Source organism: Ranitomeya imitator, chromosome 5 (assembly GCF_032444005.1).
Source record: "Ranitomeya imitator isolate aRanImi1 chromosome 5, aRanImi1.pri, whole genome shotgun sequence".
Lineage (NCBI taxonomy): Eukaryota > Metazoa > Chordata > Amphibia > Anura > Dendrobatidae > Ranitomeya > Ranitomeya imitator.
Window position 1 is genome coordinate 574,130,225 of NC_091286.1, and position 144,179 is coordinate 574,274,403.

At 45.1% G+C, this 144,179-nt stretch overlaps 1 protein-coding gene across 4 annotated transcripts; it reads right to left on the reverse strand.

The window, feature by feature from the left end:
* Positions 1-37,056: 37,056 nt before the first annotated feature.
* On the reverse strand, positions 37,057-88,012 carry LOC138638478 (calcium-binding protein 39). Of its 4 annotated transcripts, none has more exons than XM_069727809.1 (11): positions 87,692-88,003; positions 84,114-84,193; positions 77,817-77,968; positions 70,761-70,970; positions 66,103-66,267; positions 63,951-64,069; positions 61,091-61,259; positions 49,925-49,984; positions 49,746-49,811; positions 45,376-45,519; positions 37,057-39,146 (listed from the first exon to the last, which is right to left on the reverse strand). In XM_069727809.1, the coding sequence occupies exons 3-11, from the start codon at positions 77,928-77,930 to the stop codon at positions 38,958-38,960; spliced, it is 1,236 nt and encodes a 411-aa protein (XP_069583910.1). In that variant the 5' UTR covers positions 77,931-77,968; positions 84,114-84,193; positions 87,692-88,003; the 3' UTR covers positions 37,057-38,957. The 4 variants fall into 4 exon arrangements, with proteins under 4 accessions (XP_069583910.1, XP_069583911.1, XP_069583912.1 ...); XM_069727810.1 differs by having other exon boundaries at positions 87,680-87,805; XM_069727811.1 differs by lacking the exon at positions 70,761-70,970 and having other exon boundaries at positions 87,692-88,012.
* Between the last annotated feature and the right edge of the window lie 56,167 nt (positions 88,013-144,179).

The following is a 144,179-nucleotide window of genomic DNA, read 5'->3' on the forward strand; positions in this document are numbered from 1 at the left end:
TGGACTGCTTGACCGTGTGCATGGCATTATGAAGTCTGAAGACTACCAACAAATTTTGCAGCATAATGTAGGGCCCAGTGTGAGAAAGCTGGGTCTCCCTCAGACGTCATGGGTCTTCCAGCAGGACAATGACCCAAAAGACACTTCAAAAAGCACTAGAAAATGGTTTGAGAGAAAGCACTGGAGACTTCTAAGATGGCCAGCAATGAGTCCAGACCTGAATCCCATAGAACACCTGTGGAGAGATCTAAAAATGGCAGTTTGGAGAAGGCACCCTTCAAATATCAGGGACCTGGAGCAGTTTGCCACAGAAGAATGGTCTAAAATTCCAGCAGAGCATTGTAAGAAACTCATTGATGGTTACCGGAAGCGGTTGGTCCCAGTTATTTTGGCTAAAGGTTGTGCAACCAAGTATTAGGCTGGGGGTGCCAATAGTTTTGTCTGGCCCATTTTTGGAGTTTTGTGTGAAATGATCAATGTTTTGCTTTTTGCTTCATTCTCTTTTGTGTTTTTTCATTTAAGACAAATTAAATGAAGATAATAATACCAAAGAATTTGTGATTGCAATCATTTTCAGGAAGAAACTGAGTATTATCTGACAGAATTGCAGGGGTGTCAATACTTTTGGCCACAGCTGTAGAATGGGATCACATTCTTGTATCAGTACTGTGCCCATGCAGCGTGCTAGGGATTAATATGTATGGCCATAGCATTTGGGGCCTATGATGTCACACCCTTGGAAGGTATTAGTTTATCTGTAGGGCTTGCTTTCAGGGTAAGCCGTCGTTGAGTGGGGGCGCCATATCCGCTGAACAGTAGGGTGCCAACCCCCACAGTCAGGCAGGATGCAAAAATCTGCAGGGAACAGTTATAGTGAGGTACCCAGTGTTTAATATGCTCTTTTTTGCACTTTATGTTATCTTGTTATTCAACCTTTTCACACTGCTCTACGGTTGCCATTAATGAATTAGTTATAGATAGGCAATCACTGTCCTCTTCATTTTTTCCTGTCATGCCAGAATGGTGGTTCAAATGTATCACACTATCCATAGCTGACAAATAGAAGACATCGGGTCAGCCGCTGTTGAGCGGGGACGCCTATCTATTATATAATTGTCTAAGGGTCACTTCCGTCTGTCTGTCTTTCTGTCTGTCTGTAACGGATATTCATTGGTCGCGGCCTCTGTCTGTCATGGAAATCCAGGTCGCTGATTGGTCGCGGCAGCGCTTACACAGGGTTAATGGCAGCGTTGACCGCGGTGTAACACACTCGGTTAATGCTGCTATTAACCCTGTGCAACCAACTCTTTACTATTCATGCTGCCTATGCAGCATGAATAGTAAAAATATATAATGTTAAAAATAATTTTAAAAAAATAAAAAATTGTTATATACTCACCCTCCGGTGGCCCCCCGGATCAGGAACAGGCCTTTCCGGCTCCTCGCGACACCCCGGTGACCGCTCCATGCATTGCGGTCTCGCGAGATGATGATGTAGCGGTCTTGCGAGACCGCTACGTCATCATCTCGCGAGACCGCAATGCACTCTTCAGACCGGAGCGCGTGAGGAGCGTTAGTAACCGCTTCGATCCGGGGGCCAACGGAAGGTGAGTATATAACTATTTTTTATTTTAATTCTTTTTTTTAACAGGGATATGGTGCCCACATTGCTATAGACTGCGTAGGCTGTGCAATATATTACGTGGGCTGTGCAATATACAACATGGGCTGCGCAATATACAATGTGGGCTGCGCAATATACTACATTGGCTGGGCAATATACATTGTGGGCTGCGCAATAAACTACGTGGCTGGGCAATATACAACGTGGGCTGTGCAATATACAACGTGGCTGTGCAATATACAACGTGGGCTGTGCAATATACTACGTGGCTGGGCAATATACTACGTGGGCTGCGCAATATACAACGTGGGCTGTGCAATATACTACGTGGGTTGCACAATATACTATGTGGGCTGCAAAATATACTATGTGGGATGCGCAATATACAACGTGGGCTGCACAATATACTACGTGGGTTGCGCAATGTACTGCGTGGGCTGCGCAATGTACTGCGTGGGTTGCGCAATGTACTGCGTGGGCTTTGCAATATACTACATGGGCTGCGCAATGTATTACGTGGGCTGGGCAATGTACTACGTGGGCTGCGCAATGTACTACGTGGGCTGCGCAATGTACTACGTGGGCTGCACAATGTACTGCATGGGCTGCGCAATGTACTACGTGGGCTGCGCAATGTACTACGTGGGCTGCGCAATGTACTGCGTGGGCTGCGCAATGTACTATGTGGGCTGCGCAATTTACTGCGTGGGCTGCGCAATGTACTACGTGGGCTGCGCAATGTACTACGTGGGCTGTGCAATGTACTACGTGGGCTGCGCAATGTACTACGTGGGCTGCGCAATGTTCTGTGTGGGCTGTGCAATGTACTGCGTGGGCTGCGCAATGTACTACGTGGGCTGCGCAATGTACTGCGTGGGCTGCGCAATGTACTATGTGAGCTGCGCAATGTACTACGTGGGCTGCGCAATGTACTACGTGGGCTGCGCAATGTACTGCGTGGGCTGCGCAATGTACTATGTGGGCTGCGCAATGTACTACGTGGGCTGCGCAATGTACTGCGTGGGCTGCGCAATATACTACGTGGGCTGTGCTATACACTACGCATGCATATTCTAGAATACCCGATGCGTTAGAATCAGGCTACCATCTAGTCTCGTATAAATTTCTAGGGTGCCAACCTCCGCTGAAAGGCAGGGAAAATTAGTATTAACACTGTGAGGGGTAGTTATAGTCTAGCACGGTTGGTTGCATGTTGATTGTCTGTTCAATGTTTTAAATTGAACAATAAATATTTAGTTTTATCTATGATCTGTTAAGGATCTGTTAAGGTACAAGGTTTTCGTTGGCTTTGCTTAGTTTTTTGGACCTTGGTTGAATATTCTAATTCGTTTTTTGATTTTCTTGTATTTTGCCATTTTTGGCATATTGTTGCTTTTGGTAGATTGGTAAGCCCTGATACCCCTCAATATCCCCTGGGGTTAGACGATACTGTCACATTTTTATATATATTACAATACTGTGCCCCTCCGGTGATGCTGCCTTCCGCTGTTTGTTTTCCTTGTGTTTATTGTATTCGTGTTTTATATTTGTACTTTGTGTCAGACGACTGCCTTATGCTGTTGTTTTTTTGGTTGGAGGTTATGGTTGCATTCTGTAGGGCAGGTGTCCCCAACTCCAGTCCTCAAGGCCCACCAACAGGTCATGTTTTCAGGATTTCCTTAGTATTGCCCAGGTGATAATTGCATTACCTGTGCAAAACAAAGGAAAACCTGAAAACATGATCTGTTGGTGGGCCTTGAGGGCTGGAGTTGGGGAACACTGCTGTAGGGTATTAAATGGCACCATGGTCTGCTAATGAGGCGCCGCAGTGGAGATTATCTATAGGGCCTTGTCTTTCTTTTATCATTTTGGTATACAGATTCGTCTTTTTTAGAAAAGGGTTTATATCAAGCGTCTTTTTCTGAAAGGAAATTATTACTGTGGGTAAAATCCCCTCAAGAACCAGATTGTAAGAAAAATGTCAGTATCTATAATATAACGCTGGGAGCGTCACTCTGTCCGAAGCCTCTATAGACTGCGCAAGCGCAAGCGCCGGCGCAGTCTGGGCCTCACAGAGTGACGCTCCCGGGAGATCGCGGTGTGCGTTCACACTGAACACACACCGCGATCTCCACCGCAGAAGCAGGGACCGCCAGGAGGGTGAGTATCGGCCTATATTCACCTGTCCCCGTTCCATCGCTGAGCGGCGCCATCTTCCCGGTCTTCGGTCTGTGGCCTTCAGTTCAGAGGGCGCGATGACACGCTTAATGCGCGCCGGCGCCGCCCTCTGACTGAACAGTCACGGCCAGGAGACCGGGAAGATGGCGGTGCTCAGCGATGGAACGCCGGACAGGTGAGTATAGTAAGTGCTGGGGGGCCTGAGCTGGCGGCGATACCGGCACCTGACCCCCACAGCGCGCCGGTGTCCCCGCCTGCTCAGGCCCCCCAGCACTCGGCGCCGAGCGGGTCAGAGGCAGTATGGGGACGCAGGATGGAGCAGCACATAAGGATGGGGACGCAGGATGGAGCAGCACATAAGGATGGGGACGCAGGATGGAGCAGCACATAAGGATGGGGACGCAGGATGGAGCAGCACATAAGGATGGGGACGCAGGATGGAGCAGCACATAACAGTATGGGGACGCAGGATGGAGCAGGACATAAGGATGGGGACGCAGGATGGAGCAGGACATAAGGATGGGGACGCAGGATGGAGCAGGACATAAGGATGGGGACGCAGGATGGAGCAGGACATAAGGATGGGGACGCAGGATGGAGCAGGACATAAGGATGGGGACGCAGGATGGAGCAGCACATAAGGATGGGGACGCAGGATGGAGCAGCACATAAGGATGGGGACGCAGGATGGAGCAGCACATAACAGTATGGGGACGCAGGATGCAGCAGTACATAAGGATGGGGACGCAGGATGCAGCAGCACATAAGGATGGGGACGCAGGATGCAGCAGCACATAAGGATGGGGACGCAGGATGCAGCAGCGCATGACAGGATGGGGACGCAGGATGCAGCAGCACATAAGGATGGGGACGCAGGATGCAGCAGCGCATGACAGGATGGGGACGCATGATGGAGCAGCGCATGACAGGATGGGGACGCAGGATGGAGCAGCACATGACAGGATGGGGACGCAGGATGGAGCAGCACATGACAGGATGGGGACGCAGGATGGGAGCAGCGCATGACAGGATGGGGACGCAGGATGGGAGCAGCGCATGACAGGAAAGGGAACGCAGGATGGAGCAGCGCATGACAGGATGGGGACGCAGGATGGAGCAGCACATGACAGGATGGGGACGCAGGATGGAGCAGCGCATGACAGGATGGGGACGCAGGATGGAGCAGCACATGACAGGATGGGGACGCAGGATGGAGCAGCACATACCATGATGGAGACAATATACCAATATAAATGCTCGCCACCCGGGCGTAGAATGGGTTCAATAGCTAGTATCTCTATAAGTGACCAAGAAACTGAGAATGTAATTAATATACAACTATAAACTTCGCACCTCCTGACATATTGCAAAGAAAGGGCCGTTGTGGCGGCTATTATGCAGGATTTGCTCATATCAAGTTTTCTTTTAAATGTGACCTTTCATGGAAATGTATAGGATACTCAGTTTAGAATCAATTAATTTCTAATTAGCAAGAGCTTACTCATTGGTAAGTGCCACAAAATCATGTCCACAACACATCTGTTAAAGTAAAGATAAAATTGATAACTTTTTTAAAAGTATGTATCCTATCATCTTGGTTGGTGCAGTACCCTTTATTAATATCTCTCCTCTTAAAGGGAATCTGTCAGCAGGTTTTTGATATTTAATCCGAGAGCAGCGTGATGTAGGGACAGAGACCCTGATTCCAGCAATGTGTCACTTTCTAATCTACTTGGTTTAGTTTTGATAAAATCCCTGCTTTCTCTGCTGTGGATCTAGCCATTCTCTGAATGCCGAGCTCTATATAGCCCTGCCCGAACCACTGATTTCTGTATACACTGCCTATCAGTGATGGGGCACAGTTATACAGAGCAAGAGGACTATATGGCAGGAGGCAACTAGTCCTCTAATAATATTCTGCTGATAAAACAGTGATTTTACTGAAACTACAACAAGAAGCCCAGTAAGTGATACATTACTGGAATCAGGGTCTCAGCCCCTATATCACACTGCTATCAGATTAGCTAACTATAACCTGATGACTGATTTTCTTTAATAAAATATCATAATGCAGCCACATAGGAAAATAAAAGAACGTAGAAATAAAACTGTATGACAACTGCCTACATCAGGGGTGTCAAACTGCATTCCTCGAGGGCTGCAAACAGGTCATGTTTTCAGGATTTCCTTGTACTGCACAGGTGATAATTTAATCACCTACACAAATAATGAGTTGGTGATCAAATTATCACCTGTGCAGTACAAGGAAATCCTGAAAACAAGACCTGTTTGCAGCCCTCAAGGAATGCAGTTTGACACCCCTGGCCTACATAGCATTGCCATATCTAATAACTGGGCAAATTACCTGCATCCAGTGCTGTTATCTCCCCAGGCTTTGGGACCAAATGTTGAATTGGATAGTTGCTTTTTGCTCAGGCCAGTGGTCCTCTGCTTCAATAATAAATAGTAATGCAACCAATACAAGTGCACAGGTTGCGACTTTTTCGCATGCGTCACCCCTGCTCCGATGACACTCAGCACTCCCATTTCAGCACACAATGGATGCCTTAGCTTTGGGGCAATCAAGCATTTATCACCTAAACTGTGGATAGGCGATTATTTTGAAAAACTTGTTACACGCTCCATACTGCTTTATTGAGTTTTCCTAAAGGCTGTATTGTATCCACAAGGGAATGAGGTGCTGCAGCAGCTGAGGCTCCATGGTCAGGGTGATACCTGAATGACATTTTAGATGAGGCATCTATAGCTTTCCTAAAATAGAGGTCTGCGTAAAGGGAAAGAAATGTAAAATGCGATCTTCTCCTCTCCACTGTTTTCCAGGTTAAGATGGACAGATGGAACCATACATCACCGACAGAATTTATCTTCCAGGCATTTTTCAATTTCGGCAGGTTTCCATCTTTGCTCTTCGTGTTATTCTTGTTCTTGTACTTCATTATTCTCCTGTGGAACTTTATTCTCATCCTGGTCATAAAAACAGACCGGCGCCTCCACACCCCCATGTACATTTTCCTCTTCAATTTGTCCTGCATGGACATCTGCAACACCACCACCGTGGTTCCTCAGACCCTGTACAACCTACTGAGCAGCAGGCACAGCATTTCGTTCCTCGGTTGTGCCGCTCAGATGTTTTTTATCATTGTTTTCGGGGGAGCTCAGATCGTGCTGATAACAAACATGGCGTACGACCGTTTCGTGGCCATCACCAATCCGCTGCGTTACAAGTCCGTCATGACACGAAACACCTGCGTGATGCTTTCCATAACTCCTTGGGCAGTGGCCTCGCTGATGGCCTTCATCATGGTATACTTTGTCTTCCATGTTCCGTTTTGCGGCAGGTATAAAATAAATCACTTTTTTTGCGATGCCGGCCAAGTGTTGTGGATAACGTGTCCCGGAATTCAAACCCATCGAAATGTGGAATTTTTGACTTTTTTTATGGTTCTTTTCTTCTTCGCTTTCAACTTCCTATTTGTCACTGCTTCCTATGTATTTATCATCAGAGCCATAATGAAAATTGGCACCAAGCAAGGGCAGCGGAAAGCCTTCTCCAACTGTTCTTCACATCTAAATGTTGTGGTGGTCGAATATGCTTGTCTCGGCTTTTTGTACTTGCGCCCCACATCGGCTTACACAATAGATAAAGACAGGATATTTGTCGTTGCTTTTACATTTGGGACGCCAATACTAAATCCACTGATTTATAGCGTGAGGAACAAGGCTGTGAAGAGCGGATTGAGGAAACTCTTCTAAGAAAATGTTTCTTCTTTGAGTATAAAATTGAAGAACGGATGAGATGTCAACCTTTACAAGATGGCTGCTACACAGACACAACATAAACCACCTTTAACCCCTTAGTGACAGAGCCAATTTGGTACTTAATGACGAGCCAATTTTTACAATTCTGACCACTGTCACTTTATGAGGTTATAACTCTGGAACGCTTTAACGGATCCCGCTGATTCAGAGACTGTTTTTTCGTGACACATCGTACTTCATGTTAGTGGTAACATTTCTTCGATATTACTTGCGATTATTTATGAAAAAAACAGAAATATGGCATAAAAAAATTAAAATTTTGCAATTTTCAAACTTTGTATTTTTATGCCCTTAAATCAGAGAGATATGTCACAAAAATAGTTAATAAATAACGTTTCCCACATGTCTACTTTACATCAGCACAATTTTGGAAGCAAATTTTTTTTTGTTAGGGAGTTATAAGGGTTAAAAGTTGACCAGCAATTTCTCATTTTTACAACACCATTTTATTTTAGGGACCACATCACATTTGAAGTCATTTTGAGGGGTCTATATGATAGAAAATAACCAAGTGTGACACCATTGTAAAAACTGCACCCCTCAAGGTGCTCAAAACCACATTCAAGAAGTTTATTAACCCTTTACGTGCTTCACAGGAACTAAAACAATGTGGTAGGAAAAAATGAACATTTAACTTTTTTTGCAAACATTTTACTTCAGAACCATTTTTTTAATTTTCACAAGTGTAAAAACAGAAATTTAACCATAAATTTTGTTGTGCAATTTCTCCTGAATACGCCAATACCCCATATGTGGGGGTAAACCACTGTTTGGGCGCACCGCAGAACTTGGAAGTGAAGGAGCGCCGTTTGACTTTTTCAATGTAGAATTGACTGGAATTGAGATCGGACGCCATGTCGCGTTTGGAGAGCCCCTGATGTGCCTAAACAGTGGAAACCCCCACAAGTGACACCACTTTGGAAACTAGACCCCTTAAGGAACTTATCTAGATGTGTGGTGAGCACTTTAAATCCCCAGGTGCTTCACGGAAGTTTATAACGTAAAGCCATGAAAATAAAAAATTGCATTTTTTCTACAAAAAATGATCTTTTTGCCCCCAAATTTTTATTTTGACAAGGGTAACAGGAGAAATTAAACCATAAAAGTTGTTGTGCAATTTCTCCTGAGTACGTCGATACCCAATATGTGGGGGTAAACCACTGTTTGGGCGCACCGCAGAGCTTGGAAGAGAAGGAGCGCCGTTTTACTTTTTCAATGTAGAATTGGCTGGAATTGAGATCGGACACCATGTTGCATTTGGAGAGCCCCTGATGTGCCTAAACAGTAGAAACCCCCCACAAGTGACCCCATTTTGGAAACTAGACCCCTTACGGAACTTATCTAGATGTGTGGTGAGCACTTTAAACCCCCAAGTGCTTCACAGAAATTTATAAAGTAGAGCCGTGAAAATAAAAAATCCTTTTTTTTCCTCAAAAATTATTTTTAGCCTGCAAATTTTTTTTTCTCAAGGGTAACAGGAGACATTGGACCCCAAAATCTGTTGACCAGTTTGTCCTGAGTATACCCCATATTTGGGGGGGGGGCACTGTTTGGGCACCCATCGGGGCTCGGAAGGGAAGGAGCGCAGCTTGGAATGCAGACTTTGATGGGATGGTCTGCGGGCGTCATGTTGCATTTTCAGAGCTCCTGATGTACCTAAACCTTGGAAACCCCCCACAAGTGACCCCATTTTGGAAACTAGACCCCCCAAAGAGCTTATCTAGATGTGGGGTGAGCACTATGAACCCCCAACTGCTTCACAGAAGTTTATAATGTAGAGCCATGAAAATAAAAAAATCATATTTTTTCCACAAAAAAGATATTTTCACCCCCAAATTTATACTTTCACAAGGGTAACAGGAGAAGTTGGACAACAAAATTTATTGTGCAATTTATGCTGAGTAGGCTGATACCCCATATGTGGGGGTAAACCACTGTTTGGGTGCATGGCAGAGCTCGGAAGGGAAGAAGCGCCGTTTTGGAATGCAGACTTTGATAGAATGGTCTGCGGACCTTATGTTGCATTTACAGAGCCCCTGATGTACCTAAACAGTAGAAACCCCCCACAAGTGACCCTATTTTGGAAACTAGACCCCCCAAGGAACTTATCTAGATGTGTGGTGAGAACTTTGAATGCCCAAGTGCTTCACAGAAGTTTATAATGCAGAGTCGTGAAAATAAAAATAAAATTTTTTTTCCACAAAAAAGATATTTTAGCCCCCAAGTTTTTATTTTCACAAAGGTAACAGGAGAAATTGTACCCCAAACGCTGTTGTCCAATTTATCCCGAGTACGCTGATGCCCCATATGTGGGGGTAAACCACTGTTTAGGCGCACGGCAGAGCTCAGAAGGGAGGGAGCACCATTTGACTTTTTGAGCGCAAAATTGGCTGTCTTGTTTGGAGACCCCCTGATGTACCTAAACAGTGGAAACCCCCTAATTCTAACCCCAAACCTAACCCCAACACACCCCTAACCCTAATCCCAACCCCATCCATAATCATAATCACAAACCTAACGATAATCACAACCCTAACCCCAAAACAACCCTAATCTCAACACTGATCATAACCCTAATCAAAACCCTAAGGCTATGTGCACACGTTGCGGATTTTGCTGCGGATCCGCGGCATTTCCGCAGCTGCGGATCCGCAGCCGTTTCCCATGAGTTTACAGTACAATGTAAACCTATGGGAAATGAAATCCGCAGTGCAGACACTGCGGAAAAAAACGCGTGGAAACGCAGCGGATTATTTCCGCAGCATGTCAATTCTTTGTGCAGAATCCGCAGCAGTTTTACCCCTGCTCCAATAGAAAACTGCAGATGTAAAACCGCAGGGGAATCCGCAGTAGAATCCGCAATAAATCCGCTTTAAAAACCACAGCGGTTTTCCAATGCGGATTTATCAAACCCGCTGCGGAAAAGCCGCAGAGGATCTTTCTACATGTGCACATAGCCTTAATCCAACACACCCCTAACCCTAATCTCAACCCTAACCTCAAACCTAACCCTAATCCCAATACATCCCTAACCCTAATCTCAACCCTAACCTTAACCCTAATCCCAAACCTAACCCTAATCCCAAACGTAACCCTAATGCCAACCCTAATCCAAACCCTTATCCCAACTCTAACCCTAACTTTAGCCGCAACCCTAGCCCTAACTTTAGCCCCAACCCTAGCCCTAACTTTAGCCCCAACCCTAACCCTAACTTTAGCCCCAACCCTAACCCTAGCCCTAACCCTAACCCTAACTTTAGCCCCAACCCTAACCCTAGCCCTAAGGTTACTTTCACACTTGCGTCGTGTGGCATCCATCGCAATCCATCGTTTTGGACAAAAAACGGATCCTGCAAATGTGCCCACAGGATGCGTTTTTTGCCCATAGACTTGTATTGCCGACGGATCGCGACGGATAGCCACACGTCGCGTCCGTCATGCACTGGATCCGATGTGTTTTGGCGGACCATCGTCACAAAAAAGTTCAATGTAACTTTTTTTGTACGTCGCGTCTGCCATTTCCGACCGTGCATGCGCAGCCGTAACTCCGCCCCCTCCTCCCCAGGACATAGACTGGGCAGCGGATGCGTTGAAAAACTGCATCCGCTGCCCACATTGTGCACAATTTTCACAACGTGCGTCGATAAGTCGGGCCGACGCATTGCGACAGCCCCGTACCGACGCAAGTGTGAAAGAAGCCTAACCCTAGCCCTAACCCTAGCCCTAAATTTAGCCCCAACCCTAACCCTAAATTTAGCCCCAACCCTAACCCTAAATTTAGCCCCAACCCTAACCCTAACCCTAAATTTAGCCCCAACCCTAACCCTAACCCTAATTTTAGCCCCAACTCCTCTAGCTGCCAGCCAGCAGATCATGGCGGGCGCACTGCGCATGCACCCGCCATTTTCTTACCGGATTAAGAAGCCGGCGGGCAGGAGGGGAAGCAGGAGGATCCAGGGATACCGGTAAGTATAACAGGGTTCCCGAATCCCCCTATTTCTCTGTCCTCTGATGTGCGATCACATCAGAGAACAGAGAATAACACACCGCTTTTTTTTTTGCAGTCGCCGGTAAACAGTTAATTACCAGCGATCGCAAAACAGGGGTTGGTAAAAACCAACCCCGATCATGTTCTTTGGGGTCTCGGCTACCCCTGGCAGCCGAGACCCCAAAGATCTTCCGGGTGCCGGCCGGCGGGCGCACTGCGCATGCGCCCGCCATTTTTTGGCCGGAACAAGATGGCGGCGACCATCGGGAGCCACGAGGAGCACCGGGGGAGACAGGTGAGTATCGGGGGGGGGGGGGCGATCGGAGACCCTATTTCTCTGTGATCACATCGGAGAACAGAGAAATTAAATGGGAAATCGCGTTTTTTGGGGGGTTTTTGCGACCGCCGGTAAACGGTTAATTACCAGTGATCGCAACCCGGGGGTCGGTAAAAAAACCCCGAATCATGTTCTCTGGGGTCTCGGCTACCCCCAGTAATCGAGACCCCAGAGAAAATCCGACTCTGGGGTGGGCGCTATTCACTTTTTCCACAGCGCCGTTAATTAATGGCGCTGTGGTTTAAGTACCCTTAACTGCCGCCGTTAAAAGGCATATCGGCGGTCGTTAAGGGGTTAAAATTCTAAATAGAGGAAGTAAGCATAATTAAGTTGTCATTTATAGGTCATATTGAGCCTCATTCCTGTCATCATAGTCATAACTGAGGCATAGGACTTGTTTCGTCAAGGAATAACAGCTCATCCATAGTGAACCCTGAGCACGACCTTCCCAATTAAATGACAGAAAACATTCTGGAACTGCAGATAATATAGGGGCATCCTAGTGATACACTGAATAACTACCCTAGAAAACATAGATAATCAACAGAAGGTTTTGGACAACTCTTGTATTTTTTAGTGCCATAAAAAACTAAGTTGTTAAATATTTGTGTACCTTTCCTTTAGGGGTTGTAACACAGCTGTAAGGAGAAGGACCGGACCTGGCATACCTTTTCCATGAACTGTCAGGCTGTCACTCATGTTCCATGGGGGAAAGCTTAAAACCCTGGACCGACCTTTGCACTCTGTGTCAGGGGGCGCAGCTAAACTTAAAAAAACCACAGCACGTGAGAAACAGGTCAGCCTTGGCGGCAATGCGTAGCGTGCAGGAGGTCAGTGTGAATGCTTCGATCTCTGAGCTTCGGGACGGAGCAGGCCCAAGCCATAGGGGCCCCAGCTCTCACACTCACACAGCGCCTGCCAATGGAGACCCGCAAAGTGCCCGCTGACACCAGTGAGCGGGAGTGACAGAATCTCCTGCCAGGGCAGACACGCACGAGCGCTGAGACAGAGAAACTAGGTGACCCGCTGTGAACAGTATCCTGATTCACCCATAACGAGTAACGTTAATCTCTGGGAGTGATAAAGACGGTAACTGTCCCTACACTTCAGCTTCTTGACCCAGGACCCCCGTCAGGACGAGGATCCACCACCTCTACCATCGGGAACCAGAACGCCATTTTCTTCAGGACCACGCCAGACTCCTCACGCGCCACGACTTTGGGCCACCACTTGAACCCAGGAGTCCACGTTCTGATGTCATCGGCCTGATAAGTTTAACGTTACTGAACTTTCCCCTTAAATCCCTCGCACATATCTTATCCCGTTTTTGTATATTCCCGCTATTTGCTCTATCTTCTCCCTGCGTGGAGTATTCCCTGTTTAAACTAAACCTTATGTTAACCCTTGCTCTGACTCCTGTCCGTTACTGCATCTCGCAACCTGATCACACTTGGCGTAGTCAGCAGGATGTAGTCCACCAACACTGAGATGGCAGACCTAGTGGCTGGGGAGGGCCCTAGGCCCAGTATTTCCTTAGGGGCAATGTTAAACAACCTTCCAAAATTTATTGGGAATAGTACTATATTATGGAGCTGGACTGAACGCATTATGGGAATGATGAAAATGCACCCCCATGATTCCCGTCTTGCAGGCGGAGGTCACCATGATGGCTCTAGATGGGGAGGCGAGAGACTCGGTCGTGCTACGACTCCGGGACGTTTGAAAAAGTATTGCGCATACTGGAAGAGACACATGGGGATCCCACAGATGTAGGGGAGTTGCGCATACGGTTGTTTAGCTGGGTTCAAAGAGAGGGGGAGACGGTGACTCAGTACATGAATGTGCTATAGGAAATTCACATCTTCAGAAAAGATGGCGTTGGCATAGGGTCTAATGATATAGTGTTACGGGACCAATTAGTGACTGAATTGAGAGACATGCTGCTAAAGAAGGCCCTGCGAGAGGGCTTGCGAGTAAACCCATGCATGACCTTTGCCGAAGTTAGAAATGAGGCCTGCATGCACGAGCAAGAACAGGGGATGACAGTCCTGGCGGTGAAGGTCTGGAGCTGGGAGGTGTCTGTAAATCTGATCACCGAACCAGGATAGGTAGAAGACTTGCGGAAGGAGATTCAGGATATGGGAAAAGACCTGATGGAAACTAAAAAAAAAAAAAAAAAAAGTGATGACCACATTAAACCCACTCGGGGGCAGAACTATCCCAGAATCACGAGAATATCTTGTTGGGAAGAACTCCATACATGCCATGTCTGCAGAGAACTGGGACATGTGGCTCCGGGTTGCACACACGAGGGCGGCCTCTTCAGCGTCGTCCGTTAAACTAGGAGGCTCCGGGGCTGGGGGACTCAACTGTCCACAGGCTAGGTGATAGTTTGCTAATCTCTGGGAGTCTTCCTGAGTCCATTTTTTAATTGCAGTGGCCGTCCATTGGGGCATCTACGCCACTGATTGAGAAGCCAGCACTTCACTCGTTCGTCAGTCAAGGGGACGTTGAATAAAGTGGCTATTTGCAAGTGCGAACCCTACTGCATCCAAACAGGAACATTTAGCAGCTGCACAGGGCAGATGTTACTTGAATTCCCCATTGAATAAGTGTTAAAGGGCATCTTTCCATAGACCGTTACATGAGCCCATTCATCTGCTATTCTTCCTAGAAAGTATCAACATTACTGTTCTTTCTGCACCTCAAAAACCATCAGTAGGATTCAACCTTTTCTTACTTTCGACTCTGCAAAAACTCTTAGCGTTGCTCCTATTCAATCTCATCTGTGACAGCGGCATTTAACTTGCGCTTACTGGAAGTATGTTGCTAATCTCACCCATCGGTGACCCCGTCACATGATCGCGGGTCACTGATGGGTCGGCATGACAACCAGAGGTCTGAAGCAGACCTCTATGGTTGTCATTGCCGGATTGCTATAGCAAGTGAGCATTTCTGCTACATCGCCTGTATGGAGCCGAGGCGATCAAAGTACTGCAGCTTCTAGCCTTCCATGGTGACTATTGAAGCATGCAAAAAAAAAAATGTTTTTAAATATATAAAATATTCAAAATAAAGCAATAAAAAACAAATATACAAATATTTGATATCTCCGTGTTCAGAATCGCCTGACCTAGCAAGATTAAAAAAAATTACTAGATCGCTAAATGGCGTAACGAGAAAAAAATTTAAAACGTCAGAATTACGTTTTTTTGGTCTACATTGCAAAAAAATGCAATAACCTTCGATCAAAAGATTGTTTCTACACCAAAATGGTATAAATAAAAATGTCAGCTCAGCACGCAAAAACAGCCCCAGATCACAAAAAAATGGAGACGCTACGAACAGGTCTCGGAAAATGGCATTTTTATTTGTTTTGGTTTTATTTAACCCCTTTCTGTCATTGGACGTACTATTCCGTCCATGTGGGGTGGGCCTTATTTCCCAAGGACGGAATAGTACGTCCAGCGCGATCAGCCGCGCTCACGGGGGGAGCGCGGCCGATCGCGGCGGGATGTCAGCTACCTATCGCAGCCGACATCCGGCACTATGTGCCAGGAGTGGTCACGGACCGCCCCCGGCACATTAACGGTGTGCCGGCAGTATAGGGAAGCATCGCGCAGGGAGGGGGCTCCCTGCGGCTTCCCTGAGACCCCCGCAGCAACGCGATGTGATCGTGTTGCTGCGAGGGTCTCTTACCTCACCTCCCTGCAGCAGGCCCGGATCCAAAATGGCTGCAGCATCCGAGTCCTGCAGGGAGGGAGGTGGCTTACCAAGTGCCTGCTCAGAGCAGGCACTTGGTAAGCCTGCAACGCTGTAAGTCAGATCGCTAATCTCACAGAGTGCTGTGCAAACTGTCAGATCAGCGATCTGTGATGTCCCCCCCCCCCCCCGGGACAAGGTAAAAAAGTAAAAAAAATAATTTCCACATGTGTAAAAAAAAAATCCTAAATAAAGAAAAAAATATATATATTATTCCCATAAATACATTTCTTTATCTAAATAAAAAAAAAACAATAAAAGTACACATATTTAGTATCGCGTGTCCGTAACGACCCAACCTATAAAACTGTCCCACTAGTTCACCCCTTCAGTAAACACTGTAAGAAAAAAAAGAGGGAAAAAACAACGCTTTATTATCATACCGCCGAACAAAAAGTGGAATAACACGCGATCAAAAAGACGGATATAAATAAGCATGGTACCGCTGAAAATATCATCTTGTCCCGCAAAAAACGAGCCACCATTCAGCATCATCAGCAAAAAAAATAAAAAAGGTATAGTCCTCAGAATAAAGCGATGCAAAAATAATTATTTTTTCTATAAAATAGTTTTTATCGTATAAAAGCGCCAAAACATAAAAAAAATGATATAAATGAGATAACGCTGTAATCGTACTGACCCAAAGAATAAAACTGCTTTATCAATTTTACCAAACGCGGAACGGTATAAACGCCTCCCCCAAAAGAAATTCATGAATAGCTGGTTTTTGGTCATTCTGCCTCACAAAAATCGGAATAAAAAGCGATCAAAAATGTCACGTGCCCGAAATGTTACCAATAAAAAAGTCAACTCGTCCTGCAAAAAACAAGACCTCACATGACTCTGTGGACTCAAATATGGAAAAATTATAGCTCTCAAAATGTGGTAACGCAAAAAATATTTTTTGCAATAAAAAGCATCTTTCAGTGTGTGATGGCTGCCAATCATAAAAATCAGCTAAAAAACCTGCTATAAAAGTAAATCAAACCCCCCTTCATCACCCCCTTAGTTAGGGAAAAATAAAACAAATGTATTTATTTCCATTTTCCCATTAGGGTTAGGGCTAGGGTTAGGGCTAGGGTTAAGGCTACAGTTAGGGTTGGGGCTAGGGTTAGGGCTAGGGCTAAGGTTAGGGCTAGGGTTGGGGCTAGAGTTAAGGCTACAGTTAGGGTTGGGGCTAAAGTTAGGGTTAGGGTTGGGGCTAAAGTTAGGGTTAGGGTTTGGATTACATTTACGGTTGGAAATAGGGTTGGGATTAGGGTTAGGGGTGTGTCTGGGTTAGAGGTGTGGTTAGGGTTACCGTTGGGATTAGGGTTAGGGGTGTGTTTGGATTAGGGTTTCAGTTATATTTGGGGGGATTCCACTGTTTAGGCACAGCAGGGGCTCTCCAAATGCGACATGGCGTCCGATCTCAATTCCAGCCAATTCTGAGTTGAAAAAGTAAAACAGTGCTCCTTCCCTTCCGAGCTCTCCCGTGTGCCCAAACAGGGGTTTATCCCAACAGATGGGGTATCAGCGTACTCAGGACAAATTGGACAACAACTTTTGGGGTCCAATTTCTCCTTTTACCCTTGGGAAAATACAAAACTGGGGGCTAAAAATAATTTTTGTGGGAAAAAAAAGATTTTTTTATTTTCACGGCTCTGCATTATAAATTGTAGTGAAACACTTGGGGGCTCAAAGTTCTCACAACACATCGAGATAAGTTCCTTGGGGGGTCTAGTTTCCAACATGGGGTCACTTGTGGGGGGTTTCTACTGTTTAGGTACATTAGGGGCTCTGCAAACGCAATGTGACGCCTGCAGACCATTCCATCTAAGTCTGCATTCCATATAGCGCTCCTTCCCTTCCGAGCCCTCCCATGCACCCAAACACTGGTTTCCCCCTACATATGGGGTATCAGCGTACTCAGGACAAATTGGACAACAACTTTTGGGGTCCAATTTCTCCTGCTACCCTTGGGAAAATACAAAACTGCGGGCTAAAAAATAATTTTTTGGGGGAAATTTTTTTTATTATTTTCACGGCTCTGTGTTATAAACTGTAGTGAAACACTTGGGGGTTCAAAGTTCTCACAACACATCGAGATAAGTTCCTTGGGGGGTCTAGTTTCCAATATGGGGTCACTTGTGGGGGCTTTCTACTGTTTAGGTACATTAGGGGCTCTGCAAACGCAATGTGACGCCTGCAGACCAATCCATCTAAGTCTGCATTCCAAATGATGCTCCTTCCCTTCCGAACTCTGCCATGCGCTCAAACGGTGGTTCCCCCTCACATATCAGGTAACAGCGTATTCAGGACAAATTGGAGAACAATATTTAGGGTCCAATTTCTCCTGTTACCCTTGGAAAAATGCAAAACTGGGGGCTGAAAAATAATTTTTGTGGGAAAAAAATTTTGTTTTATTTTTACGGCTCTGCATTATAAACTTCTGTGAAGCACTTGGTGGGTCAAAGTGCTCACCACACCTCTAGATAAGTTCCTTAGGGGGTCTACTTTCCAAAATGGTGTCACTTGTGGGGGGTTTCGATGTTTAGGCACATCAGTGGCTCTCCAAACGCAACATGGCGTCCCATCTCAATTCCTGTCAATTTTGCATTGAAAAGTCAAACGACGCTCCTTCCCTTCCGAGCTCTTCCATGCACCCAAACAGTGGTTTACCCCCACATATGGGGTATCAGCGTACTCAGGACAAATTGTACAACAACTTTTAGGGTCCAATTTCTTCTCTTACCCTTGGGAAAATAAAAAATTGGGGGTGAAAAGATAATATTTGTGAAAAAAATATGATTTTTTATTTTTACAGTTCTGCATTATAAACTTCTGTGAAGCACTTTGTGGGTCAAAGTGCTCACCACACCTCTAGATAAGTTCCTTAGGGGGTCTACTTTCCAAAATGGTGTCACTTGTGGGGGGTTTCGATGTTTAGGCACATCAGTGGTTCTCCAAACGCAACATGGCGTCCCATCTCAATTCCTGTCAATTTTGCATTGAAAAGTCAAATGGCGCTCCATCGCTTCCGAGCTCTGTCATGCGCCCAAACAGTGGTTTACCCCCACATATGGGGTATCGGCGTACTCAGGACAAATTGTACAACAACTTTTGGGGTCCATTTTCTCCTCTTACCCTTGGTAAAATAAAACAAATTGGAGCTGAAGTAAATTTTTTGTGAAAAAAAGTTAAATGTTCATTTTTATTTAAACATTCCAAAAATTCCTGTGAAATACCTGAAGGGTTAATAAACTTCGTGAATGTGGTTTTGAGCACCTTGAGGGGTGCAGTTTTTAGAATGGTGTCACACTTGGGTATTTTCTATCACATAGACCCCTCAAAATGACTTCAAATGAGATGTGGTCCCTAAAAAAATGGTGTTGTAAAAATGGGAAATTGCTGGTCAATTTTTAACCCTTATAACTCCCTAACAAAAAAAAATTTGGTTCCAAAATTGTGCTGATGTAAAGCAGACATGTGGGAAATGTTACTTATTAAGTATTTTGTGTAACATATCTCTGTGATTTAATTGCATAAAAATTCAAAGTTGGAAAATTGAGAAATTTTCAACATTTTCGCCAAATTTCTATTTTTTTCACAAATAAACGCAGGTAATATCAAAGATATTTTACCACTATCATGAAGTACAATATGTCACGAGAAAACAATGTCAGAACTAGGGTTGAGCGAAACGGGTCATTCATTTTCATAAGTCGCCGACTTTTGGCAAAGTCGGGTTTCATGAAACCCGACCCGATCCCTGTGTGGGGTCGGCCATGCGGTACGTGACTTTAGCGCCAAAGTCGCGTTTCAATGACGCAAAAAGCGCCATTTCTCAGCCAATGAAGGTAAACGCAGAGTGTGGGCAGCGTGATGACATAGGTCTCAGTCCCCACCATCTTAGAGAAGGGCATTGCAGTGATTGGCTTGCTTTCTGCGGCGTCACAGGCGCTATAAAGGGGCGTTCCCGCCGACCGCCATCTTACTGCTGCTGATCTGAGCATAGGGAGAGGTTGCTGCCGCTTCGTCAGAAGCAGGGATAGCGTTAGGCAGGGTCCATTAACCCCCAAACCGCTTGTGCTGTAGCGATTTCCACTGTCCAACACCACCTTTTGTTTGCAGGGACAGTGGAGGCTACTTTTTTTTTCCTCAGTGCTGTAGCTCATTGGGCTGCCCTAGAAGGCTCCCAGATAGCTGCATTGCTGTTTGTACACCGCTGTGCAAACCAACTGCTTTTTTCAAAGCACAAGTCCTGTTGCTCCTTCCTTTCTGCACAGCTTTCTTGTTTGTTTGTCCACACTGTTGACTTTTTTTGTGCAGCAGTCCACTCCTTGTTATTGCTGCCTGCCATACATTGCTGAGATTACTGCAGGGAGATAGTAATTGTAGGACAGTCCCTTTTTTTTTGTTTCGTTATATCTCTTCATGCCACTTTCTGCCACAGAAAATATACTCTAATACAGTGGCCCAGATTTATTCACTAGTCTCCCTGAAGAAGAAAAGAGTGCAGATTAAAATTGGCAAATCTGTATCAGTGGCAGTCCTGTGTGTGGCACCTGTCTCAAATTGTGTGCCACATTAAACCTAGTGTGTAATACTGGGTCAGATTTCTTTTAAATTCTCCCTGAAAAAAAAAAATAGTGGGAGATTAAGAATGGCATTCCTGCTTCAGTGCCACTCCTGTGTGTGCCACCTGTCTCAAATTGTGTGCCACATTAAACCTAGTGTGTAATACTGGGTCAGATTTCTTTTAAATTCTCCCTGAAAAAAAAAAATAGTGGGAGATTAAGATTGGCATTTCTGCTTCAGTGCCACTCCTGTGTGTGCCACCTGTCTCAAATTTTGTGCCACAGAACATATACTGTATGAGAGATATTCTTCAATATTCTCCCAGAAAATATAAAAAGGGGGAGATTTGAATTGTTAGTGTCTGCATCAGCATCATTCCTGTTAGTGGCATATCTGTCTGCCACTGAAGCTGTGTACCGTTATACATTGGGCCTGATTTTCCCTGCAGTCTGACCCACCTATAAAGGGATATATAAATCCAACAGAAGTTTGAGTTCACCTTGTAACTGGTTTTACAGTAACAAATACCGTTAGTTTGGTTACGTTTTTCAAACAATGAGGAAGTCTGGTGGAAGAGGTCGTGGGCGGTCATTGCCAGCTGGTAATGATGGTAGTGGTGGTGGAGCATCAGGTGGTCGTGGGAAAAGCAATATAGCACCTAAGTCTCGAGTTGTTGAGCCAGGTTCGTCGCCTGGCTACATAAGGCCTCGAACGCTCCCTTTTCTGGGAGTAGGAAAACCGCTTTTAAAGCCGGAGCAGCAAGAACAAGTTTTGGCTTTCCTTGCTGACTCAGCCTCTTGCTCTTTCACCTCCTCTTCTGAAACTGCTAAATTTAAAAGCAGTGCATCGTTAGTGGATGTTCACGGTCAAGGACAAGTCGCTTCCCTGTCTTCCTCACCAAGAACAACAGAGAAGGATGCGTCAGGCGACACAACGGGTTACTCCATGGAGCTCTTTACACATACCGTTCCTGGGTTAGAAAGTAAAACAGTTAACAGGCCATGCCCATTACAAGTTGAATCGGACATGGAGTGCACAGATGCACAGCGACAGCCAGATTACTATGCTGTTCCTTTGACTCAGACCAGAACATTGCCCTCACAGTGTACTGATCCAGAATCAGACCCTGATGAGACTATGGTGCCCCGTCACGAACGCTATACCACCGGCTTACACGGTGACACAGACGAAGTTGCACACGAGATAGAAGAGGAGGTCATAGATGACCCAGTTGTTGACCCCGATTGGCAGCCATTGGGGGAACAGGGTGCAGGCGGCAGTAGCTCTGAAGAGGAGGAGGAGGAGCCGCAGAAGGCATCAACATCGCAACAGGTTCCATCTGCCAGGCCCGTATCTGGCCAAAAACGCGTGGCAAAACCAGTTGTAGGACAGCGTGGACATCCGGTTAAAGAAGCTCAGTCTGCAATGCCTGAAAAGGTATCCGATAGTAGAAAGAGTGCAGTCTGGCATTTTTTTAAACAACATCCAAATGATCAGCGCAAAGTCATCTGTCAAAAATGTTCAACTACCTTAAGCAGAGGTTAGAATCTTAAAAGTCTAAATACAAGTTGCATGCGTAGACATTTAACCGCCATGCATTTGCAAGCCTGGACCCACTACCAAACATCCCTTAAGGTTGTAGCACCCTCGGCCAATGAAGCTAGTCAGCAACGCTACATCCCTTCCCTCACTGTAATCCCACCATTTCCCGCATCACCTGCAGCAAATGTGCAGATTTCGTCGCCAGGCCAAAGCAGTCAGGGAATCACCAGTTTCGTAGTAGGAAACACTGCATGTAGGGCACCAGCAAGAATACCATCTCCAACCCTCTCTCAGTCTGCCATGTCCACCGGTACCCCCGCTAGTTCCACGATCTGCAGCTCTCCAGTCCAGCTCACCCTACATGAGACTCTCGTTAGGAAAATGAAGTACTCATCCTCGCATCCGCGTACACAGGGTTTGAACGCCCACATTGCTAGACTAATCTCATTAGAGATGATGCCCTACCGGTTAGTTGAAAGCAAAGCTTTAAAAGCCCTGATGGACTACGCAGAACCACGCTACGATCTACCCAGTTGACACTTCTTTTCGAGAAAAGCCATCCCAGCCCTCCACCAGCATGTAAAAGACAACATCGTCCATGCACTCAGGCAATCTGTGAGTACAAAGGTGAACCTGACAACAGATGCATGGACCAGTAGGCATGGCCAGGGACGTTACGTGTCCATCACGGCTCACTGGGTTAATGTGGTCGATGCAGGGTCCACAGGGGACAGCAATATTGGGACAGTTCTGCCTAGCCCACGGTCTAGGAAACAGTTGGCTGTAGGCGTTCGCCACCCTTCCTCCTCCTCCTGCAGAAGCAAGAGCTCATCCACAGACCGCAGTTGCACGAGCACTCCATCCGCAGCTGCCACTGTTGCACACGAGGTGTCCCATTAAGCGTCAGCAGGCTGTATTGGCAATGAAGTGTTTGGGCGACAACAGACACACCGCGGAAGTTCTGTCCGAGTTCTTGCAGAAAGAAACTCAGTCATGGCTGGGCACTGTTCATCTTGAGGCAGGCAAGGTAGTGAGTGATAACGGAAGGAATTTTATGGCTGCCATAGCCCTTTCACAACTGAAACACATTCCTTGCCTGGCTCACACCTTAAACCTGGTGGTGCAGTGCTTCCTGAAAAGTTATCCGGGGTTACCCGACCTGCTCTTCCAAGTGCACAGACTTTGCTCGCATATCCGCCGTTCGCCCGTGCACTCCAGCCGTATGCAGAACCATGAGCGGTCTTTGAACCTTCCCCAGCATCACCTAATCATCGACGTTGCAACAAGGTGGAACTCCACACTGCACATGCTTCAAAGACTGTGCGAACAGAGGCGTGCTGTTATGTATTTGTGGGAGGATACACATACACGGGCAGGCAGTTGGATGGCAGACATGGAGTTGTCAGGTGTGCAGTGGTCGAAGGTACAAGACCTGTGTCAAGTCCTTCAGTGTTTTGAGGAATGCACACGGCTGGTTAGTGCAGACAACGCCATAATTTGCATGAGCATTCCCCTAATGCGTCTGCTGATGCAAAGTTTGACGCATATAAAGGAGCAGGCGTCTGCAGCCGAGGAAGAGGGAAGTTTTGATGACAGTCAGCCATTGTCTGGTCAGGGCAGTCTACAGGACGAGGTAGCGGGCGAAGAGGAGGAGGACGAGGGGGATGATGGGGATGAGTATTTTTTGTATGAGGAAGCTTCTCCGGGGCCAATAGCAACTGGTGGTGTTGCAAGGCCGGGTTCAAGGTTTTTTAGGGAGACAAGTGACGTAGATTTGCCTGAAACTGCCCCTCAACCCAGCACAACCGCAGATTTGACAACTGGAACTTTGGCCCACATGGCGGATTATGCCTTACGTATCCTCAAAAGGGACCCACGCATTATTAAAATGATGACCGATGACGATTACTGGTTGGCCTGCCTCCTTGATCCTCGCTATAAAGGCAAATTGCAAAATATCATGCCACATGAGAACCTCGAACAAATATTAGCAACCAAACAAGCAACTCTTGTAGACCGTTTGATTCAGGCATTCCCAGCACACAGCGCCGGTGATGGTTCTCACACGAGCTGCAGGGGGCAACAGGGCAGAGGTGTTAGAGTTGCACAAATCAGAAGTGGCGTTGGACAGAGGGGTTTTCTGACCAGGTTGTGGAGTGATTTCGCAATGACCGCAGACAGGACAGGTACTGCAGCATCAATTCAAAGTGACACGAGACAACATTTGTCCAGTATGGTTACTAACCATTTTTCATCCCTTATCGATGTTCTTCCTCAACCGTCATTCCCATTTGATTACTGGGCATTCAAAATAGACACCTGGCCTGAATTGGCAGAATATGCATTGCAGGAGCTTGCTTGCCCAGCAGCTAATGTGCGATCAGAAAGAGTATTCAGTGCTGCTGGTTCAATATTGACCGAAAAAAAGGACTCATCTGGCTACCCAAAATGTTGATGGTCTAACCTTCATTAAAATGAACCACTCATGGATTTCTAATTATTTTGCCCCACCTTTCCCGGCTGACACCTAGCTTTCCTACAAAAAGGTCTTGCTTGTGGACTCGTCTTACTGACTGTTCCAATCTCTTAATTTGCAGCAGCTGTTTGTCCAGCATACATGTTTACACCTCCCTAAATGGGCTAACTCCCCCCACGGGGCCGTGGTCGCGCCATTGGCGCAAGCACCCGTGAGAGTGCAGTTTGTCTGAAGAGGTGGGTGTGCCCGCTTTTGGTCAACGGCACTGCAACTGGGTCCCTCATAGTACAATAAAGTGTCTCTGGCGGTGGTGGTGCGCACCCAACATCAGACACACTGTTGTAACATGAGGGGCCCTGGGCCTGTACCGCCGGCCACAAGAGTTCCCCCCCAGCTCAAACAGTGCTCTACCACTTGCAAAATTATCTCTCACAGCTCCACCAATGTTTAGTCTATGCGCTGACATCCTTCAATGCCTGGCACTGACAATACCAATTTGTTGACATGTATGATGCTAGTCAAAATAGTCAGGGTCAGTGTTCTATATTGACACCAGTAAATACTTAGCGCCAAATTACTATGTTTGAAACTCAGCAGAGGAGCCCACCCCTGTACCCAAGTATGCCACCCTTTTGTTTTTTGGTTTTGTTGTTTTGCGAGACATTAACATCTATTTATTTTTTGGGAGTACTAACTGTGTCAGACACTCCTTCCAATCGTCCTCCGCTGACCACACTAACGCTGCCTGTGTACCTCTGCAAGATAATTCAAACTGCTTTGAGCCTAATTTTTTTATTTTAGGCCTACTACGTCTGTCTGCGGTCCCTCCTTCCAATTGTCCTCCACTGAACACAACAATGCTGCCTGCGTACCCCTGCAAGATAATTGAAACTGCTTTGAGGCTAATTTTTTTTATTTTAGGCCTACTAAGTCTGTCTGCGGTCCCTCCTTCCACTTGTCCTCCGCTGAGCACACCATTGCCGACCGTGTACCCATGTAACTTTTTTTCATCCTGCAGTGAGCCTACTCTTGTGGTGTAAGGCCTACTAGCAGTGTCTGTCTGCGCCACTTAATACAGCTGTCCTCTAAAAAAAAAAAAAAAATGGTGGATTTTCAGCTTGTCAGAATTATAAAACTGCATTGGGGCCACAAGTTTCGTTGTGGTCTACATACTGAGTCTTCCGCTCCAAGGTGTTCTCTCTGTTGCCTCTCCTTCGCTTCTATCTTGAAGCTCTTGTTAAGTAGATGTTGAAACAACACTGCATTAGGCCTACAAGTTGGGTCTGGGTTGTAGAGACGATGTCTGCCGCTCCAAGGTGTTCTCCAGGTTGCCTCTCCATGGTGTTCTCCAGGTTGCCTCTCCATAGCTTCAATCTTCATGCTCTTGTTAAGTAGTTGTTGAAACAACACTGCATTAGGCCTACAAGTTGGGTCTGGGTTGTAGAGACGGTGTCTCCTGCTCCAAGGTGTTCTCCAGGTTGCCTCTCCATAGCTTCAATCTTCATGCTCTTGTTAAGTAGTTGTTGAAACAACACTGCATTAGGCCTACAAGTTGGGTCTGGGTTGTAGAGACGGTGTCTCCCGCTCCAAGGTGTTCTCCAGGTTGCCTCTCCATAGCTTCAATCTTCATGCTCTTGTTAAGTAGTTGTTGAAACAACACTGCATTAGGCCTACAAGTTGGGTCTGGGTTGTAGAGACGGTGTCTCCCGCTCCAACGTGTTCTCCAGGTTGCCTCTCCATGGTGTTCTCCAGGTTGCCACAAAATTGAAGCAGCATAGAGCCTATTTTGTTATTTTATGCCTACTAAGTCTTTCTGCGGTCCCTCCTTCCAATTGTCCTCCACTGAGCACACCAATGAAGACCGTGTACCCATGTAACCTTTTTTAAACCTGCGTCGAGCCAACTTTGTGGTGTAAGGCCTACTTGCAGTGTCTGGCTGCGCCACTCAATACAGCTGTCCTCTTTAAAAAAATGACCTGCAATTATCAGGTTTTCAGCCTATCGGAATTTTAAAACTGCAGTGGGCCTACTAGCTGTCTGTGGATGGATACCATGCTTGGCATAGGTGGCTTTCCTTCTTAGGATGCTGCCCTTCCCGTGGTTGTTCCTTCCCGGGGAAAGGCCTGGCTATTCATTGCTTGCGTCGAGAAACACGTGATGGTGTCTCCGCAGCTTCTTTACTTGCATTTGCATATTTCCCATAAGGGATGGGGGCAGTGTTCTGGAATCACTGCGTTGAGAAACACGTGATGGTGTCTCCGCAGTGTTGGATGTTTTGGTCTCCCCGAGGCCAATCATCTGTGCCTTTATAGCCTTTTTACTAGGCACTGCTCCTAATAGCCAGATTCCTACTCCACACTGATGAGGGGCAAAAACCCCGAAACAGCTGTCTGTGGATGGATACCATGCTTGGCATAGGTGGCTTTCCTTCTTAGGATGCTGCCCTTCCCGTGGTTGTTCCTTCCCGGGGAAAGGCCTGGCTATTCATTGCTTGCGTCGAGAAACACGTGATGGTGTCTCCGCAGCTTCTTTACTTGCATTTGCATATTTCCCATAAGGGATGGGGGCAGTGCTCTGGAATCACTGCGTTGAGAAACACGTGATGGTGTCTCCGCAGTGTTGGATGTTTTGGTCTCCCCGAGGCCAATCATCTGTGCCTTTATAGCCTTTTTACTAGGCACTGCTCCTAATAGCCAGATTCCTACTCCACACTGATGAGGGGCAAAAACCCCGAAACAGCTGTCTGTGGATGGATACCATGCTTGGCATAGGTGGCTTTCCTTCTTAGGATGCTGCCCTTCCCGTGGTTGTTCCTTCCCGGGGAAAGGCCTGGCTATTCATTGCTTGCGTCGAGAAACACGTGATGGTGTCTCCGCAGCTTCTTTACTTGCATTTGCATATTTCCCATAAGGGATGGGGGCAGTGTTCTGGAATCACTGCGTTGAGAAACACGTGATGGTGTCTCCGCAGTGTTGGATGTTTTGGTCTCCCCGAGGCCAATCATCTGTGCCTTTATAGCCTTTTTACTAGGCACTGCTCCTAATAGCCAGATTCCTACTCCACACTGATGAGGGGCAAAAACCCCGAAACAGCTGTCTGTGGATGGATACCATGCTTGGCATAGGTGGCTTTCCTTCTTAGGATGCTGCCCTTCCCGTGGTTGTTCCTTCCCGGGGAAAGGCCTGGCTATTCATTGCTTGCGTCGAGAAACACGTGATGGTGTCTCCGCAGCTTCTTTACTTGCATTTGCATATTTCCCATAAGGGATGGGGGCAGTGTTCTGGAATCACTGCGTTGAGAAACACGTGATGGTGTCTCCGCAGTGTTGGATGTTTTGGTCTCCCCGAGGCCAATCATCTGTGCCTTTATAGCCTTTTTACTAGGCACTGCTCCTAATAGCCAGATTCCTACTCCACACTGATGAGGGGCAAAAACCCCGAAACAGCTGTCTGTGGATGGATACCATGCTTGGCATAGGTGGCTTTCCTTCTTAGGATGCTGCCCTTCCCGTGGTTGTTCCTTCCCGGGGAAAGGCCTGGCTATTCATTGCTTGCGTCGAGAAACACGTGATGGTGTCTCCGCAGCTTCTTTACTTGCATTTGCATATTTCCCATAAGGGATGGGGGCAGTGTTCTGGAATCACTGCGTTGAGAAACACGTGATGGTGTCTCCGCAGTGTTGGATGTTTTGGTCTCCCCGAGGCCAATCATCTGTGCCTTTATAGCCTTTTTACTAGGCACTGCTCCTAATAGCCAGATTCCTACTCCACACTGATGAGGGGCAAAAACCCCGAAACAGCTGTCTGTGGATGGATACCATGCTTGGCATAGGTGGCTTTCCTTCTTAGGATGCTGCCCTTCCCGTGGTTGTTCCTTCCCGGGGAAAGGCCTGGCTATTCATTGCTTGCGTCGAGAAACACGTGATGGTGTCTCCGCAGCTTCTTTACTTGCATTTGCATATTTCCCATAAGGGATGGGGGCAGTGTTCTGGAATCACTGCGTTGAGAAACACGTGATGGTGTCTCCGCAGTGTTGGATGTTTTGGTCTCCCCGAGGCCAATCATCTGTGCCTTTATAGCCTTTTTACTAGGCACTGCTCCTAATAGCCAGATTCCTACTCCACACTGATGAGGGGCAAAAACCCCGAAACAGCTGTCTGTGGATGGATACCATGCTTGGCATAGGTGGCTTTCCTTCTTAGGATGCTGCCCTTCCCGTGGTTGTTCCTTCCCGGGGAAAGGCCTGGCTATTCATTGCTTGCGTCGAGAAACACGTGATGGTGTCTCCGCAGCTTCTTTACTTGCATTTGCATATTTCCCATAAGGGATGGGGGCAGTGTTCTGGAATCACTGCGTTGAGAAACACGTGATGGTGTCTCCGCAGTGTTGGATGTTTTGGTCTCCCCGAGGCCAATCATCTGTGCCTTTATAGCCTTTTTACTAGGCACTGCTCCTAATAGCCAGATTCCTACTCCACACTGATGAGGGGCAAAAACCCCGAAACAGCTGTCTGTGGATGGATACCATGCTTGGCATAGGTGGCTTTCCTTCTTAGGATGCTGCCCTTCCCGTGGTTGTTCCTTCCCGGGGAAAGGCCTGGCTATTCATTGCTTGCGTCGAGAAACACGTGATGGTGTCTCCGCAGCTTCTTTACTTGCATTTGCATATTTCCCATAAGGGATGGGGGCAGTGTTCTGGAATCACTGCGTTGAGAAACACGTGATGGTGTCTCCGCAGTGTTGGATGTTTTGGTCTCCCCGAGGCCAATCATCTGTGCCTTTATAGCCTTTTTACTAGGCACTGCTCCTAATAGCCAGATTCCTACTCCACACTGATGAGGGGCAAAAACCCCGAAACAGCTGTCTGTGGATGGATACCATGCTTGGCATAGGTGGCTTTCCTTCTTAGGATGCTGCCCTTCCCGTGGTTGTTCCTTCCCGGGGAAAGGCCTGGCTATTCATTGCTTGCGTCGAGAAACACGTGATGGTGTCTCCGCAGCTTCTTTACTTGCATTTGCATATTTCCCATAAGGGATGGGGGCAGTGTTCTGGAATCACTGCGTTGAGAAACACGTGATGGTGTCTCCGCAGTGTTGGATGTTTTGGTCTCCCCGAGGCCAATCATCTGTGCCTTTATAGCCTTTTTACTAGGCACTGCTCCTAATAGCCAGATTCCTACTCCACACTGATGAGGGGCAAAACCCCCGAAACAGCTGTCTGTGGATGGATACCATGCTTGGCATAGGTGGCTTTCCTTCTTAGGATGCTGCCCTTCCCGTGGTTGTTCCTTCCCGGGGAAAGGCCTGGCTATTCATTGCTTGCGTCGAGAAACACGTGATGGTGTCTCCGCAGCTTCTTTACTTGCATTTGCATATTTCCCATAAGGGATGGGGGCAGTGTTCTGGAATCACTGCGTTGAGAAACACGTGATGGTGTCTCCGCAGTGTTGGATGTTTTGGTCTCCCCGAGGCCAATCATCTGTGCCTTTATAGCCTTTTTACTAGGCACTGCTCCTAATAGCCAGATTCCTACTCCACACTGATGAGGGGCAAAAACCCCGAAACAGCTGTCTGTGGATGGATACCATGCTTGGCATAGGTGGCTTTCCTTCTTAGGATGCTGCCCTTCCCGTGGTTGTTCCTTCCCGGGGAAAGGCCTGGCTATTCATTGCTTGCGTCGAGAAACACGTGATGGTGTCTCCGCAGCTTCTTTACTTGCATTTGCATATTTCCCATAAGGGATGGGGGCAGTGTTCTGGAATCACTGCGTTGAGAAACACGTGATGGTGTCTCCGCAGTGTTGGATGTTTTGGTCTCCCCGAGGCCAATCATCTGTGCCTTTATAGCCTTTTTACTAGGCACTGCTCCTAATAGCCAGATTCCTACTCCACACTGATGAGGGGCAAAAACCCCGAAACAGCTGTCTGTGGATGGATACCATGCTTGGCATAGGTGGCTTTCCTTCTTAGGATGCTGCCCTTCCCGTGGTTGTTCCTTCCCGGGGAAAGGCCTGGCTATTCATTGCTTGCGTCGAGAAACACGTGATGGTGTCTCCGCAGCTTCTTTACTTGCATTTGCATATTTCCCATAAGGGATGGGGGCAGTGTTCTGGAATCACTGCGTTGAGAAACACGTGATGGTGTCTCCGCAGTGTTGGATGTTTTGGTCTCCCCGAGGCCAATCATCTGTGCCTTTATAGCCTTTTTACTAGGCACTGCTCCTAATAGCCAGATTCCTACTCCACACTGATGAGGGGCAAAAACCCCGAAACAGCTGTCTGTGGATGGATACCATGCTTGGCATAAGTGGCTTTCCTTCTTAGGATGCTGCCCTTCCCGTGGTTGTTCCTTCCCGGGGAAAGGCCTGGCTATTCATTGCTTGCGTCGAGAAACACGTGATGGTGTCTCCGCAGCTTCTTTACTTACTAGTTTGGTTGGGGCCTACTAACAGTGTCTGCCGCTACTTGTTGTTCTCCTGGTTTCCTGTCCTGAAATTCCATTTTCAGGCTCTCGTTAAGTAGTTGTTAATGTTAGACTGCATTTGGCCTACTAGTTGGGTTGGGGCCTACTATCGGTGTCTGCCGCTCCTTGATGTTCTCCACTGAACAAACCAGTGCCGCCTGTTTACTTCTGTTACCAATTTTGAACTGCATTTAGCCTACTTACTGATTTGGGCCTACTCACTGTGTCAGCCTCTCATTACAGTTGTACTCCACTGAACAAAGCAATGCCCCCTGGTTAGTCCTGTTACCAGTTTTGAACTGCATTTAGCCCACTTTATTCTTTGGGCCTATATCTGTGTTTCCTCCTCATCCTGCCCATTGCCCAGCCAGTGATAGATGAGTCTGCTGGTACATTGACCCATAATGCAACATTCCCCGTGCACGCTACACAGCAAGATTGTGACCCTGCTGAAAGTCAGGTTCCCCTTCCCGCATACCATACCACCTTACTCGGGGACAAAGAGGAAGGTGCAGATGAAAGTGCAGGTTACTTCATCAGGTGGGGGGAGGAATACTCGTTGGCAACGTCACTGGCACAGGGCCCCTCATAGTACGCAAAAGTGTCGCTGCCGGTGGGAGGTGCCCCCGCCATGCAAACACACCGCCGTACTTTGAGGGGCCCTGTGCCAGTGCCAACGAGTGGGCCCCCCCTGCTTGCTCAGGATCACAGCACTTGCAAAGTTGAAATACTTATCTCTCCCTGCTCCACTGCCGTGACGTGGTCCAGATTTCCTGGGCCCACTAAATACTTGAACCAACCCTACCCCCCACAACTTTAGCCAAATGACCCCCAATTTCCAATGCCTTACTATTATTATAAGGTAAATTAAAATTGACAAGCTTCAGTAACAAGAATGTATGTTTTTGCCATTAAAATGGGCACTGTACATGTTTTCCTGGCCTCCACTCACTGCCGACTATGCTCCCCCATTGACTTGCATTGGGTTTTCGTGTTTCGGTCGATACCCGACTTTTCGCGATAATCGGCCGATTCCACTCGACTCGACTTTTGAGATAAGTCGGGTTTCGCGAAACCCGACTCGACCCTAAAAAACAAAAAGTCGCTCAACCCTATCCATGACAACACATTCGAAGAAGCAACTAAACACCTAAAATAGTGAGCAGGATATGGAGCACCCCATGGGCAAACAGCTATCTATGTAGTATGCTCCTTCACAGAAGCAGCCCAATGGGAGGACACTATTCGGAGGCGCAGGTAGTAACCGGAACGGCCCCTCAATGTCTGTTTTGGCCATTAGGGTGCCCCTTACCAACTTCTTGACCCGCCTGATTGCCTCGTCAAAGGAGGTACAGTACATAGTACTGTACTTGGTTCCGTGTCGATGTTGTCGTTTACTGACCTGCCCCTTGGGTATGACAAATGGTGGATTAGTCTGAATGTATTGGGTTCATTTTTTGGCACAACTCCCAACGGGGGTACCACTACGTCTTCTAAGGAAAGTGTTCTGAATGGACCCGCCGCCATTCTACCTAAAGATATATATATTTTTTTTTAACGTCGTCTGGGTGGTGGTAGGGTGATTTTAGATTTTTACTCCAGCCTTTCTTGGTTTTAGAAGGGCATGACATGCCTATATCGGTGTCTCCTCCTCCTTTTACTCCTCCACCTCTTTTCTTTACGCATGACTTTATCTAGTTGTGACTTTTCCATGTGTTTGTTGTGTCTTCTGAGCAGTGTGTCAGCTTTTGGACACCGTTTGAGGTGTTTTCTAGGTGTTTTCCATGTGTTTGCATGTGTTTGCCTGCCATTGGTTTCAATGGGGGTTCGACGGTGTTCGAACGTTCGACGAACAATTCGTCGAACACGTCCCTGTTCGACGAACCGAACCCGAACACTAGGGAGGTGGCTCAACACTACTGACTACCACATTTTTTCTTCTTGATTTCTTTTAGTGTTTCTTAAAGCCAGAAAGTTGCCATTTGAAATGACTTTAGTTTTGTGCCATGTCTGCGATCTGCTTTTTTTCTACAAAATTAAACAACTGAATGAACATCCTCCAAGGCCGGTGATTCCATCATTTTTGCCAGGGATTGTGTAACTAATGAAGGTCGGACGGCCAAAACGTTTGGTACAGTTGCTCCATGAAGTTAATAAATATACCAAATAAATGAGACTCTATTGGTGCATCTAGAAACAAAAGGAGTGCCATTCTTCTTCCTTAGTGACAAGCCACTCTGGTTTCAGTGACCTGACAACAAATTCCTCCCTGCTGCTCATTCCTGCTCCACTCATATTCTCAGATGGGGGCAACACGTTGATACACTGGGTCTAACAACATCCTGAGGACAGTACTGCGCAAGTTCTTGGAAGCGCGTGTACATATTTGCCATTAGTTTGCATTATAAAGTGCTCATGACAAGTTCCCTTTAACCCCTTAATCCCATTGGACGTACTATGCCGTCGAGGTTCCCAGTGACGGGATAGTACGTCCAGCGCGATCAGCCGCGCTCACAGAGGAGCACGGCCGATCGCCGCCGGGTGTCAGCTGATTATTACAGCTGACATCCGGCACTATGTGCCAGGAGTGGTCACGGACCACTCCGGGCACATTAACCCCCGGAACACTGAGATCAAACATGATCGCAGAGTTCCGGCGGCACAAAGAAGCATCGCGCAGGGAGGGGGCTTCCCTGAGACCCTCAGAGCAACGCGATGTGATCGCATTGCTCCGAGGGTCTCCTACCTCCTCCTCCCTGCAGGCACGGATCCAAAATGGCCGCGGGGGGCCTTCCGGGTCCTGCAGGGAGGTGGCTTTCAAGCGCCTGCTCAGAGCAGGCGCCGGGAAGCCTCCCTGCAGTGCATGTCAGATCGCTGATCTGACACACTGCTTTGCAAAGTGTCAGATCAGCCATCAGTCACTATAGTGTGATGTCCCCCCCTTGGGGCAATGTAGAAAAGTAAAAAAAATATTATTTACATGTGTAAAAAAAAAAAAAAATTCCTAAAGAAAAAAAAAAAAAATTCTTCCAATAAATACATTTCTTTATCTAAATAAAAACAAAAAACAAAAGTACACATATTTAGTATCGCCGCGTTCGTAACGACCCGACTTATAAAACTGTCCCACTAGTTAACCCCTTCAGTGAACACCGTAAAAAAAGGCAAAAAACTACGCTTTATTTTCATACCGCCAAACAAAAAGTGGAATAATACGCGATCAAAAAGACAGATATAAATAACCATGGTACCGCTGAAAACATCATCTTGTCCCGCAAAAATCGAACCGCGATACAGCGTCATCAATGAAAAAAATCAAAAAGTCATAGTCCTCAGAGTAAATCGATGCAAAAATAATTATTTTTTATAAAATACTTTTTATCGTATAAAAGTGCTAAAACATAAAAAAAAGATATAAATGAGGTATCGCTGTAATCGTACTAACCCGAAGAATAAAACTGCTTTATCAATTTTACCAAACGTGGAATGGTATAAGCTCCTCCCCCCCCCAAAAGAAATTCATGAATAGCTGGTTTGTTCATTCTATCTCACAAAAATTGGAATAAAAAGCGATCAAAAAATGTCACATACCCAAAAATAGTACCAATAAAAACATCAAATCGTCCCGCAAAAAACAAGACCTCACATGACTGTGGACCAAAATATGGAAAAATTATAGCGCTCAAAATGTGGAGACGCAAAAACTATTTTTTGCGATAAAAAGCGTCTTTTATAGTGTGTGACAGGTGGCAATCATAAAAATCCGCTAAAAAACTCGATATAAAAGTAAATCAAACCCCCTTTCATCGCCTTCTTAGTTAGGGCAAAATAATAAAATTAAAAAAATGTATTAATTTCCATTTTCCCATTAAGGTTACGGTTGGGGCTAAAGTTAGGGTTAGGGTTGGGGATAAAATTAGGATTCGGGTTGGGGCTAAAGTTAGGGTTGGGGCTAAAGTTAGGGTTTGGATTACATTTACGGTTGGGATTAGGGTTAGGGTTGGGATTGGTGCGTTTGGGTTAGGGTTTCAGTTAGAATTGGGGGGTTTCCACTGTTTAGGCACATCAGGGGCTCTCCAAACGCGACATGGTGTCCGATCTCAATTCCAGCCAATTCTGCGTTGAAAAAGTAAAACAGTGCTCCTTCCCTTCCCAGCTCTCTCGTGTGCCCATTCAGGGGTTTACCCCAACATATGGAATATCAGCGTACTCAGGACAAATTGGACAACAACTTTTGGGGTCCAATTTGTCCTGTTACCCTTGGGAAAATACAAAACCGGAGGCTAAAATTAATTTTTGTGGAAAAAAAATGATTTTTTATTTTCACGGCTCTGTGTTATAAACTGTAGTGAAACACTTGGGGGTTCAAAGTTCTCACAACACATCTAGACAAGTTCCTTGGGGGGTCTAGTTTCCAATATGGGGTCACTTGTGGGGGGATTCTACTGTTTAGGTACATCAGGGGCTCTGCAAATGCAACGTGACGCCTGCAGACCAATCCATCTAAGTCTGTATTCCAAATGGCGCTCCTTCCCTTCCGGGCTCTGCCATGCGCCCAAATGGTGGTTCACCCCCACATATGGGGTATCAGCGTACTCGGGAGAAATAGGGCAACAACATTTCGGGTCCAATTTCTCTCGTCACCCGTGGGAAAATACAAAACTGGGGGCTAAAAAATAATTTGTGTGGAAAGAAAATGATTTTTTTATTTTCACGGCTCTGTGTTATAAACTGTAGTGAAACACTTGGGGGTTCAAAGTTCTCACAACACATCTAGATAAGTTCCTTAGGGGGTCTACTTTCCAAAATGGTGTCACTTGTGGGGGGTTTCAATGTTTAGGCACATCAGTGGCTCTCCAAACGCGACATGGCGTCCCATCTCAATTCCAGTCAATTTTGCATTGAAAAGTTAAATGGTGCTCCTTCCCTTCCGAGTTCTGCCATGCGCCCAAACAGTGGTTTACCCCCACATATGGGGTATCAGCGTACTTAGGACAAATTTTACAACTTTTGGGGTCCAGTTTCTTCTGTTACCCTTGGGAAAATAAAAAATTGGGGGCGAAAAGATCATTTTTGTGAAAGAATATGGTTTTTTATTTTTACGGCTCTACATTATTAACTTCTGTGAAGCATTTGGTGGGTCAAAGTGCCCACCACACATCTAGATAAGTTCCTTAGGGGGTCTACTTTCCAAAATGGTGTCACTTGTGGGGGGTTTCAATGTTTAGGCACATCAGGGGCTCTCCAAACGTGACATGGCATCCGATCTCAATTCCAGTCAATTTTGCATTGAAAAGTCAAACGGCGCTCCTTCCCTTCTGAGCTCTGCCATGTGCCCAAACAGTGGTTTACCCCCATTTATGGGGTATCGGCGTGCTCAGGACTAATTGTACAACTTTGGCGTACTCAGGACTAATTGTACAACTTTTGGAGTCCAATTTCTCCTGTTACCCTTGGTAAAATAAAACAAATTGAAGCTGAAATACATTTTTGGTGAAAAAAAGTTAAATGTTAATTTTTTTTTAAACATTCTAAAAATTCCTATGAAACACCTGAAGGGTTAATAAACTTCTTGAAAGTGGTTTTGAGCACCTTGAGGGGTGCAGTTTTTAGAATGGTGTCACACTTGGTTATTTTCTATCATATAGACTCCTCAAAATGACTTCAAATGTGATGTGGTCCCTAAAAAAAATGGTGTTGTAAAAATGAGAAATTGCTGGTCAACTTTTAACCCTTATAACTCCCTAACAAAAAAAATTTGGGTTCCAAAATTGTGCTGATGTAAAGTAGACATGTGGGAAATGTTACTTATTAAGTATTTTGTGTGACATATCTCTGTGATTTAAGGGAATAAAAATTCAAAGTTGGAAAATTGCGAAATGTTCAAAATTTTCACCAAATTTCATTTTTTTTTCACAAATAAACGCAAGTAATATCTAAGAAATGTTACCACCATCATGAAGTACAACATGTCACAAGAAAACAATGTCAGAATCATCAGGATCCGTTGAAGCGTTCCAGAGTTATAACCTCATAAAGGGACAGTGGTCAGAATTGTAAAAAATTTGCCCGGTCATTACTGGGGGGGGGGGAGGTTAAGGGGTTAATAGCTGTAAATGAAAATACGGGACAGATATTCCTATGGTTGGAGTTTTGCACCTCCTATGGTTACCTAGTCCTCCTGTCACCCTACTACAACAGACTATGGCGTACTTGGCACAAGTTCTAGGATTTATACAGCAGATCCTGATATCACACTACAGAAGCTTGATCGCAAGAAACATGACTACACTCCTTTGCTGTACAGTTTATTTTTTTTCTTTACGAATAAGAGGCCAAAAACGTATGTACACAGAGAATTCAAAGTAACCCAAAGCAAATCTGCATGAAGCGAGTGTTTACCCCTTCACCCGAGGCTTTGGTTTCAGCATTATCCATGGGAGACTTGGGGGACAGTAACAGAACCACCGTGGTAGTGGTTGCTTAAATTAACTAAAAATGATGTGCACTGTACCAGCTGCATGCGCCAGGCAGAAAACCCCAGGTGTAATAAATAAGATTAAAAAAAACAAATCTGGTTGTTTGCTGAAGTTGCTTTTCTTCAGAAACACAAAGTAAAGACTGATATGCTTTTATCCCTGGTGTCAATAGCTTATAATTCAAGCTTACCCTTATGTACCCTGCTCATTCCACTACCCAAGCGTTCTGCCACGACATTCCTAGCAAGCAGCCATTCTTGACAATGGTACATTTGCAGTATGGCAAGAATATCAGCAACCCGCCATCTACCGTGCTCTTCGGACTCATCCTACCCATCCACTGAGTAAACATAAGCAGGCATGCTGTTCTTGGCATTGGTGGCGTTTGCTATTATAGGTTGGGTGAGGGGTGGAAGCTCTGCTGAAATTTGTTGTCTCAAGGTGAAGCAATAAATCACACAAGACTTCAAGCCCACCTGCCTAACCCCCTGAAATCTCAGGGAGATAGAGAGGTAAACGTCATAGTCCACCTCCCCAGTGGCGAGGAACAGGGAGGGGCAAAGCAGCATGTTATGTACAAGAGCAAAAACGTGGCTAGCCAAGCCTGTCCGAGCATGGCCCCCCACTGCCCGAGCTCTGCAAACAGCCAGGAGCTGAGGACTTCCGCTTTGTGCCGACACATGCGGAGGGTGTTATTTGGCAAGTAGCTGTTCTACATACATGTGATAGAGACACGTCATATTAATGGATCGTTGGCTTGTAGAATGACGTGCTCAAGAACATACGATGCCGCTTGTCCTCTACCACCTGGTAAAACAACAATCACACTGAGGGGAGGAAAGAAAAAAAAAATGAAAGGCATGTATAATGAATGTACACTCGTCTTTACATAAGCCCACCTGTAATAAGCTCTTCCCATTACACACTTTTAAAATATGTATGCATTTACTGCTTAACCAATTTTCCACTCGTTCGTAGCGTGGGCCGCCCCACTCCACGGCAGTAGAGATAAAAGCACTGCGCTGTTGCATTTTATTGGTTATTTCAGTTTGAGATCAAGGCATATTTATATTTGAAAACTACGGTACCAGCTATGCACAGATATTACGCCCGGCTTCTCCTTTCACAAGTTTATGTGCAAATATGCTGATGGAAACCAGATTTTTCTGTTGATTTTTTTTTTTTTTTTTCTTTTCAGGTTTTTGCTGCAAGCATGCAATGCGTTGCAATAAAAAAATAATAATAATAATAATCATCATTAACTACATGTATGCCATCTTATCCAAAACCCAGACTAGGTACTACACACTCGCTTGAGAGTCTAAGACCTCTTTTTTTATCTTTTGATTTGATACTTGCACCCTGACACTGTAATAACCAGCGACTCTCAATCCCGTATTGATGCAACACAAAAGATAGAAGGGAGAGGAAATCCGTCTTGCTCAGTAAAAGGTGTAAGGAGGGGAAAAGAAAGAACGTAAGGTAGTTATGCATTCATCGTTAAACGTCGGAGCCGCAGCAGAAGAGCGCAGCATCTGGGTTCTTCCACCAGAGAAGGGGTTATACTCGGACTAAACCTTCCAAATGCAATGGATTAGGGTGAAACTGTTCGGGCAGAAGTGATGATGTTGCTCTCAAAGTCCACGGGATACTGAATACTCTCGCAGCAAGCGCTGGGTTTGGGCACCTCCCTCCCCACCTCCCGCCATCCACTTCAGGCCTCTTGCTGTGCAGGTCTTTTCAGGTCCCGGATCTGTTTCACTAGGTAGGTTTTCTCATCGTTAAACTGCTCGTCCTCAGTGCGATCGTTCTGAAATTTGCTGAGGAATTCAATCAGCTTGCTCTGGTTCTTGAGGAGGATATCCAGGACAGGCTGCGTCTTGTTCGGGTTAGCTACAAATACCTAGGAGAAAGAGAGGAAGTCGTTCTACATTAGTCAGTAGGATCAGCCTGAAGTTTGTACCCTCACTGGGTCTACGTATGAGACAGTGTATGGAGAGGAGCATGGCCACTAGTGATGAGCACAAGTGCTCTTTTGCCTAGGGTGATCCGCTACAAACCGAGTATCGCGGGAGCTCAAGTATCATGTTTGAGTCCCCGCGGCCGCATGTTTCACGGCTGTTAGCCACAAAGCATGGGGGGGGGGATTGCTTGACAAACACGGGCAATCCCTGCATGTTTTGTGAGTGTGTAACAGTCCCAAAACAAGTAGCAGCAGGGACTCAAACATGTCACTCCAGCTCCCGCAATACTCGGTGCACACCGGAGCCCCCTAGGCACACTGGAGTAACAAGCACTTGTGCTCATCACTAAGGGCCTCATATCGTGGTGTTATTCATCACGCAGAACAGGACGGCTTATTCTAAAATATTACCCGATACCATACTAACACCATTACATGATAATCGGCTGTATGATTGCTGCCAGGAATGTTTTACTGTAATCTGCTGCAGTGTTTCAGACAAAACAAGTTTGAAAGGCCATCGCCGGGGACCCTAGGGAGACGCGTGACTCTCCATGTACAAACAGACACCTGTCAAATAGCAGGGACTGCATCCGACTAGTCAGGTCTCTCTCTAAAGGTCCCGGACGACTTTTCCAATTGTTTTCTCCGAAATGCTGACTGGAAGCAATCATGCAGCCGGGTTCCGGTGCAGGGGACCTGTATTTAGTGACGGGGGCCCTATAAGAAGTGCATCTGTTACCAGATTTTACAACCTAAGCTGCGTGTGGTAATGACCCCCCTGCCTGCAGCAAGCAATTTTAGCTTTTGCGCTTTACTTTTGCTCTCCCTTTCTGCCAAGAGCCACAACATTTTTCGTTTTCCCTCGGCGTAGCCATGTGAGGGCTTGTTGTTTCTCAGGACAACTTGTAGTTTTGAAGGACACCACTCGTTTTACCATATAATAGGTGGGAAAATGGAGTAAAAATAAAAAATAAAAAGTACAGTGAAATGTTAACTAAAAAACAATGCAATGTCACCGGTGTGTTTTTGGACTTCTTTTTAGGCTGTTGCCTGCAATATGAAAAATCAAGTTATGTAATTTTGTTTTTATCAGTAAAATTATGGCGATACTAAACTTGTATTTTTTTTTTTCTTTTATTTTTTTAAGTTGTGAAAAAATAAATTTGGGACATTTTCTGAGACATAACTTTATATTTTTCGAGTGATGGAGGAGAGTGAGGGCTTGTTTTTTTTCATGCTAAGGGGAAATTTCAACAGTTACCATTTTACAGTACAGTGATTTTTCCACCCATTTCCTTTTTGTTTTTATATTAGGGCGATGCAGCAAGTGAAAAACAGCAATTCTGGCAATGAAATATTTGATCATTTTATGGATCAGCATTTTGTGAACATGGTAACATCAAATATATTATTGTTTATTTTTTTTAAAGTGGGAAAGGGGGGGGGTAATTTGAAGTTATGGTTTATTTCGGATTTTTAAAAAGTTATTTTTTTTTCCTTTTTTCTCCTCTTATAACGATGTCAAGCTGCGATCAATGCTCATGTCTACACACTGTAATACTGCGTGATGGGAGCTGGTGCGGTCCTATGAATAAAGAGGAGTGATCGGAGCAAGCTCCTGTCGCTTTTGTTACATGTCACCTGTATACATGGGGACACAACATAAGGTGTACTATTATGTCCTACATTGGGAAGGGGTTAAATAAATGTCTTACACATGATAATACTGGAGTACTTAAAAAAAAAAAAATACACATGATATTAAATGATATTAAAATGAGCATCTAGTCTCTGTCTTAGCGTATAAGTAATATGTATTATCTGTACACAATCTGTTTTTCACTGCAGCAGCTATTACTCATTTACAGTTCCCCATGTTACAGAACTGCAATGTATCCAAAAATCAGATGTAATAATGTGTCTCCGTATAGCATCCACATTTTTTCCAAAGACTTGAATGGGTGAGTCTCATATGATTTATGGTAGAAACTAGTGCATGCTACAATTTTTCTCAAACCCAGATTCGTTTAGTGAAAAATAAATTAAAACTGCTGATCTGCACTGCCATATTGGATAACGTTGGTCCTAGTGCAGTCCGTTTTTCTTCACGGACAGCATTTGGAAAAGAAAATACGATTGTGTGAACAAGCCTTAATATCAGAATCTCAAGCAGGAAAAGTTTCAACAAAGATTTTGCAGTAATTCTGACATGGGATGACATGGTAAATACACCAGAATCACATAATATATGACACACGTGCAATACTGTGCAAGGCTTTTAGACAGGAATTGAAAGATAGAAATTTCAATAGTTGAAGTCAAATCAATATTTGGGGTGACCACGATTTGCCTAAAAAGCATAAATTCTTCTGGATACACTTGCAAAGTTTTTGAAGGAACTTCGTAGAAGGGTTGTTCCAAAGATCCTGGAGAACGAAGCACAGGTCTCATTTGGATGTCGCTTGTGCAGAATCTTCCATCGATGATGTTGAGATCAGGGCTCCGTGGGGCCATGCCATAACTTACAAGACTCCTTGTTTTTCTTAACGCTGCAGATTGTTTTTAATGACATTGATTGTATGTTCGGGTTGTTGTCCTGTTGCAGAATGACCTGGGAGTCTGACACCTCACTGATGCTATTGCATGACGGCTGATAACAGAACGCCTGTATTTCTCAACCTGGAGGACACCATTACTCTTGGCCAAATTCCCATCTCCATTTGCTGAAATGCAGCCTCAAACTTGCACTAAAGGCCCCTTCACATTAAGCGACGCTGCAGCGATACCGACAACGATCCGGATCGCTGCAGCGTCGCTGTTTGGTCGCTGGAGAGCTGTCACAAAGACCGCTCTCCAGCGACCAACGATGCCGGTAACCAGGGTAAATATCGGGTAACTAAGCGCAGGGCCGCGCTTAGTAACCCGATGTTTACCCTGGTTACCATGCTAAAAGTGAAAAAAAACAAACACTAGATACTTACCTACCGCTGTCTGTCCTCCAGCGCTGCGCTCTGCTTCTCTGCTCTCCTTCTGTACTGTCTGTGAGCCGGAAAGCAGAGCGGTGACGTCACCGCTCTGCTTTCCGGCTCACAGCCAGTACAGGAGGAGTGCAGAGCACAGCGCTGGAGGACAGACAGCGGTAGGTAAGTATCTAGTGTTTGTTTTTTTTTACTTTTAGCATGGTAACCAGGGTAAACATCGGGTTACTAAGCGCGGCCCTGCGCTTAGTTACCCGATGTTTACCCTGGTTACCAGTGAAGACATCGCTGGATCGGTGTCACACACGCCGATCCAGCGATGTCTCCAGGGAGTCCAGCGACGAAATAAAGTTCTGGACTTTGTTCAGCGACCAACGATCTCCCAGCAGGGGCCTGATCGTTGGTCGCTGTCACACAGAACGATTTCATTAACGATATCGTTGCTACGTCACAAATAGCAACGATATCGTTAACAATATCGTTATGTGTGAAGGTACCTTAAGTCTCACCCCTGCCTGCAGCCACTCATTGTAACGCTTTTCATCCTTTTGGCAAACAAAATGCCTTCTGTTTCAAGTTTTGACTCATCAGTCCAGACCACCTGCTGACATTTTCTCTCCTCCCAAGTTCTTACGTTTTCATCCATAGATTAAAAGGGACTCTGTCACCCCCTCCAGCCGTTAGAAACTAAAAGCCACCTTGTGCAGCAGTAATGCTGCATTCTGACAAGATGGCTCCTTTAGTTATTGGTGCAGTCAAAGCAGAAATAAAGCATTTTATAATTTTGCAAAAATACCTGTCTTTAATCCTGGAGGCAGGTCTTAACCCCCCAGCTGCACACGCAGCAGGTGTAACAATAATACTGTTAGCAAATGTCTCCAATTAGAAATATAGTATAGTTTTTCTGATAAGCTATGTCACGTTTCCCATGTGCAGAGCATTGCAGTAGCTTAGGGATCCATGGTTTTGACCACTCATAGTGACAGTTAGTGGTTAGCGATCATAACCATGGATGCCTAAGCTACAGCAACGCCCTGCAACATAGCTCATCAGAAGAACAATCCTACATTTCTAATTGGAGGTATTATTACTACTACACCTAATACATATTGGGAAGGGATCTTGGAGATGTGTCTTTCATCTGCTGCATTAAGGCTACTTTCACACATCCGTTTTTTGCCGTCAGGCACAATCCGGCAAATTGAGGAAAAAACGGATCCGCCAAATTATGCCATCGGATCTGTTTTTATCCCATAGATTTGTATTAGTGCCGGATTGCCTTCCGTTTTGACAGTTTTTCACAAAACGTACATTTTTTGTGTCCGGCTTGTCTTGTAATGGAAGCATATGGCGCCGGAATCCATCAGGGACAGATTCCGGCAACTGATTAGGTTTTTCCAATCTGCACATGCCCAGGAATGGAATTTCCCTTCCGGGCCTCTCTCTCTCAAATCTTATCTACTCAGATTGGCGAAAACACATCGACGGATCCGACAGAAGAACTGATCCATCGCATCAGTTTCTTCAGTCATTTCGCCGGATCCAACAATACGTCCCCCCGCCGTATAATGCCTTACAGCGAGGGACGGATGTGTGAAAGTAGCCTAAGTTTCCTTAGCCGACTGCTGCATCCATGGCTCTCAATGTTGTTAATTTCTTGCTGCTTCTTCATAACAGATTGAACAGCACATCTTGAAACCCCTGTCTGCTGTAAATGTTTGCCTGAGAGGACTTGCTGATGCAGTATAACCATCATGTGTCTTGATAATGTGCTGCGTCAGGCCATGGTGTATTACCTGTGCCATGAAACGGTCTTCCACAACCTCACCTTTGTAGCAGAGCTTGCCTGTTCCTCACCCAGTTTTAAGCCTCCTGCACAGCTGTTTCCATTTCAGCTAATGAATGTGTTTCAAGCTATGAAAATGATGGTCATTATCACCTGTTTGATATAACTGGTTACTCACACACTTGACGAGAATCCTACAAATACCTGAATTTGTGTAAGCGTATAGAGAATAATATTGATGCTTTGATGCGGTTGTGAAGGCAAAGAGTGGTCAGAAGGGAGCTGAGGAGGAAGTGATGACTGACAGCAGAGCTGGTGCTACGGCACAGGAAGCGGAGAAGAAAGGCAGAAAACAACATGAAAACTGGCAGAAAAGTTATATGGGGATCTCTAGGGGCACTATCCCTAAAGGGATATTCACAACTACAAGATACTATCCAAAATATCTAGCAGGTGTAGTAGTAATAATATTAGCAAATACCTCCAATTAGAAATATAGTATAGTTCTTCTGATTAGCCATGTCACTTAATCCAGGGCAGGGCGTTGCAGTGCTTAGGTATCCATGACTATGACCACTTATATAGTGGCAGTTAATAATAAACATTATAGTTATACTTACCTGTCCTCCCGATCAGCTGTCTCCCGGCCACATCTGCTTAGGGGGCCGCTCATTAACTTCCGGCAGTATTCACTGCACTCGGTAGTGACGTCACCACGCGAACACTGCTGGAAAAAAGCCGAAGACTGCAGAGTGCAATGAATACCACCAGAAGGTAGTAAGCGGCCCCGGAAGCAGATGTGGCCGGGAGACAGCGGGAGGCGAGGACGCGTCGCTGGATAGGCAAGTATAATTCTAATGTTTATTATTCATTTTAGGCTTTATTTTACAGTCCCCCCGCCCCAACCCATATCTGTAAAGTCCAAGCTCGGGGTTCAGACACAAGTTTGCGTTATCTCCGGCCCTGAGCTCGAACTTTACAAAAAAAACTCGGGGAACCCACCGATCCCTATCATCGGGGGGGGTTCGCCCATCACTAGCATTAAACCAATTATTTATTCCCCGTGCACAAAGTCTGTAAGCCTTGCTTGCCCAACCACAGTAACGGACCGCTCTTCCTGTATAAACTTATGTAGTAACAGCAGTCAATCATCCTATGTAGGTGGGGCAAGTAGGACTCTTGGGCTTTCTTTAGGAGTCCTTGCCGTTTTCTACATGGAAACACTGAATCAAATTGCAGAAAATGACATATTCCCTTGTTCTGCACCTCCTCCTCCTCCTCCGCACAGCAGACCTGACACATTCACTATTAAATCACTTAGTAAAGCAAATTGCATCAAACTATTATTTGGCAGATCACGCCTCTCGCACACAAACTAAAGCTATAGTCGCTAGTGCAGCACCTTAAACACGTGGAAAGCTTCAAATTGGATGTTGCGGCTCTTGTCACGTAGCAGATTCATCATCAGCTTGAGGTTTTCGGGTTTACTGATATACTTTGTCATAATAGTGAAATTGTGTCGATCCAACAGAAGTTCACCAAGAAGCTGCATGGGAGGAAGACGACAAGGATGATTATGTGACGATATGACATGCGGGTTAGTACATTTCTTTAGGTTTCAGTCACCCAACAGCTATAATATAGGGTTATTCCCACAACTGACATTTATCATTTCACCGGGACTCTACTCAAACCCCTGTGCACGGTAAGATCACAGGGAGCAGAAACAGGGATTAACACACTATGTTAGGGATTGTGGACGTTCTAGTTGTGGAGCCCCGGTGAAGGGACATTTAATCACCACTCATGTGGACAAGCGTCACCTGTGCAAAAAGAAAAAAAAAAAAAGACGACTGCCTGTAGCAAAGGTTGAGAGCCGCTATGTGGGTCCGGTGGGGCCGTTGTAGAGTCCCATGCCTGGAAGGGATCAGGATTGTGCCCCACTAAGTAGAGTAGGTACCTGCAGTATCAATGCACACGTCTGACGGCGGTGTAGGATCCCGCCCGGGAAGCAGCAAGGTCACTCACGCTGCAATGAGAGGCCCTGTACAATCCCTTTAAGGCTAGGTTTCCATTGCGTTAGCTCAATCCGCTAGCGCTATGCGCTTAACGGATTGCCCTAACGCAATGCTTCTATAGGGTCGGTGTTCTCCCTCCCCGCTAGCGCAGATCCCCGATCTGCGTTAGCGAGGAACGGGCCTCAGACGCACCTTGGACGCTGCAAGCAGCATCCGAGGTCCGTCACAAAAGAACGGCGCATCGCTAGCGCGTGCCGAAAATGGCTTGCGCTAGCGATGTGCTTCAGCAAAACATAACATTGCTCTCAATGGGTGCGCTAACGGACCCGTTGCACGGCGTTAATTGCGACATTTTCACCGTGCAACGCAGTCCGTTAGCGTGCACACATTAACGCAACGGGAACCTAGCCTAATACAAGCATTAGACTACAAATATCAGCTAAAATTTCTAAGTTGAACAAGCCCTGCATGAAAAGTGAAGATTCAGTTTTACTTTCATTTTATGTTCAATTTTTGGATAAAAATGTAGTACCCTTAACCCTTCCGACCAAGCCCAATTTTCATTTTAGAGCTTAAATTTCTTTTTTTTTTCCTTGCATTTTTCAGGAAAAAAAAATTCCATATACAGTGACATGGTGAAAAAAATTGTTGCTTTATTTGTTATTTCAGTTTTCATTGCGCAATATAATTGACCAGGTAAAATTACTCTTCAGGTCAGTACGATTATGGCAATGTCAAAATTCTATAATTTTGTTGTTGCTGTTTTTGCGTTGCCAGTTCCTAAGAGCTGTAACATTCTTATTTTTACATTGATATCGCGGTGTGCTCTGGGCAGTGACTAGCGTTCTTATTGATAACATTCTGCACTACATAGTGCATTTTATAGAGAAGTATGGCGAACAATAAAATGCAATTTTGTAAAAAAAAAACAAACAAAAAAAAAAACTTTCTTTACAGGGTCTACAGTTTGGGTGACTAATTTTAATATTTTTTGTTAGCCCAAATGTTTACGTACACAGCGTTAACAAATAAGTTTAATTTTAGTAGGGAAATAAATGGGAGATTTGAATGTTTATATATTTAACAACTTTTTGTTTGTTACTATATTCGTTAGTAGGGAACTTTGAACCTGTGATACTGCATTGCAATATATAGACAAAATTACGTTCTTCTATGGCGCCCACAAAAACCCACTGGCACCATGCAATAGGGTAGCGGGGAGCTGATGCATGTGCACAACAACGACAGCATCGTTTGAATACTTTAGTCAGCGATGGACAGTGACATTTAAACGGTTAAACTGCAGCCGTCACAGCTGAGATTTGGCTGCTGTTACAGGCAGATACCAACCATGCAGCACAACCGACATGGCTGCTCCATACACAGGGACCAGGCACAGAACGTACAAGTAGGTCCTATGTCGGGAAGGAGTTAAACAAAGTAGAGTCGACTGGCGAGTCAATAATGACAACAAACAAATAGTTGTTCTGTAAGGCAATGTTCACTGGTGATGAGCGAACTTGCTGGGATAAGGTGCTATCTGAGCAGGCAAACTCTGGTGGTTCTTCTGCAAACTCTGGTGTGAATCATCGGCAGGCAGCCTATTTTCTTTCCCCATTACCATCAATAGGAACTGCATGATTGGCTGGTGGCAGTCAGGTAGTTCGCGACATAATGAAAGGTCCTTATGCTTTCCAGGAACTTGCATTGGAATTTCATTCATCAACCGTGTTTCCCCAAGTTAGCGCTATGGCTTTACGGAAGAGTATTAATTCACCTGACTGTTGGTTTCATTTGTGCTGAATATACAGTATTGAATCAACAGCTGAATATTACCGACTTTGTGAAAAAATTATACCTCGCATACTTCGGACTAAAACTTGGATATCAAGATAAAGTTTGGGCGCCTCTTGAAGTGTGCAACCGGTGTTCTGAGGACCTCCAAAATTGCTTCAAAGGTAAGAAAAAAATTTCCACTATGGGTAAAGAACCATAATGACGACAGTTACGATTTCACATAGCATGAACAAAAGTATAATTCCGAATGAAAGCATTCCATTTCATACCCCAATCTTCTCTCAGCAATTTGTCTCATCCCCCATGGCACAGATGTACCAGTACCCAAGGCCCCTGCTACCTTGGAAGAGACACCCATCTCCGATGAAGGTGAAATCATACCTGAACCAGATGACGAATCAAGTTCGGACTTTAAAGATGATACAAGACCAAAGTTTATTTCCCAGGAGGAGATGAAGGATTTATTAAGAAACTTGAATCTTCCCAAAGATACCGCTGAGTTACTCGGATCAAGGCTCAAAAGCAGGAATTTAATGTTACCAGGAGTGTTTCTTTCATGGTTCAGGCATCATGAAAAGGAGTTTGTTCCTTACTTTGTCCAGGAAGACAAGTTGGTTTATTGCATCGATGGCGAAGGTTTGATGGGTCTATTCAAAATACAGTATGATTCAGCGCAGTGGCGTCTGTTTATAGATTCTTCAAAAAGAAGTCTCAAAGCAGTTTTACTCCACAACAGCGTTTTTTTACGCTTCCATCCCTGTAGATCATTCCATACACTTGAAGGAAACTTAGGAGAACTTTGAATTGGTTCTTTGTAAGCTTAAATATGAAGACCACGGTTGGCAAGTGTGTGGGGATTTGAAGGTCTTGTGCATGCTGCTCGGGCAACAAGCAGGGTATACCACATACCCTTGTTTTCTGTGTCTGTGGGACAGTTGAGACCGACAAAATCACTGGACCAAGAAGAGTTGGCAGCTGCGGGTGCTCACAGTCGGTGAAAAAAATGTCCTCTGAGTAACTTTAAAAGAACTTTATAGGGAGGTACCAAAGTTACTCAGAGGACATTTTTTTCACCGACTGTGAGCACCCGCAGCTGCCAACTCTTCTTGGTCCAGCTTATAGCTGATAAAGAATTTTTTAATGCCATGATGGATCCTCAAAAAGAAGGGTGGCTTGCATTTAGAAAAGGTCACAGAGAAATTTTTAGGCAATAAAAAAAAAAAAAAAAAAAAAAAAAAGATTCTGACTACAAAAAGATCGTCGGACAAATGTTGAAAACATTTCAAGCTTTAGGTTGCCTGATGAGTTTGAAAGTGCATTTCTTCCATTCCCACTTTCACTACTTTCCTGGAAATTTGGGAGATGTGAGTGAAGAGCAAGGTGAACGATTCCACCAGGACATTAAAGAGATGGAAAGAAGATACCAGGGGAAATAGAGCATTACAATTTTGGCAGACAACTGTTGGATGCTTCAGATACATTCCAGATGCTACTCACAAGCGTAAATGTACCAAGAGGAGCCTCGCAGAGAAGTTGTTAGTGAGCTCATTTCAGTTCAAAAATGATTTTCATGAAAAAATTAGTAATAAAAAATGAATTTTATAAGACTATTTTCATTTATTTCGAGGTACTGCCTTACTTAACATAGTTTCCTAAATTGCCAGAAAATGTAATGTCCTATGACAGAACGCAGGTCATTTTCGGAGTCAGAGCACCAAAAAACAAATATTACGTGGAATAACCAAAACAGCTCTTAAAAATGTATTTTTTACAGGCCTGTGTAATTATATTTGTCTTTTCCTAAAAACTAAACAATGAAGTGGAATATCATAAATGCAAGAGTGAACGTAGCCTTACCAGTGCCAAACAGACTCTACAATAAATAAAAATCACCCTGCCTAAAAGGGGACACGGATTTATCTCACTAGTCTTTAGAAATTCCAGGTCACGAGCTTACCTTCAGCGACTGCCTCTTTGTCACATAGTTTTCTGAGTGCAACAATTTCTCATATTCACTGAAGAACTGAAAGTAAAAAAAAGATATAATAAGCAGCTGTGAAAATACAAGCAAAGGAGTGCAAATAATAATCCAAGATAATGGAAATTGCAGAAATTAACCTATTAATTCCATCTTACCCGGTCATAATGCTGTTCCAAAAACTCGGCACTCAGAAGTTTGTGTCTAGTCAACAGGTCCTGAAGAAGAAAAACAGCGAAGTGAATACATAAGTGACGAGTCTGAACTGCTGCCAATAGAAGCTATGGGTCAGCATTAAATATCTAATATGTCAGAGAGAACGTGTTGCATGGCCCCAACTACTGCTGGAGTCTAGACTATGAATACATCATTGACCTCAATATTTCTAACAGTCGGGAAAGGTCATGGTCCTTCCCCACAATACTACGTCCCCTCGTTTAATAGGCACATCTTTGTGGCCATGCCTGATGTTGCAGCTCAATCCCATTCACATAGACGGGACTGAGCATTCAAAGCTGCAATACCAGGCACTGCCACTAGCAAATGTGCAGCGCTCTGCCTAGGAAACAATGAAGGGGACAACAAGAGACGCGGACCCTTCAGTAATCGGCCAATAATATAAAATCCCATCCCGCTGTAATTCTACTCTGTTGGAGGCAGAAAATAGCCTCTGATGAGGCATCTGCATCATTACCTTGCCTTCGTCACCAGACTCCACTGTCTAATTTATAGCCTAATATTTGTTTTGTCGTTAACCATTGTCACCCAAGTTTTAGAAAATGACCTGCGTTTTTCTATGCACCCTAACTGCACAATCATAAAGCCAAATTTCTAAATCATTTTAATTTAGTTAATGATGTGTCCAATCTCTATAGTCAAAACTTTACATTTGGAGGTTAGTGATTATTAGAGGCGATTCTGAGATTTTGCGGGAAAAAAACAACAACTTTAAGCCTCCATGATGTTCAGCTGATCGCCCGGGTCCGGGTCCCGCCCCTCCCATGATTCCCATATGCACCAATAGGTCACATGGACAAGGCGACTTTATTGGCCTTTACGAACCTGGAATAGTCAGCTAGTTCTTAAAAATGACTGGCATCATGCTAGTGATGATTAGTAATGATCCCATAATAACCAACAGAGAAAACATAAATGTAAAAATGTCCAATTAATGAGCAATGATTCCCAATACTCAAGAGTGTGGCTGAATCTATTGCTTTATAGCACATCCATAATGGGAAAAAAAACAAGACAAATTTCCACCGATTTTCTGAAGTCCTTTTGGCCCTATTTCACTGTACATGTATTCTGCAGCTGGACAGAATTTTATGTATACTCCGGCTATGTTGTGAGGCGAAATTTTAACCCCGCGCGTTCCAATTCACCAAACAATTTTGCCCTTATCTACATAATGGGGAAAAAGTGAAAGGAAAAGTGTTGGACGAAAATTGACAGCTGCCAGATGTGAACAAGGAGGACTTAAAGAATGAGAGCAATGGCGCCAAAGAGTATATACCGTACAGTTGCTAACGTGGGGCCCCGACATGGGATACTCACCACACACGGGGATATGAGCACACACACAAAACGCGCTTGAACACATACCACCCTCAGCACACATTCCACCACACATACACCAACCTCGCCACATAAAAGTCGAAACACAAAAGTCGCCACTCAAAACTCGCCACGCGCAAAATTCGTTACATGCAAAACTCGCCACATGCAAAACTCACCTCATGGAAAACTCGCCACACGCAAAACTTGCACACGTGGAAAAATTGCCACATGCACAAAAGTTGCAACACATGCAAAAGTTACTTCACACAAGACTTGCACATACTCAAAATGCACCACACAAAACTCGCCACACGCAAAACTCGCCATGCGCAAAACTTGCTGCACACAACTTGCTACGCTAACCTGTCACATGCAACTCGACACAAAAAGTTGCTACATGCATGTCGCCACACAAAACTCATCTCACAGAAGTCGCTACATGCATGTCGCCACACGCAACTCAACACACACAACTTGGCACATGAAACTCGCCCTAAAACACACACAAGTCTGGTATTATCCTTCAAAAATAAAAATCTGATTAACAAGCAGACAAACTACAAGAGCAACAAATGTACCATATAGGAAATACGGCAGCTGTCAGTCACATGACCTGTCTATTATGTGTATGTGTGAGCTAATATATACTGCCAGGGGGACGGCTTCCTGTTGGCTAGGGATTTATCAGGCTGCCAATGGCAACCAATCACAGCTCAGCTTCTATTTTGCTACAGTTAATTAATCTGAGCTCTGATTGGTTAATATAGGCAACAAACGACATTATCAGTAGAACAAAGCTTGTGTGAGGTAATAGCATGTCAGTTAGGGTGTGTTGGTGGAAAGGCTGATGTCACATTACCTCTATGTGAGAGGACATAGAAACTGCCAGTTACAGACTATTTTTACCACAATAATGCCTCATAAGAAAAGGAATTCCATGGCACGAATGTCAGCTGATGCGAAAAGAAAAGCTGCATTACGGGCCAATGAAAAATGTGAAGACAGAGAAACAAGGCTGACACACATGAGAACAGCAGCTGCTTCCTCAAGAGCCAATGAACTTTCTGAGGAGAGGATAGCGAGGCTTGCAGACATGAAAACAAGAGCTGCTTCCTCAAGGGCCAATGATCTTTCTGAGCGATGTTTCAATGCTCCCACATTTGATGAGGTAGCCATCTTGATTGTAGGTAATGATTTTCAAAGCCGTGATATTGTGCTTCGGAAAAGGAACAATAGTTTGCAATGAGTAGCAGAAACTCACATGTCCTATGATGCACTGCAATATCCAATCATCTTTTGGCAGGGACAGGATGGCTATCACTTTGGAATACCTCAGACAGATCCTACAACAGACAACCCTTCAGGAAAAAAAGTGTCTGCCATGGACTTCTATGCATATAGGATCATGCCAAGATTTGCAGAGGAAAATCACATCTTGAATTGCAAACACCTCTTCCACCAAATTATTGTTGACATGTATGCAAAGATTGAGAGTGAACATCTTTTATCTATCTGACTAAATCAAAAGAAGCTCAGGGCAGAGGAACATATTCACCTTAGAGATGCTGTTGCAAATGATGCTGAGCCAAAAGAGTTGGGGAAAATGGTTATTCTTCCATCAAGTGTCACTGGAAGCCTACGACACATACATGAATACACACAGGATGCAATGACTTATGTGAGAAAGTATGGCTGTCCAGATCTTTTCATCACCTTTACTTGCAATCCTGCCTGGGAGGAAATTGGAGGGCACCTGTTCCAGGGCCAAAAAACAGTGAATCGCCATGACCTTATTGCTCGGGTTCTCAAACAGAAACTTTCAAAAATGACTAATCTCATCACACAATCACATATTTATGGTGAGACGCAGTGCTGGATGCATTCAGTTGAATTGCAAAAAAAAGAGGCCTTCCTAACGCCCACATCTTGATCTGGCTGAAGCAAAAAATACAGCCTAACTAAATTGACAATATCATCAGTGTCGAATTGCCAGACCTTCAGACTGACCCATTGCTGTGACACCATCACAAAAACATGATCCATGGTCCGTGTGGGACCCTGTATTATTGATGGCAGGTGTTCAAAGCATTACAAACGATCCCTGGTCCAAGAAACCCAAACAGGACAAGATGGATATCCAGTTTACTGAAGAAGAAAGCCAGGGGATGGTGGTTTCACAGCAAAGCTCAAAATGCGTGTTGGATCATCACTCCAAGAGATAGAAATTGACAACAGGTGGGTAGTGCCTTACAACCCTTTGCTCTCAAAAATATTCCAGGCCCACATAAATGTCGAATCTTGCCACTGTGAAATCAATCAAGTATATCTGCAAATATGTCCACAAAGGAAGTGATCAAGCAGTTTTTGAACTCCAGAAAAATGGACCGATTATTGATGAAGTGGACGCATTCCAGATGGGCAGGTACATAAGCAGCAATGAAGCTGTTTGGAGAATATTAGGATTCTCCATTCATGAGCGCTACCCACCAGTTGTGCATCTGAGTGTGCACTTGGAAAATGGTCATGTTGTCAAAGGCCCTACATCATTTTCTGACCTGAAGACCGTCGGAGGTCATGTGTGTGAAACATTCAGGGAAGCTTGCCAAAGAAAATAACTTCTGGAAAATGATGGACACTGGGACTTGACCCTCAGTGAAGCAGCAGCCACACAAACCCCAAAGCGACTAAGACACCTCTTTGCTATTATTCTAACAACCTGTAGCATTTCAATTCCTCTTGAGATTTGGACAAAGTACAAAACTGATCTCAGTGAGGACATCCTCATGCATATTAGAAGGGAAAATCCTCAGCAACTCATCAACTTCATTGAGGAAATGTTCAATGAAACTTTAATGCTCCTTGAAGATCAGTGCATAGCAATGTCAGGAAAAGCCTTACAGTTGCTTGGTTTGCCTGCTCCAATAAGAAATCCTGAAGGCATCCAAATGTGTAGGGAGATTTTCATAGAAACAAACTACAATATTGATGAACTGACAGCATTTGTGTCTCAGAAAGAGCCAATATTGGTACCAGATCAAAGGGACGCCTATATCTACATTTTAAGTTTCAGTGAAACCAACAAAGGTGGGATTGTCTTCCTTGATGCTCCAGGTCGAACAGGAAAGACATTTGTAATAAACTTGCTCCTGGCAAAATTTCGACAACAAAAAAAAAAGATTGCACTTGCAGTGGCATCTTCTGGAATTGCAGCTACCCTTTTAAAAGGTGGCATGACAGCACATTCGACATTCATACTACCACTTATCCTGTCTCATAGTGACAGCCCCGCGTGTAATATTGCCAAGGGATCAGGACTGGCCAAGTTGCTTCAAAAATGCAGTGCCATCATTTAGGATGAATGGACCATGTCACACAAAAGGGCTCTGGAAGCAGTGGACAGACTGCTGCAAGACCTGCGTAGCAACAAATATATCATGGGAGGAGTTGTTGTTTTGGCAGGTGACTTCCGCCAAACACTACCTGTTATTCCAAGATCAACCCCTGCAGACGAACTCAATGCCTGTCTCAAAGCATCGTACCTTTGGAGAAAAGTAAAGAAAATATCACTGAACACAAACATGAGGGTCTACATGACAGGCAATGTTTCTGCTGGACTGTTTTCGAGCCAGCTGTTGACTATTGGAGATGGCAAGGCACCAGTAAACACAACCACTGGACAGATCACCTTCCCAAGCAACTTTTGTTGCATTGTGACTTCCATTGAGGAGTTGAAAGCAAAGGTTTTTCCAAACATTCAACTCCACTTCAAAAATTCTGGCTGGCTGTGTGAAAGGGCTATTCTAGCTCCCAAAGCTGACAGCGTCAAAAAGATCAATCTTCAAATTCTAAATCTCCTTCCAGGTGTGTGCACAAACTACAAGTCAGTGGATACAGTAATAGACCCTGCTCAAGCATTATTTTATCCAACTGAGTTCCTCAATTCCTTGGAGCCACAAGGACTTCCTCCTCACAACCTCTTTCTAAAACATGGAGCACCTATTCTGCTATTGAGAAATTTGGATCCACCAAAGCTGTGTAATGGAACAAGACTCTTGATTAAGAACCTGTTTCCACATGTAATTTAGGCAACCACTTTGACAGGATGTGCCACAGGTGAAGAGGTTTTCATTCCAACAATTCCTCTCATTCCATCTGATTTGCCTTTTGATTTTTCCTGTTCGACTGGCATTTGCTATGTCCATCAACAAGGCTCAGGGACAGTCCTTGAAAGTAGTTGGAATCGTTTTACAATCTCCATGCTTTTCTCATGGTCAACTTTGTGTGGCCTGTTCAAGAGTTGGAACAGCCAAAAATCTGTTCGTCTTTGCACCTGAAGGAAAAACTAGGAATGTCGTTTATCAAAAGGCTCTCGAATAAGTAGTAGAAGATTACTTCACATTACTTGGCCAATTTAGTTAAATCTGTGTGGAATATTTCTGGTGTTGAAATATATGTTGTGAAAAGCTTCTATTAGCTTAGTTTTTGCCTTTTAATAATTACATTTCTATCTATTTGTTTTGTGGTTTTTGTGTGCAGAATAAATTTTTGTTAACACATTCTATTTTGCTAACAGCAGTTATTAACCCGGGCGAAGCCGGGTAGTACAGCTAGTATACTATATAAAATGATCAAGATGGGCACAATGTGAAGCTTGGAAAAGGAGGGGGTCTAGTTTAAAAAACCCATTTGATACTCTCTAGTAGGGAATTTTAGACTTGAGCAGGTCTCCTGTTCTGGATCCCCATCACTTGACCAGGGTTGATGGCCTGGCCTGTCTTGCATTACTTCCTTTCGCCTGCAGATGCACTGCAGAAATATTTTACATTTTTTGGGCAGCTACAGTGGGTACGGAAAGTCTTCAGACCCCCTTACATTTTTCACTCTGTTTCATTGCAGCCATTTGGAAAATTCAAAAAAAGTTCATTTTTTTCTCATTAATGTACACTCTGCACCCCATCGTGACTGGAAAAAAAAAACCCCAGAAATGTAGTGATTTTTGCAAATTTATTAAAGGGAGGGTGCCGTGATTTTAGTTTTTGTATTAATAATTATTGATTATATAATCAATTATTTTTAATACAAAAGTAAATGTACTACTTTCATACTTTTTTATTTATTCATTTTTACTTTTGCCACTGGAGGCCGCCATTTTCATTAGTGTGGGTGTAAGTGTCTGGGCACGACACTTGCACACCTCACTTACGGCAGCCATGGACATAGGAGCCAACGGTCGGACTCCGACCGCTCCTCCTGCCTCTCAGCTGTGGCTTGGGCACGCCCCCTGGGCTGCTACGTCACAGCTGTGAGAGGAGATCGCGGCCATTTTGTTTTTTATTTTCCTCTGTCATCGCACACACAGCTCAGTGTGTGCGATCATAGCAGGAGCTGCCAGGGAGAAGCTGGTGCTGGGAAGAGAGGTTCGGGGTGAGTATCTGCAGCCAGGAGCTGTGATTGCAGCCTGTACTTAGTATTACAGTACAGGCTGCAATCACTGCTCACTGCGGACCTGTTCAGAGCAGAGCAGGGAGATCGTCACACTGCTCTGCCCTGAACATGATTCAGCACTTCCTGGGAGAGGACTGAAGGTAAGTACAGAGTTTTTATTTTCTTATGCATCTACCATTGCTACCTGCCCCTATATACCACTGCTACCTGCCCCTATATACCACTGCTACCTGCCCCTATATACCACTGCTACCAGCCCCTATATACCACTGCTACCTGCCCCTATATACCACTGCTACCTGCCCCTATATACCACTGCTACCTGCCCCTATATACCACTGCTACCTGCCCCTATATACCACTGCTACCAGCCCCTATATACCACTGCTACCTGCCCCTATATACCACTGCTACCAGCCCCTATACCACTGCTACCTGCCCCTATATATCACTGCTCCCTGCCCCTATATACCACTGCTCCCTGCCCCTATATACCACTGCTACCAGCTCCTATATACCACTGCTACCTGCCCCTATATACCACTGCTACCTGCCCCTATATACCACTGCTACCTGCCCCTATATACCACTGCTACCTGCCCCTATATACCATCTACCACTGCTGCCTGCCTCTATATACCATCTACCACTGCTACCTCTGTCCTGTGTAGCTAATCCTGTCCTGTGCACAGTATCACACAAGATAGGATTAGATACACGGCTCAGCAGTCAGTATCTAATCCTCTCCTATGCACTCCTCTCCCCCTTGCGTGTCTTTCCCCATTTTGGTTTATTATTTTTGTTGTGGGAGATGAGGGAGCCGAGGATTATGCGTTCGGTATGGTTTAAAATAAATTACTTTATTCTGGCCGAGTCTTTATTTACAATACATGTGAGATCTATGTGGCGGCATTATGGGTGATCTATATGGCGGTATTATGTGAGAAGCATATGGTGGTATGTGAGAACACTGGCGGTATTATGTGTGATCTATATGGTGGTATTGTGTGAGAACTGTATGACAGTATTGTGTGATCTATTTGATAGTATTGTGTGTGATCTATATGGCGGTATTATGTGAGAACACTATGGCAGTATTATCTTCAGAAAGCGGACCCATTCTATGGTGGTTCTGGCTGAGCACCTGCACGCGGGTCTGGGGTAATAGAGGGGACAGCATGACCTCCAGTTAGGTGTAGTCAGGGGAAGGCTGGTGAGGCAGCTGAAGAGAGGGGTCTCATTTTTATCGTTACTATATGGCTACATTTCCTTCCCAGCGTCACCCCAGACTGCACCTGTCACCTCGCTTTCACACATCGCCAGGACAGGATGGGGAAGACAGGATCTGAGGAGGGGAATGGGGTCTGCATGCAAAGTCTGGATCAGAACAGGCCATCAATCCGCAGAAATGTTTCCTGGATTTCTGTGGAGCAAACAAGCAGATGGTCCATCCATGTGTATAAAAGACAGCGCTCTATGTACAATCCCTGGCTGCTCCGCACACCGAACAGGGGGCCCCCATAGACCAGCACACTGCTCTCCTGAAATACTCTGTGCTGCTGTCACCCTGCTCCCTCCACCACATATCTCCCAGAATCCTTGCTGCCTGCCATCCTCAGTGACTGTCTACTTGTCAGTATAAGGCTGCCTTCACACTATCAGTATTTGGTCAATATTTTACCTCAGTATTTGTAAGCCAAAACCAGGAGTGAGTGATAAATACAGAAGTGGTGCATATGTTTCTATTATACTTTTCCTCTAATTGTTCCACTCCTGGTTTTGGCTTACAAATACTGAGGTAAAATACTGACCAAATACTGATAGTGTGACGGCAGCCATACTCAGCAGTCACCAACAAAATGGCTGCTCACTGGGTTCCTGAATATCATCCTCTCTAATCCCTTAGCAAACACCCAGAAGGGGAGGAGAGGAGACATCACACACGTCAGCAGACTCCGCCCATAATTACTGCAGTGCTGTAATGTGAGCTATTTGTACACTAGGTTATTCTGAAATTTCAGCAGCTGCTCCCCCTAGTGTTTAAAAGTGGAAATTCCAAAACTTTTCAAATTATTTTTCATATTTTACTAAATTATAAACAAATGATAATATTTTTTAAGAAAATGTAATCATTAATTCTTTAGATTTTTACAATTTCTGAAAAAAAAAATTTTTTGATGGCACCTTCCCTTTAAAAAAGAAAAACTGAAATATCACATGGTCATAAGTATTCAGACCCTTTGCTCAGTATTAAGTAGAAGCACCTTTTGAGCTAGTACAGCCATGAGTCTTCTTGGGAATGATGCAACAAGTTTTTCACACCAGGATTTGGGGATCCTCTGCCATTCTTCCTTGCAGATCTTCTCCAGTTCCGTCTGGTTGGATGGTGAACGTTGGTGGACAGCCATTTTCAGGTCTCTCCAGAGATGCTCAATTGGGTTTAGGTCAGGGCTCTGGCTGGGCCAGTCAAGAATGGTCACAGAGTTGTTCTGAAGCCGCTCCTTTGTTATTTTAGCTGTGTGCTTAGGGTCATTGTCTTGTTGGAAGATGAACCTTCGGCCAAGTCTGAGGTCCAGAGCACTCTGGAAGAGGTTTTCATCCAGGATATCTCTGTACTTGGCCGCATTCATGTTTCCTTCAATGACAACCAGTCGTCCTGTCCCTGCAGCTGAAAAACACCCCCATAGCACGATGCTGCCACCACCATGTTTGACTGTTTTGAACAGCTGACATGTGCTTGCAATAGGCGCAGGTGGAATCACGATCCACATGCGCCTATTAACTAGTTAAATTCCACTGTCAAACTGACATCAGCATTTAACAGGTGCTTCCGGCCATTAGGCCGGAAATGCAAGCATCGCTGACCCCCTACATGTGATCGGGGGTCATCGGTGCTTAGCATAACAACCAGAGGTCTCCTGAAGACCTCTATGGTTGTTGATGCCAGATTGCTGTGATGCTGTGAGCGCCACCCTTTGGTCGGCGCTCATAGCAATGCAGTAATTCTGCTACATAGGAGCAAGCTGAGCATCGCCTGTATGTAGCTGAGCCGATCAGGCTATGCCAGCTTCTAGCCTCCCATGGAGGCTATTGAAGCATGGCAAAAGTTAAAAAAAAAAAAAGTTTTAAAAAAATCTGAATAAAGGAAAATATAAAAGTTTAAAACACCCCCCTTTCGCCCCATTCAAAATAAAACAATTAATAAAAATAAATAAATAAATCCTACACATTTGGTATCGCCACGTTCAGAATCGCCCGATCAATACAAAAAAAATTAATCTGATCGCTAAACGGGGTAGCGAGAAAAACATTCAAAACGCCAGAATTACGTTTTCTTTTTGGTAGTCACAACATTGCATTAAAATGCAATAATGGGCGATCAAAAGAACGTGTCTGCACTAAAATGGTATCATTAAAAAAGTCAGCTCGGCGCGCAAAAATTAAGCCCTCACCCAACCCAAGATCCCGGAAAATGGAGACGCTACGGGTCTCGGAAAATTGCGCAATTTTTTATTTATTTATTTTTTTAGCAAAGTTTGGAATTTTCACTCACCACTTAGATAAAAAAGAACCTAGACATGTTTGGTGTCTATGAACTCGTAACGACTTGGAGAATAATGATGACAAGTCAGTTTTAGCATTTAGTGAACATAGCAAAAAAGCCAAACAAAAAACAAATGTGGGATTGGACTTTTTTTTGCAATTTCACCGCACTTGGGATTTTTTTTTTTTCACGTTTTCTAGTACACGACATGGTAAAACCAATGGAGTCGTTCAAAAATACAACTCATCCCGCAAAAAATAAGCCCTCGCATGGCCATATTGACGGAAAAGTAAAAAAAAAAGTTATGGCTCTGGGAAGGAGGGGAGTGAAAAACGAAAACGCAAAACTGAATACAAGCTCCAGGGGTTGAGGGACAGCATGTGACTTAAATATGAGTGTCTGAGCAAAGGGTCTGAATACTTATGACCATGTGATATTTCAGTTTTCCTTTTAATAATAAATTTGCAAACCTTCCTACATTTTTTTTCAGTCAAGATGGGGTGCAGAGTGTACAATAATGAGAAAAAAAAATGAACATTTTTTTGAATTTACCAAAATGAACTTAAGCAAAGAGTGAAAAATATAAAGGGGTCTGAATACTTTCCGTACTCTCTGTAATTTTACAGGTGATCGCTTCTGGGAAAAAGGAATGAAGGTGGTTTTTCAGGGGGCAAATCTGATCTGCTTATAGTTAAAAGGACCCTTTCAATAAGTAGGGATTGTCCAAAGCGTAGAATTTGTATCTCTTAAGTAAATGTAAGTGAAGGAATTTTACCTTAAATGTAGCAAAGGCATCAGAAGCGATATCAAACGTTGACATTTCTACGTATCGGAAGAAGTCATAAAACTGCTCAGACCACAATATAATTTTGGCAAGCGGCTCATGTCTAATACACTCTCGTAGCATGATTCCACAATTCAAAGCAATTTCTGGGGACTCATACCTATTAATGAGAGAAATGAGATGGTATAAAAACAGATTAACGGACACACACTGATAGGAACCAGCCCCGAATTACTGCAAAGCCGACTAATCCTTTCCAGCATAAGACACAATAGTACATGATATGTCAGGTCCTCGTAAATAAGGGGCTGAGGAGCTGAGCCCGCACCATACTAGGCAGATTCTGGCTGTAATACACAGCTGGCATCTGCCTGTAACTACAGCAGTCGACGCAATCTCCTACTGCTGTACTTTAACCATTGAAAGGTGGCCGTCAATCTGACTGCGACATTTAAATTATGTCAGTACCCGTGAGCGTAGACCTCTGGCAATGCAATCGCAAGGAACTATTGGGTTGTGGTGGCAGCTATGGGCTAAGGGCCTTGGTCGCCACCATCTTCATCCTCCGGCTGCAGTTCATAGAATGTCTATCTCACTATATACTATATATGGCATATTATAATTTAATAGGGGGTGGAGGGGAGGAAGAAGTACTTATATACTGTACACTGCTCAAAATAAAGGGAACACTTAAAAAAACAATGCAACTCAAAGTCAATCACACTTTTGTGATATCAACCTAATTATGAAGCAACACAGAATGTGAATCAATTTCTCCTGGGATCTCCACCGAGACCTGGATTAAAGCATCAGTCAACTCCTGGACAGTCTGTTGGTGGATGGACATGATGTCCCAGATGTGCTCGATTGGATTCAGGTCTGGAGAGCGGGCAGGCCAGTCCAGAGCATCAATACCTTCATCATGCAGGAACTGCTGACACACTGCAGCCACATGAGGTCTGGCATTGTCATGCATCAGAAGGAACCCAGGGCCCAGCGTACCTCCATATGGTCTCACAAGGGGTCTGAGGATCTCATCCCGTTACCGAATGGCAGTCAGGCTACCTCTGGTGAGCACATGGAGGGCTAGGCAGCCCTACTAAGAAATGCCACCCCACACCATTACTGACCCACTGCCAAACCGGTCATGCTGAAGGATGTTGCAGGCAGCAGATTGCTCTCCACGGCGTCTCCAGACTCTGTAGACTCTGTAACGTCAGTCACATGTGCTCAGTGTGGACCTTCTGTCATCTGTGAAGAGCACAGGGCGCCAATGCCGAACCTGCCAATCTTGATATTTCCTTGGCAAATGACAATCGCCCTGCATGGTGTTGGGGTGTAAGCACAATACCCACTTGTGGACGTTGAGCCCTCATGGAGTCTGTTCCTGACAGTTTGAGCAGACACATGGATGTTAGTGGCCTGTTGGAGGTAATTTTGCAGGGCTCTGGCAGTGCTCCTCCTGTTCCTCCTTGCACAAAAGAAAAGGTAGCAGTCCTTCTGCTGGGTTGTTGCCCTCCTACGGTCCCCTCCATGTCTCCTAGTATCTGTTCCATACTGTTGACAGACACAGCTACCCTTATTGCCACAGTTTGCATTGATGTGCCATCCTGGATGAGCTGCACTACCGGAGCAACTTTTGTGGGGTGTAGCCTCAAGCTAATGTAACTCTAGGGGTGAGAGCAATGACATAATACAAAAGTGACCAAAACAACAGCCAAAAAGCATGGGAACAGAGATTTCTTCACCTCCAGCAGAACTACTCCTTTATAGGGTTTGTCTTGCTAATTGCCTATCATTTCTACCTGTTGTCTGTTCCATTTACACAACAGCAGACGAAACTGATTCACAATCAGCGTTGCTTCATAACTGGACAGGTTGATTTCACAGAAGTGTGATTGACCTGGAGTTACATTGTGCTGTTTAGGTGTTCCCTTTATTATTTTTTGAGAAGTGTATTCGTACATGCATATACATACACACACGATTTTTTTATTATTAGGAGTACTCCCTCTTACCTCCCTCCTCCACTAAAAATGAAGAAATAAAATAATTATTAGGCATCGCTGCACCCAAACAAGTCTCGTCTATCACGATAGAAAAATTAACCCAATGGGTAAATGCCATAAGGAAAGGAATTTATAAGAAAAATGTACAATAAGACACGATTAAATTAACAGATCTACCATCAAAGGGTATAGAAAAAACAAAAAAAACTGACCTTACAAAAAAAAAAACAATTTTTTCCACAGCTCCATTGAAGAAATAATCAAAACATTAGGGGGGCCCTGAAAATAGTGAGACTAGTGATTTTTTTTTTTCTTTTTTACGTATTTTTTAAATCACCGAATATGTTCTGACCTGAAGAACCATAGTGCTAGGACATTATAGCAACACAATGAATGCCGTAAAAACAAAAAAAGAACAATTTTGGAATTGTAATTTTTGTGCAATTTCACCGCACTTGGAATTTTTTCCCATTTTCCAGTAGACCGAATGGTAAATTGACAGGCACCATTCAAATCTACCACTTGTCCCACTTCCTCTTAAAAAAAGGCCTCATAACGTTATTAATCGATGGAAAAATAAGGTTATGGCCCTTGGAGGACAGGACGGGAAAACAAAAAAAAATCATCCAGCTGGAAGAGAGTTAAACCAAATCATACACTGCGCATTCCCTCCAGTCCCAAACTGCTCCAATACACATCAGCAGTTTATTATTTGCCCCCCTATCCTATGTCCTGTCCACACCTAGCCATGAAAAGGCCATTTCATTCTTGTGATAAACTGTATACAACTAACTAAAATGTTATATAGAAGTACCGCAGCACCATAACCGACAGGTCCATACCCTTTCAATAGCATGAAGAGGATATTCTGCTGGGTGCATATATATTCCACCGTTGGGGTTCGCGTTCCAATCTGTCTTCGTAAAATATTGTTGAAGATCTGAGCCACGTCCTTCTTGCCCTGGAGAGAATACACAGTAAGCTTTGGTCAAGCAAAATTTAAAAGGTGCATTTATATTGGCCAAAAATTGTTATACATTTCCCATTGATCACCCGCAAATTGAGCAAAATAATAATTTGACAAGTGATTGGATCATTTATGCTGGCGTAAAAATGATTGTTGTGCAAACAGACAAGTAAATGAGCATCAATCAAATTATATTATATCCATAGAAGAGAAGATCAATGTGGAGCGCTTCCCTATGCAAATGCGGGCTTTCATTCCATATCAAGGTTAAACATTACAGCATGCACATTACTACAAAACACCAGTGATTGTCTTACCACTGTCTCTAACATCATGTCCTCCTCCTATCTGAAAATGAACCTTTGAAAAACTGAACTCCTTGTGTTTCCTTCCTCCACAAACCTACCTTTGCCCGACATTGCCATTTCCATGTGTGGTTCTACCATTACTCCCCAAAAGCACGCCCACTGTCGTGGGGTCATACTAGATTCAGATCCTTCAGTCACTCCCCACATCCGATCACTCGCTCGTGTCAGATACACCTCAAAAACATTTCTAGAATTCAGCCTTTTCTTACTTTTGACTCTGCAAAAACTCTTACTGTTTCTCTTATTCATTCTCATCTGGACTATTGCAACTCTAATTGGGGCCTCTCTTTCTAAACTCTCCTCTCTCCAATCTGCCCTGAATGCTGCAATCAGGATCATTTCCCTCTCCAACCATTACACTGATGCCTCTACCCTGTTCCAGTCATTGCACTGGTTACCTATCCACTCCAGAGTTCAATATAAACTTATCACTCTCACCTACAAAGGGCTCCATGCTTCAGCACCACTCTACATCTCCTCGTCTCAGTCTACCACCCTACCTGTGCCCTCCGTTCTGTTAACGACCCAAGATTAGCATTCTCAATAATCCAAACCTCCCTCTTTGGAATGCACTGCCCAGGACACTTTGATTAATCTCCAATACCAACAGTTTTAAGCATGTCCTACAAAATGCATTTCTTCAGATTGGACTACCCCCTCAACATACGGTACTTATCTAACTATCCCCGTTTTTGCCCTATCTCTCACTATCCCCTAACTCATGCTGCCCTCAGATTACTTAGTAACATAGTTAGTAATGCCGAAAAAAGACATTTGTCCATCCAGTTCAGCCTATATTCCATCATAATAAATCCCCAGATCTACGTCCTTCTACAGAACCTAATAATTGTATGATACAATATTGTTCTGCTCCAGGAAGACATCCAGGCCTCTCTTGAACCCCTCGACTGAGTTCGCCATCACCACCTCCTCAGGCAAGCAATTCCAGATTCTGCAAACAGGAAAAGAAATCCAGCTTCCAAAAATATCAAAATTTATTGAGGATAAAATCCAAAGTCCAATGACATGGTTCACAGGAAAATGAGTAGCAGCAGGCTACGCGTTTCGAACAATGAGTTCTTTTTCAAAGCAAAGTGCTTTGAAAAAGAACTCATTGTTCGAAAAGCGTAGCCTGCTGCTACTCATTCTCCTGTGAACCATGTCATTGGACTTTGGATTTTATCCTCAATAAATTTTGATATTTTTGGAAGTTGGATTTCTTTTCCTGTTTGCCTTATCGTTCCACGTGATGACTGCACGGTATCCGGGCTTCCCCACAACAAATGCCTAATAGGTGAGCTGGTTTTTCACTATTTTTCCCAATTCCAGATTCTCACTGCCCTAACAGTAAAGAATCCTCTTCTATGTTGGTGGAAAAACCTTCTTTCCTCCAGACGCAAAGAATGCCCCCTTGTGCCCGTCACCTTCCTTGGTATAAACAGATCCTCAGCGAGATATTTGTATTGTCCCCTTACATACTTATACAGAGACCTGCTGACAGATTCCCTTTAAGGCTGTAAGATGCGCAGGGATCAATCTGTTTGCGTCCAATACCAGCCAGTTACATGGTTTTCTTACAGAATCTCAAGTGTAAGAATTGACTAGCACAAGAAAAAAAAAAGTGTAATTTTGATTTGTAAATTCAGCTTGCATTGGTACCTCAAAGTCTATGAGCTGGAGGTCGGCCACTAAAGTCCCAAGGAGGCCGCTGTTGTACAGTTCCTGAGCGAGCTGAGCCACGGCTTCAGTCTGAGGCTCCTTCTCATTTGTCCCATAAAGGATCTCCTTCATAGCCACAAGGTTTTTAGATACTTCTTCAGTTGCCTAGAAAGAGAGAAGGAGAAATGATGGCCCAGAACACCTTTTTGAGGGCGTACTAAAGGAGCATTATTGGGTATGCCACAGTTGGCACTCACACCCAGCACCGCAGGTTTCACCTAGATAACCTTTTTGTAGACAACCCATGCAGACCAAGACCCATTATTACACAAACAGGACAACTTCTCGAATGTGGAGATCCTGTGGATTAGGTTATACAGAGAGCCTGTTAACAGCAGTATCACTATAATCTGGAGGTCTGGTGTTAGTATTCAAAATGTTACATTTACTAAAAGCACAGAAATGGCAGCGCAAAAGCAGTTCATTAGAAAACATTGCATGTTCGCGATTTGCTAAGCATTAATATGGGGACAGCAACGTGAAACATTAGTGCGGATGGGGTATTCCAGTTTAGAAAACCCATTCCATGTACCTTTTTAAAAATTCTTTTAGGACAAGGAATCCCCCCTCCTTTTAGATGCTCATCTCCTGGCCAGAGGGAAGAGTAAGTACTGTAGAAAGAACATGTCTAAAGGTCCCCTACATATTAAACTGACACTGCCAATCAGCCAACAAATAAGCAATGCCAAGAACTATGGCGCACTATGGCATGATTACCCATCAGTATGCATTGTTTACACTGGTCTGCCTGTGTAAACAGGCATTTAAACGACGGCCAATCAGGAAAAGTTAACTACGGTAACTGGAGGTCGTACTGTGCCATCAGTGGTCCACACGCCGTGTCAACATAGCCAACTGGGCATCCTATTGTGTGATCGGTGGTCCATGTGCACATACCCTAAATGCAGACTCCATTAAGGCGTTGGTTCTCAGCTATATTTTTAAACTTAACAGTGGGAAGTCACTTGGGATGGTAGAAGAAGAAAAATGTAATTTACCCTGGGAATTCATCCCCTTCTGCTACAGTGCTGCAGCCTCAGCGGTCTCTACTGGACCTGAAGTGATGATGTCCTTACCCCCAGTCACCTGACCCTGCAGCCAATCAGCAGTCATAACATCAGCTCATCAGGTCCAGAAGAGACAATAAGAGTAGCAGAACTGAAGAAAGTGGTGAATTTCAGCGTTAAATATGCTATCTTTGCTTTTTCTTTTTTAATAGTATAAGACAAGGTTGCAAAGAAATTAAACTTAGAATAAATAATAATATCGGTAAATGAGAACATTTCAGGACACGGCAAAAAAAGCTCCAAGAGGGCTGTATAATAACATAGTAACATAGTAACATAGTAACATAGTTAGTAAGGCCGAAAAAAGACATTTGTCCATCCAGTTCAGCCTATATTCCATCATAATAAATACCCAGATCTACGTCCTTCTACAAAACCTAATAATTGTATGATACAATATTGTTCTGCTCCAGGAAGACATCCAGGCCTCTCTTGAACCCCTCGACTGAGTTCGCCATCACCACCTCCTCAGGCAAGCAATTCCAGATTCTCACTGCCCTAACAGTAAAGAATCCTCTTCTATGTTGGTGGAAAAACCTTCTCTCCTCCAGACGCAAAGAATGCCCCCTTGTGCCCGTCACCTTCCTTGGTATAAACAGATCCTCAGCGAGATATTTGTATTGTCCCCTTATATACTTATACATGGTTATTAGATCGCCCCTCAGTCGTCTTTTTTCTAGACTAAATAATCCTAATTTCGCTAATCTATCTGGGTATTGTAGTTCTCCCATCCCCTTTATTAATTTTGTTGCCCTCCTTTGTACTCTCTCTAGTTCCATTATATCCTTCCTGAGCACCGGTGCCCAAAACTGGACACAGTACTCCATGTGCGGTCTAACTAGGGATTTGTACAGAGGCAGTATAATGCTCTCATCATGTGTATCCAGACCTCTTTTAATGCACCCCATGATCCTGTTTGCCTTGGCAGCTGCTGCCTGGCACTGGCTGCTCCAGGTAAGTTTATCATTAACTAGGATCCCCAAGTCCTTCTCCCTGTCAGATTTACCCAGTGGTTTCCCGTTCAGTGTGTAATGATGATATTGATTCCCTCTTCCCATGTGTATAACCTTACATTTATCATTGTTAAACCTCATCTGCCACCTTTCAGCCCAAGTTTCCAACTTATCCAGATCCATCTGTAGCAGAATACTATCTTCTCTTGTATTAACTGCTTTACATAGTTTTGTATCATCTGCAAATATCGATATTTTACTGTGTAAACCTTCTACCAGATCATTAATGAATATGTTGAAGAGAACAGGTCCCAATACTGACCCCTGCGGTACCCCACTGGTCACAGCGACCCAGTTAGAGACTATACCATTTATAACCACCCTCTGCTTTCTATCACTAAGCCAGTTACTAACCCATTTACACACATTTTCCCCCAGACCAAGCATTCTCATTTTGTGTACCAACCTCTTGTGCGGCACGGTATCAAACGCTTTGGAAAAATCGAGATATACCACGTCCAATGACTCACCGTGGTCCAGTCTATAGCTTACCTCTTCATAAAAACTGATTAGATTGGTTTGACAGGAGCGATTTCTCATAAACCCATGCTGATATGGAGTTAAACAGTTATTCTCATTGAGATAATCCAGAATAACATCCCTCAGAAACCCTTCAAATATTTTACCAACAATAGAGGTTAGACTTACTGGCCTATAATTTCCAGGTTCACTTTTAGAGCCCTTTTTGAAAATTGGCACCACATTTGCTATGCGCCAGTCCTGCGGAACAGACCCTGTCGCTATAGAGTCACTAAAAATAAGAAATAATGGTTTATCTATTACATTACTTAGTTCTCTTAGTACTCGTGGGTGTATGCCATCCGGACCCGGAGATTTATCTATTTTAATCTTATTTAGCCGGTTTCGCACCTCTTCTTGGGTTAGATTGGTGACCCTTAATATAGGGTTTTCATTGTTTCTTGGGATTTCACCTAGCATTTCATTTTCCACCGTGAATACCGTGGAGAAGAAGGTGTTTAATATGTTAGCTTTTTCCTCGTCATCTACAACCATTCTTTCCTCACTATTTTTTAAGGGGCCTACATTTTCAGTTTTTATTCTTTTACTATTGATATAGTTGAAGAACAGTTTGGGATTAGTTTTACTCTCCTTAGCAATGTGCTTCTCTGTTTCCTTTTTGGCAGCTTTAATTAGTTTTTTAGATAAAGTATTTTTCTCCCTATAGTTTTTTAGAGCTTCAATGGTGCCATCCTGCTTTAGTAGTGCAAATGCTTTCTTTTTACTGTTAATTGCCTGTCTTACTTCTTTGTTTAGCCACATCGGGGTTTTCCTATTTCTAGTCCTTTTATTCCCACAAGGTATAAACCGCTTACACTGCCTATTTAGGATGTTCTTAAACATTTCCCATTTATTATCTGTATTCTCATTTCTGAGGATATTGTCCCAGTCTACCAGATTAAGGGCATCTCTAAGCTGTTCAAACTTTGCCTTCCTAAAGTTCAATGTTTTTGTGACTCCCTGACAAGTCCCCCTAGTGAAAGACAGGTGAAACTGCACAATATTGTGGTCGCTATTTCCTAAGTGCCCAACCACCTGCAGATTTGTTATTCTGTCAGGTCTATTAGATAGTATTAGGTCTAAAAGTGCTGCTCCTCTGGTTGGATTCTGCACCAATTGTGAAAGATAATTTTTCTTGGTTATTAGCAGAAACCTGTTGCCTTTATGGGTTTCACAGGTTTCTGTTTCCCAGTTAATATCCGGGTAGTTAAAGTCCCCCATAACCAGGACCTCATTATGGGTTGCAGCTTCATCTATCTGCTTTAGAAGTAGACTTTCCATGCTTTCTGTTATATTTGGGGGTTTGTAACAGACCCCAATGAGAATTTTGTTACCATTTTTCCCTCCATGAATTTCAACCCATATGGACTCGACATCCTCATTCCCTTCGCTAATATCCTCCCTTAAAGTGGACTTTAGACAAGACTTTACATAGAGACAAACCCCTCCTCCTCTCCGATTTTTACGATCCTTTCTAAACAGACTGTAACCCTGTAAGTTAACTGCCCAGTCATAGCTTTCATCTAACCATGTCTCGGTTATTCCCACTATGTCAAAGTTACCTGTAGATATTTCTGCTTCTAGTTCTTCCATCTTGTTTGTCAGGCTTCTGGCGTTTGCGAGCATGCAGTTTAGAGGATTTTGTTTTGTTCCAATCTCCTCACTGTGGATTGTTTTAGAAATGTTCTTACCTCCCTTCTGAGTATGTTTTCCTGGGTCGTCTTTGTTCGAGTCTAATGTTCGAGTTAATGGCATCCATTATGCAGCTTGTATCCGTAAACTGCTGCACACCATTTCTGTGTTTTAAGTTTCACTACAGTGGGGGTCTCTCAGAAGAAGACCCCCGAATACATACAGACATATTTAAAAACACAATGTATTCTGACACATAAATGTGACATTAGTTGATTGTCCCATTGAGAGGTTAGTAACGCCATCACAGTGAGGATGTCCTCCACCAGAAGAGCCTACAAAGGAAACACAAGTCCCACATATTAACCGATAAAAGTGAAGTTCTGTCCATCTTCTGCTTCCCAAATGAGTTCCTTTTGGCTTTGGGCCATGCCACTTTCTTTGGGTCCTTGTTCCTGCTGCTAATGTGCCAGTCATCGGTAGCATACGTGGAAAAGGAGATGTTTGAACCAGATGAGGGATAGGTAAGAGAATTGGTTTGGAGGGCGGGGGAGCTGAATGTTTGCGGTAATAGCAGCTGCAAAATCAAACAGCACAAGAAAGCGATATATAAAATGCACATGTACAGCCAGAAAAGCAAAGGTAAAAAGTCGCATGCATTACTGCCAATACCGCATCCTATAAGAGCACTAAACTTAAGAAGCAATTAATAAAAACATTAATCGTATGATTTCAGGACTTTATAGGAGAGCCGGAATCAGATGGTCTTATGCTGAAGCTCAAACAGGAGTCCATCACCTCTTCCTCTCAACAGTGGCAGGAATCATGTCGCCGAATCTCTATTACAGACCAAGTGGGTGAAGGTTTCTGCTACAGCAAGCTCCCTCCCAGCTGGTGAAAATGGTAGCTCAAGCTTCAAGGGGTTGTCCACTACTTGGACAATCCCTTCTTGGTCCAAATGTTTAGCCCGATAAAATAAAACCTATACTCCCATCCCACGTCGGCACTGGGGTAGCTGTGTCAGCACTCTCGGTTCCGGGGCTCTTGTGTAGTTGTTGTGACATGGGACCGCAACGCCCAATCAATGCTTCGGACAAATCGAACAGGAAGAAGTCCAGGCCGCAGCTGATCCATCACTTCCTCTTCATGTTCAATTCGACAGTGACGCCAGCTCTGATTAGGCGCCGGGGTAACGTGTACACAACAACAGCCCGGGAGCCCCGAGGAGAGCGAGCGCCGACACCGCAGGAACTGCGCCAGAACGGGAGGCGAGTATAAGTGGACAACTTCTTTAAACACAAGAGGTTTCTACCCAGCTTCATATATTTCGGCAAATATGGCAAATGGTGTAATTTTAAAAGCAAAAACTGATCATGCACTATATAAAATGACTTGTAAAACAAAGTTCCCCTCTAAAAATACTGGAACCTTAAGCTCTAGATGGGTACTGCCATTACTAGCCTGCTCACAAAAGCTGCAGTCCCACAGTGAGCACATACGCTACACCACCAAAACATGGACCCGTCATGATTATTGAATTCAATAATATCATTGCAGATAAGTGGATGAAATCTGGCCCAAGCTCACGCAATGTCCATTGACAAACTGGTAACACTATAAAGTACTCATTGATAAAACATTGCCCGGCCATAGCACGATGCCTTTGCCACAAGTCAGTTTGCAAAATTTCTGATTTGTTCAGTTTTCTCCAATCGACTGCAAGTGCAATTTATGTGAAAGGCAACCATCCAAGAATAACAATTCAGCCATGAAGTGGCAGTCCCCATGAGGCTGCACGGGCTTGTGTGGGTCCAGCGCCAGGTCCTCACAGCTGCTCTGTCTTCTCTACTGGCTGCAGCGGTGATCACGACTGCAGCACGCATCACCCCTGCAGCTAATCACGGAGCTTAGTAGCCCTGACAGCTTAGGCTACGTTCACATTTGCGTTGGGCGGGGCTGCGTCGGCGACGCAACGCACAACGCAAACAAAAATGCACGCTAAAACGCATTGTTTTGCGACGCATGCGTCCTTTTTTGCCGAATTTTGGACGCAAAAAAAAAAATGCATCGTGCTGCGTCCTCTGCACCCTAACGCTTGCGGCAAAAAAAACGCATGCATCGCAAAACGCATGCAAACGCATGTCCATGCGCCCCCATGTTAAATGGCCCAACGCAGCCCGGCAGAACGCAAATGTGAACGTAGCCTTAGATAATAAAAGTTGCTGAGCTCAGTGACTGGCTGCAGGGGTGATGTGCACTGTAGTCATGACATCAGTGATAAAGCCAGTAAACAAAGACTAGAGTAGCAGCAGAGTGATAGCACTGGACCTGGCGAAGATGAGCAACAGCAGTGTTTGTAACTTTTTTACCTATATAAGCCTTTGCTGGGATGGAAATTGATCATGTAGAATTCCTCTCTAATAGATTTGATGTCTGTCGCCACCTAGAGATGCATTATGCACTGGACTACTGAGCAGCTTGATGAAAGAACCTGGGTGTCACAGGGGTACACCACGAAAGTGAGGAGCCAGAATACTGCAGTTTGTGATTTCTCCTACTCTGGCATGGATTAGAAGCATTTCATCTTATTAAACAGTGTAAATTTATTTGGGGCAGAGCAGGGGTTAATCTGCTTTTGAGAGCTCCTGGAGCTAAGGCTCTCAGCTGTTCACTGTTAGCCAATTCCATCTCCTATGTAATCGGGGCCCTGGCTAGCACTCATTGTCAGAGATAGCCTTTGCTGCATGGTTGGAGGCTGTTGTTGGTTATTATTGGAGAAGGCATTTGGTGGATTTATCTGACTTTTTCTAAATTTTAGTATGTGATAATTCAGTTTCTTCTCCTACTTTGGTTTTACCCCATCCTCCATACCACGATGTATATTCGTATGTTTGGTATTTTTTGTTACCCCTGTTCGTATTACCATGCTAGTCAGGTTGTTGTATCACGGTACACTAGTACTCCCCTCTTCCCTGGGTGGGGCAAGGGTACAGACTGAGGGCGGATTCAGGAGCTAAGGCAAGGTACGTGGCCCCGGCCACTTCACTATGAGAACTAATCAGGTGAACAGGGTGAGCTATGGTGCCCCTAAGGTACAGGGAAAGATCCCATGGTGCCGGGACACCCAACAATAGAGTCGCAACACCAGGTACGGCAGATGCCTGAAGAAGCCTACATACTTTAACACTGGGAACGTTTAATGCTCCTGCACACAAATAATGTTTAGACATATGCATGTTAAAGGGAACCTGTCATGCTGAAAAGTGTGTCTAATCTGCAGGCAGGAGGTTATAGAGCAGGAGGAGCTGATCAGACTCAGACAATTTTGTGGGAAAGGATTCAGTAGAACTTTTATTTTAGTCATTGAAATCCATGGTGTCTGTATGCAAACTAGTCCAGTGGGCGGTCCATCTAGTGATTGACAGTTTTCCTCTATGACTATGTGAAAAAGCCATCAATGATGGGACCACCCACTGCACTCATACATACAGACACCAGGGATTCCAATAAATAAAATACAGGTGATACCGAGTCTTTTCCGACAAACCTATATATCATTCTGCTCAGCACTGTTCTGTCCACAGACCCGACTGCATGCACAATGTGACAGAGTCCCGTTAAGACATGGTAACGTGTTTGCTGTTAAGGTCCTAAAATGTCACACAGCGCTGATTTCAACTCTGTCTTTCACATTTAGGATGATTCGATCCTGCATGGTGAGACAGAACTTCTCGCTCAGCACCACTACCCGGTCTCATACAATCTTTTGATTGAATAGGCAGAAAATTCCCACATAAACACACTCTAAAATCCTGTAGAAAGCCTCATCTGAAAAATGGGGGTCATTGTGGATTCAAATGGGGGCTGATCTGTATACTAGAGGGGCTTTAAAAACTAAAGATATTGATGACCTGTCGTTTGGATAGGACATCAATATCAGCAGCCTCCAGTGATCAGCGGTTTTCAGCTTCAGCAGCGGCCGGGTGTAAACAGTCAGCAGAGCCTAAAGGCACAGATCTGTGCACCGCATGGCAGCACCCGAGAAAAGGTCCTACTCACTGGCGGAGCAGCGCTGCTGTGCCAATCTTACACTCGGCAGCTGCTGTAGGTGATAACAGGTGATCAATACCTCCTGGACACCTGGCGCCACCACCATTCTGATATTACTTCTAAGGAAAGTGATATAATAAGACTGAAAAACCTCTAAAAACTAAGGTTATTGATTGGAAGATCCAACAAGCTCACATAGGAGTAATGCTCAGGTGGCCATATACTTTTTGTGCTGTACACAGGACATAACTTCAAGCACTGGAAATGGAACAAGAGGAGATAGTAAAATGCAGAAAATTCTGAAAAAGGAGGGCTACGTATCCATCACAAGGCGTGTATAATTACAATGGGATACTGTGCAGACTGGACAAGTCAGTCGCCTACTGACTACATAAAACAGATTGTGACAAAACAGGTTATACGGACTAGGTGTGAATTATCATAGTAACAATTACCGACATCTGGAATTAGGAATGAATCACTTCCTGGGTTCTCACACCCAACCATGCAGGAAGGCCCAAAAGCACGAGCAGTCAGAGCCAGGAGCAAATTGTGAACGGCCGCTGTGCAGCTCTTCAAGCTCAGCCGCATCACAGGTGGGTGCAGAGGGCATGCTGTGCTGTCTGCAAAAACACTAGGCCGGTGTAGAAAAATCACTCGATTGTACTGGAACACCAACTTTTCTTTGTCAAATGGACACAAACTGACCAAAACTAAATTTGTCTGAACATTCCACAAATTGGAATTACCAGCCTCCCACTGACAAAATACAGATCAATGTCATAAGGCATATATGTCAAACTCAGGCCCACTGATGATTAGGTTTGGCCCGTGATGCTGGCAACAAACCCCCGAAACTGCACATTCAACTGTATCGGTATCCTGAAAGCAATGATGGAAGCGGGAAAACGTCGGCTCCCTCCGCTTCTATTCTCCCTCTGCATCTGACGTAGGCAGTGCAGTGAGTGCGATGACGTCACTACTTTGCGCCCACTGTGCAAAGCGGTAAAAAGCGTCACAGGGCTCGCTGTCATAGTAACATAGTAACATAGTTAGTAAGGCCGAAAAAAGACATTTGTCCATCCAGTTCAGCCTATATTCCATCATAATAAATCCCCAGATCTACGTCCTTCTTCAGAACCTAATCATTGTATGATACAATATTGTTCTGCTCCAGGAAGACATCCAGGCCTCTCTTGAACATAGTAACATAGTTACTGTCGAGATCAGAGAGGCGGAGGATCGAGAAGAGAATACTTTTTGTTTAATTTTTTTAATGTGGAGCAATTTTTTTTGTATGGAGGACTTTGTGAGGCCCACAATACTGCTTGGAGCCTATTATACTGTGTGGAGGGCAATGTGGAGCCCATTATACTGAGTGGAGGACTATGTGGAGCCCATTATACTGAGTGGAGCACTATGTGGAGCCCATTATACTGAGTGGAGGACTATGTGGAGCCCATTATACTGAGTGGAGGACTATGTGGAGCCAATTACACTGTGTGGAGGACAATGTGGAGCCCATTATACTGTGTGGAGGATTGAACGGGGATACAGTAGTCATCATGCCGTGCACGTGGAGGAATTCTCCATGGGGGCATCTTTGTTGGCATCATACTTTATGGGGGCAATGAAAGGTCAATCTAGGGGCTTTAAAAAGGAGGAAAATTACTTTTGCAAGGGCTGCAAAGTTGTAATGCTCTTCCGTGAAAAAAAAAAATAAAAATACTGGAAGTGTAGTCAGCCTGTGTAAACAAAACTATTAAAGAAGTTGTCAACTACGCGGACAACCACTTCCCAATCAGAATGTTTGCCCTCGTTATAATAGAAACACTTGTACTCATCTCTGGTACTGGAGCAATTCCAGTGGTGTCAGAACATGCTCTCCCCATGACGTTGTTCCCTCACCCGAGCCCTGCGCCCACCCAGCGCTGACGTCACTTCGAACAAATTGGACGTTGGGGCAGCCACAGCCTTCATTTGCTGTTGATGTCCGATTCGTCTGAAGGAGGGGACAGTGACGCCAGCGCTGTCTAGGTGCAATGCTCATGAGAGCGAGTGCCAACACCGCCGAACCTGCGCGGGAGGTAAAGTGTTGTTATTTTATCACGGAGAAACACTAGATTGAGAAGAATTTGTCAGTAGTGGAAGCCCCTTTAAAAATGCAAATATGTAGCTGATCGGCGATCGTTAAGAGCAGCAAGTCGAGTGGTTGAGTGGTGTAAACATACTTTAAAGGGAGGCCATAATCCGAAAATTACCTATTTCAGTCAGGTTTTCGTATTAAATGTTTGTTTTTTGGGGTTTTTTTTTTAATCTTCTACAATATTTTTCTTTTTCTCATATCACAAACTAAATTAAAAATAAAAGATAAAAAATTTGCAATTTTCACACGAACTGTTTCAGTTTAAATGTACATTATCACCAATGAACACCAATGAGCAGACTCCAACCCTATCTATTGTATTGAAGCAGCTAATGATCATGTGCAGTGCTCACTATAAAAGATGGGCGTCGGGTTAGGTGTGACATCTCCTATTGTGAATGGCAGACGTCAGTGTGACCACTAACACTGCTTCAGCTTTCATCTCATACCAGCCAGTGAGGTGGGATGGGCAGCACAGCAGAGCTGTCAGCACTGTGAAGGGAGCTGCTACAAGTGTTGGTAAAGAGACAAAGCTGAGCTCTGCTGTACTGCCCATCCACTCACACCGACTGCTGGGAGATGAAAGCGGAAATATGGATGTAATCCCACTCATCTCTGCTCCTTGTAATCACACACAGTTTGCAGTGAGAAGATCAGACTGCCTGTCATTACACACACAGAGACACCAAGAGAGACCTTACCGGTAAACTGTCCAATCTGCAGCACATATCTGCCACCACCTGTCTGCTCAGTCCCATGCAGCCATGTGACATGAAGGATAATGAAGGAATTAGAAGAAAATGCCTAATGTGTTAAAAAAATATTATTTTGCCGTTTACAAAAAAAAAAATCCAAGAGGAAACCAAACACCAACCACGCAACACACTTGAGATTATTTTCACTCCTACATTGTTTCTAATAGAAAAATACAGAGCTACTTGCATTGCTCAAAAACATGGATGTGAACAGCGCCTTACGTGGCCTTTTACGCTTTTCACTTGGCACGGTTCCAATGTCCCTGTGATAACATTAATCTGCAAAGTCAATATTGTCTGAGGATCACAATCGTAGATCTGGAGAACAACCTCAGGCTTAAGGCTGTAATTATCATTCAGCAAAGAAGAAAGCTTTCATATTCTAAAGGAAAAAGAGAGAAGACAGCCCCGGCCCTACACAGTCACAACTGATCGCAGGGCACACTGCATAGACGCACGAGATGTTCTGTACCTTCTCTGCTTTCTTGTCCGAGATGTCCTGCTTCTCCAGTACGGCTATGCTTTCCTTCAGGTTCTTCACTATGTCTGCTGGAGACTTGTGGGACTTCCCGAAGGGAAATGGCATGTTTGCTTGGATAGCACTGCTTTACAGCCCCGTACCTCCTGCAGGATGAAGGGAGAAGATGCACATCAGCAGAAGCTGTGAAAGATTTAGATTGTGAGCCCCAACAGGGACAGCGATGATAATGTGTGCAAACTGTAAAGCGCTGCGGAATATGTTAGCGCTATATAAAAATAAAGATTATTATTATATTATTATTATTAAAGAACATCTGGTGATCTTGCTCTATAGGTTTATTAAGAAAAAGGCCAGTTCATTTTATTGACAAAATATTCCCCTTGTTTAGTGGGCCTTTAAAGCCCCCATAGTGGATATAAGTACAGGGCAAGAATAAAGCTTTCATCCACAATGACGAAAACGAGGAGAAAGTTCTACTTCAGGCAACATGGTGGCTGCGCTGGGGTCCGGAGCTCAGATCACACCGAGGTCAACATCTGCAAGGAGTTTGTATGTTCCTACCGATTTCCTCCCACACTCCAAAGACATACTGAATCTAGATTGTGAGCCCCAATGGGGACAGTGCTGATAAAGTCTGTAAAGTGCGTTGGAATTAATGGAACTATATAAGAGAGTAAAACAAATTAATGAAATAAACCTGCAACATACCTTGTGTTTCAGTGAAGCAAATAAACCCCACCTATGAGGTCAAACAAAGCAAATACCATATAATAACAAAATTATGTCGGCACTGTTCCCAAAAACAGGATAAACACACTGGGCGGTATCCACATGTGTGCGGTACAATATCTGAGAGAGATCAACCGTAACATGTCAGAGTAGGCTGGCTCTCACCATGTAGCATGACAGAATAGCTGCTTATTTTCCTTCCATGGTCGAGAGATATACAAAAAGAACAACAATCAGCAAGTCAACGGCCCTTTCAACTTTTCTTAAAGCGAATCTGTCACCTCAAATTGGCAGGCTATGTAAATGCCCTGTGTCCGGTCCGATGGGCGGTGTTTCATCTTCTATTCTCGACCCCTTCCTTCCCGCTGTCCGCAATATTTTCGTGAATTTGAGTAGGTGTCCTCCATAGTTCGTGTGTGCGCAATGCAATCTTGCCTCGCGCATGCGCAGTATGCTTTGCCCAACTGCGGGCAAAGCCGAAAAGCATTACTGCGCATGCGCCGACGCGCTATGTCCTGGAACACAGAGAAAAACTTCCGGGACATAGCGCGCCGGCGCATGCGCAGTAATGTTTTTCGGCTTTGCCCGCAGTTGGGCAAAGCATACTGCGCATGCGCGAGGCAAGATTCAATTGCGCACATGTGAACTATGGAGAACACCTAATCAAATTCACGAAAATATTGCAGACAGCGGGAAAGTATGGGGTGAAGAAAAGAAGATGAAACACCGCCCATCGGACCGGACACAGGGCATTTACATAGCCCGCCAATTCGAGGTGACAAAGTCCCTTTAAGGTGAAGCTACCGGTACAAAGAAAATAAACAGCTGTTTTATCATATTTCGTGGAGACCGCCATCATGCTTTAGGATATGACACCAAATACCATGCAACACTTTGGTAAATGAGGAAAAATGTGAGATTTTTGTAGATTCTCAAACACACTAATGCACCATTTATACAGGGGCGTCCACATTTTCTTTCCCTTCTTTCTCCAAGTTGGCTTCTGAATGCAAAGTTTAAAAATATAGTGCAGAACCCCTTTCGGGGTCACCTGCAAGAAAAAAAGGCTACGAAACATCTACAGCATTTTTTTAAAAAAATTCCAGATTAGAAACTTTATATTAAAACAGAGGTGGGCATTGTAAAAGATTAAACTGAGGCTTTTACTCGGACCTGTGTATAACCCCACTCACATCACTGATTGGCAGCTTCCTGTGTACACTGTGCCTAGGCAGAAAGCTGCCAATCAGTGTTGGGGGCGGGGTTACACAGAGCAGTGGACTCGGAGGCAGGAGAAACCTAGCCCTGTAGTGATAATCTCCTGCTGATAATCTTTCAATAAAATCAGTGTTTTAACACACAGGCCAGTAAGTGACATTACCGGAATCAGGGACTCGGCCCCTAAATCATGCTACTCTCAGATTACATAGCAAAAAACTTGTGACAGATTCCCTTAAAGGCAGTGAGTGCCTGCTGTGGTCACACCCTAAAACAACTACAACCCATTTCATTTCCAAAGTCACCCACATGTCACAAGTGGATCAAAAAGTGACAACTTCTGCCAAAATGTTTTTTAGAAGTAACTTCACCTTGTGCCCTAACTGGGTTACAGCACTTCTACATTAGGAGTCCGAAAACTATAGGCAGGCTACAACCGTCAGGTATACGTCTGTTTTGCCTATGTACCAGCTGCTTCTTCAACAGAATGGTGAGAGTAATAGGATGTTTAAATGACAGAAATTATTAAGAAGTACACAAGGCACTCATATTTGGGGAAATGAAAATTGCTCTGCAGTTATGCAACATGAACTTCTGCTAACAGTCTTGGTTCTGGACAACCAGAGTGTAAAACACAAAGAGAAACACAACTGCATTGGTGAACGACTGCTGTCTTTAGAGCTGATCCACGAACACAGAGGCCGCGGGATGCTGAAAACATGACATCAAGGGATGACAACCCCTTACATGCCCTACTGTGCTTGCAGAAGGAATTCAGCGCTTGTAGAAAACTTGGCATCGGGCAACCCCAAGATCTCCTCTCTCATTCATATCTGCATCTTGTGCATGGAAACTTGTAACAGACACAGCAACACCTGAGCATTATGCACGATACAGGCCCGCCTATGAGGTAGCAGAGTTTGCTGCAGGAGACCAGCGGCCGACCCAGACACCGCGGCACATACTCACACTGCGAAACCCAGATGTGTGCATCCGGTGTACGGTAACCCCAGTAAGGAGCGAGTGCTGGCCCATATACAACATGGATCACAGAATAGGTGATATGGTACGATTCACTGTCTAATGGAAAGGGGCCACATTCAGCAGACATTGGGCCCTTATCCTTGGGATTAATGGGGGTCTTGTGTGTTGCTTATGGGACAAACCCTTTAAGAGCAACTTTTCCTTTACTGTCTGTAAAGGCTATATGAAGATTTGCTTTTTTAAGCTTCTTGCAAAAATCTGGTGCCAACATATAATTTGTATGAAGATTTAATATTTTTTTTTATTTACTCCTTTTGAACTTTTTTTTAGTTCTTGTCCCCTTTAATTATTTTTCAATTTAACATTATGCAACATCACATTTATATACAGTACAGACCAAAAGTTTGGACACACCTCATTTAAAGATTTTTCTGCATTTTCATGACTATGAAAATTGTACGTTCACACTGAAGGCATCAAAACTATGAATTAACACATGTGGAATTATATACTTAACAAAAAAGTGTGAAACAGCTGAAAATATGTCTTATATTCTAGGTTCTTCAAAGGAGCCACGTTTTGCTTTGATGATTGCTTTGCACACTCTTGGCATTCTCTTGATGAGCTTCAAGAGGTAGTCATCGGGAATGGTTTTCACTTCACAGGTGTGCCCTGTCAGGTTTAATAAGTGGGATTTCTTACCTTATAAATGGTGTTGGGACCATCAGTTGTGTTGTGCAGAAGTCTGGTGGATACACAGATGATAGTCCTACTGAATAGACTGTTAGAATTTGTATTATGGCAAGAAAAAAAGCAGCTAAGTAAAGAAAAATGAGTGGCCATCATTACTTTAAGGAATGAAGGTCAGTCAGTCCAAAAAATTGGGAAACCTTTGAAAGTGTCCCCAAGTGCAGTGGCAAAAACCATCAAGCGCTACAAAAAAACTGGCTACATGAGGACCGCCCCAGGAAAGGAAGACCAAGAGTCACCTCTGCTTCTGAGGATAAGTTTATCCGAGTCACCAGCCTCAGAAATCGCAGGTTAACATCAGCTCAGATTAGAGACCAGGTCAATGCCACACAGAGTTCTAGCAGCAGACACATCTCTACAACAACTGTTAAGAGGAGACTTTGTGCAGCAGGCCTTCATGGTAAAATAGCTGCTAGGAAACCATTGCTAAGGACAGTAAACAAGCAGAAGAGACTTGTTTGGGCTAAAGAACACAAGGAATGGACATTAGACCAGTGGAAATCTGTGCTTTGGTCTGATGAGTCCAAATTTGAGATCTTTGATTCCAACCTCCGTGTCTTTGTGCGACACAGAAAAAATGAACGGTTGGACTCTACATGCCTGGTTCCCACCGTGAAGCATGGAGGAGGAGGTGTGATGGTGTGGGGGTGCTTTGCTGGTTACACTGTTGGGGATTTATTCAAAATTGAAGGCATACTGAACCAGCATGGCTACCACAGCATCTTGCAGCGGCATGCTATTCCATCCGATTTGCGTTTACTTGGACCATCATTCATTTTTCAACAGAACAATGACCCCAAACACCTCCAGGCTGTGTAAGGGCTATTTGACCAAGAAGGAGAGTGACGGGGTGCTACGCCAGATGACCTGGCCTCCGCAGTCACCAGACCTGAACCCAATCAAGATGGTTTGGGGTGAGCTGGACCGCAGAGTGAAGGCAAAAGGGCCAACAAGTGCTAAGCATCTCTGGGAACTCCTTCAAGATTGCTGGAAGACCATTCCCGGTGACTACCTCTTGAAGCTCATCAAGAGAATGCCAAACAGTGTGCAAGCAGTCATCAAAGCAAAAGGTGGCTACTTTGAAGAACTTAGAATATAAGACATAATTTCAGTTGTTTCACACTTTTTTGTTAAGTATATAATTCCATGTGTTAATTCATAGTTTTGATGCCTTCAGTGTGAATGTACAATTTTCATAGTCATGAAAATACAGAAAAATCTTTAAATGAGTAGGTGTGTCCAAACTTTTGGTCTGTACTGTAGGATGATACATAACAAAGCTTTAGTTTGTTTCTCTAAAGTGTGCTCAGAACTTGAGAATAAGTGCGGTCATACACTAAAGGTTGGGAACAGCAGAAATGACAAATTTACATAATTTTGTAACAGATTCTGATCGATATCTGTCAAAAATGTGATCGGCAGCGTTTATCGGGAGTTTCCATTTTTCAGTTCTTGTCGGGTGCTGTAATTGAAAAGTCATTCATGTCAAGTTACAGAAATGCATCTCATCAAAGGAAGCCAGACAAGGCAACAGATCACAGCAGAGACGGATCAGTAACTTGTTGTCTTACGTTATGGCACTGTGCGCCCAAGACTACAACAGCCAAAGACAAGCCGTGAACCACGAGTCACTCAGAAAACAATCTATAAATGTGCTGGTATGACAAACTACCAGGGATCTATTATGCCCAAAACACTGCTCATTTTGTCTGGAAAGCAATAAGATAAAATTTTAACTGAAATAGTTAAAGCCCCCGAAATTAAAATTGTAGCCCTGAAGTGTGAAAGTCAATGCAATTTATGATGTATCCAATACATAATTGCTCTCTTCAAAATGCCAGCATGGACAAACACAAAAGAAATATGGTACAGAAGGAAAGTATATTAGATTACCCACATTGCCTATTAAAATGTAAGGCCGGTTTTACAGATCCGTGAAACAAGGACCATGCTCTGCTCACAATGCCTGCCTGAGCGCCAGGTTGCCTGCCGCGAGCTAACTGCCTAATATATGACTGACGCAGTAAGCTCATCTTCGGAGACCTGGTGGTTGGGTCCGGTATTGCGAGCCGCAGAAGGTCAGGGTTTTATAGATGTGTGAAGACCTATTTAGCGGTGTTCAGTTGGTTGGGCTGGAAACTTCTGACATTTAAAGGGACACTGTCACCTGAATTTGGAGGGAACAATCTTCAGCCATGGAGGCGGGGTTTTGGGGTTTTTGATTCACCCTTTCCTTACCCGCTAGCTGCATGCTGGCTGCAATATTGGATTGAAGTTCATTCTCTGTCCTCCGTAGTACATGCCTGCACAAGGCAATCTTGCCTTGCGCAGGCGTGTACTATGGAGGACAGAGAATAAGTAAGTAAAGGGTGAATCAAAAACCCAAAAACCCCGCCTCCATGGCTGAAGATTGTTCCCTCCAAATTCAGGTGACAGTGTCCCTTTAACAAGCTGCGCTCCAGCTATTGGGCTTCTAAGCAATTCATCAGACATATAAACTCACGCATTACATGTATTGTATCCATAAGTAGGAAAGGAAATAAAGCAAAGTGTAACATACACATGATTGTGTGAAGAGAGCTTGAAAAAGGAAGTGCTGTTGGTTACCTGTAGTTATGGTTAATATATCCCAATAACTGGGTGGGCGGGCAGCCTCTGCAGATCTCCAAAGGAAAAGTGCAGCCAACCTGCGGAACATAAAAGAAAAATACATTGAAAAAAATCCTACCTAAAAAGTCTGTCAACCCAAATGCAAATCAAACAGTTACAATAGCCCCAAGAAAATCATATGGGCAGCAGAAATTTCATTACTGTAATTAGCTTTATTCCATATGCAGAGAGGGTGCACGCCTGTTGTGGCCAAGAGCTCGGTGCAACTTTACACCCCATCAATTTGCAAATTGAACAGTTCTCCTATTGTGATTAACAGCGCTCACTTGGCCAGAATAAGCCTTCCTGAACCCCAAGTGCAGCACACGCACACTGACTATACATTGTAGGGATGGGCCCCCATTTATCATTGCCATCTGACTGCGACTGCCGCTCCCTACACCCAGAAGTGTAGAGAGCGGCTTCAGAGAGGGCGAGAGGATCAGTGACCTGCTCCTCCTGGCTTCACTGTGTCACACAATAAGCCAATCTCAGTGCTGATATTGACTTATTCTATGGTGCAGTGAAGACAGGAGGAGCACGTAACCATGCTCCTTATTGTCCGACGCTTAAGCCCCCCATACACCTTAGATGGCCGTCAGCCAAATGATGGTTTGGCCAAGCATCCATCCGGGAGCTACATCACCCAACTCACCCATATACAGGAGCACTCACATTGCTGATCTCTCTGGCGGTAGCTCATCTCCCCTGACAATCATTAGTCAGGAGATCCCTTACTCACATTAGACTGTCGGTGAAACCAGTTGACGGGGGCCTGTAGTGTAAATTAGAGACCTTTAAGGCTATCACAGTCCTTTAGTAGACAACAGATTCATGGGGATTTAGGTGGATTGTCTCTACAGAGTTTACTGTTGGGTCTAAAGGAAACAATTGCATTTACCTGTGTATTCCCACCAGACGAGCAGAGCCTTATTTAGGACTAATTCACAAGTTTTGCTGCCTAAGTGCAGATCTTGTGACCTGGACACACAGTACCGTATATGCCAATGATATTGGTAGTTCAGATCACAAGACCTGTAGTTAGGCTGGGAACTGGGATAGTGGAAGGAAAAGGAAAACACAACCACAAATAGTGTATCTTCCCCCTACGTGATGAGCGGTTATCAAATGACACATCCTATAGTATCAGATGTGCGGTCATTCGGCGACAAACAACCGCATCAAGCAATGTTCACATTATAGGAGCTGGAAAGAAAGAAAACTAAAGGCATTTTAGGACACTTGTGTTCCAAATCATATGAATGGGGTTCTGCACTGGAACGTTTTATTTCTGTTTTTATGATCCAAAAACACAAATAAATACTGGACATGTGAACAAAAGCTTACTGTGAAGGAGATCTCCATGCTGCAGTAAACATATGAGGCAGTGACAGCACTAAAAGGCCCTGTAGATAGGCCAATATTCGGAGAATTAGTATTCTGAAGAACACTCATTCCTTGCATCTGGGGGTCTAAACAGGCTGGCAAACAGGCAAAATTATTGGCCACACAAGGTCCTGTGTGAACAGGTGACATGATTCCAATAACATGATATGCCATGTCAGGACTATGGTATTAGCAATGGTTCTGAGCACATACAATTCTGTATGAGCCGTCTAAAGATGCCATTAGATGATCGACAAATCAGCTTGCATGTAGCTGATTGACAGTCATTTTGTAGCCATGATCAAATGGTCTAAAACCCGGTAGAAGCCATTAATTATTCTTAGCTATTCTAGGAAGGTTATATAAGGACACAGGTAAACGCATAATATTATACCAAGTGGGGAGCCGTGGGAAGCTTTGTGACTGCCATGTGAGAATGACAATTACCTGTGCACCACACTGAGATAACTCAGAGAAACCGCTATCCAAAGTTAGAAATTATACAAGATGGCAGTGAAGTGACTTCTTACAAGGCCATGTTTTACTGAGTGAGGAAAGTTCTTTAAGATTTGCATTTCACTATAGCATTGATGTCTAAGAGCGCGCTATTGCAACGAGCCATGCAGCTGCATCACCAGGATATGATTCTAATGCCACGCTCAGCATTTTACATCAGTATTTGTACGCCAAAACGGGGTGTGGAACAATCAGAGGAAACTCATCACCACTTCTGTATTTATCATCCACTCCTGGTTTTATCTTACAAATACTGATGTGAAATACTTACCAAATACGGATTGTGTGAACATGGCCTAAGAGTGCTCTGATTTACTGATAACATATAGTGAACTAACATAAGAGCCTCTTATCGATGGTTTGCATAAGCCGTATGTATCACTGCAGCTGTAGTATTATAAAATTACTAATGTACAAAATAACAGAAAGCATAATAACCTAAGAAGGAGTAATCAAAGCAAATATATAAACTAGGAAGTGTTGGCATTGCATAACAAGAAGTAGCTGATATATGAAGACAAGGGTTGCGTCATAAAATATATTAAAGAAATACATTGTATGAAAGATTGCTTGCAAATAAGCAAGCGAAATCAGGGTACCAAATCCAGAAAAAGGTTTATAAATTACCCTGTATAGCTACAAGCATAAGAAATGCTCCTCTAGAACACTATACATACACAGTATATAGCAAGATGGGGTATCGGTACGTGGACTTTACCCACTAGTTCTAATGTTCATTCATCTGCATGTCCGCAACGTTTCACTGACCATTACTTGTGACACTACAAGTCTCAGCAAAGGTGCATCATAGTCCAAGCAAACTTGAGGAATCCACTGGATGTAGTAACAATCAATTCAACTGAAGACCACGCTCATCAGGAAGTCTCACATATCTGGGGGAATAATTTATGAGAGACTTCCTGATGAGAACTACAAGCCTCAGAATCTCTTGCCTCTATGCAGTTTACATATCACGCTGGGATGTGCGGTTTCACAACAGCTTAAGAGCTAGCTGATGCAGGTCACTATTCAGTTGGGTGAGGGATGGAATATCTGAAAAGTTTCCACTACTGCATAGATTTACATTGGTAATGATGGCAATTAGCATTTTCCCTACTGATCTAATGGCGCCCGCATGCTGATCAGCTGCCATTTACATCACTCCTCTAGGTGTGGAGCACACAGCACTGCAATCCTAGGAGGGATGGCGGGGGTATTTTACTGCAGACAGACAACAAATTATTTTGTTTGAGGGATCATTCAGACGTCAGTATTTAGGGGACAGAACATGCACCATTATAGTCTTTGGGGCGGTTACATGTCTGAGTATTTTCACACCAAATCATAAAGACATGTCTGATTCTGATCAAAGTCACGTTTTAAATTGGCCGATTGTCGCTGATTGACAAAAGTCTGAGAAACTTCCATTAGTTTAGCTTTATGCAAGAAAAACTGATGAAAACCTGATCCAGAGCACGGATGAAAAAAATCACTGAGGTCTGAACGAGCCCTAAAATGCTTGTTAAAGGGACAGAATCTTTCCAGGTCAGGTGACCTGTGACACACAGGGGCCACATTATCTGCCCCACAATACAGACAGAGGGAGCCGATCATGGACGCACCAGGATACTCACAATGTGACCTAGCGAGCAGCAGACACAGGGACACCCCTCTGCCGGGCCCCCTGCTGCCTCCCGGGCTGCTGTCTCTCTGCTGACGGTTCACTGCACGGGGAGCCTTTCTTCTCCGCTCCTTTCCAGGGCTTTTGTCCTCTCCAGTCACTTCCGGGGTGTCCAGAAATCCGTGACACCGCTGCAGTGCCACTCCTTTCCCGTCACTCCCGAGTGTCTCGGGTACAGGGTCACTCCGGGGGTCTCAATTCTTTCTCACGGGTCACTCCGGGCGGCTCCTCCCGTCTCTATGGTGTTCTCGGTCCCAGAGGGATCACTTCCGGCGCCTGAGGTGACGTCACTCGGAGAGCGACATCAGTAGAACTGGAGAGCGAGGCGAGACTCTTTGGTAAGGCAGGCTAGAGCGGCCAGCGGAATCAGTCCGCTAGCTCTGGGGCTCCACCCAGTGGTAGCGTTATACGTGTGTCCATGTGGTGGGCGGTGCCCTGTACAATGTGACACATACACGGGGCAGGGGAGCAGTGAGGACGTGGTGTGCGGGGCGGGGCGGGGAGGAGACCTGGTCAGTGACAGTGTGTGAGCCGGGGGGGCCATGGTGTAAGGACAGAGAGGGGCTCCACATACAGTGTGAGCCGGGGGGGGGGGGGGGCATGGTGTAAGGACCGAGAGGGGCTCCACAGACAGTATGTGAGCCGGGGGGCCATGGTGTAAGCACGGAGAGGGGCTCCACATACAGTGTGTGAGCCGGGGGGCCATGGTGTAAGGACAGAGAGGGGCTCCACATACAGTGTGAGCCGGGGGGGGGGGCATGGTGTAAGGACAGAGAGGGGCTCCACATACAGTGTGAGCCGGGGGGGGGGCATGGTGTAAGGACCGAGAGGGGCTCCACAGACAGTGTGTGAGCCGGGGGGGCCATGGTGTAAGCACAGAGAGGGGCTCCACATACAGTGTGTGAGCCGGGGGGGCCATGGTGTAAGCACAGAGAGGGGCTCCACAGACTGTGTGTGAGCCGGGGGGGGGGCATGGTGTAAGCACGGAGAGGGGCTCCACATACAGTGTGTGAGCCGGGGGGCCATGGTGTAAGGACCGAGAGGGGCTCCACAGACAGTGTGTGAGCCGGGGGGGCCATGGTGTAAGCACAGAGAGGGGCTCCACATACAGTGTGTGAGCCGGGGGGGCCATGGTGTAAGCACAGAGAGGGGCTCCACATACAGTGTGTGAGCCGGGGGGGGGGCATGGTGTAAGGACCGAGAGGGGCTCCACAGACAGTGTGTGAGCCGGGGGGGCCATGGTGTAAGCACAGAGAGGGGCTCCACATACAGTGTGTGAGCCGGGGGGGCCATGGTGTAAGGATAGAGAGGGGCTCCACAGACTGTGTGTGAGCCGGGGGGGGCATGGTGTAAGCACGGAGAGGGGCTCCACATACAGTGTGTGAGCCGGGGGGGGGCATGGTGTAAGGACCGAGAGGGGCTCCACAGACAGTGTGTGAGCCGGGGGGGCCATGGTGTAAGCACGGAGAGGGGCTCCACATACAGTGTGTGAGCCGGGGGGCCATGGTGTAAGGACAGAGAGGGGCTCCACATACAGTGTGAGCCGGGGGGGGGGCATGGTGTAAGCACAGAGAGGGGCTCCACATACAGTGTGAGCCGGGGGGGGGGCATGGTGTAAGCACAGAGAGGGGCTCCACATACAGTGTGTGAGCCGGGGGGGCCATGGTGTAAGCACGGAGAGGGGCTCCACATACAGTGTGTGAGCCGGGGGGGGGGCATGGTGTAAGGACCGAGAGGGGCTCCACAGACAGTGTGTGAGCCGGGGGGGCCATGGTGTAAGCACAGAGAGGGGCTCCACAGACTGTGTGTGAGCCGGGGGGGGCATGGTGTAAGCACGGAGAGGGGCTCCACATACAGTGTGTGAGCCGGGGGGGGGGCATGGTGTAAGGACCGAGAGGGGCTCCACAGACAGTGTGTGAGCCAGGTGGCCATGGTGTAAGGACCGAGAGGGGCTCCACATATAGTGTGTGAGCCGGGGGGCCATTGTGTAAGGATAGAGAGGGGCTCCACAGACAGTGTGAGCCGGGGGGGGGGGCATGGTGTAAGGACCGAGAGGGGCTCCACAGACAGTGTGTGAGCCGAGGGGCCATGGTGTAAGGACAGAGAGGGGCTCCACAGACAGTGTGTGAGCCGGGGGGCCATGGTGTGAGAACAGGGAGGGGCTCCACAGACTGTGTGTGAGCCGGGGGGCCATGGTGTAAGGACAGAGAGGGGCTCCACAGACTGTGTGTGAGCCGGGGGGCCATGGTGTAAGGATAGAGAGGGGCTCCACAGACTGTGTGTGAGCCGGGGGGCCATGGTGTAAGGACAGAGAGGGGCTCCACATACAGTGTGTGAGCCGGGGGGCCATGGTGTAAGGACAGAGAGGGGCTCCACAGACAGTGTGTGAGCCGGGGGGCCATGGTGTAAGAACAGGGAGGGGCTCCACAGACAGTGTGTGAGCCGGGTGGCCATGGTGTAAGGACAGAGAGGGTCTCTCCACAGACAGTGTGTGAGCCGGGGGGCCATGGTGTAAGGAGAGAGAGGGTCTCTCCACATACAGTGTGTGAGCCGGGGGGCCATGGTGTAAGGATAGAGAGGGTCTCCACAGACAGTGTGTGAGCCGGGTGGCCATGGTGTAAGGACAGAGAGGGTCTCTCTACAGACTGTGAGCCGGGTGGCCATGGTGTAAGGACAGAGAGGGTCTCTCTACAGACTGTGAGCCGGGTGGCCATGGTGTAAGGACAGAGAGGGTCTCTCTACAGACTGTGAGCCGGGTGGCCATGGTGTAAGGACAGAGAGGGTCTCTCCACAGACAGTGTGTGAGCCGGGGGGCCATGGTGTAAGGAGAGAGAGGGTCTCTCCACAGACAGTGTGTGAGCCGGGGGGCCATGGTATAAGGATAGAGAGGGTCTCCACAGACAGTGTGTGAGCCGGGTGGCCATGGTGTGAGAACAGGGAGGGGCTCCACAGACAGTGTGTGAGCCGGGGGGCCATGGTGTAAGGATAGAGAGGGTCTCCACAGACAGTGTGTGAGCCGGGTGGCCATGGTGTAAGGACAGAGAGGGGCTCCACAGACAGTGTGTGAGCCGGGGGGCCATGGTGTAAGGACAGAGAGGGGCTCCACAGACAGTGTGTGAGCCGGGGGGCCATGGTGTAAGGACAGAGAGGGGCTCCACAGACAGTGTGTGAGCCGGGGGGGCCATGGTGTAAGGACAGAGAGGGGCTCCACAGACAGTGTGTGAGCCGGGGGGCCATGGTGTAAGGACAGAGAGGGGCTCCACAGACAGTGTGTGAGCCGGGGGGCCATGGTGTAAGGACAGAGAGGGTCTCCACATACAGTGTGTGAGCCGGGGGGGCCATGGTGTAAGGACAGAGAGGGGCTCCACAGACAGTGTGTGAGCCGGGGGGCCATGGTGTAAGGACAGAGAGGGGCTCCACAGACAGTGTGTGAGCCGGGGGGCCATGGTGTAAGGACAGAGAGGGGCTCCACAGACAGTGTGTGAGCCGGGGGGCCATGGTGTAAGGACAGAGAGGGGCTCCACAGACAGTGTGTGAGCCGGGTGGCCATGGTGTAAGGACAGAGAGGGTCTCCACATACAGTGTGTGAGCCGGGTGGCCATGGTGTAAGGATAGAGAGGGTCTCTCCACAGACAGTGTGTGAGCCGGGTGGCCATGGTGTAAGGATAGAGAGGGTCTCTCCACATACAGTGTGTGAGCCGGGTGGCCATGGTGTAAGGATAGAGAGGGTCTCTCCACATACAGTGTGTGAGCCGGGTGGCCATGGTGTAAGGATAGAGAGGGTCTCTCCACATACAGTGTGTGAGCCGGGTGGTCATGGTGTAAGCACAGAGAGGGGCTCCACAGACAGTGTGTGAGCCGGGGGGCCATGGTGTAAGGACAGAGAGGGGCTCCACATACAGTGTGTGAGCCGGGGGGCCATGGTGTAAGGACAGAGAGGGGCTCCACATACAGTGTGTGAGTCGGGGGGCCATGGTGTAAGGTCACAGAGGGGCTCCACAGACAGTGTGTGAGCCGGGGGGCCATGGTGTAAGAACAGGGAGGGGCTCCACAGACAGTGTGTGAGCCAGGTGGCCATGGTGTAAGCACAGAGAGGGGCTCCACAGACAGTGTGTGAGCCGGGGGGCCATGGTGTAAGGACAGAGAGGGGCTCCACATACAGTGTGTGAGCCGGGGGGCCATGGTGTAAGGACAGAGAGGTGCTCCACATACAGTGTGTGAGCCGGGTGGCCATGGTGTAAGGACAGAGAGGGTCTCTCCACATACAGTGTGTGAGCCGGGGGGCCATGGTGTAAGGAGAGAGAGGGTCTCTCTACATACAGTGTGTGAGCCGGGGGGGCCATGGTGTAAGGACAGAGAGGGTCTCTCCACAGACAGTGTGTGAGCCGGGGGGCCATGGTGTAAGGACAGAGGGTCTCTCCACAGACTGTGTGAGCCGGGTGGCCATGGTGTAAGGACAGAGAGGGTCTCTCCACAGACAGTGTGTGAGCCGGGTGGCCATGGTGTAAGGATAGAGAGGGTCTCTCCACAGACAGTGTGAGAGCCGGGTGGCCATGGTGTAAGGACAGAGAGGGGCTCCACATACAGTGTGTGAGCCGGGGGGCCATGGTGTAAGGATAGAGAGGGGCTCCACAGACAGTGTGTGAGCCGGGGGGCCATGGTGTAAGGACAGAGAGGGGCTCCACATACAGTGTGTGAGCCGGGGGGCCATGGTGTAAGGATAGAGAGGGTCTCCACAGACTGTGTGTGAGCCGGGGGGCCATGGTGTAAGGACAGAGAGGGGCTCCACAGACAGTGTGTGAGCCGGGGGGCCATGGTGTGAGAACAGAGAGGGGCTCCACAGACAGTGTGTGAGCCGGGTGGCCATGGTGTAAGGACAGAGAGGGTCTCTCCACATACAGTGTGTGAGCCGGGGGGGCCATGGTGTAAGGACAGAGAGGGTCTCTCCACAGACAGTGTGTGAGCCGGGGGGCCATGGTGTAAGGACAGAGAGGGTCTCTCCACAGACTGTGTGAGCCGGGTGGCCATGGTGTAAGGACAGAGAGGGTCTCTCCACAGACAGTGTGTGAGCCGGGTGGCCATGGTGTAAGGATAGAGAGGGTCTCTCCACAGACAGTGTGAGAGCCGGGTGGCCATGGTGTAAGGACAGAGAGGGGCTCCACATACAGTGTGTGAGCCGGGGGGCCATGGTGTAAGGATAGAGAGGGGCTCCACAGACAGTGTGTGAGCCGGGGGGCCATGGTGTAAGGACAGAGAGGGGCTCCACATACAGTGTGTGAGCCGGGGGGCCATGGTGTAAGGATAGAGAGGGTCTCCACAGACTGTGTGTGAGCCGGGGGGCCATGGTGTAAGGACAGAGAGGGGCTCCACAGACAGTGTGTGAGCCGGGGGGCCATGGTGTGAGAACAGGGAGGGGCTCCACAGACTTTGTGTGAGCCGGGGGGCCATGGTGTAAGGACAGAGAGGGGCTCCACAGACAGTGTGTGAGCCGGGGGGCCATGGTGTAAGGACAGAGAGGGGCTCCACATACAGTGTGTGAGCCGGGGGGCCATGGTGTAAGGATAGAGAGGGGCTCCACAGACTGTGTGTGAGCCGGGGGGCCATGGTGTAAGGATAGAGAGGGGCTCCACAGACAGTGTGTGAGCCGGGGGGCCATGGTGTAAGGACAGAGAGGGGCTCCACATACAGTGTGTGAGCCGGGGGGCCATGGTGTAAGGATAGAGAGGGGCTCCACAGACTGTGTGTGAGCCGGGGGGCCATGGTGTAAGGACAGAGAGGGGCTCCACATACAGTGTGTGAGCCGGGGGGCCATGGTGTAAGGACAGAGAGGGGCTCCACAGACTGTGTGTGAGCCGGGGGGCCATGGTGTAAGGACAGAGAGGGGCTCCACAGACAGTGTGTGAGCTGGGGGGCCATTGTGTAAGGACAGAGAGGGGCTCCACAGACACTGTGTGAGCCGGGGGGCCATGGTGTAAGGATAGAGAGGGGCTCCACAGACAGTGTGAGCCGGGGGGCCATGGTGTAAGGACAGAGAGGGGCTCCACAGACTGTGTGTGAGCCGGGGGGCCATGGTGTAAGGACAGAGAGGGGCTCCACAGACAGTGTGTGAGCCGGGGGGCCATGGTGTAAGGATAGAGAGGGTCTCCACAGACTGTGTGAGCCGGGGGGCCATGGTGTAAGGATAGAGAGGGTCTCTCCACAGACAGTGTGTGAGCCGGGGGGCCATGGTGTAAGAACAGGGAGGGGCTCCACAGACAGTGTGTGAGCCGGGTGGCCATGGTGTAAGGACAGAGAGGGTCTCTCCACAGACAGTGTGTGAGCCGGGGGGCCATGGTGTAAGGAGAGAGAGGGTCTCTCCACATACAGTGTGTGAGCCGGGGGGCCATGGTGTAAGGATAGAGAGGGTCTCCACAGACAGTGTGTGAGCCGGGTGGCCATGGTGTAAGGACAGAGAGGGTCTCTCCACAGACAGTGTGTGAGCCGGGTGGCCATCGTGTGAGAACAGGGAGGGTCTCCACAGACAGTGTGTGAGCCGGGGGGCCATGGTGTAAGGACAGAGAGGGGCTCCACAGACAGTGTGTGAGCCGGGTGGCCATGGTGTAAGGACAGAGAGGGTCTCCACATACAGTGTGTGAGCCGGGTGGCCATGGTGTAAGGACAGAGAGGGGCTCCACATACAGTGTGTGAGTCGGGGGGCCATGGTGTAAGGTCACAGAGGGGCTCCACAGACAGTGTGTGAGCCGGGGGGCCATGGTGTAAGAACAGGGAGGGGCTCCACAGACAGTGTGTGAGCCAGGTGGCCATGGTGTAAGCACAGAGAGGGGCTCCACAGACAGTGTGTGAGCCGGGGGGCCATGGTGTAAGGACAGAGAGGGGCTCCACATACAGTGTGTGAGCCGGGGGGCCATGGTGTAAGGACAGAGAGGGGCTCCACATACAGTGTGTGAGTCGGGGGGCCATGGTGTAAGGTCACAGAGGGGCTCCACAGACAGTGTGTGAGCCGGGGGGCCATGGTGTAAGAACAGGGAGGGGCTCCACAGACAGTGTGTGAGCCAGGTGGCCATGGTGTAAGCACAGAGAGGGGCTCCACAGACAGTGTGTGAGCCGGGGGGCCATTGTGTAAGGACAGAGAGGGGCTCCACATACAGTGTGTGAGCCGGGTGGCCATGGTGTAAGCACAGAGAGGGGCTCCACAGACAGTGTGTGAGCCGGGTGGCCATGGTGTAAGGACAGAGAGGGTCTCTCCACATACAGTGTGTGAGCCGGGGGGCCATGGTGTAAGGACAGAGAGGCTCCACAGACAGTGTGTGAGCCGGGGGGGGCATGGTATAAGGACAGAGAGGGTCTCTCCACATACAGTGTGTAAGCCGGGTGGCCATGGTGTAAGGACAGAGAGGGTCTCTCCACATACAGTGTGTGAGCCGGGGGGCCATGGTGTAAGGAGAGAGAGGGTCTCTCCACATACAGTGTGTGAGCCGGGGGGGCCATGGTGTAAGGACAGAGAGGGTCTCTCCACAGACAGTGTGTGAGCCGGGGGGCCATGGTGTAAGGACAGAGAGGGTCTCTCCACAGACTGTGTGAGCCGGGTGGCCATGGTGTAAGGACAGAGAGGGTCTCTCCACAGACAGTGTGTGAGCCGGGGGGCCATGGTGTAAGGACAGAGAGGGTCTCTCGACATACAGTGTGTGAGCCGGGGGGCCATGATGTAAGGAGAGAGAGGGGCTCCACAGACAGTATGTGAGCCAGGGAAACTACGCTCTTGAGAATTTACTTTTCCATCACCTTTTCTCAACCTACACAAACTATTCCTGGACAAATCCACTTTTTTTGTTTTATTACTAAAGAAAGCACTTGCACTACTAAAGCAGGATGGCACCATTGAAGCTCTAAAAAACTATATGGAGAAAAATACTTTATCTAAAAAACTAATTAAAGCTGCCAAAAAGGAAACAGAGAAGCACATTGCTAAGGAGAGTAAAACTAATCCCAAACTGTTCTTCAACTATATCAATAGTAAAAGAATAAAAACTGAAAATGTAGGCCCCTTAAAAAATAGTGAGGAAAGAATGGTTGTAGATGACGAGGAAAAAGCTAACATATTAAACACCTTCTTCTCCACGGTATTCACGGTGGAAAATGAAATGCTAGGTGAAATCCCAAGAAACAATGAAAACCCTATATTAAGGGTCACCAATCTAACCTAAGAAGAGGTGCGAAACCGGCTAAATAAGATTAAAATAGATAAATCTCCGGGTCCGGATGGCATACACCCACGAGTACTAAGAGAACTAAGTAATGTAATAGATAAACCATTATTTCTTATTTTTAGGGACTCTATAGCGACGGGGTCTGTTCCACAGGATTGGCGCATAGCACCAAATGTGGTGCCAATATTCAAAAAGGGCTCTAAAAGTGAACCTGGAAATTATAGGCCAGTAAGTCTAACCTCTATTGTTGGTAAAATATTTGAAGGGTTTCTGAGGGATGTTATTCTGGATTATCTCAATGAGAATAACTGTTTAACTCCATATCAGCATGGGTTTATGAGAAATCGCTCCTGTCAAACCAGTCTAATCAGTTTTTATGAAGAGGTAAGCTATAGGCTGGACCACGGTGAGTCATTGGACGTGGTATATCTCGATTTTTCCAAAGCGTTTGATACCGTGCCGCACAAGAGGTTGGTACACAAAATGAGAATGCTTGGTCTGGGGAAAATTGTGTGTAAATGGGTTAGTAACTGGCTTAGTGATAGAAAGCAGAGGGTGGTTATAAATGGTATAGTCTCTAACTGGGTCGCTGTGACCAGTGGGGTACCGCAGGGGTCAGTATTGGGACCTGTTCTCTTCAACATATTCATTAATGATCTGGTAGAAGGTTTACACAGTAAAATATCGATATTTGCAGATGACACAAAACTATGTAAAGCAGTTAATACAAGAGAAGATAGTATTCTGCTACAGATGGATCTGGATAAGTTGGAAACTTGGGCTGAAAGGTGGCAGATGAGGTTTAACAATGATAAATGTAAGGTTATACACATGGGAAGAGGGAATCAATATCACCATTACACACTGAATGGGAAACCACTGGGTAAATCTGACAGGGAGAAGGACTTGGGGATCCTAGTTAATGATAAACTTACCTGGAGCAGCCAGTGCCAGGCAGCAGCTGCCAAGGCAAACAGGATCATGGGGTGCATTAAAAGAGGTCTGGATACACATGATGAGAGCATTATACTGCCTCTGTACAAATCCCTAGTTAGACCGCACATGGAGTACTGTGTCCAGTTTTGGGCACCGGTGCTCAGGAAGGATATAATGGAACTAGAGAGAGTACAAAGGAGGGCAACAAAATTAATAAAGGGGATGGGAGAACTACAATACCCAGATAGATTAGCGAAATTAGGATTATTTAGTCTAGAAAAAAGACGACTGAGGGGCGATCTAATAACCATGTATAAGTATATAAGGGGACAATACAAATATCTCGCTGAGGATCTGTTTATACCAAGGAAGGTGACGGGCACAAGGGGGCATTCTTTGCGTCTGGAGGAGAGAAGGTTTTTCCACCAACATAGAAGAGGATTCTTTACTGTTAGGGCAGTGAGAATCTGGAATTGCTTGCCTGAGGAGGTGGTGATGGCGAACTCAGTCGAGGGGTTCAAGAGAGGCCTGGATGTCTTCCTGGAGCAGAACAATATTGTATCATACAATTAGGTTCTGTAGAAGGACGTAGATCTGGGGATTTATTATGATGGAATATAGGCTGAACTGGATGGACAAATGTCTTTTTTCGGTCTTACTAACTATGTTACTATGTTACTGTACCTGCTGTTTGCTACTGGGCCATCAAATACTGGACTTTAGAAATAAGGCGTCTACCTATCCTTACACATCCCCCTAAAAAATCTGGACCACATAAGTAATGGTGCAAGATAGTGCTGCAAAAACTAATATTGCCAGACAGACGGCGCTCCATACAGTGCCCGAGACATTTCTTGTGCTCCATAGGGTAACAGTACACCACACAGTAAACTCCACCTGCAAAGTAATCGTGCCACCTTTTAGTAAATGAGGGTAAGTTCACACTGGATTTGTTTTAGCATTTTTTTCTGCAGCAAAACCTTATCTCTTGGCAGGAAAGAAGCCGCAGATAAAAAGGTTTTCTGTGGCTGTTTTGACATGTCTCTTGTACATGCTGATAAAGTTTATTGTTGGGGGAAAAAAGTCCTATAGAATCAGGTTCCGGCACTAAAAAAAGCAGCGACACCTGAATTTTTTCACCACCTATTCATTTCAATGGATGAAAAACTCTGAAAAGAACTCTGAAAGAAGTGACATGCTCCGTTGTGCAAAAAAACCATGCAAAGCACAAAATACTGATGACAAACAAACCCAAGCTGTGTGCATGAGAATTCTGAAATCTCATAGACTCTGCTGATACTGGAAAACCCAGATGAAAATTTGCATAAAAAAAACACAGTGTGAACTTAGCCTAAGAAGTAGTAATAAATATGAAATGGCATTATTAAACCCCTAGTGACAGAGACAATTTTTACAATTCCGACCACTGTCACTTTATGTAGTTATACCTCTGGAACGCTTTGACTGATCCCGCTGATTCTGAGACACACTTTTTCATGCCATAGTGTACTTCATGCTAGTGGTAAAATTTCTTTGATATGACTTGGATTTATTTATGAAAAAAATGGAAATATGGCGAAAATTTGTATAATATAATATGTATACAGTGAAGGAAATACGGTAAGTACTTGATCCCTTGATGATTTTGTAAGTTTGCCCACTGACAAAGACATGAACAGCCTATAATTTTAAGGGTAGGTTAACGTTAACATTGAGAGAATATCAATAATAAAATCCAGAAAATCACATTCTATAAATTTTATAAATTAATTTGCATTTTGCAGTGAGAAATAAGTATTTGATCCCTCTGGCAAACAAGACTTAATACTTGGTGGCAAAACCCTTGTTGGCAAGCACAGCAGTCAGACGTTTTTGTAGTTGGTGATGAGGTTTCCCACATATCAGGAGGAAATTTGGTCCACTCCTCTTTGCAGATCATCTGTAAATCATTAAGATTTTGAAGCTGTCGTTTGGCAACTCGGAGCTTCATCTCCCTCCATAAGTTTTCTTTGGGATTAAGGTCTGGAGACTGGCTAGGCCACTCCGTGACCTTAATGTGCTTCTTTTTGAGTCACTCCTTTGTTGCCTTGGCTGTATGTTTTGGGTCATTGTCTTGCTGGAAGACCCAGCCACGACCCATTTTTAATGTCCTGGCTGAGGGAAGGAGGTTGTCACTCAGGATTTTACAGTACACGGCTCCATCCATTCTCCCATTGATGCGGTGAAGTAGTCCTGTGTCCTTAGAGAAACATCCCCAAAACATAATGTTTCCACCACCATGCTTGACAGTGGGGACGGTGTTCTTTGGGTCATAGGCATCATTTCTCTTCCTCCATGCACGGAGAGTTGAATTAATGCCAAAGACCTTAATTTTTGTCTCATCTGACCACAGGACCTTCTACCAATCACTCACAGAATCAACCAGGTGTTCATTGGCAAACTTCAGACGGGCCTGCAAATGTGCCTTCTAGAGCAGGGGGACCTTGCGGGCACTGCAGGATTTTAAACCTTTAGGCTATGTGCACATAGTGCGGATTCGGCTGTGGATCCGCAGCGGATTGGCCGCTGCGGATTCGCAGCTGTTTTCCATGCGGTTTACAGTACCATGTAAACCTATAGAAAACCAAATCCACAGTGCCCATGCTGTGGAAAATACCGTGCGGAAACACTGCGTTGTATTTTCCGCAGCATGTCAATTCTTGGGAACGGATTCCGCAGCAGTTTACACCTGGTGCACAATAGGAATCCGCAGGTGTAAAACCGCAGAAAATTTGTGGTAAATCCACAGTGCGTTTTACCTGCGAATTTAGCAAAAACGGTGCCGAAAAATCCGCACACGAATCCGCACTGTGTGCACATAGCCTTACGGTGTAATGTGTTAGTAATGGTTTTCTTGGTAAATGTGGTCCCAGGTGCCTTGGGATTATTAACCAGTTCCCCCCCGTCCCCCCCCCCCCCCCCTGTGTAGGTTTAGGCTGATCCCTCACCTTCCTCATGATCAAGGATACCCCACAAGGTGAGATTTTGCATGGTGCCCCAGATCAATGTCGATTGACAGTCATTATGTATTTCTTTGTCGTACTTATGGTTTTGTATCCCATTCCAGCTTTGTGCAGGTCTATGATCTTGTCCCTGACCTCCTTATAAAGCTCTTTGGTTTTGCCCATGTTGTAGAGGTTAGAGTCTGACTGATTAATTGAGTCTGTGGACAGGAGTCTTTTATAAAGGTGAGTATGTAAGATAGCTGTCTTTAATGCAGGTAGCGAGTTGATTAGGAGCGTCTAACTGATCTGTAGGAGCCAGAACTCTAAATGGTTGGTAGGGGATCAAATACTTATTTCTCACTGCAAAATGCAAATACATTTATATAATTTATACAATGTGATTTTCTGGATTTTATTTTTGATATTCCATCTCTCAATGTTATAGACTGTTCATGTCTTTGTCAGTGGGCAAACTTACAAAATCAGGAAGGGATCAAATACTTATTTCCCCCCCCCCCCCCCCCCCAAAAAAAAATAAATAAATATATATATATATATATATACTAGATTGTGGCCCGATTCTAACGCATCGGGTATTCTAGAATATGCATGTCCCCGTAGTATATGGACAATGATGATTCCAGAATTCGCGGCAGTGGCCGTCTGTGCCCGTCGCCGAGGCAACCTTTATGACATCATCGTCGCCATGGCAACCATTATCACATCATCGTCGCTGTGCCCGTTGCTGATTGGTCGAGGCCTGGCGGCCTCGACCAATCAGAGACGCGGGATGTCTACGTCCTTTATGACATCATCGTCGCTGTGCCCGTCGCTGATTGGTCGAGGCCTGGTGGCCTCCACCAATCAGACGCGGGATTTCTACGTCGATACTGTGCCCGTCGCTGATTGCTCGAGGCCTGGCGGCATCGACCAATCAGGGACGTGGGATTTCCAGGACAGACAGACAGACGGAAAAACCCTTAGACAATTATATATATAGATATATATGTGTGTGTTGGACTGGGGTGCCGAGGGCCCTCCAGTAACATTGTCTTTGGAGGCCCACTTTTCACCTGCATGCAAATATTACACTGCCCTCGTTCACAAATTTACCTACATCTCTATATAATAATAGACTGGGTAGTGTCTTTAACCCCTTCCCGACCCATGACGCCACGTAGCCGTCATGAAAGTCGGTGCCAATCCGACCCATGACGCCTATGTGGCGTCATGGAAAGATCGCGTCCCTGCAGGCCGGGTGAAAGGGTTAACTCCCATTTCACCCGATCTGCAGGGACAGGGGGAGTGGTAGTTTAGCCCAGGGGGGGGTGGCTTCACCCCCTCGTGGCTACGATCGCTCTGATTGGCTGTTGAAAGTGAAACTGCCAATCAGCGATTTGTAATATTTCACCTATTATAACGGGTGAAATATTACAATCCAGCCATGGCCGATGCTGAAATATCAGCGGCCATGGCTGGAAATACTAATGTGCCCCCACCCCACCGATCGCCCCCCCATCCCCCCGATCTAGCCGGTACACTGTTCCGGCTCCCCTCCGTCCAGTGCTCCGCTCCCCCCGTGCTCCAATCACCCCCCCCCCCTGCACTCCGATCCACCCCCCAGGTGCTCCGTTCCACCCCCCGTGCTCCATTCCAGCCCCCCCCCCCGTGCTCCGTTCCACGCCCCCCGTGCTCCGTTCCACCCCTCCCGCGCTCCGATTCCCCCCCCCGTGCTCCGATCCCCCCCCCCCCCCCCCGTGGTCCCCCCCCACCCCATCATACTTACCGATCCAGCCGGGGTCCCGTCCGTCTTCTCCCTGGGCGCCGCCATCTTCCAAAATGGCGGGCGCATGCGCAGTGCGCCCGCCGAATCTGCCGGCCGGCAGATTCGTTCCAAAGTGCATTTTGATCACTGAGATAGATTATATCTCAGTGATCAAAATAAAAAAAATAATAAATGACCCCCCTTCCCCCCTTTGTCACCCCCATAGGTAGGGACAATAAAAAAATAAAGAAATTTTTTTTTTTCCACTAATGTTAGAATAGGGTTAGGGCTAGGGGTAGGGTTAGGGTTTTGGTATGTGCACACGTATTCTGGTCCTCTGCGGATTTTTCCGCTGCGGATTTGATAAATCCGCAGTGCTAAACCGCTGCGGATTTACCGCGTTTTTTTCTGCGCGTTTCACTGCGGTTTTACAACTGCGATTTTCTATTGGAGCAGTTGTAAAACCGCTGCGGAATCCGCAGAAAGAAGTGACATGCTGCGGAATGTAAACCGCTGCGTTTCCGTGCAGTTTTTCCGCAGCATGTGAACAGCGATTTTTGTTTCCCGTAGGTTTACATTGAACTGTAAACTCATGGGAAACTGCTGCGGATCCGCAGCGTTTTCCGCAGCGTGTGCACATACCTTTAGAATTAGGCTATGTGCACACTGTGCGGATTTGGCTGCGGATTGGCCGCTGCGGATTCGCAGCAGTGTTCCATCAGGTTTACAGTACCATGTAAACATATGAAAAACCAAATCCGCTGTGCCCATGGTGCGGAAAATACCGCGCGGAAACGCTGCGTTGTATTTTCCGCAGCATGTCAATTCTTTGTGCGGATTCCGCAGCGTTTTACACCTGTTCCTCAATAGGAATCCGCAGGTGAAATCCGCACAAAAAACACTGGAAATCCGCGGAAAATCCGCAGGTAAAACGCAGTGCTTTTTACCCGCGGATTTTTCAAAAATGGTGCGGAAATATCTCACACGAATCCGCAACGTGGGCACATAGCCTTAGGGTTAGGGTTGGAATTAGGGTTGTGGTTAGGGTTGTGATTAGGGTTATGGCTACAGTTGGGATTAGGGTTGGGGTTAGTGTTGGAGGTAGAATTGAGGGGTTACCACTGTTTAGGCACATCAGGGGTCTCCAAACGCAACATGGCCCCACCATTGATTCCAGCCAATCTCGTATTCAAAAAGTCAAATGGTGCTCCCTCACTTCCGAGCCCTGACGTGTGCCCAAACAGTGGTTTACCCCCACATATGGGGTACCAGCATACTCAGGACAAACTGCGCAACAATTACTGGGGTCCAATTTCTCCTGTTACCCTTGTGAATCTAAAAAAATGCTTGCTAAAACAATTTTTGAGGAAAGAAAAATGATTTTTTATTTTCACGGCTCTGCGTTGTAAACGTCTGTGAAGCACTTGGGGGTTCAAAGTGCTCACCACATATCTAGATAAGTTCCTTGGGGGGTCTAGTTTCTAAAATGGGGTCACTTGTGGGGGTTTCTACTGTTTAGGCACACCAGGGGCTCTGCAAATGCAACGTGACACCCGCAGACCATTCCATCAAAGTCTGCATTTCAAAAGTCACTACTTCCCTTCTGAGCCCCGACGTGTGCCCAAACAGTGGTTTACCCCCACTCATGGGGTATCAGCGTACTCAGGAGAAACTGGACAACAACTTTTGGGGTCCAATTTCTCCTGTAACCCTTGGGAAAATAAAAAATTCTGGGCTAAATAATTATTTTTGAGGAAAGAAAACGTATTTATTATTTTCACGGCTCTGCATTATAAACTTCTATGAAGCACTTGGGGGTTCAAAGTGCTCACCACACATCTAGATAAGTTCCTTTCGGGGTCTAGTTTCCAAAATGGGGTCACTTGTGGGGGGTTTCTACTGTTTAGGCACATCAGGGGCTCTGCAAACGCAACGTGACGCCCGCAGAGCATTCCATCAAAGTCTGCATTTCAAAACGTCACTACTTCAATTCCAAGCCCCGGCATGTGCCCAAACAGTAGTTTACCCCCACATATGGGGTATCACCGTACTCAGGAGAAACTGGACAACAAATATTGGGGTCAAATTTCTCCTGTTACCCTTGGGAAAATTAAAAAATTCTGGGCTAAATAATTATTTTTGAGGAAAGAAAACTTATTTATTATTTTCACGGCTCTGCATTATAAACTTCTATGAAGCGCTTGGGGGTTCAAAGTGCTCACCACACATCTAGATAAGTTCCTTTCGGGGTCTAGTTTCCAAAATGGGGTCACTTGTGGGGGGTTTCTACTGTTAAGCCACATCAGGGGCTCTGCAAACACAACGTGACGCCCACAGAGCATTCCATCAAAGTCTGCATTTCAAAACGTCACTACTTCACTTCCGAGCCTCGGCATGTGCCCAAACAGTGGTTTACCCCCACATATGGGGTATCAGCGTACTCAGGAGAAACTGGACAACAACTTTTGGGGTCCAATTTCTTCTGTAACCCTTGGGAAAATAAAAAATTCTGGGCTAAATAATTATTTTTGAGGAAAGAAAACGTATTTATTATTTTCACGGCTCTGCATTATAAACTTCTATGAAGCGCTTGGGGGTTCAAAGTGCTCACCACACATCTAGATAAGTTCCTTTCGGGGTCTAGTTTCCATAATGGGGTCACTTGTGGGGGGTTTCTACTGTTAAGCCACATCAGGGGCTCTGCAAACGCAACGTGACGCCCACAGAGCATTCCATCAAAGTCTGCATTTCAAAACGTCACTACTTCACTTCCGAGCCTCGGCATGTGCCCAAACAGTGGTTTACCCCCACATATGGGGTATCAGCGTACTCAGGAGAAACTGGACAACAACTTTTGGGGTCAAATTTCTCCTGTTACCCTTGGGAAAATAAAAAATTGCAGGCTAAAAGATCATTTTTGAGAAAAAAAAAAAATTTTTTTATTTTCATGGCTCTGCGTTATAAACTTCTGTGAAGCTCTTGGGGGTTCAAAGTCCTCACCACACATCTAGATTAGTTCCTTTGGGGGTCTAGTTTCCAAAATGGTGTCATTTCTGGGGGATCTCCAATGTTTAGGCACACAGGGGCTCTCCAAACGTGACATGGTGTCCGCTAATGATTGGAGCTAATTTTCCATTTAAAAAGCCAAATGGCGTGCCATCCCTTCCGAGCCCTGCCGTGCGCCCAAACAGTGGTTTACCCCCACATATGGGGTATCAGCGTACTCAGGACAAACTGGACAACAATATTTGGGGTCCAATTTCTCCTATTATCCTTGGCAAAATAGGAAATTCCAGGCTAAAAAATCATTTTTGAGGAAAGAAAAATTATTTTTTATTTTCATGGCTCTGCGTTATAAACTTCTGTGAAGCACCTGGGGGTTTAAAGTGCTCAATATGCATCTAGATAAGTTCCTTGGGGGGTCTAGTTTCCAAAATGGGGTCACTTGTGGGGGAGCTCCAATGTTTAGGCACACAGGGGCTCTCCAAACGCGACATGGTGTCCGCTAACAATTGGAGCTAATTTTCCATTCAAAAAGTCAAATGGCGCGCCTTCCCTTCCGAGCCCTGCCGAGTGCCCAAACAGTGGTTTACCCCCACATATGAGGTATCGGCGTACTCGGGAGAAATTGCCCAACAAATTTTATGATCCATTTTAGCCTACTGCCCATGTGAAAATGAAAAAATTGAGGCGAAAAGAATTTTTTTGTGAAAAAAAAGTACTTTTTCATTTTACAGATCAATTTGTGAAGAACCTGAGGGTTTAAAGTGCTCACTAGGCATCTAAATAAGTTCCTTGGGGGGTCTAGTTTCCAAAATGGGGTCACTTGTGGGGGAGCGCCAATGTTTAGGCACACAGGAGCTATCCAAACGCGACATGGTGTCCGCTAACGATGGAAATAATTTTTCATTCAAAAAGTCAAATGGCGCTCCTTCCCTTCCGAGCCTTACCATGTGCCCAAACAGTGGTTCACCCCCACATGTGAGGTATTGGTGTACTCAGGAGAAATTGCCCAACACATTTTAGGATCCATTTTATCCTGTTGCCCATGTGAAAATGAAAAAATTGAGGCTAAAAGATTTTTTTTGTGAAAAAAAAGTACTTTTTCATTTTTACGGATCAATTTGTGAAGCACCTGGGGGTTCAAAGTGCTCACTATGCATCTAGATAAGTTCCTTGGGGCGTCTAGTTTCCAAAATGGGGTCACTTGTGGGGGAGCTCCAATTTTTAGGCACACGGGGGCTCTCCAAACGTGACATGGTGTCCGCTAAAGAGTGGAGCCAATTTTTGATTCAAAAAGTCAAATGGCGCTCCTTCCCTTCCAAGCCCTGCCGTGCGCCCAAACAGTGGTTTACCCCCACATATGAGGTATCAGCGTACTCAGGACAAATTGGACAACAACTTTCGTGGTTCAGTTTCTCCTTTTACCATTGGGAAAATAAAAAAATTGTTGCTAAAAGATAATTTTTGTGACTAAAAAGTGAAATGTTCATTTTTTCCTTCCATGTTGCTTCTGCTGCTGTGAAGCACCTGAAGGGTTAATAAACTTCTTGAATGTGGTTTTGAGTACCTTGAGGGGTGCAGTTTTTAGAATGGTGTCACTTTTGGGTATTTTCAGCCATATAGACCCCTCAAACTGACTTCAAATGTGAGGTGGTCCCTAAAAAAAATGGTTTTGTAAATTTCGTTGTAAAAATGACAAATCGCTGGTCAAATTTTAACCCTTATAACTTCCTAACAAAAATAAATTTTGTTTCCAAAATTGTGCTGATGTAAAGTAAACATGTGGGAAATGTTATTTATTAACTATTTTGTGTCACATATCTCTCTGGTTTAACAGAATAAAAATTCAAAATGTGAAAATTGCGAAATTTTCAAAATTTTCGCCAAATTTCCGTTTTTATCACAAATAAACGCAGAATTTATTGACCTAAATTTACCACTAACATGAAGCCCAATATGTCACGAAAAAACAATCTCAGAACCGCTAGGATCCGTTGAAGCGTTCCTGAGTTATTACCTCATAAAGGGACACTGGTCAGAATTGCAAAAAACGTCAAGGTCTTTAAGGTCAAAATAGGCTGGGTCATGAAGGGGTTAAAGAATGATGAGCTGCCTCTTTCTATACTAAGTGAATCATGCCAAGTACTGCCCATACAATGGGGTTGTGGACCCATGTCTGCACAGGGGCCTAACGGGGGATTCCTCTGTTCCCCTATGGGCCAATCTGAGTCTTTGTGTGTGTATGTGTATATATATATATATATATATATATATATATATACTAGATTGTGGCCCGATTCTAACGCATCGGGTATTCTAGAATATGCATGTCCACGTAGTATATGGATAGGCCTCGACCAATCAGAGATGCGGGATGTCTACGTCCTTTATGATATCATCGTCGCTGTGCCAATCAGAGACGCGGGATTTCCAGGACAGAAAGACAGACAGACAGACGGAAAAACCCTTAGGCAATTATATATATAGATACATACAGTATATTCAGCTCTGGCAAAAATTAAGAGACCGCTGCAAAATTTTCAGTTTGTCAGATTTTTCTCTTTATATGTATATTTTTGAGTAAAATTTAAATTGTTCTTTTATTCTATAAACTACTGACAACATATCTCCGAAGTTCCAAGCAATAAATTTTGTATTTATATTCTGAAAATGAGAAATGGTCAAAATAACAAAAATGCATTGCTTGCAGACCTCAAATAATGCAAAAAAAGCAAGTTCATAATCATTTAGAAACAACAATACTAATGTTTTAACTAAGGAAGAGTTCAGAAATCAATATTTCGTGGAATAACCATGATTTTTAATCACAGCTTTCATGCATCTTGGCATGCTTGCCACCAGTCTTTCACACTGCTTTTGGGTGTCCTTTTGCCACTCCTGGTACAAAAATGTAAGCAGTTTTTATTTGTTTAATGGCTTGTGACTACTCATCTTCCTCTTGATTACATTCCAGAGGTTTTCAGTGGGGTTCAGGTCTGGAGATTGGGCTGCCCATGACAGGGATTTGATGTGGTGGTCCTTCATCCACACCTTGATTGACCTAGCTGTGTGGCATGGCGCAATGTCCTGCTGGAAAAAAACAGTCCTCAGAGTTGGGGAACATTGCCTGAGCAGAAGGAATCAACTGTTTTTCCAGAATAACCTTGTATGCGGCTTGATTCATACGTTCTTTGCAAAGAACAACCTGCCCAATTCCAGCCTTACTGAAGCAACCCCACTGTTGTGAATTCTGCTTTTGGGCTCCCTCCGGTGGTTGTAGGTGGTAATGCAGTTGTCCCTGGGTTGCAGTCCTGGTCAGGTGTATCTGCTGATTGCAGTTCTGACTGGGGTATTTAGGTGTGCAGGATTCATTAGTCCTTGCTAGTTGTCCATGGTTGTTGGGAGGTGTTGGACCTCTGTCTGGTTCCTCCTGCCTTGCTGCCAATTCAGCAAAGATAAGTGTCTGGTTTTGTTTCTGTGGCACTCATGCTGTGTGCTTGATAATTCAGTGCTATTCATTTGTTTTTTCTTGTCCAGCTTAGATTGTGTCAGTATTTACTCAGTCTAGTTGGATTCTCAGGAGTTGCAGATATACGTTCCACGTCTTTAGTTATATGGTGGAATTTTTGTATTATCTGCTGTGGATATTTTTGGAAGGGTTTTAATACTGACCGCTTAGTATTCTGTCCTATCCTTTCCTATTTAGCTAGAGTGGCCTCTTTTGCTAAATCCTGTTTTCTGCCTGAGTGTGTCTTTCCTCTCCTACTCACAGTCAATATTCGTGGGGGGCTGCCTATCCTTTGGGGTTCTGCTCTGAGGCAAGGTAGAATTCCTATTCTCATCTATAGGGGTATTTAGTCCTCCGGCTGTGTCGAGGTGTCTAGGGTTTGTTAGGCACACCCCATGGCTACTTCTAGTTGCAGTGTTAGTTCAGGATTTGCGGTCAGTACAGTTACCACCTACTCCAGAGAAAGTTTCATGCGGCTCCAAGGTCACTGGATCATAACAGTACAACTGGCCAATAATGAGTTAAATGCATCTCAGAAGAAGGGAAGAAAGGTGTTGAGCCATTTTTTTTTCTGCAGTCTGCTTGGTCTTCTCTTCCCTCTTTTTCTCTGGGTGGCTGAGGAGTCTTGTGCTAGCATGGATGTTCAGGAATTAGCTTCTCGTGTAGACCAGCTGGCTGCTAGGGTACAGGGTATTTCTGATTATATTGTTCAGACTCCTGTTTTAGAGCCGAAGATTCCTACTCCTGATTTGTTTTTTGGTGACCGGTCCAAATATTTGAGTTTTAAAAGCAACTGTAAACTATTTTTTGCTCTGAGACCTCGATCCTCTGGTGATTCCATTCAGCAGGTTAAAATCGTCATCTCCCTGCTGCGTGGCGATCCACAGGATTGGGCATTTTCCCTGAAATCAGGGAATCCGGCTTTGCTTAATGTAGACTCCTTTTTTCAGGCTTTAGGATTATTATATGATGAACCAAATTCTGTGGATCCAGCTGAGAAGACCTTGTTGGTCCTGTCTCAGGGTCAAGAGGCGGCAGAATTGTATTGTCAGAAATTTAGAAAATGGTCTGTGTTGACTAAATGGAATGATGATGCTTTGGTGGCAATTTTCAGAAAGGGTCTTTCTGAATCCGTTAAAGATGTTATGGTGGGGATTCCCACACCTTCCGGTCTGAGTGATTCTATGTCTCTGGCCATTCAGATTGACCGGCGCTTGCGGGAGCGCAGAACTGTGCGTGCTGTGGCGTTGTCCTCAGAGCAGATTCCTGAGCCAATGCAGTGTGATAGGATTCTGTCTAGAACGGAACGACAAGGATTCAGACGTCAGAATAGGTTGTGTTATTATTGTGGCGACGCTTCTCATGTCATTTCAGTCTGCCCTAAGCGGACAAAGAGGATCGCTAGTTCATTTACCATCAGTACTGTACAACCTAAATTTCTGTTATCTGTGTCCTTGATCTGCTCATTGCCATCATTTTCTGTCATGGCATTTGTGGATTCAGGCGCCGCCTTGAACTTAATGGACTTTGAGTTTGCCAGGCGTTGTGGTTTTCCCTTGCAGCCTTTGCAGAACCCTATTCCTTTAAGGGGCATTGATGCTACACCTTTGGCTAAAAATAAGCCCCAGTCTAGGACACAGGTGACCATGCGCATTGCACCAGCCCATCAGGAACATTGTCGATTTCTGGTGTTGCATAATTTGAATGATGCTATCGTGCTGGGTTTTCCGTGGTTGCAGGTACATAATCCTGTGTTGGATTGGAAGTCTATGTCTGTGACTAGTTGGGGTTGTCAGGGGGTTCATAATGATGTTCCTTTGATGTCAATCTCCTCTTCTTCCTCTTCTGAAATTCCAGAGTTTTTGTCTGATTTTCAGGATGTATTCGAAGAGCCCAAGTCCAGTTCCCTTCCACCGCACAGGGACTGTGATTGTGCGATTGATTTGATTCCAGGCTGTAAGTTTCCTAAGGGTCGACTTTTCAACCTGTCTGTGCCTGAACATACCGCCATGCGGAGTTATGTTAAGGAGTCTTTGGAGAAAGGGCATATTCGGCCATCTTCACCGTTGGGAGCGGGATTTTTTTTGTTGCTAAGAAGGATGGCTCCTTGAGACCCTGTATTGATTATTGCCTCTTGAATAAGATCACGGTCAAGTTTCAATACCCTTTACCTTTGCTTTCAGATTTGTTTGCTAGGATTAAGGGGGCTAGTTGGTTTACTAAGATTGACCTTCGGGGGGCATATAATCTTGTTCGTATTAAGCAGGGTGATGAATGGAAAACTGCGTTTAATACGCCCGAAAGCCATTTTGAATACCTTGTGATGCCATTCGGGCTCACTAATGCTCCATCTGTTTTTCAGTCCTTCATGCCTGATATCTTCCGGACTTATATTGATAAATTCTTGATTGTATATTTGGACGATATTTTGATTTTTTCCGATGATTGGGAGTCTCATGTGGAACAGGTCAGGATGGTATTTCAGATCCTTCGTGACAATGCTTTGTTTGTGAAGGGGTCTTAGTGTCTCTTTGGGGTGCAGAAGGTTTCTTTTTTGGGCTTCATCTTTTCTCCCTCATCTATGGAGATGGATCCGATTAAGGTTCAGGCCATTCATGATAGGATTCAGCCCACATCCGTGAAGAGCCTTCAGAAATTTTTGGGTTTTGCTAATTTTTATCGCCGTTTCATTGCTAACTTTTCCAGCGTGGTTAAACCTTTGACCGATTTGACGAAGAAAGGCGCTGATGTGGCGAATTGGTCCTCTGCGGCTGTTTCTGCCTTTCAGGAGCTTAAACGCCGATTTACTTCTGCTCCGGTGTTGCACCAACCGGATGTTTCTCTTCCGTTTCAGGTTGAGGTTGACGCTTCTGAGATTGGGGCAGGGGCCGTTTTGTCTCAGAGGGATCCTGTTGGTTCCTTGATGAAACCGTGTGCCTTTTTTTCCCGTAAGTTTTCGCCTGCTGAACGCAATTATGATGTCGGTAATCGGGAGTTGTTTGCTATGAAGTGGGCGTTTGAGGAGTGGCGACATTGGCTTGAGGGAGCTAAGCACCGTATTGTGGTCTTGACCGATCATAAGAATTTGATTTACCTCGAGTCTGCCACACGGCTGAATCCTAGACAGGCTCGATGGTCCTTGTTTTTTTCCCGTTTTGATTTTTTGGTCTCGTATCTTCCGGGTTCTAAGAATATTAAGGCTGATGCCCTCTCTAGGAGTTTTTTGCCTGATTCTCCTGAGGTCCTTGAACCGGTCGGCATTCTGAAAGAAGGGGTGGTCCTTTCTGCCATTTCCCCTGATTTACGATGGGTTCTTCAGGAATTTCAGGCTGACAGACCTGACCGATGTCCAGTGGGGAAACTGTTTGTTCCTGACAGATGGACTAGTAGAGTGATTTCTGAGGTTCACTGTTCCGTGTTGGCTGGTCATCCTGGTATTTTTGGTACCAGAGACTTGGTTGCTAGGTCCTTTTGGTGGCCTTCTTTGTCACGTGATGTGCGTTCTTTTGTGCAGTCCTGTGGGACTAGTGCGCGGGCCAAGCCTTGTTGTTCCCGTGCTAGTGGGTTGCTTTTGCCATTGCCGGTCCCTGAGAGGACCTGGACGCATATTTCTATGGATTTTATTTCTGATCTTCCGGTTTCCCAGAGGATGTCGGTTATCTGGGTTGTTTGTAACCGGTTCTCTAAGATTGTTCATTTGGTGCCTTTGCCTAAATTGCCTTCCTCTTCAGATTTGGTTCCGTTGTTTTTTCAGCATGTGGTTCGTTTGCATGGTATTCCGGAGAATTTTGTGTCCGACAGAGGTTCCCAGTTTGTTTCTAGGTTTTGGCGGGCCTTTTGTGCTAAGCTGGGCATTGATTTGTCTTTTTCTTCTGCATTTCATCCTCAGACAAATGGTCAGACTGAGCGAACTAATCAGACTTTGGAGACTTATTTGAGATGCTTTGTGTCTGCTGATCAGGATGATTGGGTGGCTTTCTTGCCATTGGCCGAGTTTGCCCTTAATAATCGGGCTAGTTCGGCTACTTTGGTTTCGCCTTTTTTTTGTAATTTTGGTATTCATCCTCGTTTTTCTTCTGGGCAGGTTGAGCCTTCTGACTGTCCTGGTGTGGATTCTGTGGTTGACAGGTTGCAGCAGATTTGGGCTCATGTGGTGGACAATTTGGTGTTGTCTCAGGAGGAGGCTCAACGTTTTGCTAACTGTCGTCGGTGTGTTGGTTCCCGGCTTCGGGTTGGGGATCTGGTCTGGTTGTCTTCCCGTCATGTTCCTATGAAGGTTTCTTCTCCTAAGTTTAAGCCTTCGTTTATTGGTCCTTATAGGATTTCTGGGATTATTAATCCGGTGTCTTTTCGATTGGCGCTTCCGGCCTCTTTTGCTATCCATAATGTCTTCCATAGATATTTATTGCGGAAATATGTGGTGCCCGTTGTTCCCTCTGTTGATCCTCCGGCCCCTGTGTTGGTTGATGGGGAGTTGGAGTATGTGGTTGAGAAGATTTTGGATTCTCGTTTTTCGAGGCGGAGGCTTCAGTACCTTGTCAAATGGAAGGGTTATGGCCAGGAGGATAATTCTTGGGTTTTTGCTTCTGATGTCCATGCTGCTGATTTGGTCCGTGCCTTTCATCTGGCTCGTTCTGATCGGCCTGGGGGCTCTGGTGAGGGTTCGGTGACCCTTCCTCAAGGGGGGGGGGGTACTGTTGTGAATTCTGCTTTTGGGCTCCCTCCGGTGGTTGTAGGTGGTAATGCAGTTGTCCCTGGGTTGCAGTCCTGGTCAGGTGTATCTGCTGATTGCAGTTCTGACTGGGGTATTTAGGTGTGCAGGATTCATTAGTCCTTGCCAGTTGTCCATGGTTGTTGGGAGGTGTTGGACCTCTGTCTGGTTCCTCCTGCCTTGCTGCCAATTCAGCAAAGATAAGTGTCTGGTTTTGTTTCTGTGGCACTCATGCTGTGTGCTTGATAATTCAGTGCTATTCATTTGTTTTTTCTTGTCCGGCTTAGATTGTGTCAGTATTTACTCAGTCTAGTTGGATTCTCAGGAGTTGCAGATATACGTTCCACGTCTTTAGTTAGATGGTGGAATTTTTGTATTATCTGCTGTGGATATTTTTGGAAGGGTTTTAATACTGACCGCTTAGTATTCTGTCCTATCCTTTCCTATTTAGCTAGAGTGGCCTCTTTTGCTAAATCCTGTTTTCTGCCTGCGTGTGTCTTTCCTCTCCTACTCACAGTCAATATTTGTGGGGGGCTGCCTATCCTTTGGGGTTCTGCTCTGAGGCAAGGTAGAATTCCTATTCTCATCTATAGGGGTATTTAGTCCTCCGGCTGTGTCGAGGTGTCTAGGGTTTGTTAAGCACACCCCACGGCTACTTCTAGTTGCAGTGTTAGTTCAGGATTTGCGGTCAGTACAGTTACCACCTACTCCAGAGAAAGTTTCATGCGGCTCCAAGGTCACCGGATCATAACACCCCAGGTCATCACCGATCCTCCACCAAATTTCACAGTGGGTGCAAGACTGTGTGTCTGTGCTGTCTCTTACAACTAATTACTTGTTTTTGCACAGTAAGATGTAGCACCCCTAGCTCATAATGAGCATACAGTGCTGTTATGACCTGGTGGTCAGGACAATAATGGACCTGGTGGTTAAGAGCACACGGAATGACCTGGTAGTTACTGATAATAAAGGACGAGCTCTGGGACGTGGAAACTCTGCTGACCGCAATCCCTAATCCTATCACACACACTAGAAATAGCCGTGGATTGCTCCTAACGCTCCCTATGCAACTCGGCACAGCCTAAGAAACTAGCTAGCCCTGAAGATAGAAAAATAAAGCCTACCTTGCCTCAGAGAAATTCCCCAAAGGAAAAGGCAGCCCCCCACATATAATGACTGTGAGTTAAGATGAAAATACAAACACAGAGATTAAATAGATTTAGCAAAGTGAGGCCCGACTTACTGAACAGACCGAGGATAGGAAAGGTAGCTTTGCGGTCAGCACAAAAACCTACAAAAAGACCACGCAGAGGGCGCAAAAAGACCCTCCGCACCGACTCACGGTGCGGAGGCGCTCCCTCTGCGTCCCAGAGCTTCCAGCAAGCAAGACAACAACAAAATAGCAAGCTGGACAGAAAAATAGCAAACCAGAGAAAAACAGGCAGGCACTTAGCTTCTACTAGGAAGACAGGTCACAAGAACGATCCAGGAGTGAACAAGACCAATACTGGAACATTGACAGGTGGCCTGGAGCAAAGATCTAAGTGGAGTTAAATAGAGCAGCCAGCTAACGAATTAACCTCGTCACCTGTGGAAGGAAACTCAGAAACACCCACAGCCACCAGAGGAATTCCATGGATAGAACCAGCCGAAGTACCATTCATGACCACAGGAGGGAGCCCGACAACAGAACTCACAACAGTACCTTCCCCCTTGAGGAGGGGTCACCGAACCCTCACCAGAGCCCCCAGGCCAACCAGGATGAGCCAAATGAAAGGCACGAACCAGATCGGCAGCATGAACATCAGAGGCAAAAACCCAGGAATTATCTTCCTGACCATAACCCTTCCACTTGACCAGGTACTGGAGTTTCCGTCTCGAAATACGAGAATCCAAAATCTTTACCACATACTCCAACTCCCCCTCAACCAACACCGGGGCAGGAGGATCAATGGATGGAACCACAGGCGCCACGTATCTCCGCAATAACGACCTATGGAACACATTATGGATGGCAAAAGAAGCAGGAAGGGCCAAACGAAATGACACAGGATTGATAACCTCAGAAATCTTATACGGACCAATGAAACGAGGCTTAAACTTAGGAGAGGAAACCTTCATAGGAACATAACGAGATGACAACCAAACCAAATCCCCAACACGAAGTCGGGGACCCACACAGCGCCGGCGGTTAGTGAAACGTTGAGCCTTCTACTGGGACAATGTCAAATTGTCCACCACATGAGTCCAAATCTGCTGCAACCTATCCACCACAGTATCCACACCAGGACAGTCCGAAGACTCAACCTGCCCTGAAGAGAAATGCGGATGGAAACCAGAATTGCAGAAAAACGGCGAAACCAAAGTAGCCGAGCTGGCCCGATTATTAAGGGCGAACTCAGCCAACAGCAAAAAGGACACCCAATCATCCTGATCAGCAGAAACAAAGCATCTCAGATATGTTTCCAAAGTCTGATTAGTTCGTTCGGTTTGGCCATTTGTCTGAGGATGGAAAGCCGAGGAAAAAGTTAAATCAATGCCCATCCTAGCACAAAAAGATCGCCAAAGCCTCGAAACAAACTGGGAACCTCTGTCAGAAACTATGTTCTCCGGGATACCATGTAAACGAACCACATGCTGGAAAAATAATGGCACCAAATCAGAGGAGGAAGGCAATTTAAACAAAGGTACCAAATGGACCATCTTAGAAAAGCGATCACAAACCACCCAAATCCATAGAAATATGCGTCCAGGGCCTCTTCGGGATCGGCAAGTGCAAAAGCAACCCACTGGCACGAGAACAGCAGGGCTTAGCCCGAGCACAAGTCCCACAGGACTGCACAAAAGAACGCACATCCCGTGACAAAGACGGCCACCAAAAGGATCTAGCCACCAAATCTCTAGTACCAAAGATTCCAGGATGCCCAGCCAACACTGAACAATGAATCTCAGAGATAACTCTACTAGTCCATCTATCAGGGACAAACAGTTTCTCCGCTGGGCAACGGTCAGGTCTATCAGCCTGAAATTTTTGCAGCACCCGCCGCAAATCAGGGGAGATGGCAGACAAAATTACCCCCTCTTTGAGAATACCCGCCGGCTCAGGAACACCCGGAGAGTCAGGCACAAAACTCCTTGACAGGGCATCAGCCTTCACATTCTTAGAGCCCGGAAGGTACGAAACCACAAAATCAAACTGGGAGAAAAATAATGACCATCGAGCCTGTCTCGGATTCAACCGTTTGGCAGACTCAAGATAAGTAAAATTCTTGTGATCCGTCAAGACCACCACGCGATGCTTGGCTCCTTCAAGCCAATGACGCCACTCCTCGAATGCCCACTTCATGGCCAACAACTCTCGATTACCAACATCATAATTGCGCTCAGCAGGCGAAAATTTTCTAGAAAAGAAAGCACATGGCTTCATCACCGAGCCATCAGAACTTCTTTGCGACAAAACAGCCCCAGCTCCAATCTCAGAAGCATCAACCTCAACCTGAAACGGAAGCGAAACATCTGGCTGGCACAACACAGGGGCAGAAGAAAAACGACGCTTCAACTCCTGAAAAGCCTCTGCAGCTGCAGAAGACCAATTGACCACATCAGCACCCTTCTTGGTCAAATCAGTCAACGGTTTAGCAACACTAGAAAAATTAGCGATGAAGCGCCGATAAAAATTAGCAAAGCCCAGGAACTTTTGCAGGCTCTTCACAGATGTCGACTGAGTCCAATCGTAAATGGCCTGGACTTTAACAGGGTCCATCTCGATAGTAGAAGGGGAAAAAATGAACCCCAAAAATGAAACCTTCTGAACTCCAAAGAGACACTTTGACCCCTTCACAAACAAGGAATTCGCACGAAGGACCTGGAACACCATTCTGACCTGCTTCACATGAGACTCCCAATCATCCGAAAAGACCAAAATATCATCCAAATACACAATCAGGAATTTATCCAGGTACTCTCGGAAGATGTCATGCATAAAGGACTGAAATACTGATGGAGCATTGGAAAGCCCGAATGGCATAACCAGGTACTCAAAATGGCCCTCGGGCGTATTAAATGCTGTTTTCCATTCATCGCCTTGTTTAATACGCACAAGATTATACGCCCCTCGAAGATCTATCTTGGTGAACCAACTAGCCCCTTTCTGGCACAGATAAATTGAACAATCGGCCCTTAGGAAACTTACTACCAGGAATCAAATTAATTGCACAATCGCAATCCCTATGAGGAGGTAGGGCACTGGCTTTGGGCTCATCAAATACATCCCGATAATCCGACAAAAACTCTGGAACTTCAGAAGGAGTGGAAGACGAAATAGACAAAAATGGAACATCACCATGTACCCCCTGGCAACCCCAGCTGGACACAGATATAGAATTCCAGTCCAATACTGGATTATGAACTTGTAGCCATGGCAACCCCAAAACGACCACATCATGCAGATTATGCAACACCAGAAAGCGGATATCCTCCTGATGTGCAGGAGCCATGCACATGGTCAATTGGGTCCAGTACTGAGGCTTATTCTTGGCCAAAGGCGTAGCATCAATTCCTCTCAATGGAATAGGATACTGCAAGGGCTCCAAGAAAAAACCACAGCGCCTAGCATACTCCAAGTCCATCAAATTCAGGGCAGCGCCTGAATCCACAAATGCCATAACAGAATAGGATGACAAAGAGCAAATCAGAGAAACGGACAATAGAAATTTAGACTGTACCGTACCAATGGTGGCAGACCTAGCGAACCGCTTAGTGCGCTTAGGACAATCGGAGATGGCATGAGTGGAATCACCACAGTAAAAACATAGCCCATTCCGACGTCTGTGTTCTTGCCGTTCAGCTCTGGTCAAAGTCCTATCACATTGCATAGGCTCAGGTCTATGCTCAGATAGTACCTCCAAATGGTGCACAGCTTTACGCTCACGCAAGCGTCGATCGATCTGAATGGCCAAAGACATAGACTCATTCAGACCAGCAGGCATGGGAAATCCCACCATGACATCCTTAAGGGCTTCAGAGAGACCCTTTCTGAAGATCGCTGCCAGGGCACATTCATTCCACTCAGTGAGCACAGACCACTTTCTAAACTTCTGACAATATATCTCCGCTTCATCCTGACCCTGACACAGAGCCAGCAAGATTTTCTCTGCCTGATCCACTGAATTAGGTTCGTCATAAAGCAATCCAAGCGCCAGGAAAAACGCATCAACATCACGCAATGCCGGATCCCCTGGTGCAAGGGAAAATGCCCAGTCTTGAGGGTCACCACGTAACAAAGAAATAATGATCTTTACTTGTTGAACAGGGTCACCTGAGGAGCGAGGTTTCAAGGCAAGAAACAATTTACAATTATTTTTGAAATTCAAGAACTTAGATCTATCACCAAAAAACAAATCAGGAATTGGAATCCTAGGCTCTGACATCGGATTCTGAACCACAAAATCTTGAATGTTCTGTACACTTATAGTGAGATTATCCATCAAAGAGGACAGACCTTGAATGTCAATGTCTACACCTGTGTTCTGAACCACCCAGATGTAAAGGGGAAAAGAGAGACAAAACACACTGCAAAGAAAAAAAAATGGTCTCAGAACTTCTCTTATCCCTCTATAGAGATGCATTAGTACTTTTGGCCACCTGCACTGTTATGACCTGGTGGTCAGGACAATAATGGACCTGGTGGTTAAGAGCACACGGAATGACCTGGTAGTTACTGATAATAAAGGACGAGCTCTGGGACGTGGAAACTCTGCTGACCGCAATCCCTAATCCTATCACACACACTAGAAATAGCCGTGGATTGCTCCTAACGCTCCCTATGCAACTCGGCACAGCCTAAGAAACTAGCTAGCCCTGAAGATAGAAAAATAAAGCCTACCTTGCCTCAGAGAAATTCCCCAAAGGAAAAGGCAGCCCCCCACATATAATGACTGTGAGTTAAGATGAAAATACAAACACAGAGATTAAATAGATTTAGCAAAGTGAGGCCCGACTTACTGAACAGACCGAGGATAGGAAAGGTAGCTTTGCGGTCAGCACAAAAACCTACAAAAAGACCACGCAGAGGGCGCAAAAAGACCCTCCGCACCGACTCACGGTGCAGAGGCGCTCCCTCTGCGTCCCAGAGCTTCCAGCAAGCAAGACAACAACAAAATAGCAAGCTGGACAGAAAAATAGCAAACCAGAGAAAAACAGGCAGGCACTTAGCTTCTACTAGGAAGACAGGTCACAAGAACGATCCAGGAGTGAACAAGACCAATACTGGAACATTGACAGGTGGCCTGGAGCAAAGATCTAAGTGGAGTTAAATAGAGCAGCCAGCTAACGAATTAACCTCGTCACCTGTGGAAGGAAACTCAGAAACACCCACAGCCACCAGAGGAATTCTATATATAGAACCAGCCGAAGTACCATTCATGACCACAGGAGGGAGCCCGACAACAGAACTCACAACACAGTGCCTTGCGAAAGTTTTTACCCCCCTTTTGGCTTTTTGTCTATTTTGTTACATTATCTGTGTTTAAATATTTTTGTAATCTGATTCGTGTGTGATGCATCAGCACTAAATAGTCTAAGCTAGTGAAGTGAGAAAAATATATCCATTAGGGTTGAGCGACTTTTACTTTTTTAGGGTCGAGTTGGGTTTCGCGAAACCCGACTATCTCAAAAGTCGAGTCGAGTGAAATCGGCTGATTATGGCGAAAAGTCAGGGACCGACCAAAACACGAAACCCAATGCAAAGTCAATGGGTAATTTTTTTTTATTTATTTATTTTTTCTCTCTCTCCCCCTCTCTCTCTCACTCTCTCTCTCTCTTTCTCTCTTCCCCCCCCCCCTCCGTCCCTGAACAGAAAAGCTGGTGTTACACATTGCAAATCGCTACAGCGCACAAGCGACAAGATGGCGATAGGCGTCCACGCCCCTAAGACCTATGTCATCACTCTGCCCACGCTCCTTCATTGGCTGAAAAAATGGCGCCAAGCGCGTCATACGAAACGCGACTTTGGCGCAAAGATCGACGACCGCATGGCCGATCCCACACTAGGATCGGGTCGGGTTTCATGAAACCCGACTTTGCCAAAAGTCGGCGACTTTTGAATTCGTCCGATCCGTTTCGCTCAAGCCTAATAGCCATAAATTAAATTTATGAGATCAAATAACTAAAAATTGGCATGTGCATATATATTCGCCCCTTTTGCTGTGAAGGCCCTTGTGGTAGATCGGTTCACTTGGCTGCACATAGAGGTAGACACAGGAATGCTGTCTCATTAAATCTTCCACTGGTTTACTAAAGGTACTGCTTAAACCAGTGCAGTGTTAGCAAAATAAACATGTCCTTTCAGCTTTTCTTAAAGAGACTCTGTCACCTGAATTGGGAGGGAACAATCTTCAGCCATAGGGGCAGGGTTTTCAGGTGTTTGATTCACCCTTTCCTTACCCGCTGGCTGCAATATTGGATTGAAGTTCATTCTCTGTCCTCCATAGTACACGCTTTTAAGATAAGAGTGCAGGTCCACACATAGAAATGGAAATGTTAGGCTCGGGCCTCAATCAGACGCCAGTAATTTTTCACATGCACAAAAAATGGACAGCTTGTCATCAGCGCTTGGTCAATTGTCAGTTTTATCCTCAGTGATTATCAGTGATTTTCATGTATGAAAATAAATACATTGAAAAATGTCTCCTACCCATAAGGCCACATTCACACTATCAGTATTTGGTCATTATTTTACCTCAGTATTTGTAAGTCAAAACTCAGTGGGTGATAAATACAGGAGTGGTGACGGGTTTCTATTATACTTTTCCTCTGATTGTTCCTCACCTGGTTTTACAAATACTGAGGTAAAATACCGACCAAATACTGAACATGTCAACATGGCCTTACAGTGTTAATCACGGGCAGCACATGGACTGTTCATGATGCCATCCGTGGGCTGTCTGTGAAAACGGACATGCCTCTGTAATTGTTTTTGTGGATACACGTTCCATAAAACCCACGGACGTGAACAGCTCCACACACTATAATGGGTATATGTTTGGTCTGTGAAAACCACAAATGGAACATGTATGTGAAAAACGGACGTCTGAATGAGGTCTTCGATAGGTTAGTAAGAGTGGAAACACAAGAAAGCTACTGTACGTATCTGCTGAGAAAGGACAGGAAGTAAAGGTGCATTCTCACTGCCTGATGCACAGCGCTAGGGCTTGTGCACACATTGCAGATTTGTTGCGGTTTTTTTTCTGCGCGGATTTGTCACAAAACCTGAAGGGTTTCTTAGTAAGAGCAAAGTGAATAAGAATCCTGAAGCTTAGTTTTTGACTTGTAGATTTATATCTGCAGCATGTCAATTCTTTCATTTTTGCTGCAGATTTCACTCCTGCTGACGAGTAGGAAAAAATCTGCACTTAAAACGCAAGGCAAAAATGCAGCAAAAACGCAAATATTTTACGCTGCATTTTTCATGCTCTTATTGATACCTCCCCTGATAATCGGGCGCCTGCATACGTTACCATTCACCTTTCGCGTCTTCTCTTCTCCTCATAGATGGTAAGCTTGCGAGCTTCAGGACCCTTATTCCTCTTGGTATCTGTTGGTCTATGTGATTATTGTTATGCTGTAATGTCTTTTATTGTCTGTACAAGTTCCCTCTAAAATGTACAGTGCTGCGGAATATGTTGGCGCTATAGAAATAAAATTATTATATTAGACTGTTGGCTGAACCTATCGACATCGGGTTAGTTTAATGTGCATTGGGGCATTTAGAGTCCGTGGACAATCGGTAGTATTTTCTACCATTGTGGGGGGACAGGAGAAGATGTGGGTAATTAGGTGAAGGATTATATAACAAGAAGAAAAAGTGGATAACAAAAGTCTGTGCACAAGCAGTGTAAGCAAACCGAAATGACCACTAGAGCGTTACCAAACACTTCAGACAATTAAATCGGATAACGTGTTTATACAGGCCGGACCTCCTGAGCTTTACAAAGCTGGAATTTATGGCAGGGACAGATTGCATCCAAGATGAGGGCAGTAATACACAAAACCCCTAAGCAGAGGTACAAGGTTATCTGGTGACAGGGACCACTGCTCATGCTGCATTTAGACGGGGACATTAGACATTCATGAGAAATCCACAGAAAATACCAATACTATGTGATAGATGTGGGTCCCACTTCTGTAACCTAAATCTGTCTCCTAATGGCCTTCTTTCTGGAGATAGGTGCCAGTCCCAGAGATGAGATCCACATATATCGGCCATTTCTAGAATATACTATGGATAAGCCATAAATGTCTGGGGTGGGATTCTATCACTTTCTACTATTATTTTCCCACACCAGCATTTTCCAAGAGGCTACGAAACCAACAAATGGCTGTGAATCTGTTATAGTTGTTCTCCCTATAGGTTCCACTTCTGAATTTGACTTACAATTAGAGATGATCAAGTCTCCTGAAATGTGATTTGAGCAGATGCACTTGAAGTACAAAATGTCCCCTCTAATGATTTAAATGAGGCCCCATTTAATGCTGGCTCACACTATCACACACGTTAAGCTAATCAGTCACCAGATAGAACAACACACAGACTGCATTTATTATTAAATAAAGCTCATAGACCTAATTAAGCTGGTGCACTTACTTTGAAACTACAAGCCACAATGTCTGTGTTATTATTTTTCAACGTTTGCTTCCCCTTGGGCCGAGAGGTGGCAGATGCGGTTTAACAATGATAAATGTAAGGTTATACACATGGAAAGAAGGAATCAATATCAACATTACACGCTGAACGTGAAACCACTGGGTAAATCTGACATGGAGAAGGACTTGGGGATCCTAGTTAATGATAAACTTACCTGGAGCAGCCAGTGCCAGGCAGCGGCTGCCAAGGCAAACAGGATCATGGGGTGCATTAAAAGAGGTCTAGATACAAATGATGAGAGCATTATACTGTCCCTGTACAAATCCCTAGTTAGACCGCACATGGAGTACTGTGTCCAGTTTTGGGCATCAGTGCTCAGGAAGGATATAATGGAACTAGAGAGAGTACAAAGGAGGGCAACAAAATTAATAAAGGGGATGAGGGAACTACAATATACTGAGAGATTAGCAAAATTAGGATTATTTAGTCTAAAAAAACCACGACTGAGGGGCGATCTAATAACCATGTATAAGTATATAAGGGGACAATACAAATAACTCGCTGAGGATCTGTTTATACCAAGGAAGGTGACGGTCACAAGGGGGCATACTCTGCGTCTGGAGGAGAGAAGGTTTTTCCACCAACGTAGACGATTCTTTCCTGTTAGGGCAGTGAGAATCTGGAATTGCTTGCCTGAGGAGGTGGTGATAGCGAACTCAGTCGAGTGGTTCAAGAGAGGCCTGGATGTCTTCCTGGAGCAGAACAATATTGTATCATACAGTGATTAGGATCTTTAGAAGGACGTAGATCTAAGGATTTATTCTGACGGAATATAGGCAGAATTGGATGGATAAATGTCTTTTTTCAGCCTTGCTAACTATGTTATGTTACTATGTTACTATGTAAATGCATAAAATGCTTGTCCTGAATGTTGATTTAGGGCTCATACCATATGCAAGAAAAAAAAGTTTCGTAATCTGGACCAAAAAAATGGACGAGTGCTATGTGAGTACAATGCTATTTTCACACCTAACATCCGGTTGCAATGCGATTTTAACATGCACTTTTACATACAGCAGTTCTCTGTCATTTACACATCATTTTAAAACAAGATATTCTTCAAGACACACACAGATATATATATACCGGTATATATACAGTGGGGCAAAAAAGTATTTAGTCAGTCAGCAATAGTGCAAGTTCCACCACTTAAAAAGATGAGAGGCGTCTGTAATTTACATCATAGGTAGACCTCAACTATGGGAGGCAAACTGAGAAAAAAAAATCCAGAAAATCACATTGTTTGTTTTTTTAACATTTTATTTGCATATTATGGTGGAAAATAAGTATTTGGTCAGAAACCAAATTTCATCTCAATACTTTGTAATATATCCTTTGTTGGCAATGACAGAGGTCAAACATTTTCTGTAAGTCTTCACAAGGTTGCCACACACTGTTGTTGGTATGTTGGCCCATTCCTCCATGCAGATCTCCTCTAGAGCAGTGATGTTTTTGGCTTTTCGCTTGGCAACACGGACTTTCAACTCCCTCCAAAGGTTTTCTATAGGGTTGAGATCTGGAGACTGGCTAGGCCACTCCAGGACCTTGAAATGCTTCTTACGAAGCCACTCCTTCGTTGCCCTGGCGGTGTGCTTTGGATCATTGTCATGTTGAAAGACCCAGCCACGTTTCATCTTCAATGCGCTTGCTGATGGAAGGAGGTTTGCACTCAAAATCTCACGATACATGGCCCCATTCATTCTGTCATGTACCCGGATCAGTCGTCCTGGCCCCTTTGCAGAGAAACAGCCCCAAAGCATGATGTTTCCACCACCATGCTTTACAGTAGGTATGGTGTTTGATGGATGCAACTCAGTATTCTTTTTCCTCCAAACACGACAAGTTGTGTTTCTACCAAACAGTTCCAGTTTGGTTTCATCAGACCATAGGACATTCTCCCAAAACTCCTCTGGATCATCCAAATGCTCTCTAGCAAACTTCAGACGGGCCCGGACATGTACTGTCTTAAGCATTGGGACACGTCTGGCACTGCAGGATCTGAGTCCATGGTGGCATAGTGTGTTACTTATGGTAGGCCTTGTTACATTGGTCCCAGCTCTTCAGTTCATTCACTAGGTCCGCCCGCATGGTTCTGGGATTTTTGTCCACCGTTCTTGTGATCATTCTGACCCCACGGGGTGGGATTTTGCGTGGAGCCCCAGATCGAGGGAGATTATCAGTGGTATTGTATGTCTTCCATTTTCTAATTATTGCTCCCACTGTTGATTTCTTCACTCCAAGCTGGTTGGCTATTGCAGATTCAGTCTTCCCAGCCTGGTGCAGGGCTACAATTTTGTTTCTGGTGTCCTTTCACAGCTCTTTGGTCTTCACCATAGTGGAGTTTGGAGTCAGACTGTTTGAGGGTGTGCACAGGTGTCTTTTTATACTGATAACAAGTTTAAACAGGTGCCATTACTACAGGTAATGAGTGGAGGAAAGAGGAGACTCTTAAAGAAGAAGTTACAGGTCTGTGAGAGCCAGAAATCTTGATTGATTGTTTCTGACCAAATACTTATTTTCCACCATAATATGCAAATAAATTGTTAAAAAAACAGACAATGTGATTTTCTGGATTTTTATTTCTCAGTTTGTCTCCCATAGTTGAGGTCTACCTATGATGTAAATTACAGACGCCTCTCATCTTTTTAAGTGGTGGAAATTGCACTATTGCTGACTGACTAAATACTTTTTTGCCCCACTGTATGTACTAGACAGTGGTCCGATTCTAACGCATCGGGTATTCTAGAATATGCATGTCCACGTAGTATATTGCCCAACCATGTAGTATATTGCCCAGTCACGTAGTATATTGCCCAGTTAGGTAGTATATTGCCCAGTCATGTAGTATATCGCCCAGTTAGGTAGTATATTGCCCAGTCATGTAGTATATTGCCCAGTTAGGTAGTATATTGCCCAGCCATGTAGTATATTGTCCAGCGACGTAGTATATTGCCCAGTGATGTAGTATTCAGCACAGAGCCACGTAGTATATTGCCCAGTCATGTAGTATATTACCCAGTCACGTAGTATATTGCCCAGTCACGTAGTATATTGCCCAGTCACGTAGTATATTGCCCAGTGATGTAGTATTCAGCACAGAGCCACGTAGTATATTGCCCAGTCATGTAGTATATTACCCAGTCACGTAGTATATTGCCCAGTCACGTAGTATATTGACCAGCGACGTAGTATATTGCCCAGTCACATAGTATATTGCCCAGTCACGTAGGTATATAACACTGTCCACTCAGTATTTAGCAGTGTGTGCACCATATCTCTGTTAAAAAAAAATAATTAAAATAAAAAATAGTTATATACTCACCCCTGGGATCCAGCGAAGCTGTGTGATGCGGCCGCCATCTTCCGTTCCCAGGATGCATTGCGAAATTACCCAGATGACTTAGCGGTCTCGTGAGACCGCTAAGTCTTCTGGGTAAGTTCGCAATGCATCTCTGGGAACAGAAGATGGCGGCCGGCGTGAGCGCATCGTCCGACGACGGAAGGTGAGAATAGCAGGTTTTTTGGTTTTTTTTATTATTTTTAACTTTAGATCTTTTTACTATTGACGCTGCATAGGCAGCATCAATAGTAAAAACTTGGTCAGACAAGGTTAATAGCAGCGGTTACGGAATGCGTTACCCGTGGCATAACGCGGTCCGTTACCGCTGGCATTAACCCTGTGTGAGCGGTGACCGGAGGGGAGTATGGAGCGGGTGCTGACTGCGGGGAGTATGGAGTGGGAAGTATGGAGCGGGTGCCGGGGACACTGACTGCGGGGAGTATGGAACGGGCGCCGGGGACACTGACTGCGGGGAGTATGGAGCAGGCGCCGGGGACACTGACTGCGGGGAGTATGGAGCAGGCGCCGGGGACACTGACTGCAGGGAGTATGGAGTGGGCGCCGGGGACACTGACTGCGGGGAGTATGGAGCGGGGAGTATGGAGTGGGCGCCGGGGACACTGACTGCGGGGAGTATGGAGCGGGAAGTATGGAGCGGGTGCCGGGGACACTGACTGCGGGGAGTATGGAACGGGCGCCGGGGACACTGACTGCGGGGAGTATGGAGCAGGCGCCGGGGACACTGACTGCGGGGAGTATGGAGCAGGCGCCGGGGACACTGACTGCAGGGAGTATGGAGTTGGCGCCGGGGACACTGACTGCGGGGAGTATGGAGCGGGGAGTATGGAGTGGGCGCCGGGGACACTGACTGCGGGGAGTATGGAGCGGGCGCCGGGGACACTGCGGGGAGTATGGAGTGGGCGCCGGGGACACTGACTGCGGGGAGTATGGAGCGGGGAGTATGGAGCGGGCGCCGGGGACACTGCGGGGAGTATGGAGTGGGCGCCGGGGACACTGACTGCGGGGAGTATGGAGCGGGCGCCGGGGACACTGCGGGGAGTACGGAGTGGGCGCCGGGGACACTGACTGCGGGGAGTATGGAGCGGGCGCCGGGGACACTGCGGGGAGTATGGAGTGGGCGCCGGGGACACTGACTGCGGGGAGTATGGAGCGGGCGCCGGGGACACTGCAGGGAGTACGGAGTGGGCGCCGGGGACACTGACTGCGGGGAGTATGGAGCGGGGAGTATGGAGCGGGCGCTGGGGACACTGACTGCGGGGAGTATGGAGCGGGCGCCGGGCACACTGACTACTGGGAGTATGGAGCGGGCGCCGAGGACACTGACTGCGGGAAGTATGTAACCTGTCAGTGTGATTTTACTGTTTAGCGCATATGAATTAACAGCTTTTCAAAGAACATCCATTGACTTGCATTGGCGAGTCTCATCCAAGATACGCAGCATGCTGCCATTTTTTTCTCAGTCCGATTTCAGCTGAGAAAAAAATCGCAGATGAGATGTCACCCATTGAATTACATTGGCCAGAGTGCAATACGATTTTTTTCTCGGATTGCACCTTTTCTCGCAAATGAGTATGAGCCCTTAGTATGATCCACACTCAGGATGGATAGAGTAAATGGCTTTTATGGCAGATTGGTTCATATCTGGTTTTCCTCTAGATCAGTAGTTGGGAACATATCTCTAAAATGTTTATTCATGCCTCCTACCTTCATTCATATCCTCCCCCATCCCTTGGTTGAACTTGATGGGTGCATATATAACTATATATCTTTTTTCAATTGGACTAATTTGAAGAAAAAACTTCTCCCATGTCTAGATATTGCTGCTAGCTCCTTGCTAGAGCGCTTCCTGGTGTTCCTTTTATGTGTTGTCAGAACGGCTCCATATTATGTTTAGTGCTGGTGAATAAAGTGTGCCTAAGTAGATGATGGGGCGCATCACAGGTATATTACAGCGATATCTAGTAATCCTGTCCCTGTGATTTCATTATGACCCAACTATTTTATAACATACTTGCTAATCGGTGGCAATTGGTGGCAGCACGGTGGCGCAGTGGTTAGCACAGCAGCCTTGCAGCGCTGGAGTCCTGGGTTCTAATCCCACCTTGGACAACATCTGCAAAGAGTTTGTATGTTCTCTCCGTGTTTGCGTGGGTTTCCTCCGGGCACTCCGGTTTCCTCCCACATTCCAAAGACATACTGATAGGGAATTTAGATTGTGAGCCCCATCTGGGACAGCGATGATAATGTGTGCAAACTGTAAAGCGCTGCGGAATATGTTAGCGCTATATAAAAATAAAGATTATTATTATTATAAAGATTATTAATCCTCTCGGAATATTCAAAAGATTTCTAAAAAAAACAAAGATACCACCCAGACTTCAGAAGACTGGGCAAATTGCACGTCAGAACTAATTAACCATTCTAATTTTCAAATGTATGCATTAAAGTAGCATTTAAAGGGGTTGTCGACTACTGGCCAATCCCTGCTTAATCAATTCAGGACCCTAATTAAAATAAAAACAATCTATACTCATCTCCCGCAGCGATGCCGCTCCAATAATGTCAGCGCCACTGTCCCGGATGAGTGACATGACTTGTCGTGTCATGTGCAGGCTGCGGTCATGGCGGACGTCCGCACTGATGAAACAGTAAAGGTTACAGCTGATGAGCGGATGATCATTGGTTGCCATCTGCACAACAAAGTCATGTCACTCACCAGGAACAGCGGCATTGACGTTGCTGGGATGGCACCACTGCAGGAGATGAGTATACACTGTTTGTTTGTTTTATTTGGGATTCACAAATTTTTAAAGGTAAAGAATTACAGTTTAGTTTGGAAGGGAAGGACCATTTTATTGCAGCCAGTAGAGTAGCAAAGGGGTTGTCCGATCCAAAATGATAAATCTGCACTCACTCTCTCTGACTTATAAGGATTCGCCGTTTTTTGAGCCTGGACCAGCGGGTACATATGCGTTATTTGCATACCGCACAGCACACCGATATAGTTAATCTCTGCACTAGAGCAGGCACACAAGATCTCCCTGCACTACCGCTCTTTGTTATATAGACCCCAGGTCACTTTAAACCTACGATCAACAACAGCAGGTGATTCTGGGACAGAAGTGCCAGCGCGGTGAAGTCATCCTCCCAGCCAGGACTCTGATGTCCAGTGCATGTGCTGGTGCTCATCAGTATCCTGGAGTAAATGAGGACATGATGTTTTTTATTTTATTTTAAGAGCACAATTGATTCCGTGGTGCTGTAAATGAGGAGGCTTTACATACAAAATACAAATAAAAATTACAGTGAACAAACTAACAATGACAGATTGGTACAGCGGGGAGAGGGCCGTACCCTTGCGGGATTACAGTCTTCCAGATAATGAGGAAGGAGACAGTAGGTCGAGGGGGTTGCGGCATCTCCCGTGGTGGTCAAGAGGCAGATGGGTTATGGCTGGCAGTAGGTTGTTGGTAATTTTAGTCAGGGCAGGTTGTAAGTTGTCAAAGAGTGAGTTCGGGTTCGCTCACATCTGCATATAAACAGCAGCTGAGATTCTTAGCCAGAAAAGTTGGCGAGTGTCATACGTTTTTTTTTCACCTAGTCTCACGTAGCATCCGTATGTCATGCCAGTGTGCGTTTTTTCCCTCACCTAGCATCCGTATGACATGCTTATGCAATGCGTTTTTAACATCAGCTTTTAAATACAGTAATTCTCTGTCATTTCACAGCTAGTTTTTGAACTAATAAAACAATCTTATATACAGAGATAGATAATAGATAGATAGATAGATAGATAGAAATATGTCAGTGAAATATATAAGTAGTACAGTGCAAGTGTAGTTTACTGTACATGTATTTGGGTAATAACTAAAGAATTAGAAGAAAGGCATGGGGTCGCCCTTATTATTCTTAACCAGCTGAGGGAAAGCTGACAGCTTGGGCTGATGTTTACAGTCTAGGAATGGGGCAATAAACATGGAGCTTCCCAGGTTATTGATATCAGCTCACAACTGTGTATGTAGCCTTTACTGGTTATTAATAAGGAGTGACCACCCAAACAATTATGTGGGGTTATTTTTAATAACCAGCAAAGGAGAGGCAGACAGGTGCGGACTAATATTAATAGCCTAGGAAGGGGCCATGGATATTGGCCCACCTCCCAGACTAAAAACATCATCCCTCAGCTGCTCCAGAAATGGCGTGTCCTGTTGTTGCATCAATTTTGGCGCTTGGCCTCCGTTCTTCCCATTTGCCCTGGTGCAGTGGCAAGTGAGATAATAGTATTGGGATTGATGTCAGCTTTTCTATATTACAGAAAATTCCCAAAAGTGACACCATTCTAAAAACTGCACCCCTCAAGGTGCTGAAAACTACATGCAATAAGTTTATTAACCCTTCAGGTTCCTCACAGGAATTTTTGGAATGTGGAAGGAAGAAAATTAACATTTTAACTTTTTGCATTTTCACAAGGGTAACAGGAGAAATTGCTCAATATAATCTGTTGTGCAATTTCTCTTGAGTATGCCAATACTCCACATGTGGGGGGAAGCTACTATTTGGGCGCACAGTAGGGCTTGGAAGGGAAGGGGCGCCATTTGACTTTTTTAATGCAAAATTAGTTGGAATAATTAGCGGAAGCCTTGTCGCATTTGGAGAGCTTCTGATGTGCTTAAACAATGGAAACCACTCACAAGTGACACTATTTTGGAAACTAGATCCCTCAGGGAACATATCTAGATGTTTGGTGAGCACCTTGAACCCACAGATGCCTCACAGAAGTTTATAACACTGCACTGCCCCCTCATTGCAGCCTACAATCCAAGGCGCAGGTGCGCCGGACCTACCCAGGACCCAGGTGTCCTTTTGCAAGCAGGATATCCTTTACTGTTCAGTGAATTTTGCCAACAGCTACTATATGAATAAGACCCTATGAGGGTCGAAACATTATGTTCTTGTCGCCTCACCATTTTCTCTATCCCTGCACCAATTTCTTAATTTATAATAAAGTCTTCAGAAGCATCTATCAAGAGTGTGTGGTGATTGAACATTACTCTATAACACTGAGCCATCAAAATAAAAAAGATCAAATTTTCCCTGCAAAAATGTTTTTTCAAATTTTGCATTTTCACAAGGGTAACAGTAGGAATTGCACCATACAATTTGTTGTGAGTTTCTCCTGAGTATGCTGATATCCTATATGTGGGGGTAAACTACTGTTTAGGTTCACGGCAGGGCTCAGAAAAGGAGTCACGTTTTAGAACGCAGACTTTGATGGAATCATGTCTCATTTCGAGAGCCCCTGATGCGCCTAAACAGTGGAAACCCCCCACAAGTGACACCATTTTGAAAGCTAGACCCCTCAAGGAATGTGTCTAGATGTGTAATGAATACCTTGAACCCCCAGCTGCTTCACAGAAGTTTATAACATAGAGCAGTGAAAATGAAAAAAAAAATCTAAATTTTCCCTCAAAAATGTTATTTTAGACCCATTTTTTTTATTTTCACAAGAATAGTGGGAGAAAATGAACCCCAAAATGTGTTGTGCAATTTCTCCTGAGTATGGCGATACCCATATGTGGGGGAACACTACTTTTGAGGCACAGAGCAAAGTTCAGAAGGGAAGAAGCACCATATTGGAGTTCACATTTTGTTGGACTGGTTTGAGGGTGCCATGTCACAGTGGCAGAGCTCCTGAGGTGTCAGAACAGCTGAAACCCCCATAAGAGACCCCATTTTACAAACGACACCTCTCATTGAATTCATCTAGGTTTACAGTGATCATATTGACACCACAGATAGGTCACAGAATTTTATACCATTGTGCAATGGAGAAAAAAAAATTCTATTTTTACCACGAAAACTTTGTTTTTGCCCCAGATTTTACATTTTGGGTAAAAATAGCACCAACATTTGTCCCACAATTTCTGCTGGATGTAGAAATATCCCAATTGTGTCTGTACAGTACTGTTTAGCCATACAGCGAGATTCAGGAGGGAAGGTGCGCTATTGTCAAAGTAGTACTGTTATACAGGAGGCACCCTGAAACGCAGAATTTTCTAGAATCATTTACGGACTCCATATACAGAACCCCGAAGTGCTAGATTTTGGAAATGATTCCCCTTTGGGAATTTATCTACAGATGTAGTGACTGTTTTGACTCCATTGGTGTTTTCCAGAAACAAGCAGCAGTGGATGTTGCCGAGTGAAAATTGCAAACTGCCGTTGTACTGCCCATCTCATGCACCTGTAAGTTAGGTGGGCTCTCATCACTACAGAAATGCCAAACATATGGATGCTAAATGTGAATTATTCACACTGGGGCTCAGAAGGGAGGGAGACAGTCGGATTTGGGAGCACAGAATATGCTGAATTTCTTTTGGGGGGCGAGGGTCATTTTGCTTTTCCAGAGCCTTTGTGCTGCCAGTAACATGGTCAATGTTTTTATTGGACCATTTTCAGGCTAATGACATTTTTTGATCTCCAGGAAGGACTGGAGAGGTGCGAGGGTGTTAGCAGGGAGGCCACAGAAAAGGATATTGCAGTAGTCGAGGCGGGAGAAGCCATGCACAAGCATTTTAGTTGATTGAGGGTTGAGGAAAGGACGGATTCTGGAAATATTTTTGAGCTGGAGGCGACAGGAGGGGGAAAGAGCTTGGATGTGTGGTTTGAAGGACAGGGCAGAGTCGAAGGCTAATCTGAGGCAGCGGACTTCCGGTATGGGGGAAAGCATGATGTCGTTAATTGTGATAGATAGGTCAGGTAAAATTTCACGCCACTTGGAATTTTTTTCAGTACATGATAGTGTAAAATAAATGGTGTCATTCAAAAATACAACTTATCCAATGAAAAACAAACCCTCATAGGGCTATATCGATGGAAAGATTAAAAAAAAGTTATGGCTTTTGGGGGGGAAAATTAGGGAAAAAAAGTGAAACACTGAAAATTTGGCTGATCTCTAAGGGGTGTATGGATCCATTGCAATTGTCAATTTAAGAAACTGTATTTGGCCTTGTATATATATATTTTTTTATAATTATTGATGTATAAAAACAGATGTCACACAAATGTTAAAAATGAAAATCTGAATGGCATAAGGGGACATTACAGATAACAGAATGTATGAAACATCATCTCTTTTTTTCTGGAAGAAAAATGGATGATTTTTCTTTTTCAACGCCCATGTAAACTAAGGTCAGATTCATCAGTTCTTTTTTCTTTGTATGCAAACATTAGAATGATTTTCATCAGAGCGCTGGAATCGATCTGTTTTTGGTCCATTGGTCAGTGTATAATTCACTTTTCTTGGATAAGTAAGAAAAAAAAACTGATTGGGGTTCCCTAAGCTTTCTGCAGCTTTAGTGAATGAAAAACGAACAGCACACAGATACAACATGGATGGTATTTGTGTCATGTGCTGCCTGTTTTTTCAGACTCGTTCACAAATCGGATTATGGTCTTCAAGAATAAAACAGAAGTGCAAAAAGGCCCATAGACTAGAGTAGGTACATGTTCTCTCTCCAGAAAAAAGGACAAACAATGTAGGCAAAAATAAAACGTGCGAATTTGGCCTGACACTGAGAAAAGGAAGTGGAGTAGCACAAAGTCATCAGGTGATAGAATGTTAACTTGATTGTAGCTAGAAAAATAACTTAAAGATCTGCAGCAAAATGGTAGAATTTTCTTTAAACATTATTTAGAAAGTTTCTTAACTTTTGCAGATTCTTTTTAATTGTTCACTCCCTAAATGGAAAGTTGTACATAACCTTTTCAGCATTAGTTACAGACAAACCTATACCTGTCCTGACCGCCAGGTGACAATGACCTTACATTAATACCATGATCTACACAATTAGGCATTGTAAGCTTGAGAATAGGGACACATCCATTATGCGTCCTTAATTACTTAACAACAACAATCATTTGTAATGCGCTTTTCCTATACAAAGGACACAGCTGCTGGAAATTCTTATGTGGAGAGTCAAGGAGCAAGGCTGCCAGTGGTGGCCATCTAGACAGTCGTTCTCCAGTACCCTCAACAGTCAATTTTCTGTGAAGCCAATTTGACCTCTCAGTATATTCTTGAAGTGTGGAAAGAACCGAGGGATCCCAGCTTGAACCCATGAAAATACAGGGGGGAACCCATCCAACCATGCAGGTGTAGTCCATGGTCAGTCTTGAACCCGGAACTTTAGTCTTGTAAGGCAACAGTGCTGACTATCAAGACCATGTGCAGGTTGCATTTTCCATACATGACAATTAGAATAAATCCAAATCTTGCACATATATGGATATCCGCAGGATACACTATAAATGTGTGGTAGGTATACTGCCTTTGGGGAGAACAGTATTTAAACCAAACAGGAATTAGAATGGTGATTCGCGGCCCTGCCACAGAGTGAAGGCAAGGGGGAATATTCTCTGGATGTTTATTCATTCATACAACGCGCTTCGAAGTCGGGTTGACTCTTTGATTAGGTATAGCTATACCTGATGAAGGAGTCAACCTGACTTCAAAACGTGTTGTATGAATTAATAAAGATCCAGGGAACATACACCCTTGCCTTTACTCTGTGGCAGGGCCCGGGAATCACTGCTCTTTTTCTTGTTTGGTTTGAATACGTTTCTTCCAATCAGTGTGTAGGACAGCAGTCGGAGCAGCAGCCCTTTATTCTTAGAGTACGGAGTTGTGCCAAGTCACAACCCAGGCAAGTGACCATATACAACAATCCTTTGCTCGCTGTTTCCTATATTGAGGGTAACACACTTGGAGCACCTTTTCTCTTTTGCTGTGGACAGAACAGAGGACCCTTGATCTCATTTGCCCAATTGAAAACATTTTTTTTCCTCATTGTATTCAGTGGAGAAGTGGCCAGACTTGGGTGCAACTTGTCTATGGATGCTTCCTTCTCAATTCTTTACGTAACTCCTATAGACTTCAATTGAGAAAAAGGTCGCTATGAAATGGGGAACAAAGTTGGACAAATGTTTGACTCAAAAATAGGAATATCCCATGAAACACAGACACTTTGGTGTCAGAGCTTCTGGGGTTTTGTTCCTAGTAAAGCATTTAGAGGGGTTGTTGAAAGGAGTTGTCTGCAGTGGTGATCCCTTTCCATTGTGTTCCCCAAAACAAATTTATCTCTTGAATATATTTTCTGTTTCTCACATGAATCTCTTTTGTCCTCTATCCTCTTTTTCTGCTATGAGAAATGTGAAGGATTTTGTTTACTCATTATGCACTGCAGCCAGAATTTATGAGATCTGTCTGGTGGCCCATAGACAGCTATCTCATTTGATGTACCGTAATTGGCCAGTTTATGGCCGTATTACACACCGAATGCACTGTGTACATTGCTCATAAGGCAAATAGACAGATTTTTCCCAAGCTGTGACCATAAACCTGTTTTCAGAGGGGGTGTTTAGACCTTTTTCTGGACTGTACAGGATGGATGTTATTCAGCTAGCTGTAGACATAAAATATGTAACTATACTACTAATTTTCATGAGAATGTGGTGGCTATTCACATATGATTAGCAGCAGATGGTACCATCTAAGGCTATGTTCCCACAATGAGCTTTCGATGAGTTTTTGATGTTGCAGAATTTTTGCACCTATTATGTAAATGAGCTTACTAGCGTTTTTTCATTGTGTTTTTAGTATATTTTCTTTTCTGTTAGGCTGCTTTCACACATCAGTTTTTTGCCGTCAGTCACAATCCGGCGAATTTTTTAAAAAAACGGATCTGGCAAAAGTTGCCTCTGGATCCATTTTTTTTCTCATAGACTTGTATTAGCAACGGATTGGCCTCACGTTTCATCCATTTTTCACCGGATCTGTCGAAAAATTGGTTTTCCGGCGGCCGGAGAAAACGGACATGGTAACGTTTTTTGTGTCCGTCAAAACAATGGACTACGACAGATCTATCGCCGTCCGTCGTTTACTAGAATGGAACCCTGTGGTGCTGGAGCCATCAAATGATGGATTCCGGCAACGGATTCCGTTTTTTTTTTTTAACTGAGCATGCTCCGATTTTTTGGATCCAATTAGCTGGATCAGCTAGTCGGATCAGTCAAAAAAACGGACCCATCGCATCAGTTTTCACAATCTGCGACGGATCCGTTTTTTTCAACATTCAACGGATTGTGCCTCATGGCAAAAAACTGATGTGTGAAAGCAGCCTTAAATGTCATTTCATCCCATGTTTTAAATAAAGCTGCTCTGTTTTTTATACTAATCCTAGTATTTGGCTTTGATGTGCAGATTGCATGCGTTTTTTACCTGCAGATTTCCTGCATCTAACGTAATTCTATGGGGAAAAACTTGTATGTAAGAATAAGAATAGCTACAAGAGAAATTGACATGTTGCGGATTTGAAACATGCAGCGTAGGTCAGTTTATGTAGTGTTAAAAAAGGGCATGAGATTTCTATAAATCCCATCCTCTTAGCTGGAACTGTTTCTGAAGCAGTAAAACTACGCAGCATCAAAAACTTCTCATGGGGACACAGCCTAAACGTAAAATATGCTGGATCAACAGATCAATAATTCTAGTCTGTGGTCATCTTAAAAATAGCCATACACCACTGATTTGGCCAACAAATGACTCCCCTAAACCCATGAAAACTCAACCAAATTCTCAACGGGGAAAACCTTTAAAACCTCTGGCAGTGGTTTATCTCCTGCATGAACAAAGCATTGGGCATGTAGAGATCCAACTCAACCTACGGTAACTTTCTTTCCCCATCTGCCATTGGAGGCTCAGGACACCCTCATATCCATTAGATACTCAACCTGTGCTGCACAAATTGGCGGGTTCACCCAAGGCTCCTCTAATGAATATAGCCACTAAAACACTATTGAGGGCTTCATCCTAAAAATTCCACTACAGGTTGTCCCCTACATCTTGTGTAGAATTTACCATGCGAAGTTCAGCCTGCCCAGTAGATTGAGCATGTAGAAGTAGAGCTTGGGATGAACAAGAGGCCTCCAGATCCATGTACGTGCCAGCTCAGCCAGTATATGTGTTTATGTGCAGCCTGTAATTGCTGCTTTGAAGTCATGAAGACAAGGTCACATTTCATAGTTCCTGTATCTGGAAGAATGTGGTGCTTAGAGTTCCTGTGTGACATGAAAGGGCCAGTTTGGGTGTGATCTGTCTGCTGGCTTATTTTTGGATCCTCTGTGCCCTCAGCAGGAACCTGCTGATAGACACTGGGAAGATAATGTGTTTCCTGGTGGAAGTGTGAAAATTGTTAGCTCTCTGTGTGGGGAAAAGACCCAGAGGCTGAGCCTCTTTATTAGAAAGCCCCTTTTATCTCATGCTAATAAGCCTGACCAAGCTGTCTGAATGTCCAAGATTTAGCTCAGCAACCCAGACTCCTTTGACTATCACAGATCACTCTGTCTAGGACTTTTAGGAAGCTTTGAACTTCCCAATCTCTCCTTTTTTCCAATCTCTCCTTTTAGATTGGCTGTATGCTTGATTTTTGCAAAAATTGCAAATTCCAAATTTTTTGACCCTGTGTTTCAAATTAACTGCGTTCTGGTAAAATGTCATCAGATTGATGAAAAATTATTAAAAGTTGGGTTCACTTGAGTATTGTACACTTTCTACTTACAGTCATTGAAAGGTCTATTATTTGCATACATATTCTAGCTCTCTGTGTTGTTTACAGTTGTAATACGCAACCATTATATTCTATGGATATTTTCACATGTACATTTTTTTTTGTTTCTCTTTTTCCGCGGGCCTATTCTTCCAAAAATAAAAATAACAGAGAAATGCCCATTTTAATCCAATTTGGCAAGATAAAAAAAATTGCTAATTCAAGTCAACAGGTCCATGAAGAAAACAGCATACGGATGCCACAGATGTTTCATCCTTGTGCTGTCCATTTTTTTTTTAAATGTCTAATGTGTAGATTAAGTATGGAAAAAAACAGATCCATACTGATGGTAAAACCGGACACATAGACCAAAGTACAGATGAAAATAGGATTAAAAAAACACGGGTCAAAATTGAGCTGTGTTTCTCATATGCAAAAAAAAACAAAACAATCCACACCCCATTTTGTGCTGTCAGCACCATGGGCATAGCACGGACTACAACGATTTTGTCAATGTGTCATTTTCGGTTAGTCTCAGTGACATATCTGACCATTGTTAGCTAGAGGTGTTCTGCAGTTTCACATGAGCAAGGCCATAACCATTTAGTTCCTAAGCTATAGGGGATCTCCTCTCAGATACTTTATCTGTATTGAAACTATAGAATTAGGTTAAATTCAAGATCTATTTTGATTCATGTTTTTTGTGACATTAGATGTCAGATGGGAATAAGAAATCTCCAGCTCGGCCAAGTGCACATTCTTCAGTAGGAGGAGATACACAGACATCAAACTACCCTGCTTCTGATCTCAAAGAAAACAATGTGATCATCACATTGCAGTCACTAGAAGTCACTAGATTATCATCAGATCCTAGGACCCTAAAGGCATGTTACCATAACATTTAAAGGCATGTTACCATAACATTTTTTTCAGACAGGCGAAAACAACAAGATCTTCAAGCGTAAACTAGTTCTGGAAAGCGTCTTGATGTTTTTTTGTTGCCATTTTCTAGAAATATTTTGGAGTGATTTTTTGGGGACGTTTATCAGACAATTTTTACATCCATGAAACAATGAAAAAAACTCTTAAAAAAACACCTGGGCATCTTCTAGGCATTTTTTTAGCCTTCCCATTGACATTTATTATAAAATATGGAGCATCTTCATAGCCAAGAACACCAACAGAATGATCAGCTCACGTCTTTTAACCGGTTTTTGGAAACCTGAAGTACCATAGTTAAAAAAAACTATCAAAAACCTAAACATATGAACAGAAAGTTGTTTTCTTTTTCCGTAGAAATTAACCCCTTTACCCCCAAGGGTGGTTTGATCGTTAATGACCGGGACAATTTTTAAAATTCTGACCACTGTCCCTTTATGAGGTTATAACTCTGGAACGCTTCAACGGATCCTGATGATTCTGAATATTGAATATTCGCAATTTTCCAACTTTGAATTTTTATGCCCTTAAATCACAGAGCTATGTCACACAAAATACTTAATAAGTAACATTTCCCACATGTATACTTTACATCAGTACAATTTTTGGAATCAATTTTTTTTTTGTTAGGGAGTTACAAGGGTTAAAAGTTGACCAGCTTTTTCTCATGTTTACAACACCATTTTGGTTTAGGGAACCACATCTTATTTGAAGTCAATTTGAGGGGTCTATATGATAGAAAATAACCAAGTGTGACACCATTCTAAAAACTGCACCCCTCAAGGTGCTCAAAACCACATTCAAGAAGTTTATTAATCCTTCTGGTGTTTCAAAGGAATTTTTAGAATGTTTAAAAAAAAATGAATATTTAACTTTTTTTCACAAAAAATTTACTTCAGCTCCAAATTGTTTTAATTTACCAAGGGTAACAGGAGTTTATAATGCAGAGCCGTGAAAATAAAAAATCATATTTTTTCACAAAAATGATCTTTTCGCCCCCAATTTTTTATTTTCCCAAGGGTAAAAGAAGAAATTGGACCCCAAAAAGTTGTTGTGTAATTTGTCTTGAGTACGCCGATACCCGATATGTGGGGGTAAACCACTGTTTGGGCGCATGGCAAAGCTCGGAAGGGAAGGAACGCCGTTTGACTTTTCAATGCAAAATTGACTGGAATTGAGATGGGACGCCATGTTGCACTTGGAGAGCCCCTGATGTGCCTAAACATTGAAACCCCCCACAAGTGACACCATTTTGGAAAGTAGACCTCATAAGGAACTTATCTGGATGTGTGGTGCGCACTTTGACCCACCAAGTGCTTCACAGAAGTTTATACTGTAGAGCCGTAAAAATAAAAAATATTTTTTCACAAAAATGATCTTTTCGCCCCCAATTTTTATTTTCCCAAGGGTAAGAGAAGAAATTGGACCACAAAAGTTGTTGTGCAATTTGTCTTGAGTACGCATCACGTTGCATTTGCAGAGCCCATGATGTACCCAAACAGTAGAAACCCCCACAAGTGACCCCATATTGGAAACTAGACCCCCCAAGGAACTTATCTAGATATTTTGTGAGAACTTTGAACCCCCAAGTGTTTCACTACAGTTTATAACGCAGAACCGTGAAAATAAAAAATCCTTTTTTTTCCACAAAAATTAATTTTTAGCCCTCAGTTTTGTATTTTCTCAAGGGTAACAGGAGAAATTGGACCCCAAAAGTTGTTGTACAATTTGTCCTGAGTACGCTGATACCCTATATGTGGGGGCAACCACCGTTTGGGCGCATGGCAGAGCTCGGAAGAGAGGGAGCGCCGTTTGGAATGCAGATTTAGATGGATTGGTCTGAAGGCATCAGGTTGCATTTGCAGAGCCCCTGATGTACCTAAACAGTAGAAACTCCCCACAAGTGACCCCATATTGGAAACTAGACCCCCAAGGAACTTATCTAGATATTTTGTGAGAACTTTGAACCCCCAAGTGTTTCACTACAGTTTATAACGCAGAGCCGTGAAAATAAAAAATATTTTTTTTCCCACAAAAATGTTTTTTTTTAGCCCCCCAAATTTTTATTTTCCCAAGGGTAACAAGAGAAATTGTTACCAAAAGTTGTCCAATGTGTCCTGAGTACGCTGATACCCCATATGTTAGGGTAAACCCCTGTTTGGGTGCACGAGAGAGCTCGGAAGGGAAGGAGCACTGTTTTACTTTTTCAACGCAGAATTGGCTGGAATTGAGATCGGATGCCATGTCGCGTTTGGAGAGCCCCTGATGTGTCTAAACAGTGGAAGCCCCCAATTCTAACTGAAACCCTAACCCAAACACACCCCTAACCCTAATGCCAACTCTACCCATAACCCTAATCACACCCCTAACCCGAACATGCCCCTAACCCAACCACACCCCTAACCCCAACACACCCCTAACCCCAACACACCTCTAACCCTAATCCCAACCCTAACTACAACATACCCCTGACCCTAATCCCTACCATAACCCTAACCACACCCCTAACCCTGACACACCCCTAACCCTAATCCCAACCGTAAATGTAATCCAAACCCTAACCCTAACTTTAGCCCCAACCCTAACTTTATCCCCAACCCTAACCCTAACTTTATCCCCAACCCTAACTGTAGCCCTAACCCCAACCTTACCCTAATGGGAAAATGGAAATACATTTTTTTAAATTTTAGAATATTTTTGGATTTTTTTTTTATGCAGCCAGAAAATAATATAGACGTTTCAGCCTCACTGGCCTTCATCAGTAACGGACTGCAGTATAATGGTTAATCGCATTCAGTGCGATAATAGGAGTGACACCATAGTCACTTTAAATGTGTCTGATCATGCACTAGGAGCTGGGCATGGAGCCTGTATAAGTACCTGGGTGGGTGGGGGTGCCAGCGTGCAGTCATCAGTGACGTGGTACCCGTATTTTTTCGCTGATGATGCTGTATGGCGGCTCGTTTTTTGCGGGACAAGATGATGTTTTCAGCGGTACCATGGTACCATCTGTATTTCTGATCGCGTGTTATTCCACTTTTTGATCAGCTGTATGATAATAAAGCGTTGTTTTTTGCCTCGTTTTTTTTTTTACAGTGATCACTGAAGGGGTTAACTAGTGGGACAGTTTTATAGGTCGGGTAGTTATGGACGCCGCAATACTAAATATGTGTACTTTTATTTTTTGTAGATAAGGAAATGTATTTATTGGAACAATATATATATTTTTTTACGTGTGAATATTTTTTTTTACTTTATAACATTGCCTCGGGGGGGGGGGGAGGGGCATCATGTTATAGGGTCAGATCGCTGACCTGACACTTTGCAGGCCACTGTTGTCAGATCAGCGATCTGACAGGAGTGCAGGGACCCTTGCAAGCGCTTGCTCTGAGCAGGCGCTTGCAAGCCACCTCCCTGCAGGACCCGGAAGCAGCCCCGCGGCCATATTGGATCCGGGGCCTGCAGGGAGGAGGTAGGAGACCCTCGGAGTAACGCGATCACATCGCGTTGCTCCGATGGTCTCAGGGAAGCATGCAGGGAGCCCCCTTCCTGCGCGTTGCTTCCCTGTACTGCCGGAACACTGCAATCATCTTTGATCGCAGTGTGCTGGGGGGTTAATGTGCCAGGAGCGGTCCGTGACCGCTCGTGGCACATAGTGCCGGATGTCAGCTGCGATATTCAGCTGACACCCGGCCCGGATCGGCCGCGCTCACCCCATGAGCGCGGCTGATCGGTGATGACGTACTATCTCGTTGGTGGTCATATGGGCCCACCCCACCTCGACGGAATAGTACGTCATATGTCAGAAAGGGGTTAAAAGGAAGCCTTAAAGGGACACTGTCACCTGAATTTGGAGGGAACAATCTTCAGCCATGGAGGCGGGGTTTTGGGGTTTTTGATTCACCCTTTCCTTACCCGCTGGCTGCATGCTGGCTGCAATATTGGATTGAAGTTCATTCTTTGTCCTCCGTAGTACATGCCTGCACAAGGCAATCTCGACACCGCAAAAACGCTAGTGCATGCCCTTATCATCTCCCGCCTCGACTACTGCAACCTCCTACTCTCTGGACTCCCCTCTGGCACCGCTCCAATCCATCCTACACTCTGCTGCCCGACTAATCTACCTGTCTCCCCGCTATTCCCCAGCCTCTCCCCTATGTCAAGCCCTTCACTGGCTTCCTATCGCCCAGAGACTCCAATTCAAAACCCTCACAATGACATACAAAGCCATCCACAACCTTTCTCCTCCATACATCTGTGACATGGTCTCCCGGTACCTACCTACACGCAACCTCCGATCCTCTCAAGACCTCCTTCTCTACTCCCCTTTCATCTCTTCTTCCCACAACCGCATCCAAGACTTCTCCCGTGCTTGCCCCATACTCTGGAACTCTCTACCCCAACACATCAGACTCTCGCCTACCATAGAAACCTTCAAAAAGAACCTGAAGACCCACCTCTTCCGACAAGCCTACAGCCTGCAGTGATCCTGAAGTTACTGAACCGCCACGCAACCTGCCCTACCCTCTCCTAGTGTTTCATCACCCATCCCCTGCAGACTGTGAGCCCTCGCGGGCAGGGTCCTCCCTCCTTATGTACCCGTGTGCCTGTTATCTGCTCATGTTTAATGTATTTGTCTATATTTGCCTCGTATTCACATGTAAAGCGCCATGGAATAAATGGCGCTATAAAAATGTATAATAATAATAATCGGAGCACAGCTGCGGAGGAGGTGGAGAAATGAATTTCTCCATCTCCTCCATTGCCAGGATCAGCATATATCGCACATCACTCAGATAATATCCGGGTGATGTGTGTTGTCTCACTCGCAGCCATAGGCTTATATGGGTGCGAGTGAGCCGAGACTCTGCCGAGTGTCTGTGACAATCGCAGCATGCTGTGATTTCACTCACACGTTGAAAACGGCCGAGAAAAAAAACGGTGATGTGAGCTGCCCCATAGAGGAATACTGATCCGAATGCTGTGCGATGTTTTATCACATAGCACTCGTCTGTATTCATCGCTAGTGTGACCTCGGCCAAAAATGTATTGTGGATATTTCAGTTTTTCTTTTTTAATAAATTTGTAAAAACTACTACATTTCTGGGTTTTTTTAAGTCAAGACGGGATGCAGAATGTACATTAACCCCTTCATGACCTTGGGATTTTTCGTTTTTCCGTGTTCATTTTTCACTCCCCTCCTTCCCAGAGCCATAACTTTTTCATTTTTCCGTCAATTTGGCCATGTAAGGGCTTATTTTTTGCGGGACGAGTTGTACTTTTGAACGACATCATTGGTTTTAGCATGTCGTGTACTAGAAAACGGGGAAAAAATTCCAAGTGCGGTGAAATTGCAAAAAAAGTGCAATCCCACACTTGTTTTTTGTTTGGCTTTTTTGCTAGGTTCACTAAATGCTAAAACTGACCTGCCATTATGATTCTCCAGGTCAGTACGAGTTCATAGACACCTAACATGACTAGGTTATTTTTTATCTAAGTGGTGAAAAAAAATTCCAAACTTTGCTAAAAAAAAAAAAAAAAAATTGCGCCATTTTCCGATACTCGTAGCGCCTCCATTTTTGATGATCTGGGGTCAGTTGAGGGCTTTTTTTTGCGTGCCGAGATGACGTTTTTAATGATAGCATTTTGGTGCAGATACGTTCTTTTGATCGCCCGTTATTGCATTTTAATGCAATGTCGCGACGACCTAAAAAACGT

Bases quoted from the DNA above. Each gene is read 5' to 3' on its own strand.
- LOC138638478 (XM_069727809.1), bottom strand. From the start codon at position 77,930: ATGCCATTTCCCTTCGGGAAGTCCCACAAGTCTCCAGCAGACATAGTG. The intron at 64,070-66,102 runs GTACCAATGCAA...TATTCTCTCCAG, and splicing joins TCCAGCTCATAGACTTTGAG to GGCAAGAAGGACGTGGCTCA. The intron at 61,260-63,950 runs GTATGGACCTGT...TCTCATTAATAG, and splicing joins CTCTTCATGCTATTGAAAGG to GTATGAGTCCCCAGAAATTG.